This window comes from Apus apus, chromosome 21, assembly GCF_020740795.1.
Source record: "Apus apus isolate bApuApu2 chromosome 21, bApuApu2.pri.cur, whole genome shotgun sequence".
In the NCBI taxonomy this organism is placed as follows: domain Eukaryota; kingdom Metazoa; phylum Chordata; class Aves; order Apodiformes; family Apodidae; genus Apus; species Apus apus.
In genome coordinates, this window is record NC_067302.1 from 4,320,465 (window position 1) to 4,431,577 (window position 111,113).

General features: G+C 49.0%; 5 protein-coding genes and 1 long non-coding RNA gene across 16 annotated transcripts; 3 read left to right on the plus strand and 3 right to left on the minus strand.

The window, feature by feature from the left end:
* Positions 1 to 1,084: 1,084 nt before the first annotated feature.
* Positions 1,085 to 29,685, minus strand: MACO1 (macoilin 1). Its single transcript, XM_051638161.1, has 11 exons — positions 29,398 to 29,685; positions 19,796 to 19,937; positions 18,984 to 19,110; positions 17,724 to 17,847; positions 15,352 to 15,530; positions 14,371 to 14,869; positions 6,846 to 7,004; positions 6,471 to 6,653; positions 5,625 to 5,745; positions 3,582 to 3,756; positions 1,085 to 2,458 (listed from the first exon to the last, which is right to left on the minus strand). Exons 1-11 carry the CDS (start codon positions 29,475 to 29,477, stop codon positions 2,256 to 2,258), a joined length of 1,992 nt encoding a protein of 663 aa, XP_051494121.1. The 5' UTR covers positions 29,478 to 29,685; the 3' UTR covers positions 1,085 to 2,255.
* A 928-nt stretch (positions 29,686 to 30,613) lies between these two features.
* LOC127393059 (RH-like protein) lies at positions 30,614 to 44,380 on the plus strand. 8 transcript variants are annotated; one of them, XM_051637708.1, is made up of 11 exons: positions 30,616 to 32,512; positions 32,841 to 32,978; positions 34,180 to 34,372; positions 35,127 to 35,277; positions 35,943 to 36,084; positions 38,078 to 38,238; positions 39,007 to 39,144; positions 39,400 to 39,530; positions 40,371 to 40,450; positions 41,107 to 41,180; positions 41,782 to 44,380. In XM_051637708.1, the coding sequence occupies exons 2-11, from the start codon at positions 32,855 to 32,857 to the stop codon at positions 41,806 to 41,808; spliced, it is 1,221 nt and encodes a 406-aa protein (XP_051493668.1). In that variant the 5' UTR covers positions 30,616 to 32,512; positions 32,841 to 32,854; the 3' UTR covers positions 41,809 to 44,380. The 8 variants fall into 8 exon arrangements, with proteins under 8 accessions (XP_051493671.1, XP_051493668.1, XP_051493664.1 ...); XM_051637704.1 differs by having other exon boundaries at positions 32,844 to 32,978; XM_051637706.1 differs by having other exon boundaries at positions 30,616 to 32,004; positions 32,371 to 32,978.
* TMEM50A (transmembrane protein 50A) lies at positions 43,912 to 47,618 on the minus strand. 3 transcript variants are annotated; one of them, XM_051637715.1, is made up of 7 exons: positions 47,540 to 47,618; positions 47,105 to 47,216; positions 46,607 to 46,719; positions 46,244 to 46,311; positions 45,973 to 46,065; positions 44,650 to 44,710; positions 43,912 to 44,379 (listed from the first exon to the last, which is right to left on the minus strand). In XM_051637715.1, exons 2-7 carry the CDS (start codon positions 47,195 to 47,197, stop codon positions 44,334 to 44,336), a joined length of 474 nt encoding a protein of 157 aa, XP_051493675.1. In that variant the 5' UTR covers positions 47,198 to 47,216; positions 47,540 to 47,618; the 3' UTR covers positions 43,912 to 44,333. The 3 variants fall into 3 exon arrangements, with proteins under 3 accessions (XP_051493675.1, XP_051493674.1, XP_051493676.1); XM_051637714.1 differs by lacking the exon at positions 47,540 to 47,618 and adding an exon at positions 47,314 to 47,393; XM_051637716.1 differs by lacking the exon at positions 47,540 to 47,618 and having other exon boundaries at positions 47,076 to 47,168.
* A 192-nt stretch (positions 47,619 to 47,810) lies between these two features.
* On the plus strand, positions 47,811 to 52,748 carry RSRP1 (arginine and serine rich protein 1). The gene is made up of 6 exons (XM_051637712.1): positions 47,811 to 48,020; positions 48,210 to 48,265; positions 49,426 to 50,052; positions 50,389 to 50,543; positions 51,674 to 51,757; positions 52,225 to 52,748. The coding sequence occupies exons 1-6, from the start codon at positions 47,932 to 47,934 to the stop codon at positions 52,405 to 52,407; spliced, it is 1,194 nt and encodes a 397-aa protein (XP_051493672.1). The 5' UTR covers positions 47,811 to 47,931; the 3' UTR covers positions 52,408 to 52,748.
* A 443-nt stretch (positions 52,749 to 53,191) lies between these two features.
* SYF2 (SYF2 pre-mRNA splicing factor) lies at positions 53,192 to 56,028 on the minus strand. The gene is made up of 7 exons (XM_051637713.1): positions 55,947 to 56,028; positions 55,756 to 55,857; positions 55,333 to 55,458; positions 54,575 to 54,692; positions 54,376 to 54,466; positions 54,122 to 54,220; positions 53,192 to 53,609 (listed from the first exon to the last, which is right to left on the minus strand). Exons 1-7 carry the CDS (start codon positions 55,995 to 55,997, stop codon positions 53,444 to 53,446), a joined length of 753 nt encoding a protein of 250 aa, XP_051493673.1. The 5' UTR covers positions 55,998 to 56,028; the 3' UTR covers positions 53,192 to 53,443.
* A 308-nt stretch (positions 56,029 to 56,336) lies between these two features.
* Positions 56,337 to 86,053, plus strand: LOC127393063 (uncharacterized). Of its 2 annotated transcripts, none has more exons than XR_007891389.1 (4): positions 56,337 to 56,637; positions 57,387 to 57,482; positions 82,385 to 82,548; positions 85,616 to 86,053. It is a non-coding gene; the product is annotated as an uncharacterized LOC127393063 (long non-coding RNA). The 2 variants fall into 2 exon arrangements; XR_007891390.1 differs by having other exon boundaries at positions 56,337 to 56,479.
* The last annotated feature ends 25,060 nt before the right edge of the window (positions 86,054 to 111,113 follow it).

A 111,113-nucleotide genomic window follows, 5' to 3' on the forward strand; every position in this document is an offset into this window, starting at 1 on the left:
ACTCAACTCTTACACTGTCTCCCCTTCCTGTCCCTCCCCTTGCCCTGCACAGCAGGCTGGTGCCTGCAAATACTTTCACCTTTCCTAAAAGAACATTTCCCTTTGAACTGAGGAGGGTACTAGAGAACAACTCCTGCTGCACTGCAACAGGGGCTGTTGAAGCTGCAAACTTATCTAGAATCTTTTAATTAGGAAATTACCTATAAATCTGTCAGACTGGTGATGATTTGAGAAGAAAAAAAACCAGCAATGACTGTATCCTCAAGGAACTGGGAGGTTCTGCCAGCTCTTGTAGCAAAATCAAAGAGTAGTTGAGGTTGGAATTTCTTAGTACCTGAAAGAAAATTTACCTGGAGGCCTAAAGGAGAGAACCCCCATGTCAGGACCAGCCACAGCAATAGCCAAAGCAGTGGAGCCCTGTTGCCAAGAGAAGACTTACCTGCAATACCAGAGTACTCTTGAAACAAAATATATTCTTTAAATCAGGTCAGTGTATTCTTTGATATGTTCTTTAAATCAGGTCACTTAAAAAGGCCAAAAAAAAAAAATTATCTGCAAGAAAATGTTTATTCTTTGTAAACCCCACAGGAAAAAAAAAAATGCAGCCAAGACCAAGTATTGAATGAAAATTGTGCCCAAATAGGCAGCAAAATGGGGGAACCTCAACACAAAAAGGCAGTGACAATATTTCATGTTTTGCACAAAGATGAAAAAAACCCTGTCACATTTCTGAGTAATACTTTTATGGTGACAGTTACATAAGATGATTCAAAAATGCAAATGACAGCAACATGCACACCTGGCTAAAGCCTAGAAGTTTTATCCCAAAAGAATACCTGTGATTAAAATGATGAAACTTTATACTTCTATTGACTTACGTGTCCTAGTTAATTTTCTTTAATGAGGCACACATGCCAATTACCATGAAGCTTTAAACCAAATTTCTCTTCAGAAGAACTTTGTCCTTCCAGAGTCCATTGCATGTTTGCAAGATAATGCTGGGTTTGTAATTCTACTAGTTCCCAGTACAATTTTCCTTCCCACCCCTCCAATCCCCAATCTGAAACACGTCAGAAGTTGCCAGTGCAAACACTTTCTCTCAATGTATAATATACATTTGAACTTAAACCTTTGTGCAATTCATGAGTTTCCTTTAAAACTCCTTAAAAACTCCATGGCACCAAGGGCTGAGAAACTCTTCAGCTCCATTTAAACTGTCAAACACAAGGTGGTATCAAGTGTAAATCACAGTTGAATAATAATAAAAAAAAAAAACCCAGAACTGCAGCTTTTATTAGCCAGCTTTACAGTCTCTTGTATACAGTACATTGCACAGTTCTGCCTTCACAATAACTTTTCCTGTAGTAATATTGTGCCTTCCACAATGCAGTATAATCAAGGCAAGTTACAGAACACTGCTGAGTTTATATCAAAATAAACAGAAGATGTAACCTTGGTTTATAATGAACATCCAAATTACCATGTACAATTTGCAGTAGACTCTGTAATGAGCTTGATATATAAGCTAGATGACAGTGAAGGGGGAAAAAATAGTTTAAACTATCAAGTTTCCTCTTGAAATGTCTTTTCCCAAGGCACTGTGAACAAGACTGTTAGCAATTCTCAATGACTAAAAACACCAATGGGATTATAAATATTTCACACAACAACCACCATGTCACATCATCATCTATTCTCTTACTCTTCTCCTTAAACAACGCCCCTGAAATTTGTTTGGTCCTTTGAGGGGTAAATCAAATTATCTTTTGCAACATCACATATTTGTATTTAATACATCTAGAAACCAAAGCTTTGTTAGATTATTTAACCCTTTCACTGTAAAAACTAAAGTGTTTTGGTTTTTCCCTCACTATTTCTGAATGAATCTGCAAATTCAACTTGATTATTAAAAAAAAAAAATAGGAAGAAAGGGTTCAAAATCAAGCAAAGCCCTGTATTTTTCAAGAGGAAACCATGCAAGAGTACATAAAAAGGCAAAATTGGCTACTTGAAAACCAAGAATTGTTTTTAATGCATTGGCCAAGGAAAATAAATTGCAAAGTTCTGTGAGGTTTTCTAAAAATTTACAAGAAAAACTGATGGGCAGCTCTAGTCAATCCAGATGTTCTTTTAATCCTGTTTTAAATGACAACAAATACAGTCTCACACAATACAATTTCATCTTGACTGCAAGAGACACTCCTGTGTGATGCCTTCAGCATGACAAAATTACTGGGCAAAAAGAAAATTGGCATTCATTTCTTCAAGGGCTGATAAACAGAGGCATTGGGATCAAGTCCAGAAGGGCTGGTCTCCACAAATTTGGAAGAGTAATGGGGGGAAACTGGACTCAGAGTGCTGGTGGCTGCAGTGTATGTTATGCTGGGCATGACTGCCATAACTTCTGCAATCTTCTGTTTTAGGTCCTTGATTTCCTGATCTTTTTGAATGATTTGCCCTGCAAACAGCAAACAACATCACTTAGAACCAGCAGCATGTTCTCCCCCTCCAGCAGCTGTTGAAGCAGAACACCCAGCAGACAGTCAGAGCTCTGACACCACCTCAGCAAAAGCACAACTCGTGGAACTCCTGGATTGTGTTGAGAAAGGGAGTTTAATTGTCTCTAGTTACCAGGTAACACAACCAGACATTGCACTGCCAGGAGGTTTGTGCTGTTTGGGTTCACAGCTGCACCAGACCAGAAAGTTACTTCTATGGCTCCACTTTTTTCTGCACTTTTTTGCTCCCATTTTACAAGCACCTTACAGGAGCACAAGTGTTTGCTTATTAATTATGTTATTTAGTTTCAAACCTGTCCTACTCTCCCCATTTTTCTACACCCCCTCTGTGCACACTCACAGCATCACTACAACCACCTGAAGGGAAACACCAATGAAATGAAACGAACAAAAATCTCACTCCAATAAAATTTTCCTGCAACCAAGCAAATTTCTTCAAGGAAATTTAACAAGTACGACATCAAAAGGTTATTCAATTTTGCTTCATGGTTTGCAAGCTGAACAAAGGACAGTCTGGGTAGGGTTTTATACTGGCTTCAGGCTCCCTCTGGTGGCAACACCAGCCCGACAAGGACACCAGGGTCCTCACCAGTGTCACGTTTTAAACAGGTTGGGTTATTTTCCCCCCACACATTTAGATTGTATTTACTTCAGTATCTTGTAAACATACTTTAATATATATCCTGTAAATACACTTCACTATATTTACATTATTAGGATTCAAGGACAGGGGCTTAATAGATGGCAACTATTATTTAATCTGGCTCTTCAGAAGTTCTCCAGCTTTAAGGTAATGGTTTATAAAAAAAGAGAAAATCAGCATAAATTAATTTACATAAATGCCCATCTTGACGTTGATTGTCTTAAGTTTAGCTTGGGGAAATTAGGTCACCTGAATAGCTTAAGCTCATGTTCACCAAGCTGTAAAAGACAAAACCTCACTGAAAGCTGAAATGCTGGGTGGGAACAGCCCACCCCTGAACAAAGGGGCAGGATGGATGCTCCTTCTGTCATTTTTTCACTCTTTCAGCACCAGTGCTGGATTCAACCACCCCACTTTACCTTGGGCAATCTCCAGCTGCCGTTTTGCATCTCCTAACGCAGAGAACAGATCCAGCTTGATTCTTGTCTCTGCACTCAGGCTGTTCTCTAAGTGCTGTGTTTTATCCTGCATGGCTGAAAGTGCTGACATTAACACCTCCGTATCCTTCTCATTTTCCTTGTACTTCCGCAGCTCCTGCAGGAGTAATTAGCACAAATGTTATTCTCATCGACTTCACACATGAGATACACTGAGAAATCTTTTCTCTTCCCCACAGCACACCACTGGGCCTGGTATTAATACTGTAAAATTAAAATGATGGTTAATTAAGGACACTGTAATATTACCTCCAGTAATTATACATGACCATCATACGAGTGATTAAAGCCATATTGTACAATGCTTAATTACAGGGTGGTGAGCAAGTCCCATTTACTCTGTTTCCAGCCCTCCATCATCCACATTGAGCCCCTCCACCCCAAAATACTCCTCAGCACTTCCAAGTGCCAGCTAAGCAGCCACCCAGCGCTCTCAGCCAAGCTGTGCATCATGAAAACACTTCCCACAAGCAGCACAGCTAGAATGGGGACTGATCTCTTGCTAGACAGTTTAAAGGGATCCTAAATCTCCAGGGAGACCTTAGAGCACCTTCCAGGGCCTGAAGGGGCTCCAGGAAAGCTGGGGAGGGACTTGGGACAAGGGCAGGGAGGGAGAAGACAAGGGGGGATGGATGAAAACTGGAAGAGGGGAGATGGAGGTTGGACATGAGGAGGGAATTATTTGCTGTGAGGGTGGTGAGAGCCTGGCCCAGGTTGCCCAGGGAAGCTGTGGCTGCCCCATCCCTGGCAGTGTTGAAGGGCAGGTTGGATGGGGCTTGGAGCAGCCTGGGCTGGTGGGAGGTGTCCCTGCCCATGCAGGGGGTTGGATCTAGATGATCTTTTAAGGTCCTTTCCAACCCAAACCATTCCGTGATTCTAGGATCTCTGATGACTAAATAATCTATGATGATCAAATTAAATAATAAAATCAAATGGGCTGGGGAGAGGGATTTCTTCCCACATTGAATCTCACTGAGCTGCAAACCCAGAAATATAGAAAAAAGAGAAGGAGGGAGCAAGTATTCTGCACATAAGAGACAGGCACCTTGTGGCAGGGAAGCAGGCAGCAATACTGACCAAGAAAAAAAATGAGTACTGTGCACAAAAATATTCTCTACTTTTAAATGTAGAAACAATACAATGGGGGAAATCTTAATGTCTACAATGAAAAGCTTTTCTAACAGTTTCAGGGTGGTAATAAAATAAAAAAAGCTTGATTATAGCTGGTTTCAATTATCTGAAAGCCATGCTCATTCTCCATGGATAAACCACACTTGTGTTCAAGGGCTGGGTAAACCCAAGAATAACAAGGCTGCATATGTTATTTGGAAACAAGTTCATAATAACACCAGGTGCTTTTTGAAAAGTGTCTAAAAAACCACAAGACATTAAAATACATATTTATGCAAATTGGCAGTTGACATTTTTAGGAACAGACATTTTAAAGGAGTGAGGTCAACTGCAGCTCACACATTTGAGCTCTTCAACTCTTAACATGCCAGACAATGTGTTTGCTACACATCTACCACAAGGTACTTTCAACATTCAAGCACTCCCACAAAAAAAACCAAACCAAACCAAAAACCAACAACCCCAAATGAAACAAAGCCTGGCCAGTGATTGAGACTGTGCTGAATAAACAATCTTACTTGCTAGCAGTGACATTTATGATACAGATTGGCAACCTCACACTGCTCAAAAAAATGTTGAGGGGATTATATCCTCAGTTTACCCTGGCTCAGGGAAAAAAAAATAATAATTTGATAAATAGAATGGTGAGGAGCTGAGACTATTAACCTCTCATACCCATGCTTTTACAAAGCCTGATGTAAGACATTCAAGACAGTCATCTGAAGAGCACGATTCTTGAAGGTGTTGATTGCCTCCTGTGTAGCTCCACCAGTTTCAGAGTGCTGAGAGCACTCTTTGTGATGCTGATCTAAGTCCCTGGTGCTTTCCCATTACCTGAACTTTCATTTCTAGTTCTCGTATCTGATCTTCCTTCAGCTTGATGTCAATTGTCAGCTTCTTGCACTCTGTCTCCAGCTCTCTGATACGATTTCGTAAAGTTTCGGTACATTCTCCTCTGCAGAAGAAACATTAAAATAAAAGGTGATGAAGAAAGAATGAGGCTGTCAATCCTGAACTGTTTATAACATGAGAATTAATATAAATATTGAAGGATAAAAAGAAGTGAAACCTGTTCTTTCGGCAAGAGAATTTCCCTTATGGCAACAACACAAAAAGTTATGAACAGAAGTGCACAAATAATTCTTTTTGAGTAATTTGGAGCACTGCAGATTAAAGTCATGCATGCTGGTGCCATGCTTTCATCTTGAAAAAACTCACTATGCTGAGCACTGGTGGCCACTGGCTGGAGCAGAAAACATTCAGGATGTGAGATCAAGACAGCATTTTAGCCAACATTGATGCATGATTCACAGTCCCCACATGAAAGGGGATGTTCCTTTCTGTGCAGGCTGCCCTGCACAGGGAACAGCATCTCTTTGATAGCATACCCAAGATACAGCAGATAGTTTAGAGCATATTCATCCTTTACACCTCTACATGAAATGTTGAATATTGAGACCCAGCTTCATGAGAGAGTCCTCCCACTGCCTTAACACAACAATCCTCTTAACATAAAGCAAGCTTTTTTCAAGAAAAAAAAAAAATCAACTACAGACTACTCCTTTATCTACAGAAGCGGGGAAAATACCTCCTCAAACCTCCCCCAAAACACATTTCAGAAGCAAAAGCTACACTTCAGTAATTTTCTGAAGCTCTTGCTTCTGAGGTAGAACTAAGTACCTTGTAGCAGCAGCAAATGCAACAGCACGTGCAGCAGTTGCTTCTTCCAACTTCTTTCTCTTCTTTTCTTCCATTAATTGTTTTTCTACAAAGGCTCGTGCCTCCTGCTCTGCCTTTAGTTTCTTCTCCAACTGGCTGATCATTTGTTTGTCTTTTTGCTTCATTTGTACAGCATTGTGTAATCTGGAAGGTAACAGGGATGGGACTTAATGATTTCACTTACTAAAACCAAACTGCCGCCAACGGTCCCAACAAATGAGTCTTGCTGGTTTTGCAGACAAGTGCCTCAAATTTTTTAGTCTTAATGTAGTGTTTCCCCTTTACCAGAACATGGTAATTAGCAACTGATTGACACAGCTGGGTAAAAACACCTACTTGTTCTGCAGCAGCTCATTCTCTTGCCGGAGCTGTCCCATTTCCGACCGAATTCCCCGCTCCGTGTTGGTCAGAGAACTGATCTGACTCCGGAGCTCCTGCTCCACCTGCCTGCTTGCTTGCAGGTCAGCCTTTAACTTTTTAATATCTTGTTCCAACCTAAGAAAGACAATTTTACAAGATCATTTCAACTTGATTTCCCAGTCACGCAAAGGTTCAAAGCCCACTATATAAAAAATAAGCAGAGTGAACATCCTACCATCTGCCAACCCCAAACCCCTTAGATTCTTATAATAACAAACTCAGAAATTATGTCTACCCTCTAAATAATAATAATAATGTTTTATATAACTATGCATATGTAGCTCTATGTATAGCTATATACACACTTCATAACCTCCCACAGGAATTTTGTTTTCCTCCAGGCACTGCAGAATTGTAAAACAAATCCTAAGGAATCATGTTTTCCCTCTTCAAGCAGAAGTAAGATGGATAAAAATCAGAGAAGACGTAAGTAAGGACAGGTGCACACAGGGACAAATTTTACTTTTCTCAACAAACTCTGAGTTTCATTTGTTAGTCAGGGCTCAGCTGTGGAGAATACTGCTGAATTCTCACCTAGACTTCTTTCTTTCCCTTGAAGTACATGATGTGTGTGTTGAATAAAGAGCACGTGTTCAATCATCCATAGTTCAGGAGTCAGTAAATTTAGTTTTAATTGCTCCTGAACAGAGACCATCTGCTATACACTTAATTGTAGCTTTAGAAAGTTCTTGAAGACTCATGCATGCTCATTATTTTCAAGCAAAACTGGTCTAATAAAACACTTTTTTTTTGAGAGGCCTCCAGCTCACCTTAATTTCCCCCTCACATTTTCAAAATAAGATTATTGATTCTTAGAATACAAACATATCATGTGTGAATAATCAACTATTTTTATGAGCCCTGTGTTACACACTTATTTAAAGCAAATATGCCTCTCAGTCATTCACACAATTCTCATTTGCTCCGTCAGTTATTCATGTAAGAGGTTTTAAATGTTCTTTAAGAGGATAAAGATGTTTTTATTTCCTAAATGTCGATACAGAATCAATAGTTGAACATTAAGACTTGGGAAAAATAGGCACAAAAGCTGAAATGAACTGCCCTTACTGACATTCATTAGAGCAGATGAACAGTTATAGCTTTTTGGCCTCATTTAGCTCCTTTGGGCTTCAATGCAGGAAAATCTTGGACTAAAATGCTAGTGAGAGATGTAAGAATAGGAGGCACAAGAACATCCTGTATGAATGAATCAAAAGGTTCAATGTGCAGTCATCAAACCTAGAGAAATTCATCAAAGTACATCTGTAAGAGGGTAAAACTGCACCAAAGAGGTCTTCTGGGTAAATTAAAAGCAAGAAGCAGCCTGTAAAGGAGCATATTCTGTAATAGACTCAAATGCTTACAGCCCCACTTCCTACAGCTGTACTTGAACTGCCCTTGGCAAGATGAATTCCTTTCAATCTAGTATAAATTGTGGTCAAATGTACCTTTAAAAAAGAAAAAAGGAAACAAACCAGACCTTATACTTAGTAGGCAAATAATAATAGTACAAAGCAAATACTCAGTTCATATTGAAAACCACAAATCATTCCAACACCTTGTACTCTGTTGTAGGAGGAAAAGAATTTGCAAACCTCACCAAATATTCGTTCAACCATGTAACCAAAAATGGAAAACCCATCAGATGTTACTAGATATGAATATTCACTGTATTCAGTGTGGTGAGTGGTTGAGCTGGATAGTCACTGGGCAATGATGTAGCAGTTCAACTTAATCTTCCAATAAGTAGAAACTGTATGTTTTGGAAAGAGCAAACTTATTAATTGAAGAGAGTAAGATGCTGTAGGAAGCACTGACAGACTTGTCTGCCAGCAGCTGAGTGGCTTTAATATAGGCTTTCATAAAGAGGTGAAAAAATGGTTGGTAGGACAATGTAAGGGAATGCACATAAATGACTCACACTCTACACTGACAAGTATCCATAAATGATTTCAACATACATCTCTGTAATAATAACTGGGAAAATAAGACAGCTGTAAATAGCCTTTTCGCTATAGCTAAGACTATGTCAAACTTGCTCAAATAAGATATAGCAGGAATTATTTTGGGTATTTAGGACTCCAGCACTGATCAGGTAAAGCCTGAATAAATCAGAGGTGTTGGCACAGGACAGGCTGAATTTGTATTTTTGGCAGTGGGGTATTGACATGAGTTCAAACTTCTTAAGCCATCTGGTCCACAGCATTCCTGCTGGTTCCAGGGAGGGCCCTGCACCTGCAGTGCTCACAGGGCTGCTCCAGACTGTGCTGGCAAGAAAGATGGAACCTGTGTGACCTGTAGAGTGCACACAAACGTGACCAGAAAGGATGCCTACTGTCCAAACCAGCAGGAAATGCATGAGGCCACAAGCCACAGCCTTCCTTTGTACTCAGCACAGGTACAAGTGTCCAGCCAGAGCTGTGCACATGACACTGGTGGGAATTTGGATCAGGAAGTTGAACACTCATGATAAATCACTCAAATCCTGCCTGAACACAGCCAAAGCCTCATGGATGTCCTTCCCCCTTAAAGCCACACACTCCTCTGCTATGTAACCATGTTCTCCTCCATCCTATGAACTCCAGTCAAACATTTCCCACCTAAAGATTTCCTCCTGTGGAACAGCAAGTCAAAGCTCTTCTCTGCATATAGACAGAGAGGTCACCCACCCATCACCTTCACAGAAATACAAAATTATGAACACATTTTCTGTTGCCCCTTTCTAAAATGAAAGCACATCAAGGCAAACCATCACAATGCCATAAGAACAGCTTTGCTGCTACAAGCACAGACTGGTGTGTGGAGCTTTCCCTCCTCCCCTCTGCAATGGTCTGCACAACTGCTACAATGATAAATTACCCAATAAGACAACACTTTTATTAGTCTCTCTACCATTTCATTTTCTGCTTAAGTCTCTTATTTCCAGGCTTATTGGAAAAGTTAGTTACAAAGGAGAGGTGAAGAAAACTTGAGTTCTAGAAGATACTTCGCTCTGTTGCTGCATAAACTACACATCATTTTGATACACAACTATTTGAAATGAGGGTTTAGTTGCAGATCATTACATTGGTCTGTACAAACAAGGCCCATTTCTTTCAGTTTATCATTACTATAAATGCAGATTTACCCATTTTCTTTTCTCAGCACTACCACATCGCCTTCCTGATCTCACTGACAAAGAAAATTAATCAGCAAGCACCTCCAAGACTGAGTATTTTTCTTAGAGCTTCAGGGAAGATTGATGGATCAACTTAAAGACAACTCAATTCAGCTTAATCCTCCTAAGTATTGGTAAATGGTGAATAACATATCCTTGTTGCTTAGTTTCCTCTGTTAATGAAATTCCATAATCACCTGGCAATTGCACAGAAATTAAACACAATTTATATAAAAATTAAAAGTTCAAAAAGACACAGAAGGCACTCAGATGCCTTTCTGAAACACTGGAATTAAACACAGGAATCAAACACTGGAATAGGCTGCCCAGGGAGGTGGTTGAATCACCAATCCTGGAGGTGGTAAAAAGACCTGTAGATGTGGTGCTGAGGGACATGGTTTAGCTCTGGGTTAATGGTTTGACTCTATGATCTTATAGGTCTTTTTCAACCAGAATGATTCTGGGATTCTAAGAGATGTATTTTTAGCCTTTTGTTCTGTTCTGGCCCAATCTGTTTTCATAAACATCCCAACAGTGAATCTGCTTCTTTGAAGTGGCCAATGCAATCCTGCAGCATTGAGCTCCTCTTGCTGTAACTAATAGGCTGTTACTAGCAGCTCCTCAGAGCATTTTTCATTACCAAAAAAGACAGTAATCCACAGAGAGAGAGCCCAGTTACTTATTTTTCTCTGACACAAAATTGATCTAAGTAGCTGGCATTTCAAAAGGTTATTCTGCCTCTGAGCAGCCCAAGCACTAAGCTGATGAGTGGCATGAAAATGCTCTGCTGGAAGGATCTTCTCCCAGATTTCTCATCCACACGCTCCATTATTTTGCTTTGCTGTTCTCTGCTTTCCTTTCCTCCCATCATATTGCATGAAACACTGCCCATCTCCCCCCCACTGCAACTGAGAGCAGAAAGCCTTCTGCTACATAATGCCATTTCAGGCAGGGGGGATAAGGAAGAAGCAGCCACTCTTAGGGCACCAGCAGTGCCGAAGAAGCTGTACAATAATTAGCATCAAATGGACAGAAATTTACATTAAAACCTTCAAGTCTTTCTCTGCATGTAACATCAAATTTTAGGAAAGCAAAATAAGATGTGGCAGACCAGACCTTGCCTCACAAATATTTTTCTTAGTCCAACTGCCAGAAAATGTCATCGTTATCTCTGAGAATAATTAGTGCAAAAGACAGCTTGTTTCAACACCTCATGAGCCAAAGACAAGACCTCTATGGATACAAACAGTTTTTGCCAAGCTGCACTGCCAGTTCTTGGTGTTATTTGATTATTTTTCAGGGTGCAAAGAGCTAAAGGCAGGACATGGCTATTGCTATGTCATAAAAAAAAATCTGCTGCAATTCCAGCTTGGACTCATTCCATACATCAAGCCCCTAAAACGTGAGAAAAACCTGCTGCACCTCAGAAATGACAGTGAAACAGTAACAAGAAGTCAACTTGCTCTGGACAAACTATGAAGTTTATCCCTCCACCTGATACCAAATGTATCCTGCACTGGCCCAATTACCACACTATTGGGAAATAACCAGCTCAGATCATGGAGGCACAATTATTAAGTGCTTGACAAACAAACAAAAGTGGGTATTCACTTCAATTGTGGAAACAAACAAAACCCCCTAAAACAGAGATTACTTTCAAGGCTGATGAGCAGGGACAGAGCCTCTTGAATCCCTCTAGCTATCCAGGTGACAATAGTGTGACAATCATTAAAATACTTGAAGATGGGGAACAGTAACTTCCCTTCTAGAAACCTAAACACACTAACTGCTCACCAGACAAAACAAAAATAAAACCTTCCTGTTTCAAATAAGTACAATATTGTATATGTAAAATGTAAACTTAATTAGCAGATATAAACAGATATAAATGTCACACCAAGTACTTAAGAAAAAAAGATAACCAGCCTGCAAAACTGTCTTGTTCTCAAAAAACCCCAATCTTCACTGTCTCAGCCCCTGTTAATCCTGAGTCCCTAGCAGTCACAAGGCATACTTTACATTTAATACTGATTAGTCAGCTCAGGGAAATAATCTGTGAACACAAAAGGAAAGCAGCTTGGTTCTGACATCCTGCTGCGAGTCTGCTGGACAAGATGTTATAAAAAGCATCTTTATTTGGAAGCTGAGCAGATCTGGTCTGAAAGTTGGACACAAACACAGGACTTCACACAGCTCTTTTCAGCCCTTGGTGCAGACTGGAAGTTTAATAACAGGAATGAGTAATACTATTGGAAATGGAAAAGATGATGAACAAAAATGCCTTATACTCCAGGGACATGGTCACTGAAAAGTTAAAAAAAAAAAACCACAAACATCCATTTTTAAATTTAAGTGCATCCCATCCCCTCCAATTTGTCAGGCAAGTTTATGCTTCCATTGGTGTAGGAGTTACACACTCCATCTGAACTGAAGCAAGATTTCCTCAATGACTTCAGTAATCTGCATTTGTAAGAAACTGAGCAGCAACACAGGGGAGGGTTGGTGCTTTAAGCACTCCTGCCTTACCTGCTCAGGGCAATGGGTGCACAATGAGCAGCTCCATGAATTTGTAGGACAGCAGCCACATCCCACCCACACATCACACAGGAACACTTGACAAACAAGACTGATGCAGCTTAATTCACTTTCAGGGCAGAGTAAGGCTATGGTGCATGAAGGCACTTTCAGAGCACACCAATTGTGTACTCTGTCCCCACCCAGTAAATTAGAGGAACTGAGGGCACAGTCTAGTTTACTGTATACCCACTTCTGCATTAGAAACCCCCCCCTTTGGACAATTATAATGATCACCTGGTCTAAGCTCACATTACAGCATATAAAAATGTCAATGTGTAAATTAAAATGTCAACTACAGAAGGTTTAAATCTCATTCCTTTTCATAGCTACATGGGATATCATTCTTAGTCTGGCAGGTCATTCTGTAAAGCTCTTCCCTTCTCTTTTCTCAAGATTTAGGAATGGTATTTTGAGCTCCAGCTAAGTTGAACTGACCTGTTCTCTCCTCTCCAGTTAGTAAATAAGCCACAAAGAGTATGAAGACACCCCTCTGAAACTGGCAAGACACAGCTACAGCAGTCTTGTCCGTGTTTATTTAGAGGCAGCTTTGCTGAAGACAGAGCCATCTGCATCCCATTAATCTTGGCTAAATCTGATTCACAGATTAGGTTGATTAGCTGATTTCTTATTTGCTTCACACAACTTCTCTACAGACATTAGGTATCAATTAGTCTGGGTATTGAATTGGCAGAGGGATGCCAATCAGTGGCAGAGTGATTATCAGAAAATAACATTTTCATTTAATTGTGTTCACACAGCACAAAGCCTCAGAGACAGACCAGAGTCAGAAGTCCAATTATCAAAAGGTACCTGCAGAGAAAGCAAACTCAATCTGTCAGTTAAGTTACTCAACAAGGATTTGTCTGCCACAGAGTACTGGGCACATCAGAAAAGAGAAAAGAGAGACCTAAGCCAGGAATGCTAGGGAAGTGCATCATTGTGCAATGGTTTTTGTTTTCAACCTATATCTATCCCCATTTGGAACAGTTACACACCACCTTTTCCTTACAAGTACTTTTCTGGTAAATTATGGCAACACTGTATGTCTCAGGACTTCCAAACTTAGCTGCATTTCATAAAAACATCTTTATTCCCACTTCAGATGATCCAATCTCAAAAATTAAAACCCTTCTGACCTGCACTTAAGCCAATAAGGCAGCAGCTATGCAGGCAGAATCAGACCTTACCACTTGAAGGAGTTACAGAGCAGCTGATACTCTGCATCTATACTTGCCAACTGAAGATTAAAATAAAAGCCAAACCTTTCAAGGGAAAGAAAAAACAAACCAAAAAAGCTAAGACAAAACATCCGTTCAGGCACTACCAAACCCCACTGAGTTCCCTGAACACATCAAGGTCACCCTCGGAAGGTTTGTCAAACACATCCACATTGCTCTGTAGTCCTGATTCTCCACATTTCTCTCCTGCTTCCATCAAGTGATTGTCAAAGCTACTGATGATGCCTCACAACACCCCTGTGAGGTAGGTGAGTAGCCTGTACTGAGGTAGAAAGACAGCAATTTGCTGAAGGCTGCATAGCAAGCCAGATGCAAAAATCAGTTCCTCATTATCTTACTCCATTGCTAGACAATCCCATCTTCTTTATGGGATCATAAACCACATTACCCTAAGAAAAACAAAAGAACTGATGTACTGGAACAACAGGAGGGGAGGACAGGCTGTCAGATGAGCTCAGCTCAAACTTACCTTACCAGTGCATCTGGTTTGCTTAGCTGGTTATTTGGAATACAGTTTTCCATTAAGTCCTTGTGTGTGCTGGGGCTCTTGCTGGCACACTTCTGTTTTTTCTCATTTTTAGTGGATGAGGAGGGGATGCTCCCATTGGTTGCACTGTGGCTGCGAGGTGAGGAGTTCACCACCCCACTGACATTTTTGTAGTTTTTGGAGGAGGCAGTGCATGAGTCCTCTTTCAAGAGGTTTTCTGTACTTCCTACAAGATCATTATTCAATCTTTTACTATTGATATGGTTTTCCATATATTCAATTTCTTGTATTTTAGAGTCTACAGGTTGCAAAATATTGTTATTTATTCCAAGGTTGTGTTTCTTAGCATCCTTGTCCTTTTCTTTCCCTTTTTCTCTATATTCAAGCTCTGGCAACGTTGCAGATATTTTTTTATTGGCTGGAATGCCTCCATTGTGCTGCAGGAGTATTGGGGAATCCATCTCAGATAATCCTTTGGCTGCTGCAATACCAAAAATAGGAAAAAAAAAAATACTTAGTTCATTAAATCAATCAATACTGTGACACAAAGAAAAATCATTAAGTACACATCAATCATTCCAGCAGAAAATAATTATTAGAGTCTATTTAGAAATGAAAATCAGAATTCACATGACATTTTAAGATTATTTTTTTCTCATTACATGCAGGAAACAGTAACCAAGGGATTTAATAATAAATACTGGTACTTCACACAGCACTGACTGACAAGATTGATGCAGTTGCTAATAAAGAGCTAACCAGAGAGGACATCATTCATTTCTACTGTCATCCTAACCCCTGCCAAATAATTTTCTCTCTGGTTCCTCCAAGTTCACTTTACTTTCATCAAAACAACATGGACTGAAGAAGCTTCTCCTTAGAAGGTTTAGTTTTGGAGGGGATTTTGGGGGATCTTTTGGGGGTTTTTAACAGCAAACACATGAAATAATAATTAAAACTTACCTTCCTCTGCCTCCCTCTCTTGTCTTTGCAGCATCTGCTGTTCTGGGGGCAGAGCCTGCTGCAGCAGCTGCATGTAGAACTCATTCTCTTTCTGCACTTCTTTTTGTTTTCTTAGACGCATTTTGTAACTGACGTAACTTTTAAAGCCAAAGCCCAAAGTCACAACAGGGTAGCCAATGCTAAGGGAAAAAAAAACCCAAAGCAAGCACCATTAGTATTCAAAATGTACCCACAATAGCAAATTAATACATTGTGATAGGTTAGATAGCTGTGAATACATCTGGATTGCAAGTTTTGATAGAAAATTATAGATATTTTTTTTGCTGTAGTGCAATAAAGCTACAGTTGCAAAGGTAAGCACCTCTTATCAAGATAAAATGACAGTTCATTACTGATAGTAATTAACTGTAGCATAGATTAAAGGATTAGAACAATGCAATTTGCACTAGACAGAGCAAAGACAGCTTTTAGACAAGCACCAGACCAGGAATTATGAATTTTTTAAGGAGACAACAGCCAAACGCAGAAGTTCCCAACTTCTGTTCCTAAAGAGCAGTGTAACATTTCAGACACTAAAGTGGGAGATGTGTTAACAACATTCCTTCACAACAGTGAAAGGAGAAACTGATCCTTAGCCCCATCCTTTTGCACTCAGAAAATAAGAGCAGATCCACTTTTTCCCCCATCCTTTACAGCTGAGACAAAACACAGGTTCTGCAAAGCATCACCTCTGCAACAGGCCCCACGACGCCTTCTCACTGCAGCACAGGCTGAGAAACCAGAGCTGGAGAAGCTGCTGAAACAACCAGCTTTGGGGCTCCTGCAATCCTGGGGGCCCCCAGGCTGGCAGCCAAAAGACCATCACCCACATCTGGGACAGCCAGAAGTGACCCTGGAGGGAAAGCCTCAAGAACCAGCTCTCCCTGCCAAGGCTCCCACAATTAAGACACTTGTTGTGGGCAAGAAATGGCCTTTGGAAATCCCTCCTTTAGGAGACTGACCTTGAAGCTGTAAGCAAAAAAACATCTAATCTCTAAACTTAGTTCTTCCACTTATCTTCCTGACAGATAAGATATGAAGAATTCCACATCCAGCCAGACTGTGCTGTTCCATTTGTTGATGAGGATGACAGAAGCATTACAGAACTTTGGAATGATTTCCTTCCTATCAGCTTCATCACTCAGAATTCAAGTGCTCTTATTAGCCTGTGCCAACTGCACCAACTCAGAATGCTAACAAATCATCCTAGTGTGTTTATTAATGAGGATACTTGATGAATGAGCAAATATCCCTGGATAAAAAGAAACACATCTTTGACAAGGAGTTTAACAATGCACAGTGAAGTTGCTTTTTAAACACTGAAGGTGTTTAAAGGGTGTCCTAGGTCAGGAGGAAACTCAGATGACTGTAAACGATTAAAACCTTCTCATTCTTTGCTCACTGTGCAAATTGTGTTTCTAAGAGAGCTGCCAGAATGCAAGAATCATTTGCATATGCATCTGACATTATCTCTGCCAGTGCTTCTTTTGTAACAGTGTGTAAAGCCAGCTGTAGCTACAGCTCTAAAACTCTGATGACAAGCTGAAATGTTTGCATCCAATTCAGGAGCTGAAAGACCTTTCTTCACAGCTTCTAAAGTGCTTTTGTAACCTATTACAGAATTTAATTAGTGTTTAAGGGATTTATTGCACAATGTGGACAATATAAATTAAAATTACAGATGTCTAATTCATTGGAGAGTGTATCACAGGGAACTGGACCAAATGGAAAACAGGACACATTTTAAACACAGCCTGATCAATGCATACTACACTAAAAACTTGTGGGATAAAAGTGCATTTCTTCAAGATATGGATACTCTGCAGTAAAGTCTTTTGCCTGAAGTCACTCTTGTCACTTCCAAAGAAGCAATAGAACAAGTAGTGTTTGGTTGTTATGTTGTGCCATTATTTTCAACCTGAATTATGGAATCAGGCACTCATGGAGTGCCCTTCTCATTGGAGAGGAAAAAGAGGAGTGATTTGTTACAGGAAAAAAAAAAAAAAGGCAAGTTTTAGTAATGAGATGCACAAATTGTCAGTGAAACTTTTTTTTTTTGCTACTTTTACCATCTACTCATTATGTAAATAAAATATTTGTAAACTGATGACAAGACCTTCCATGAAATGCCAGGAATACCCTTGCTCCAAATTCCCCAGAGCCCACAAGCACTGCATCTTCAGAAAAGCTGCACTGGGTTAATGTTCAGCACAGACAGGTGAGGGGAGAATCAAAGAGCCAAACTCTGAACCAAAATAAAAAGCCCTGAATATTAATTTCCCTGGTGAGATGAAGGTTAATAAGAGAGAGAGAGAGAGAGAAACATCACTTACCAGTGTGCTGCAAATGGGCGACAAAGGTCTACATGGAAGTTTTTTAAATCTTTAAATCTAATGGCTGCTTCAATATAAACAAAAAGTATCCACAGTGATACTGTTGGTAAGCACACACCCCTCTCTATGGGCAGGAAGAGAGAGAAACACCTTAGTAATAGGTTACCAGCAGCAAAATATTTTTAAGTTCTTTTTTAAACATTCCAAAAGTTAAGGGAAATTTTCAGACAGATACAGGGAGTTGCAAGAGGGTTGTGGGGTTTTTTTCAGAATAAAGTATCTAGGATGCCTTTATTTTAAACCAACTCTAACCCTTTGTCTCCTTATCTTGCTTTATTACTTTCATAAGGCACCAGTGAAAAATAACAGATGCACAGCTAATGAAATAGCTTGGCACAAAACCCTCCAGAGAAAAGGAACACAAATGGAAGAAACTGCAGAAGATGAGGTAATATTAGAGCTTATGATCTTTTGAGTCAGAAGTGGGAAGCTTGGACTACTTTTTCACTCCAAGTTAGGTATATCTTAGTAGCAGCAGTGAGCAAATCAGCTGAGAACACAGGAGTAAGAACCACACTGGTTATCCCATATACAGTAATGCAGACAAGTCTGCAACTCCCAGCTCTGCTGCAGCAGGAATATTTAGGACTCTGTCTTGATTTCTTTCTCCAGCACTACTGGTGAGAACATAAAATAACAGCCAAGCAAAACTAAGGTCTTAAACCTCTTAGTTTTCCTGTAGGGCTTCTAAACTTAAACCAAGAACAACTTCAGGTAACACCCGAGTATCTTAATACAATCCTAAAAATAACTCCAGATTTTATACCTATTTTAAATTGGGCAGCAACTGGTTCACAGAATCTTCCACTAGCTCCCACGTTGTCATTATTGTACATGACTAACTCGTCAGGAAGATGAGCTGAGACATCATCCATGCTACCCTGCAAATTCTTGTGATCTGAAGTCTAACATGAAATACTACAAATCCCTGAAATCCCAAGGACTTGGGTAGGGAAGAGTTACCTCTAAAAAAAAAAAAAATACCAAGTTTTCTTTCTAAAGTTTTCAGGCTGATGCAGTAAGATGGACCCAGACATGCATGAAGTGCAAATCAGCACACTAAAAATAGCAAAAGAACATTTTTATCTACAACAGAAGTGCATTCAATCATGGTAACAAATACAAGAGGGTTTCTGCATGTTACTGAAAGCCATAAAATAATATATTCAAATCAGAAAGTTGTAATAAAAAGTCACCTACCTGTGTGCCAAACATACTGTACCCAAACATACGTGCTGGCAGCAAAAAACAGCCATTGTATTGGTATGAAGAGCAGACATATGATATTTGATGTGAATGCTACACAAACAAAAAATACTGAAAAGGCCTAAAAGAAAGGAGGGGTGGGGGGAAAGAAGAGTGGTTTTGTTTTATTCCAGCAAACATTACCAGTTTATTTATTAATAGTGACACCACAATGATTTCAACACAGAAACATTAGAGTTGTTTATAATCAGGGCAAAGAAATGGAGCAGTCCAGCCAATGAAAGCAGAAACTTGGCCAATTAAGGGAGAACTGGTACAACTTGAGAACTTGTGCCCATCCACTCTTCCAACAAGTCTCCATGCAGCTCTATTTATTCCTTATTATTTTGTTTGAAGACTTTGATTTACACTATTGATATATTATCATGACTATATTCTCCTTCTGGAGAAAAAACAACAGACCCAACCAACCAAGAGTAATGACACTCTCTGAAAGAACAGTAAGTATCTAAACAAGCAAGGGCCTGGGGTTTATTTTAAAGAAAACCCTATTTTACAGCACACTGATCTTGGGAATTCAAACCATATTTTCTTATGGTGAAGATCTGACAGCTGTATATTTCACTGCCACTTGCCAGAGATAAAATAGGCAGTTAAAAGACTTGAGCCCAGGTCACCCAGTCACTTGAAAGTTCCTCCTGGTGACAATGATCATCAGTACCATTCAGTTAATTGTACAACATAAAACATGCCCTGGAACACTGCAGGATTTCCCTAGGAAGGGACAATAATTGTGTTATACTTACCAAACCCTGGTATCTGAAGGAATCGTAAACACTCCTGATGAAGAGCCAGAATGGCCACAGATACTCAAATCTGAACTCCAGGACAAAATCAGCCAACAGAACCAGGGCCCAGACTACCAGGAACTTCAGATACAGAAAAGTACTGGGGGGGAAAAAAAAAAGGAAAGAAAAGAAAAGAAAGGTCATTTCAGGTCAGTATTTCCAATAGAGAGACTTTTTTTTCTTTTTTTAATATAAGTTCATGAATAAAAGCTGGAGACAACTATGACACGGGTAAGAAAACTTCACCCAAAAATCATTTTACAAAATAGGTTGTTTAATTATGACATTAAAGTCACGCCTGATCTAATGAAGTTAATGATATTCAACTGCATTTGTTTTTAAAACAGCAAAGAAACAGAAGGCTCACGGCTCTTAGAAGGCACCCAGAGACAATGTGTAGCTTTGCAGTGTGTTTCTACCCAGTGAAGTGTTGCCAACAGGTGCCCTGGCACAGCTGAAATGCTTCTACAGGTCTGTACTCCTGTACTTGGAGCTTAGAAATTCCTGTGCTCCCTCTCAGACTGCAGATGTTCACTCATGTTCCACATTTAACACAAACTGCAACACCACTAAACGGAGATACATTTTAAGTCTAGAACTATAGCAATTAGGAAGATTGTTTTGATCCTGAGTTGTCAGAGTTATGCTTGAAAACATCCACTTTAAAGTATACATTAAAAAAGAATAATTCCCAAAAAAAGCATAAAACCAAGAAACAGAAAAATGGAAGCACATGAGACTAGAGACCAGAAAGACCAATTTTGATTATTTTAATGATTTCAAAACCACATTATCTTATTCTCAGGCCTGCATTTGGAACCATTTATGATTCTTCTTGGCTACGGAGCTCAAATATTTTGAGATCACACCTACCTAGCACAGGAGCACGTGAGGGATCAGCCCACTCCAATCCATTCTCCTAAAAGGGAGGATGCAAAACTCCTCTTCCCCCCAAAACTCAGCACCCAGAGATCCAGCCTGCTACTCCAGGTCCCCAAAATGCAACCACCTGGTTGCACCATATTGGTTTATAACAAAGGTGATTTTAAAAAATATATCTTTTTAAATCAAGAGCACTTTTTCCTTTTAGTAACTTATTTTTCCTCCTCTACCATACTGCCAACAAAACCAGTAGAACTTTGCCCTGGAATGTTTACTGATAATTTGCCAAGAGTCTGTATGCACAGTGCCAGGGAGGGTCAAGTTTCTGCACTGTTCATGGACACAGGGCTTTTTTAGGAAGTTGTTCAGAGCTTCAGAGAAGATACCAAACAAAAAACCTCCATGAAAAGTGTTACCTCCCAGCAGAGATTTAAAAGCAACTGAACTACTGGTCCAATTATTCCTCATATTACTTGTCATACGAGGTCAGCTTCTAAACCACACAACTGGGAAAATATTTTCATTTCTGGTGAATCCAAGATTAATTGCATGTGCCTGAAAAGTGAACCTTATCAACTGTCCTGGTCCTTCAGCTTCTTCCAGTGGAAGAGTTTTTCATGTCTGTTATCAGGCTCTCCCTTAAAAGTCCAATTCCAAGGTTTTCTCTGTGACTAGATCCCCTGAAAGGAATTGTTTCAGTGGAATGACTTAGATTAATTCTCTCCAATGTACTCACCTGAGTGCATGCTTTAAATCAGGACAGACTAAAGGAAGACTTAATAGAAAATACATTTTTTGAGTCTGAGACAAATAAGCAACCGTTCCTGCATTTAACCCACCTTGTCTTCCCTCTAACCACCTTTTAGACTATTGTGTATCTGGAGTTTAACACAATGGGACTGTAAAAAAATCCCAATAAAGAGGCTAGCAGAAGGACTTCAATAGAAACAAAATTAATGACACACACACTTGGAGAAGTTAAGGTGCTGCTTTTTAAAGTCACTTAGTCAAAAAACTACTCTTGCAGAAGGAATGAAACTGCAGTGTATTAAAACCAATAAAACCCACCAAAAAACCTGGAACACACACATTTGCCCTGGCAGATTGTGCTTGTATATCCTGCTGTTCTGTGTTTCCTTAAAGTTTGAATCTTCAACAGAAATCTGTAAAAAGTAGCTGCTTTCAGAGAATACTTGGATATAAGAGGGGGCAGACATTTGGGTAGGGAGACACCACCTTGTTCATTCTGCCTGTGCTGCTGAACTGCACCTGGGCACCTCTGCAGATCTGAGAAAATACAGAAAGGCATCACACCCAGGTGATCATTATTCTGTCTGTTTAGCTGGAAAAGCAGTTCTGATGTGGAGGTAGTTTTCCCTGGGTTAAAGTTACGGATACTGTTTATTTTTCTGCCACTGAAATCCACGCAGAGACCTACAATTTTCCTACCAAATTAGGGTGATGGGAAGGAATGCTTTTCAGCTGTTAAGTGCTACTCTAAGTGAAAGCATTTGGTGAATAAGAGTTCTGTAACACAGCCATTAAGCTGATTTCTAATATTAAATTCATATAAAACTGAAGGCCATGGTGACACTGACCACCTTTTAAAGCAGAATTGTAACAACCTAACATTTGTAATAAGGTTTTCCCACCAATATTAAAGACCCTACATCTCAGTCACTTGAAAGACTCAAACATAATTAAGAATTTAATGAGTAAAAGACTAAGAGACAAGAAAAGTTATTTCCTTTTATAAAACACTTCATCACCTGTGTTAGTTTCAGCAAGGTACAGTGCTGTGTAATATATTCTACATACATATTATAATAATACTTAAAATATATAATAAGATATAAAATATACATAATAATGTATATTATTATTATAGATATGTAGGAGAGGGTACATTTAGATTAGATATGAGGAGGAAATTCTTGGATGTGAGGGTGGTGAGAGCCTGGCCCAGGTTGCCCAGGGAAGCTGTGGCTGCCCCATCCCTGGCAGTGTTGAAGGGCAGGTTGGATGGGGCTTGGAGCAGCCTGGGCTGGTGGGAGGTGTCCCTGCCCATGCAGGGGGTTGGAACATGATAATCTTTAAGGTCCCTTCCAACCCAAACTATTCTATAATGATCAGCTGCATGAGTCCACATGCATTCACACACTTAAGAGAAAGTATTTTAAAGGTACTATACTCCAATTGTTGTTTTTGTTTGGGGTTTGTTTTGTTTTGTTTTGTTTTTAAACTGCAGAACCCACTGCCTGCTCCCAATGAAAACACACAGGACTGCAGGCCTTAACTGAACGCTTCCCCCCAACTTTCCAGTCAATATTGGTAGCAAAGACACCCACTCCCTCCTCGAAATGGGCTGGTTTTACACAGGGTGCTGAGCTGCCCTGGTGCCACCCAGAGCTGGGCTACAACCAGCTGGGGGCTGTGCAGCACTGCAGGCTGCAGACAGCAACGAGCTTTTGTAGGTGGAAGGGAGGAGGAACAGAAATCTCAGCTCCCCTTCTTCCCTAAAGGTGGGCTGCACACTGAGACGTGCTGCTCCTGGCAAGCACTCAGCTCCCCGGTTAATTCACCAGTGTTTAGTGAACAGATACCTCTTCACTGAACACTTAAATTATCAACAGCTGAAAAATATCCAGCAATACTTAAACCCCAAAGAAAGCCAGGCTAACCCTCTTGTTTGGACAGGCTCGTTGCTGTTTTGTTTCATACAACGGACCTTTCAAGTAAGATCAGATGAATGAAATGACTAACAAAACGTAGCAGCAGCTTTCCTCCCTCCCTCTGCTCAGTCCTAGCCCATGTCTCTGCTCTCCTATTCCTTGGTTCCATCCAGACACTGTTCCTCCCTTCAGCACATTCCCATTGTTATCTGTGTCTGTTCCCTCCAACAGGCTCATCCTCTGACCAAGGGAGCCAGTGCTCCTTGGGAATCCAGCACCAGCCATTTGGTGCCTGGAAACCTTGGAGAGTCATTGATCTTTCCAGGCACATCTACACGTTTCTCCAATTCCAATAGCTGCTGCATCAGTATCCTCCCTTGGAGGTGATATTCACCAGGCAGAAGTGCTTTCTAACCTCTGCAGCCCTTATATTAAAAGGCTCAAATATATTCCATGATGACAATTGAAATTCCAAGTTTGTGCTCAACACAGGGAAATACTGTTGTGGATAAACACCTAAAATCTGGGTTATCCAGTTTTCTGACACGTCAAAAAAATCTGACTTTGGTGATCTGACACAGGTTTAAGGACAGGGCTTTACCTATCAAACAAGCATCTGGTATCTGATCATGTAGGGTGCTGCAAGAGGAGGGGGAAGGATGGACACACTCCTGACAGGGGCAGGGGACTGAAGGGGAAGGAGCAGTTGATTACAGAGCTGCAAATCCTCTGAAAGGTCAGTTGATTGCTACTGGATGCTGAACGTAAAGATTAATTCACAACCCAACAGTGGCTGGGCTCCCCCTTGGAATTTTAAACCAAATAATTTTCTTCCTTATTCTTCCTCCCCCTGCCTCAAGTGCCAGATGCTAGTTCCTCTTTTGTTTTTCTTTCTATTTTTTTCCCTCCCCCTCCAGTTCTTTGTTCTCTTTTTACTGCCCCACAGAAACAGATACTGGGCTTCCTGTAAGGTAATGAAAAAAAAAAAAAAATCACTAGGAAAAAACAACCACACACCTCAAAATCCAAACTGGTAGCAAATTAAGCCTCTATTCTATCCCACTCTTATCAGCAAGTCCCAAAGGCTGGAAAGTGGAATCTTAGCAGAACTGAAGACATGTTTCATCTTGCAGCCTAACACAAGACTGTGTTAGTGGAAGGCATCTTGGGGCTGGCAGGGCACCAAAGGCAGAAGTGGGCTTCAGAAACATGAAATTCAGCATGTGTGAAACTACCAAAGAATCACCAAACACCATCTCAAGGTTACCCAACCAATGTCAAGACACAGCACCAGGGATGCTGGCTGAGTATCGCTGGAGAATTTCAAATCAAATAGCTTTATAAATGTAAACATGCAAACAAATACATGTATACATGTAAGATTATTACTAGCGGTCAAAAAAATGTAGTACAGAAGGAGCACAGCAAATATCATCATCATAGAATGGTTTGTGATGCCAGGGACCATAAAGACCATCCAGTCCCAAGCCCCTGCATGGGCAGGGACACCTCCCACCAGCCCAGGTTGCTCCAAGCCCCATCCAACCTGCCCTTCAACACTGCCAGGGATGGGGCAGCCACAGCTTCCCTGGGCAACCTGGGCCAGGCTCTCACCACCCTCACATTCCAGAATTCCCTCCTCATCTCCAACCTCCATCTCTCTTCTTCCAGTTTTCATCCATCCCCCCTTGTCTTCTCACTCCCTGCCCTTGTCCCAAGCCCCTCCCCAGCTTTCCTGGAGCCCCTTCAGGCACTGGAAGGTGCTCTCAGGTCTCCCTGGAGCCTTCTCTTCTCCAGGCTGAACACCCCAACTCTCCCAACCTGTCTTCATAGGAAAGCTGCTCCAGAGAAAGCACAACTGGTTGGATGTGGTATGCAAACTGGAAATTATTATGTGAGATACTTCTAACTGAATTTTTGAAAAGGAAATGTAAAGAATCCCAGGAACCCTCCCTGAGTACTAATTCATTGTCTTTATATGGCACAAAATGTATCAATCACTGAACTGTGGACTTTTAAGTAAAGGAAGACAAAACAGAAAACTCTTGCAGTAATTCTGGAAGCAAGTGCAAGTGAGTGCTGAAGCACAAGCACATCATCAGCAATCAGAATTGCAGCACTGGAAGAAGAGAAATTGTCAGCCCACTGTGAGAACTCAGCTGAAAACACCCGAGACCAGAACACATCAAATAAAGCTGGAGAAACTGCAGTGTGCAGAGAATGAAAGGCACTGGCAGAGGGAAACAGGATTACACAAACCATTGGGGTCGACACGGTAGAACACATTTAAATGTAAGCCAAATTAGATCTGAGACCTGAATTTAAGTTAAAGTCATAAAAAAGTAGCACTGCTGTTTTTTTACAGACCTTCAGGGCAGGTTGAGAAGCAAATATTTTTTCCCCAAATAGGAAGAATATAAAAAAGTGCCAGAATAAATCAGCAGGAAGAATCATTATGATTTAAAGAAAAAATTTCCTTAAAAAAAGGCCCTATTCCTGGAGTCAGTAATGAACTGATTTTCCTCAGCTTATTTGGCTGTCAGCAGAGTCAAAAATCAAGTCCTTGGAAATAAGCCAGGCCAGAAGGTAGGTGGCACATGGAATGACAGGAATACCTCAGCAAAGGGATTGTGGTATCAAGACCAGGGCACAGGCTCCTGTTCTGCCATCCCTGGGTATCTCAGGAACCTGGAGATGACAGACACACACACATCCACCCAGGCAACCACTTGGCTGCCAGCCCAGGTATTGCTTGTGACAATAAGCAATATATATATATAGGGCTAAAAAAAAAAATCCTAATCCTAAAGGAAAAGTCAGTGTTTAAGGGCTCTTGTCAGGAGATCTATGATACACAGCATAAATCAGCTGATGTAGAAGTTAAGCCAATAACATGTGGATTTCATCTCAAAACTCAACCAGCTACAAAATTGGTAGCAAGTGCCAGTATGACTCAGTAGAGCCAAAACAAGCAGTATCAGCAATAAAGCTGAAGGATTTTTAAATAGACCAAGGATGGGGATTGGGAAGACTTAGAAACAAGCAGTAACAAGTGAACTTTAATTGGTTAACTGATGACAAGCTGCAATGAACAATTTCATTAACAATTAGGGTTTTAATGTGTCAAAGGTTAAGATGTTAATCACTCAAGCATTGTAAAACAATGACAATAGATAGCTTAAAAAGTGAAAAGGTAAAGTTTGGAACATAGAGTGTGAAAATAACAAGAGCTCTCACAATTCCTACAATTAGTTTCTTGGCTTTGGACTTCTACTGAGAGCACAATTCTGTTATAAACATTATTTCCACAGATACTGTAATACTTCTAAATAGCACAAGTCTTTATCATGCTTGCATGTAATATTAGATTGGGATTTATCAGGTTTTTTTAGCAATTAACTTGAAGCTGTGACACTGCACCACTGGCATCCAAGGCTACTGGCAGTGCTGGCTCACAGTGGTGCAGCACTTGTGCCCAGCCTGGAGTGCCCTGGGGCTTTAAAACTAAACTGAAAGGGAAAAAAGGGGTAAAAAGGGCAGAAAGCAGAAGGAAGGAAAACCAGCAGAATGGAAAAAAGCAGTCTAAGGAGAAACAGGGAGGGCAGCTGTTGAGAATTTGGTGGGGAGGGGGTGGGAAGACTGGTCAGGAATAGCTTTGGAAGTGAATATGAAGGCTGAGCCCAAAAAGTCTGTTTAACTTGGGTAGGAAATGTTGGGGAAATCACTTTAAAGAACTACAGCTGTAATACTTCACATGAGAAAGCCTGTGAACCCTTAGATCAACTTATTAAAAAGGATACTGCAGAAGTTACCCAAAAAATTAACATTCAGGGAGACAGGATATTCACATTTTTCAATGCAGTCCAGCTTTTGACATTTCTAACTCATTTTATGACTAGAAATGCTCTTCTTAACCACTTCTTACAATTTGCTTCAGATTGCAGGTGCAGTGAACCCTGCCAGCTGAGTTTTACTGCAGGACAAGTCCTTCATTGCTTCACCTGCTCCAAAACTCTTCAGTGTTGCAGCTCTCAACTACACTCAGGTGTGTCTGGCAGTGACAGCCGTGCCCAGCTCTGCACTGGGAGAGGGAGCAAGGATGGGAAGATCAGTCTTAATTTAAAAAGCAAACAAAAATCCCACAAGAGTTAGGTATCTCAATCCTGCTATTTGTTCAGCCTGCCTGCTTTGCTATAATACTGCCTACTGATAATTGTATTTACTGGGTTTGTGTAAGCTGATGGTGGCAATTAAGATAAGTTGAGTAAATAGCTATGCTAATTACAAGAATTTAGAAATCTGTAGGTATATGAGATGTTACCTCTGAAATCTCTCGGGAATATGAGGAAGGAAGAAAGAAAAGAGGGGAAATTAAAAAAGCAAAAAGAATAAGCAGAGCAAAAGAAACAAGAGAAAGAGCCACAAACCCTGTGGAAGCACCTCTCACTGGTTAGTTCTCCAAAGACCAGTTTCTCTTTTCTTTCCATGGGACAATCCTTCAAAGTCACTGACTTCTCTTTATCAAAAGGCCAGATGAAACAAAGCCTCAAAATGCTCTCCCTGAACTAAAGCATTCCAGCAGAAGCTAGGACAAGAAGACAGACATCTCCCTCAGCTGCTCACACAACTTCCACAGCTCTACATGCTGCACACTCTCCTCACCTGGTCTTCCCACTTTTTCCTGGTTTTCCCTCCTTTTCTCACCCCACCTTTCCAGCCCAGTCACCTCAAAGGTAACAGAGATCATATGGTTTTGAATAGCTAAGTAATTCTATAAGCAATTGCTTAGATTTGAATTATCTTCTTAAGACAAATAACCTTTCATATTAACTTCTAAGCAATGGCTGTTTTCTCTTTAACATCCCAAGCAACATTTTCTCCATACCTGGGAGTCTAAAGCAACAAGATGCCCTCTGCTTTCAAGTAGAAATTCACTGCAAGAAGGATAAGCAGCATATTGTGACAATTTTGATAGAGAGTTCACTATAAACTGTTTCCCTGATGCAAAGCAAACATCTGCATTGTATAAATTTGCTCAAGTTTCCAGCCACTGCATATATAAACCTCAGCTGAGCCAGAAATAGGACATTCTGCTTCCTGTACCTTTCCAAAGTCAGCTTTCCAGCCTCTATTAAGACAAACTCCTTTTTATTTAGAAACAGAGAATTACTTTACTTCACAGGAAACCTGGCATACTTACTCAGGAGGGCAGAGCTCTGAAACGCTCTTTACAACACGCTCACAAAAAGCAAACGCTTGGAAATCTGCATCTTGGTGTGCTCTGCGTGTGAACCCCTGGCGAGCAGTTTGTCCTTGCCAGGCGGTGCTGAGGCACTTCCCGCGCCTGAGAACGTGGATCTCACTTCACGACACTTTCCTCCCTCCCTGTCTAAGTCAGAAGGGCGCCAGGTGCCCACTGCGTCCTCCCCACCACAAGGCCGACCGTCCCCGCTCCGGGTTCTACCCGCACAAGCTCCTGCTCGCAGCCCCGGCCCCCGCACCCCCCGCTCCCGCGGGCTCCCCCGCAGAGGCCGCGGCACCGGCACCTCGGCCGCCACGTGAAAACCGAGCTCCTTCCCCCCCAGCGCCTGCCACCCGCCGCCACCCGGCCCGCTCGGCTCCCCGCGGCCCAACCGGCCCCGCACGCGGCTTTAACGCCCCTGGGGAAGCGCAACCGGGAGAACCCGCCGAGGAAGCCCCGGCGGCGAGAGCCCCGGGCAGGGCGCGGGGCCCCGGGGGGAGGCTCCCGCCGCTTCCTCCGGGCAGCGCCGACAGCACCTTGGCCAGCAGCTGCCCCCGCGCCCTCCCCCGGCCCCGCAGCGGCCTCACGAGCAGGCCGCGGGGCGGGGCAGCGCCCAGGGGAGCGGGGCCGCCATGGCGCGCGCGGCCCCCGCGGGCACGGGCGGGCGGGACGGCGGGAGCGGCTGCGGGGAGCGGGGCGGCGGGGACCCCCCCCCTACACACACCCCCCCCCCCACCCCCGGCCCCGGCCCGGCCGCTCGGTACCTGCCGTAGATGCCCTCGGTGATGCGGTTCCGCTTGAGCGGCCGCCGCAGCTTGCTGCAGTCCGCGCTCCGCCGCTTCATCCTCCCGGCCCGGCCCCGCCGCGCGCCCCGGCCCCGCGCTGCCCCGGCCCGCCTCGCTCACGGCAGCACCATCCGCCCCCGCGGGGGGGGGGGTTGCCTCGCGCGGGGCTGGTTTGTAATTGTTGTTTGGTTTGGTTTGTTTTTTTTTCCGGTTGTTTTTTTTTTTTTTTAAAACCCTGGGAAACAAAGAAATAAAAAATAATTCCCGGCCCGTCCCTCCCCGCCGCGTCCCCCCGCGCAGCCGCCGCGCACAGCCCCGCCTCCCCCCGCGCCGCCCAATCAAAAGGCTGACCCCGCCGGAGTGACGGCGCGCTCGGCCAATCGGCAGCGGGAGAATGCAGACGGACAGCTCAGGCGGCCTATCACGGCGTCAGGAAGTTGGTCCCGCCCCCCAGCGCTGCGCGGCCCGCCTGAGCCCGTGAGTGGCGGCCACGAGAGCCCCTCACAAGGAAGGATCCGTTAATTGATGGTTTGTGGCCCAATCCCCGAGCGGGTTTTGCTCTCCTCCCGCCCACTGTCCTTCGGAGCTGGTTCCCGCCCCGTACTGTGATCGACAGCAGGGCTGCCCAGTGGAACAGGCAGATACAAATCAAAGGACAGCTCAGCTCTCCATTCGGGAAAGGGAGTCAGGAGGGCTCGATATCCTCTGTCAGCGGAGCACTGAAGCACCTCCCCTCACGCTTGACGGACAGCCTGGCTGGCAGACAGGCTGCTGGGGAAGGGGAAGCTGAGCCGCAGGGTGGGAAGGGGGAGGAGGCGGCTCCTCGCGCCCACCGCCCCACACGGCGCGGCCTGGGGTGACCGTTCCCCCGAGCAGGGCCTGCAAAACCCCTCCTCAGGGTGACTGACGGGTCCGCCAGCCAATAAGCGACGCGTCTAACGGAGTGGCAGGCGATTGGCCCAATCGCGAGGCAGGAAGCCGGGGGAGGCGGGGCGACCGGCTTCTCGTTCCCAGCTCGGCCCAAAGACGGACGGTGTCTGGAGTTGGGCCAATCAGAGGCCAGGAGGGGAGGCGGCCTTCGGCCAATGGGAGGCTCGTCCCTAGGGGAGGCCGGTTGGGAGAGAGCGGGGTTCAGCCAATGGGAGGCGAGGGGCGGGGCTGAGCGGGCCCGCAGCCGGGCCCGGGGCTGCCGAGTCACCGCCGGGCCCGTTCCCGGGAGCAGCCTCGGGGGGGGCTGGGCCCGTTGTTGGGGCCTCCTCGCTCCGGGAGAGCTCCGCGGAGCCCCGGCCCCGAGGCCCGGGGAGGTTCCTTTGGGTCGTGGGGACCGCGAGGAAACCGGCGGCCCCCGAGCCCTGAGGGAAGCGGCCTGGCCCGTGTCTGGCGGGAGCCTCGGGCTTCCCGCCCCCCCGGGCTGGCTCGGCTGCTCCGGCCTGGCCCGGGGCTGGGCTGGGTGCCACCGGCTTTCCTCGCCTCTCCCGGGGGTCACGGGCCTCCGTGAGCAAGGGTCGTGCTGGGCTGAGTCTGAGCACCGTGGGTCCCAATAGAGCGTTAACATTGGCACACGAGGCTGCTGAGCCTATGGGGATGTTTTACTGGTAGTGGGGCTCTTCATTTGAAAGCTGATTTTGTGTTTCACCCTATCTGACATCACCGAGGTGAGGTCTTTCTGTTTGGGAGGGAGTTTAAGCTGGAAATCAGCATTTACAGTGTGGCATGTCATCCCGAGGGAAAAACGTGGATAGTTTCCTGGCCTGTGGTGTGTTTTCCCTGAGTGTTAACGCTGCTAGGAGATTTGGTCAGAAGTGTCAAAAGAGCTAATTTTGTTCATTTGACCCAGGCAAAATGGTGGAAGCAGATCTGGGTCATTCTTGTCTTAGGTATGAGTCCTGAGGGTGTTTCTTGTCTTGTCAGGAGACAGATAAAAGCTAATTAGATATATTGAATTAATACACTACACAGACAGACTGTGTCTGTCTAAACCACTAAACTAAATCAATTCTAAATTGCTGTTTCAGCTATTCAGAGAAAGTTCACCAGGTGTCCTGGTTCTGTAGGAGTTGCCCACATGATCCCAGAACTCCCATGAGAAAGAGCTGAATATAGAACTTTCTGCATTGGGGTTTTTTTGAAGTCAGGGCAGAGCTCTACACATCTGGGGAAGTGGTTTGAATACTGTGTGGGAATTTCTGAAAGGGGGGGGGTAAAGACAATGATTTTGTTAGGCTGCTAAAGCAGTTGGATGTTGCACGTGAGGAAGGTGCAAGTTGTTATCACAGGCACAAACCTTTCACAGATGATTTGAAAATTATTATTGTGCCATATAGCCTGGGTTTGCAAAGGGAAAAATGTCCTAAAATCGAAGTGAAATGTTTTTCTCTGATCATATTTCTGTCACCAGCAGGTGGCTTTCTCACCATCTGTGTGCATTGGTGCTACCTCCAAGTCCAGCTTGCAGGCACAGCACTCCTTTTGAAATGGTCTCAAAGGAGAAAGTCTGAGGCATAATTGCAACACTTTAATCTCCTGGATTACCTGAAGAGGGAAGCATTTCAGTTTACCAAAAGCCCAGTGATTGCTGAAGAGATAGTAATGTTCTTATTATTCATAAATTGAATTAACAGCCAAATAATCTTATTTAACAAATTGCAGTGTCTGTGCACAGGGATATCATAGATCATAGAATGGTTTGGGTGGGAAGGGACCTTCAAGATCATCTAGATCCAACCCCCTGCATGGGCAGGGACACCTCCCACCAGCCCAGGTTGCTCCAAGCCCCATCCAACCTGCCCTTCAACACTGCCAGGGATGGGGCAGCCACAGCTTCCCTGGGCAGCCTGGGCCAGGGTCTCACCACCCTCACATCCAAGAATTCCCTCCTCATGTCCAACCTCCATCTCCTTCCAGTTTTAATCCATCCCCCCTCATCCTCTCATTCCCTGCCCTTGTCCAAAGTCCCTCCCCAGCTGTGTCCAGTTCTGGAGCTCCCAAGATGAAGGACATGGAGCTCCCAGAGAGAGTGCAGAGGAGGCCACGGAGATGGTCCAGACACTGTGAATAAAGAATGGTTTTGCAGAAACTTCAACATCCTGCTCCTGTGAGTCCATGATCTTGTTTGTTTGCCACTCAGCTGATCTGTGAAGCTCAGCACCAGCTGAGGTGCTGTGTGGATGGTGTTCTGGAGCATCCCAGTCCTGGCAGCTTCCTGGGTCTGTGTCCATGAGCACTTTCTGAGCTCAGTCCATGCCCGCTGTGGTAGGTTTGGGCTCCTGACGTGCCACAGATAAGGAGAGTGTTCCTTGCTGATGCCTCTTGGGCTTTTTATCTCTCTGAGTTTTTATTCCCCACCTCCTTTTCTATTGGTTTGAGGTTACTGGAACATTTTTATAGAGAGAAAAAAAATATTAATGTGTTTGTGCTTCAAGTAGTTCAGAGCAAAATGGCTTCTACCTACCGCAGCTTCCGAACCAGCGTCCCATGGCTCATCCTTTTCCTGGAAGCTGTTTTCATGGTCCTCTTCTTCTTCTTAGAGTTTGATGCATCACCACTCATTCCCTACCCAGGTAAGATCAGGAGGGTTCATGTCTGCTTTTCTTTTGCAGAGCAGTAGAGATGGGATTCAGCAGGTTTGTGTCTTGGTTAGTGAGAAGTAGAAGGTTTTTACTGTCCTTTGAAGTATCCTACTTTGCCACTTCTGGTGTGTGTTTCTTTATAAAAAAGCAAAGACAGTGAAGGAAGACATAAGTGGTACTAAATTGCATTTCTGGTCTGTTTTCTGCTGCCTGTTTGTGGTAATCTTGGTTCTTACGAACATAAACTTCTGAGGGCAGGCACTGCTCTGTGTTACATGAGGTCTTTGCATGTCAAGGTATTGGGCTACAGAGGGAGGAAGTAAGATGGCAATGTTTTCCATTTGAATTTTTGATGTAAATAAATGAAGTGAATACAGTGAAATTAAGGGCTTAAATGTATTCTGGAGATGAGTTTTGTGCATTGAGGAATGCATTAGGTTGTGCTACAGCCACAGCGTGTCGTGTATTTAGAGTCTTGTGTAAACATGAGCTGGTTAAGCCTGGTGACATTCTTGTCTTACCCTCCTTGTTTTATAGCTTGAAAAATGAGACCCACTTACCAGCTGTTTGATATTTGCAGGATGTAGAGGCTGTCACAATTGTATGAGAATATGACTGTTGGCTTGTCCTGGGTGGTGTTTCCAGGCCTGCAGATCCAAGAGCTTCTCTCTTGGGAAGCCTCTTTGATGCTGGTTTCCACATTCAGCTCTTCCTACTGCTATTTCTGTTTCTTCTGCCCAGATAAGGACATTGTACAAGCTTCTCTTTGTAACACATTTATTCCCTAATGTTCTCAAGGAATCAATCAGCACTTAATTCACAGTAATCCCCCCCAGAGAGACCAGCTTAAGCTCCTTAAAGTCACCTTGGGGAAAATAAATGTCCAGTTTTCTTTGCTAAAGGTACCTCATTTCTGTCCTGCTTTTTGAGCCCTCGACACCCATCCTATGCCATCTGTTCTGATCACTTTCTAAAAATAAATTCAGGGTCAAGGGTGTTGTTTTTCTGATTACTTATGGCTTGGAAAGAAAGCTCTGGAATTATTTGAAAGCACAAAATACTAACGGCACCTGAATTTTTTATCAAAGGCTTCTTAGTTAGTTGTGATTTCTTTTCTTTTTTTTTTTTTTGTAATCAAAATCCAGTCTCTATTAATAAGCTCACTGCTGTCTTGGTCTTTTCTGTCATGCAGCTTTTCAAGATGTCAGCCACATGATGGTGTTTGGATTTGGCTTTTTCCTGACGTTTCTGAAAAGATACGGGTTTAGCAGCACTGGATTCAACCTCCTGATCATTGCAGTTGGTGTCCAATGCTCCATTCTGGTAGAAGCTTTATTACATTTCCTTAGTGGAGGGTCAAGCTGGTTTGAAGATGGTCTGAAAAGGTAATTAGTTAGTGTTAGAACTGGAATAATCTAGAATTTCTGGTTTTTGTGGTGGATAGTGCCTTGTTACGTGGACCTACTCATGAATTAGCACAGTCAGATTTAGGATCATAAAATGGTTTGGATTGGAAGGGACCTTAAAGATCATGTGGATCCAACCCCTTGCAAGGGCAGGGACACCTCCCACCAGCCCAGGCTGCTCCAAGCCCCATCCAACCTGCCCTTCAACACTGCCAGGGATGGGGCAGCCACAGCTTCCCTGGGCAACCACCCTCACACCCAAGAATTTCCTCCTCATGTCCAACCTCAATTTCCCCTCTTGCAGTTTCAATCCCTTCCCCCTCATCCTTTCCCTCCCTGCCCTTGTCCCAAGCCCCTCCCCAGCTTTCCTGGAGCCCCTTCAGTAACTGGAAGGTGCTCTAAGTTCTCCCTGGAGCCTTCTCTTCTCCAGGCTGAACACCCCAACTCTCCCAACCTGTCTCCAGAGCAGAGCTGCTCCAGCCCTTGGATCATCTTTGTGGCCTCCTCTAGACCTTCTCGAACAGCTCCATGTCTTCCCTGTGCTGAGGGCTCCAGAGCTGTACACAGAACTCCAGGTGGGGTCTCACTAGAGCAGAATAGAGGAGCAGAATCCCCTCCATTGCAGACATTTTAGGAGTTTTTAAGTACATTTTACTGTCTGTCCTTCTTTTATTCTTGGTCCTGGTGTGATCCTGATCCAGAATTAATTTTTCTTTTCTTCCTTTAATTTCAGAATAACACAGGCTGCTGTGAGTATGACTTCTGTGGTCATCTCCACTGGAGTTGTTCTTGGAAGGGCTAATCCTCTGCAGTTGATTCTGATGACAGTTGTGGAGATCATATTTTTCCATATCAGCAGATGGATCAACACATCATACCTGGAGGTACAGGAGTGTGATTTCCCTGCACGCTGGGAAAAGTTTCACTGGGACTTGGGAATGTTGCCTTTTGGTGGTGCTCAGCTGACAGGAATATCAGTGTGTTTCATCTCACTTAGATTGTGGCTATGCTTTCATTAAGAGATTAAATTTGGCTTTGGGACTATAGTTAAGCACCTTGAACTCCAAACCCTGCCTACTCCATAGAATTGGCTGTTTCTTGGCCTTCAAGGCTGAGCTGGTCTGATGGATTGGGATGAAGTGGATTGGGATGAAGTGCACTGGGCCTTTCCTGTGCCCTGACTGTCCCCAACACATGCCTTGACCTCTGCTGAGGCACTAATTGCCTTTAAACTTCATCCCCTCCCTGTGTCAGTTCAGTCTGGAAGATTTCCCATGGGAATGATGTACCAGCCCAGTCTGGGCAGCAGAATCAGACCAGGATTACAGTGTAAACACACCCCAAACTCTCTGTATTTGAATTGTGTCTTTATGAGCTACCTTGAATTCAGATAAGTTCAGATCTCACATAAATAACTCCTGCATAAACTGAAGGACTGTGAAAATCAACTCATTGCAGGGAGGTTACATGAGCAACTATGTGAAGAACTACACCAAAGGCTTCCTGTGGGATTAAATACACCACAAATGTGATTATTCTCTTGCTACAGGTTCCAGATTCTAACAGCCTGATGCATGTTCACCTGTTTGGAGCCTACTTTGGTCTGGCAGTCTCCTCACGCTTCTCTGAGCCATCCCCAAGGGCTGAGAAGAGTTCAAGTACCCCCAAGTCAGATTTATTCTCCATGTTGGGTAAGGCATTTGCTTTAACAGCTGGAAGAGGGAATTGCAGTGAGAACATAAGGGATGTTTCTGGGGGCTGACCACAGCACACTGAAGCTTTTACCTGCACAGTGCAGCTCTGAATGCAGCTGGGCTTAGAAGAGGGTGCTGCTGTGGTTGGTGGTTTCTGACAATGAGTTGGTGAGTCTCAACATGTTTCCTACCAGGCATCTAAGCCACTTCTGCCAGGGCTGGGGCTTAGCTTGCTTCTGTCAGTCTCAGCACAAAGGCTGTGGCAGGTTAACCTTTCCCTCTCCCAACTCATTTGTCCCCTTTGGGGTCGTATAGTTGGTGAGGCTCCTACACACCAAAGTTGAAGTTGTTACTTGTTTTTCAGTAGTGCTTGCAGTTCCCAGCTGGGGCCAAGGCTCAAGTTGTGTTTTGCAAGGTGCTGTACAGAGATAGAAACAGGCAGTCCCTGCCTAGGAATGTAAATGAAGAGATAAAAGCCTGGTGAAAGGTGGGGAAAATGATAAACAAGCACACGAGAAAGATCTGGGTGATAACAGGCTGAGTGTCTGGGAGTGCCACCTTTTTCTTACAGAAGTAATTGTATTTATCATTATTCTATTATTTATTCTTTTTACCTCTGTGGCATGGAGAACAGAGCATTAGCTTTGGAAGCTGACAGCAAAAAATAATGACTGGACGAGGCAAAATAAACTGTCACTTGTTTGTGTTGTCACTCAGGACTAGGCTCAGCTCCGGGAGCAGGGGCACAGGTTGGAGTGTGTGGTCTAGAGGCCACCGGCTTCCCTCTGCTGGCTGGAATTTGATCTGTGCGTGTGGATCCACATGCCCGTCGGAAAAGATGTGTCCTGCCAAGCAGTGAACTTGTTCGGCAGAGCCTGAGATTCCTAAACGCTGACCATGAGCTCCCAGGTCATAGAAGCGGAAGAACCTGTTTTCATTCCTCTTGTTAGCAAAGCTTGTGTGGTCATGGAGGTGTGACACTGTGCAGGGATCTTACAGGAGGAAAGTGAATTGTTCTTTTTGACCCACATACTGGGGAGCTATTCAGTAGGTAACTCTTCTACAGATAAGAAAGCTAAGCTGTGTGTAGGTGAGTTGAAGTATGATCATCTCAGCTCAAGCTGTTGGTCTTTAGCCCTCCTCTGGAGTAATCTTAGCTGAAGTAGGGAGGATTCTATTCTAATCATCCAGTTCATCCTCTTTTTAACTTTAAACCCTGCCAGGAGTCAGGGCAATCAGCACCAATTGTACTGGTAGCCAAAGTAAAGAACATTCTGAAGTGCACTTTGGGTTACTTTGTAGTAATTTGTGCCACTGAGCTGTTTTCCTTTTTGGCTCCTTTTAATTCTTTCTTGCAGCTAGTTTTGAACAGATATTCCACAGTTCCACAAAAAGGAACAGAAATTTTGGCCAAGGAGCAAGCTTCTGCTGGCTGTGCAGGATGGGCAGGGTGCTGATTGTTTGGAAATCAGCAGTGGGTTTGTTCCCACTTGAATCTGAACCTGAGTTTGAGGGGATGAGAGATCATAGAATGGATTGGGTTGGAAGGGACCTTAAAGATCATTTAGATGCAACCCCCTGCATGGGCAGGGACACCTCCCACCAGCCCAGGTTGCTCCAAGCCCCATCCAACCTGCCCTTCAACACTGCCAGGGATGGGGCAGCCACAGCTTCCCTGGACAACCTGGGCCAGGCTCTCACCACCCTCACACTAAAGATAAAGTTCAAGGTGTTCTAGAAAAGAGCTCTGTGAAGGACCAGGCAGATGCCAGTGGAGCTGTGCCTTGGCTGTGTGTTTGCCGTGGTAGTGGTGTGTGCTGGGAAGGTGTTGGGCCAGCAGGCAGCTCTCAGGGCTGTCTGCATTGTGAAGTGTTACCCTTTGTTTATGGGAATTGCAGAGAATGCAAAATGTGGGCTGGAGCTCTTCAGGAACAGCCCAATTCATCATGTTTTAGAGCAGGTAATGATAATTGCTTGTCTTTATCTCCAGGTACTCTCTTTCTCTGGGTGTTCTGGCCAAGCTTCAATTCTGTGCTCTTTAGTGACTACAGGCAGACAGCAATCTACAACACCTACTTTGCCCTTGCAGTGAGTGCTGTGACTGCCTTCGTGTTGTCTGTTCTGACCACAAAGGATGGAAAGTTCAGAATGGTGAGACCTGAGAGGAAATCATGGTTTCAGAAGAGATTTTTCTGTTACCCTCAGCGTTGAACTGACAGCATCAGAGCTGTAAAGTCAAATCAGATCCCAGGTTTTCAGCCTGACAGTCACCATAAGCCTCCCAAGCTGAAGCTGGAACTTAGAATTTATGTTCTCAGATTGTAGTTTATCATAAAATGGTTTGGGTTGGAAGGAACCTTAAAAATCATCTAGATCCAACACCCTCTACAGGCAGGGACACTTCCCACCAGTCCAGGCTGCTCCAAGCCCCATCCAACCTGCCCTTCAACACTGCCAGGGACGGGGCAGCCACAGCTTCCCTGGGCAACCTGGGCCAGGCTCTCACCACCCTCACACCCAAGAATTCCCTCCTCATGTCCAACCTCCATCTCCCCTCTGCCAGTTTTAATCCACCGCCCTTGTCCTCTCCCTCCCTGCCCTTGTCCCAAGTCCCTCCCCAGCTTTCCTGGAGCCCCTTCATGCACTGCAAGGTGCTCTAAGGTCTCCCTGGAGCCTTCTCTTCTCCAGGCTGAACACCCCAACTCTCCCAGCCTGTCTCCAGAGCAGAGCTGCTCCAGCCCCTGGACCATCTCTGTGGCTCCTCTGGACTCTTTCCAGCAGCTCCATGTCCTTCTTATATAGCAAAGAGCATTCTCTCATCCTGAAGGGACCAGATGTGCCTGAGAATACCCATCAGTGATACTGGGCTGCTAGAAGTGATGACTGAGCTCTCACTCCATGTTTCTGTGTTATTCCCAGACTGATATCCACAGTGCAGCCCTCGCAGGGGGCGTCGCTGTTGGTTACGCGATGGGCAGCATCCGGCATCCTTGGATTGCCATGATTTTGGGTCTGCTGGCCAGTGTGACAGCCATATTAGGATCTTCCTGCTTACAGGTAATATTCAAAACCTCAAACTGTTGTTTGGTTTTTTTGTTTTGTTTAAGCTTTATGAACTTCTTTTCTAATGTAGGATACCCCAAGGGAAATCTCTCTTTCAAGGAGATCAGAGCTAGGAAATGTGAAGTCTTTTGAGCAGAGCCCAGGTTTGCAGTTTGCAAGACCAAAGTTTGTTTTCTAAGTCTGCAACAGACAATCTGCTGTTACCAACTCACCTTTTGCTGTATCAATTAGACTTTTTCTTCTCCCCAGAGATGCTTGAATCCTGCTCTCAAGATCTATGATGCCTCTGGAGTTCATTTCACTTTTGGCTTGCCTGCTGTGCTTGGGGGTCTTGCCCACCTCCTTCTCTTAGGAATAGAAGAATGGACTTATTTACCAAGGTACATAAATTCTTCCTAGTAAGTAATAAGCTTAGCTAATCCTTATTCTAGTATGCCTTGAGAAGAGTTCTCATTCCTACAGAAAGCCTGAATGTGATAACAGATAAATCATTTTATACCAGCAACCTAAGATAATCTCTGAGGTCAAATAAAAGTCAGTAAAAAAGACTTTCAGAGTTGAACAGATCAAAACTTTAACATTAGCCTTTGGTCCCATTTTCTCTCCCCTCTTTTATTTAAGATTAAATACAGCAGACATAGGAGATGAAGGCTGGGGATGTGTATCATTCCAAGACTCATTTTGGCTTTTTAGATGTGTTTTGGGGAGCTTTGTGTGCTAACACAGGGGGGGCAGAAATCAGCATTTTCCTTTGAATGGAGCTTTAACTCTGAGTTAAGGGCAAGATTGTCAGCTTGGACTAAAGCCAAGTCTGAACAGTGCACTGGCAAATACACTTGAGGAGATACCCTGCAGAAGGTGAAGGGCTCAGTTAAGAATGTTCTCCATAGGTTGTTTTTTTTTTTTTGCAAATCAAGCTCATTTCGTGTCATAGAAGAAGTTCTCTGCTTTTCTCAGTTTCTGCAGATTCAATCACAGTGTTTCTTATTAAAACAGACAAATTTAATGCTGTTTTAGTACCACAGTGATGGTTTCTAAGGGCAAAATATGTCTCTCTGAAGTCTGGATTAGGTTTCTGGTAGGATCTCTTAAACATCTAACTGCAGCTTCAAAGTGATTCAAGAATAACATCTTTCTGAGGGGTTTTGATGTAGAACACTGTATAGAGAGATTCCTTCACAGTCTGAATTTAAATTAAGTTGAAACATTTTGCTTTTCAGCTTGGGTTCTTTGGTCTTGACTCACCTTGGTGCCATCTGCCAGACCATCAGTGTTGCCTTGGTAACAGGTTTTATAACAGGTCAGTATTGAAAGATGTTTCATTAACACCTCATTTCCTGGGGGAAGGGGGTACCTCATCTTACCACTCCTGCTACCACAGCAGTGTAGCAAGAAGAGGCCACTTGAACTGGGGCTCAGAAATGTGTTTCTCTGGGTAAATTATTTGTAGAAGCCAGGGGAAATATGAATGCAGGGACCTTTCAAAGCCTGTCTTTTGAAGAGCTGTATTCCACAGAAACAGCCTCATAGCACCACTCTTCCACTGGTGAAGTTGATTTTAACAGCTGCCTTCAAACTCCAGACAAGAGATGTGTGAGATTGAAAATCCCAAGCTACCAGTGCTGATAACCCTGGTGGCTTTTTTAAGTACACAGGCATTTTTCATGCAAGAACTTAATGATTTTTGATGCATTTTTAGAACCTGGCTTTGTGCTGAATGGGGTTTAACACAGAGTAATTCAATTTTAATACCACAAACCTTGATCCTAGCAAGCTTCTTTTTACTTAAGGTCAACTCGAGTCAAGGGGCTCTGCTGGAGCATTTAATTCTGAATTTTTATGTTGATCTGTGTCACATTTAGATGCACATTACCATGAAATCTCCAGTTACACACAATCTTCTCCTCCTTTCCCTGATATATATATATATAGCATATATTTATTTTTTACAAACAGGTTTAATATTAAATCTCAGACCATTTAAGACCACCCCTGTATCAAAGTACTTTGAAGACCAGTTTTACTGGGAGGTGAGTTTCAATGTAAAATGAGCTGCGTGGGGTTATATATTGCATCTTGTTGACCTTGATGAAGAACTTCAGGCATTTGATTTGAAAAGAGAAAAAGGGGGAATAATTCCATTTCACAGCACTTTTTGGATGCCATGTTTGTGATGGATGAACTGTTCCCACAGTTGATTCAGAGCCTGGATATGATAAATGTGTGTAGTCTTCAGCTGGGGTTGTCAGAGGTGTTGGTGAGCACAGGAATAAATCAGAAATGATCTTGTTTGTTGTAACGTGTCCTCCTAAATGCTCAGAGATTCTCTGGGATTTGCAGCCCTGGCCTCCTGGGTTCACACACAGTCCCTGAGGAGACTTGAGACTAAGGGAGGGATTTTTAGAAGCTAGTGAATGGCATGAAAGGTGCTCTTTATGAGAACAGACCTTCCTGGCTGCAGCCTGATGCACAAACACAGGCCTTGAGCACCTTTAGGTGCTGATTGTGGGGCTAGATCTGAATTACAGCAGAAACGGATGAAAATCAGCTTGTAACAAGGTTGTCCATTGCCTTTTTATATGACTATTTGATGCATAAAATGTTCTGATACAAGAATGTTTGTCTTCACAGTTTCCCCATTTGGCTGTTGGATTTTGAACAGAGGAACCCAACGGGCTGATTTGACCAAGATAAGATTTTCCTGTTTTCACTAGAGAAAATTCACAGAGCATTTACATATAAAATCTCAGGCTCAAAAAAAAGCCATCCCAGTGGACCCACAAATAATTAGAAACCATACAGGGTGTAAATTTACAGATGCAAACTCACAATGCATTTTGCTTTTCTGCTTTGTTGGTCTCACCTTAAATGTTTTGGTTTTGTAGGGTATGTACAAACAAGTTGGCTGCACTCATTGCTGTAGTGGCTTATTCATCAAAATGCTTGGAAGTTTTAAGCTCCCAAGCTTAAATTTTTGGCTCCCAACATTAAAAGCCAAAACACATCTTTTAAAGGATAATTTTTCAAGGAGTAGATACTCATTCTTATCTACTGAAGCATTAAAGCACTTCTTTTTAAGCTAAATTAATTCTGTTGAAGACCTTGTTAAGCCAGGATTTGGTGAGTGAGCTGGATTGGAGCCAGAACTGTATTCTTTGAGTTATCTGAGTGGTTCAAGGAGAAGCTGTAATTACTTGTCTCTCAATTTGGAAGCTGAGATGGCAAGAAGTGAAATTGTTCTGCTTGTGGATGATGTCCCTGAAATCAATGGTATTGTTCATATTCAGGATGTGGCAGCAAACCTCAGAACAGCCTTGCACCAGCACAGGGGCAGCTCTGGCTGCCCTGAGGGTGGGAACAACTGGAGAGGAATAATCCTTGGTGCTTCTTGGTGCCAAGACCCTGTTTTGGAACTGTCTTACCTTGAGCTGTGTTACTCTGAGACAAGCAGGAGGCTTCTGTGCAAACAACTCCTTGTTTTTAAAATGGATTGTGATGCTTTGTTTCAAAATAATTGGCATAGAAAAAAACAAACCTCTTCAAAAAATGCTTACAGAATAAAAATTAGAAGTTTGATGGTTTTTATTTTTTCAGCACACTTGAAGTAATGAGGGAAAATGTAAGATTGGAGGCAATCCTGCTGCAACACAAGCTGTTCTCCAGCAGAAATGCTTTTAAGGAATAGTATTTTATTCCCTTCCTTTCCCCCCTGTGTCTTTTATCATTGATTGCTTAAGCAACAAGCCTAGGTAAGAGCAGAGGGAGGGGCAGGTACAGCAGAGCTCTCTCACCATTCCATGGGTGCTGGGAATTCTCCCTGGCAGCGCCTGTCCCTGGCCTCAGGAACAGCAGCCAGCAGTGTGCCCAGGTGGCCAAGACCAGTGGCATCCTGGCCTGTATTAGAAACAGTGTGGCCAGCAGGACCAGGGGCTGATTGTCCCTCTGTGCATTGGTGAGGCCACACCTCGAGTGCTGTGTCCAGGTTTAGGCACCTCCATACAGGGAGGACACTGAAGTGCTGGAGCATGTCCAGAGAAGGGCCTTGAGAACAAGTCTTATGTGGAGCAGCTGAGGAACTGGGGCTGTTTAGTCTGAAGAAAAGGAGGCTGAGGGGAGACCTCATCACTCTCTGCAACTGCCTGAAAGGAGGTTGTAGAGAGGCAGGTGCTGGTCTCTTCTCACAACTGGTGATAGAACAAGAGGAAACGGCCTCAAGCTGCACCAGGGCGGGTTTAGACTGGACATTGGGAAGAACTTTTTCTCTGAAAGGGTTGTCAGACATTGGAATGTGTTGCCCAGGGAGGTGGTTGAGTCACCATCCCTGGATGTGTTTAAGAGTCATGTGGATGTGGTGCTTGGGGACATGGCTCAGTGCTGGACTTGGGAGAGTAGGGTTAATGGTTGGACTCTGTGACCTTGAAGGTCTTTTCCAACCAAAGTGATTCTGTGATTCTATTATTCTTCCTGAACTCTGACTTGAAGAGCTCTCTCCCTTTCTTTTACAGTGGTTAGAAAGTAGTTGACAGCAAGTTTTGTGCATGAGGTACCTCTGTCTCAAGCTTTGTGCATGAGGTACCTCCATCCAGAGCCACTGCACAAGTTGTACTTGTGCCTCTACCCTGTTATCCACAGCCACAGGGAGTTGTTACTCATTATCTCCATAGGATAAATTAAATATGTGTGTGTGTGGGGGGAGGGTGTAAAAAAGAAACAATCCCAATGGAGCACAGTTCTGATCATGCAAGAAAAGCCACACATCAGTACGTTTTGAAGAAATGGTTATATTGTCCAGATATAGGAAATATTTAATAAATATACGTTAAAAAGTTGGTTTAAAGCATTTTTAGTAAGTCCTGAATTGTAAATAACATGATAGAAACAGCTGGTTAAATACCTCAGTTTTCCACTATCCTATTTACTTGTAGCAAACATCCTACCATAAAAGTGACTGCCATGGTTGCTTGTAGCAATTCTGCACTGGTCAAAAACGTGACAACATTGACATCAACATTCAAGAGTAAAAAAATTAGCAGAATAGAACCAGGAGTTTTAGTGCTAGGATTTAAGATTTCCTTGTTTTCTCTTTAGACACAATTGAAGGTCACTGTTTACAAAATGGTTTTACAAAACCCAGGGAGCCTGCAGTTAAAAAGCCAGCCCAGCCAGAGCAGCTCAGGGTGTGTTCACTGCCACAGATCTTCTGTGCGACCAAATTTGAAGACCAGTCCTCTGTTTAAAAGAGAATGAAGGGCCATGAATACATCCTGGAGCAAATCAAATCTCTAGTATTTTAAAGACACTATTTCAGGGAGCAAACTGTAGTATTTTTAAGTCCTGGTCCTGCACGAAACTTATGCAGACAGAGCCCAGAGATCTGAATAATCAGCAGATTATTCATCCCTGTCTAGTTACAAAACAGAGCTTAAAAAAAAATAAGTATTACAGCAAGTTTCAGTTTTAATAATTGGATAAGAAATTAACAAAGGAAGAGTGTCTTACCCAAAAAAGATGAATGCATTCTGGAAAAAAACAGCAATTCCTGGATATACTATTGGTTTTTCTAAGAAAAGAAAGAATTCCCATGAATTTTTGAGAAGTAATGAATATCCCATCTCTGACATTCCAGAAACACTATGTGGGGAAAGTGCTGGCAAAGGTAACCAGCTTATTTTAAATATGAACATCTGGAGTCCATGCACCCTGAAGCAGTGGGAAGGAGTGGTTAGAGAGGGCCCTGTTATGAGTCAGAATTCCTGACTAGAGACAGGGGTGAAGTGAAAACAAAGTTATTCTACCACATAAACCTGCCAAACCAGATTGTTCTCACGTGGAATTAAGACAGCACTGAGAAGCTCCCAGACAAGATGCCCCCAACTCCCATCTCTGTTGTGGGACACAGAGGCCTCAGCCTTAGCCCCCTGGGAAGTTAATTAATTGGCTTTTGTCCGCGCCCCCCCCAGTCATTTAGTTTTCCAAGTCAAAAAAGCCTCTCCTGTTCTCTGACCCAAGCTGTGCATCTCAAATGCCATGCTCATAAAGACTGTGATTATTACTTGGCATGACACATCCTGTTTGGAATGTGCATCTAAATGCACACACGTCTGTATTTATACATAACGACACTATACAAACTGGGAGTGCACTTTAGGAGCACAACTATGCACCTAATGAACCTGTTCCCCTGAAAATTCCTTGGGAATCCAGCAAGGCCAGCTGAGTGGCCCCATGTGCCCTGACTGGGGTGAAATTCACTTCAGCACCAGGCACAAGTAGGACTTAAATAACTTCATTTTCTTTTGAAAAAAAAAAAAAAAAAGAAAAGAAAAAAGTTTTTTTCCAAAACAAACACTGCAGTTTCCATGTTTTCCTCAACATTTGCCTCCACACAACTGACCATGGTACATTTTAAGGTATGAATTTAAAGCAACAAATTTAAACATTTTTTTCCCTTTTGCTAATTTAGCATAGAGGCTTTGGGGGCAATTTGCACAAAATCAGAAATTTTTATTCTGGGAATAAGTGTTCACCCAAGGAAATATTACAATATAACTGCAGCAGTTTAATTATTAATTATTATTAATCAGTCCAGTTCCCAGGTGACCAGAACTTGTGTTTCTAATGAGTCTAATTGGAAGCTTTGTGGCTTCTAAGTAGATAAAACCCACCTGATAATAGCAGATACTGTGGAATGGTGGTGTGTAGGGAACCAGAATATTGAAACTGAACCTGCCTAGAAACTAGTTAAAGTAAGTTCTAAAATTCCACAGTCATTTAGAACACTTTAAACTTTCAAAACCAGATCATATCTGTGCTGTATCTCACCTTTCACAACGTAGCCTCCAAAGAGGATCCACATGGAAGCAATGAGAGACCCAAAGGCCATCATGAACCCAATGAAGAGCCAGATCCGAGCCCCTTGAAAAAGACACGGGGATGTTTTGTGTCCCAGCACAGACACCCTTTTGTTTCAGAGCCCCTGTTGTGATGCACCAGAGCTGTGCACAGAGGCACCCCCCCCATCACTGGTACAGCTCTTACAGCTCCTCCAACAGCTTCCCAGGGCTGTGGGACACACCAGCCTGTGTCCCCATACCTGTTTGTCCCAGGCAGCCCTCGCTGTAGCTGTCACCCCGCACTTGTCCGTTGGACACCGCGTTGATCCTGTGTGAGCAAACAAGGCAAAAATGAGTAAATCAAGAGGTAAGTTTTTACAAAACCACAGCAGAAACTTCTCAGAAGCCTATATAAAAAGAATGATGTTGTATTCTTACCTTTTTTTTTTTTTTTCAGAGGGGCAAAGCTAAAATTTAAAAGCATTTTCCAAAGACTAATAACACTTTGACCTGCACTACAAGCTTAATTTTTTTAAATGGTTCCTTACTATAAATACCAACCAATATAAGAAAGAAATTCGAGATACTCCATGTGTGCAGCTCTGGTTAAAAATTACACTTACATTAGGAATGCAATCGTGGCTATAACCCCACAAGCATGGTAGGAATGGTTGAAGTCTTCCATTTTAGGGTATTTTACAGCTGCATCTATGATTATCCACCAACCTGTGAAAAACTGTTAAAAAAGAAAAAAAAGCACAGTAGCTTAAAATATGTACATAAGTCTTTTAACTAAGATAGCTGTAGGAATAATAATCTTAATATAGAAAGCAATTCTTATGGTCCCAAATCCAGAGTCAACTGATAGCACAACTCATTTTGGTATCAACTTAGGAATAAGGTTAAATGAAAACCAGATTTCTCTATCCATCTAATAATTATTGGAATAGAAGCTGCAAAACTTAAAAGTAACATGTGGGTGTCAGCAATAGATTTTGTCCTTAACTCTGCTGCTACATACAAGGACAACACATCCCTGGTTCTTCTTTTTACTTCCAAACAGCTAAAAAATGTTTAGCTCATGGACTGTACCTGAAAAGCATACGAGAAGCTGAACATACCAGCACTCCTGCAGCAACAGAAGCAATCGTGTTCCGTTTCTCCCCCCAGTCAACACACTCCGAGCACCTCAAACTCTCCAGAAAACCCGACATTTTTCAGCGCTCTGAAGAACTAGAGAAGGAAAAAAAAAGGGCGTTTATTTCCAAGAGGGAATCCCATCACCCGCGCAGGGCTGACGCACAGCGAGGTTAGAACTGCAACACGCTACCTGGAAACCTGGCACCAGGAGCCCTTCCCGGGGGAGGGCCCAGCTGACAGGGCCAGGCTCTGGCACCCACCTGGGACACCGCGGGGGAGGCAAACTCACCGCCGGCCAGCGCGCCCACCCTTCGGAGGGGGCCGGAGCCCGCGGGAAGGGGCGGGCCGAGCTCCCCGCGGTGCCCGGGAGGCCCCGGTTGGGAGGCCCCGGTTGGCCCCGGCCCGGCCGCTCTTACCTGAGCGCGGGAACCGCCGCTGCCCCCCCGGCCGCCGCACCGCGCACTGCGCATGCGCGGCGCCGCTGCTCACCCGCGGAGTCACGGGGGGGGGGGGGGGCCTGGAGGGGCATGCGCAGTGAGGGCGGGCGGCGGCGGGTCCGAACGAACCCTCCAGGGGGCGAGGGGGGGGGGGGGACTGGGCATGCGCAGAGAGTGCTCGCCTTTCCCTGCGCATGCGCAGAGGGCGGTGCCGTCCGCCCCGCCCGCCCGTTACGTAAGGGCGCTCTGGAAGGTTCTTCGGCGCCTCAGTCGCTGCGGGCGCGGGGAGCGGGTGGTGGCTGCGCTGCGTCCTGCCGGGCTGCCTGGTGCCCTGCTTTCCTGGCTGGAAGGAGCCTGCCCTGCCGCTCGCTATGGGGGTGACTCACGAAGCGGGGCTGTCTCCTCAGGCGTCGCCCCTGGAGCAGGATCCGTGCGGGGGGAGCCCGACTGGCTGGAGCCGGTGAGCTGGGGGGGGGGAGCCGCTCCTCAGAGCCGCTCTGGGGGCTGCGCTCGGGAAAAGGGGCTTTTCGGGGCCGTGAGAGGTGTTTACTTGTCTTAACCTTCTTCCCTTTTGGGGGTGGGGGGAGGGTGTCGCCGTTGCGGGTTGAGGGCCCCATTAATGTTTGCGTGTTTGTTTTTTTAATGACAGAGGCGCCCAAATGTCTCACGGGAACCAGCACCGGGGGTGTCCGGCGGCTCCCAGCGGTGAGTGGTCGCAAACAGCCTCTTGAGGCCAGTCTCGTTGCTGTGGGTTCAGCCGCCGGCGTGGGCGGGGGGGTTTGCCGGGGCAAGGCCGGTTGTGTGGGCGTCCGGGGGATGAGCTCAGTGTCTCCGGTGTTGGGACGGGAGGCGGGGGTTGAGACCAGAGTTAATCAGTTGTTTCCTCTTAGCTGTGCCCTGTAGGGCGCTTGTGACCTTGGCCTTTGTTTAGAGGTGAAGTAAGGAAACTTCAGTAGCAGCAAGGGGAATGCTCCTTACAAACTGGTGTAGAACGTAATACCCTTCAGTAGGATTTTAAGATTTATTTGGTAACTTCGGTTTACAGTGAGCGCTGGGTAGAAATTTTGTGGTAAAGCAAGCTTCCTGAAACTGTTAAGTGGTGCCTCAGGGTCTAAAGTACTGATGATAAGGAAGTTACACCCCAGGTTACAGTAGACTTTGTAGATATAAAATGGCTGCCAGTACAGCGGAACAGCCATTTTAATTATTAATATGTAACCTTAACAAGTGTTACACCCTGTACAAGTCGTATCCAGTGGATCATTAGCTGTATTTTTCACTAGTTAAGTGAATTCTTTTAATAGCAACTCACTACGTGCACTAATGGGATGTGTGGTATTTTGTGCAGGTAGTTTATTAATACATGGTCAAGATCTTAAAGTGGCTCCTTTGTATCTTGATGGTTCTTTATTTAATTATTTTTTTCCTGTCTTGGAGGAAAACAGCAAATGTTTATTTTGCATTGTAGATGCAATAGGCAGCATTTAGAATGAAGATAAAACACCTTAAATTTTGTTTGGAATAAAAAAAGGAACGGTGTCACTTGTATTCTTAGGAAGTGTGTGCTTACTTACCAAATGAAGGGTACTAAATTCAAAAGCCCCACAAACCAACCTGTCTTCCAAATTCCACACAGAATTAATCATGGTTTAAACCAAAGCCTTTTGCAGTTTCATCTAGAACACTGACTACAGGAGAGGAAAGTATGATACTTGAAACTGTCACCTGCAAAACATGCTGATGAACTGGATAAGAGTTGTTAGTTTAATTGTGCTTTAATTTTTTGCCCGTGTGTCATAATGTTTGTTGTTGCTGTGTAAATGACTTGTATAAGTTACCAGCTTCCCCCTCCCCACCCTTTTCAGGAACAGAGACTGGTTATTGTAGAGCAACAAAGACAGAACCAGCTTCTGAAAGTAACAGCATGGAGAAAACAGTGGTGAAGAAAACTGATGACATGACAGGCTTCATGGATGACTTAACCCTCAGCTCACCGAAGAAGAGAGAAGCTTCTTTGAGATCCAGGAGAAGTTGTGATAGGTCATCAACAAGGTCATCCAGCAGATCCTCTTGCAGCTCAGAGTCCAGTTCAAGCAGTTCCTCCTCGGCTTCCTCCAGGAGCTGGAGCCGGTCCAGGTCCAGATCAAGGTCATGGGCCAGAAGAAACGGTTCCCAGAGGCACAGGAGATATTCTCGTTCGTACTCCAGAAGCCGCTCCAGGTCCCGTGGCTACGGGAGGTACCGAGGGAGGTACCATGTCAGGCACTACCGGAGGTACCACCGCTCCCCTCCGAGGTACAGGTCACGCAGCAGGTCGTGGTCTCGTGGAAGATCTTACTACAGAAGGTCCTATTCGAGAAGCAGATCCCGTTCCAGAGGCCGGAGATACTATGGGTTTGGGAGAACCATCTATCCTGAGGCTTACAGGAGCTGGAGGAGCAGGTCCCGAACAAGATCCCGGAGTAGGTCACCTCTCCATTTGAGTGAAAAAGGTACTTGGGGGTTGTTGGGTTTTTTGAGACTTAAATTGTGTGACAGCCTCAAAACATTTCTATTTTAAGCAGTCAATTTACCATCTCTACTTTTTGTATGGAAAATAACTGATCATAGCAATGGGGAAGGAAATCTTCAGGGTTATAATAATATATTAAAAAGAGGTTCAGAGCATATTCTTAGCACTTCAGATGGAGCTTAATCTACCAAGTTGTGATGAAAATTGATAACAGCTAATCTTACACAGGTGTAGTGATACAAACCTGCAGGTTTTGGGTATGTGTGAGTAGGTGTATATTAATTCAAATGTAAAATAATGGCTTTTTTTCTTACAGAGAAGAGGGAGCTTCTGGAAATTGCAAAAGCTAATGCTGCAAAAGCTCTGGGGACAGATAACATAGTCTTGCCAGCAAGCTTGAAGATCCTTACTCCTTCCAAAGAGATAAAAAATGAAAAACAAGAGAATGAAGATGCTGGAGAGTCAGCTGAGGTAAGTATGAACTGGAGTGGTCTCAATGTAAAGGTAAACACTTTTGAAAACTTGTCTGCATGGATGTGTTAAGAGTTTTTAACTGTGGACTTTGATGTGAATTCAAACCCACGAATGCTAAAACCTGCTCTAGAGACCTTGTGTTAAGCTCAGAGCACTGTGGGCTCCTTGGAGGTGGTTTGACCCCTGAGTCCAGGCAGGCTTTTCAGTAGTGCCAGGCTGGGAAGGAGAGCTGGATGTCATTTATTCTTTTGAGTTGCCCATTGAAACTAGTTTGTGTTTCTGACCTAAAACAGGGAGTCTCCTTAACCAAACCTAGTGACTCGTGTGGGGTTTCTTAAAACTTAACTCTTTCTACCCTTTTTTTTAAACTGTTAAAATTTTTTCATATGCAACAAACTTGTTTCCCGGAAATTACATACCCAAGCACACAATGCATTTTACATACTTTATTTCTGTCTTATAGAAATCTTGACTATGGTTCCAGACATGATGAAGAAAATCTGTTGGTAATGAAGGGACTTGTGGGCTGTAGCTGCTGTGAATTTAAGGGAGGGAGAAACTTGAGCAGCTTAAACTGAATTTTAGTTTGGCTCTGTTGTTCTGGTGTGTTAACCTGGTAAATGCAAAACTGCAGTTACTTGACATGGATCAGGTGCTGTTTCAAACAGAAGTAAACTTACTAGGGGTTTTAGCTAAATGGTCCAGGCATCCCTTTCATAATATATGCAATATATTCCAGATATTGAGAGAGTACAGAAGAAGAGGCCTGCATCACTTGCAGATAAGTTTATTGTCATTATCCAAAGCTCTGCAGGACAGACATGCAGAACTGAATGCAATTGACCACTGCACTTCATTGTATGGCATTCCATGCTTGGGATCCTTGGAATCCTGTTTGTAACTGGGTCATGGATATCAGGTCACATGTGAATTGGCACATTGATCAAAATACTGAATGCTTTGCAAAGCAAGTTCAGCCTTTATCTGTTTGCATATTTAGTAGCTTACAGCTACTTTTGATGTAAATACCTGAAACAACTCCACCAGAAAGTTCATACTCTAGTAACTGCCTGAATGTGCATTGCATAACGTGTCCTCCCACTGAAGCTCTGTGTGCTCTTCTCTAGCAAACCAGAAGCCTGGCAGAAGACATGACCAAGGGTGGAGTGGAACGAGTAGCCATGCAGAGAAGCATTTCTTTCAGTCCTAATGTAAGTATCATTTCCCAGGCTGGAATTCCAGCACTTCATCCCTTCTGTGTTAGGGTTTTCCTAGCATTGGTTGCCAAATTAAAGACCTTGCTAGTAAAAACCTGAATTTAATGATTTAATAAGGACTTAGGGAGGAGCTGGATCAGTACTTAGCAGTAGAGCACTGTAAGCACACCAGTGTGTTTCAAATAGATGTTTACAATAATATCATAGACTCAGAAGTGGTTTCCACAGACCTTACATCAGGTTACACATTTTAATATATTTTACTAATGCAGAACCAAGGAAAAAGCAACTGAGTCCCAAGTCAGGTAAGTGTAGATAGTTGATATTTGGTAGGTGTGAGGTCTCTTAAAAGCTAGAAGGAAAACACTTGTCTCAGCAGCACAGATAAACCCCTTGAAGGTGGCAGGTCTAAGCATGTTCCTTCTCCTTCTACCATTTTAAAAAGTGATTTCTTTTTCCAGAATACAATGGCAAAACCAGTCCTACAGAAAACAGTGAGCCATGTTGTTAAAGAACCAGCAGTTTCTCCTGCAAGAGAAGAGGACAGAAAGGGAAGTCCCTATGGGCAGTGGGTTCCTGTCAAGAAGGAGAAGAAAACATTTTTAAACTTCTCACCTAAAAGTGCCCCGTTCAGGGCACGCTAGTGGATTTTTTTTGCTGTCTGTGACTGCAGGATTATACACACTTCAGTAGAGAGATCTGAAATTTCCTTATCAGGTTGAAGACTTGTTAATACTGTGTATTTATTCTGAGGTCTTGATTTTGGAATCCTAGGTTTCTCTTTCAGATGTAGAGCGCAGAGATCCAGAAGCCACAGGTGGGAATTTTGTGTACATTTGTATATATTTTGTATTGCTTTAAAGGACTAGAACCTCCAGGTGGGTAACTTTTTCTAAACAATAGTTCCATAGCTGTTATTTTGAACACTTGATTTACATTGTGTAACTGTTTACTTTAAGTAAATAAAGTTTAGTTTTCCACTGGCTTCTCAATGTGTCAAGTATTAGACCTGTGTTTGGTGGCTGTCACCTTTGTCTTGGAAGTGGTTATTCCCAGAGCTCCAGCAGTTAGCACTTAGCTCATGGCTCAGCACCACCTTTATGAAGAAAAAGTACTGCAAGTAAGTTGCATGATTTTGGAAGCAGTTTAACTCATTTTTGTAAATAGAGATTATTATTAAAATAAACTGACTTTGACGCCTCTTTGTCTGGAAGCTTCTTTTAAGAAATGGCTGAGATACGCAAATGTACTAAGGATGATTTATTTTGTGGCATCAGAAGCTAATGCTTGAGCTGGTCCCTGTTCCCACCTGAGGAGGATGCTGGGACAGCTGTGCTGTCCAGGAGCTGCCCCTGGAAGAGCTCCAGGTATGTTCCTCAAGCATTTTCATCTTGCCAGATATTTTCAGGAACTTCACCAGACTTTAGCTACTGAAGAACGGAGACAAGTTTTATTCTAGATTGAGTGACAGAGTTTGTCTTTATTTAGAAGATGACACTGTACAAGCTGGTCACTTCCACAGCTAAAAGCTGTGTGCAGCTGAAGTTGTAGGCAAATCACTTCTACGTGGAATATTCCATGGGTTTTACAAATTACAAAGCATTTTTGGATACAACTTAGAAAATCACCTGCAAAACCTTGCAGAGCTGCTGTGGGCTGCGCTTGGCTGGAGAGGAGGGCTCAGACAGCTGTGCCTCTCTCCAGGTTCTGCTTGATCTCGGCTGTGTACTTCCCATAGAACCTCTCTGCCTTCTTGTTGAACTTGGCGTTGCGCTCGTTGATGTAGTCGATGTCGGCGTCGTCGTTGTACGGGCGCCTGCGGCTGTACTTCTCGCGCTTCTCGATCCTGGGGACAAAGAGCAGCAGCTGCAGGGCTGTGGGGGGAGCCTGGGGCTTTGATTCACAGCATCACAGTGGTGGGGGTTGGAAGGGACTTCTGAACATCCAGTCCAACCCCCTCCTAGAGCAGATCCCACAGGAACACATCCGGGTGGGTTGGGAATGTCTCCAGGGATGGACACTCCACAGCCTCCCTGGGCAGCCTGACCCAGGGCTCTGGTACCCTCACAGGCAATAAGTCTTTTCTCATACTTAGTTTCAACCCCCATGTGCTCCAGTTTGTCCCATTGCTCCTTGTCCTGTCACTGGACACCCCTGAGAAGAGTCTGGCCCATCCTCCTGCCACCCCTGTAGATATTGACCAGCACTGACCAGACCCCCCCTCAGCCTCCTCTCCAGCTGAGCAGCCCCAGCTCTCCCAACCTCTCCTCACAGGGCAGGTGCTCCAGCCCCTTCATCTTAGTGGCCCCAATGACAAAGCTTCCCCAGGTCACACACATTATCTTGGTGTTTACTTACTGCTTCTCAAGATCTGCCACCATTCTGTCAATTCCTTCCTTAGAGGGCACGTGAGTTCCATGGAGAAGACTGTCAGACGTGGGATAAAGGGCCTCACCACTGCAGAAGAGAATCAGGAGCAGCAGTTACACACTGACCTGCTGCTTTCCCCTCAGCCTCCTTTTCTCCAGGTTGAACATGCCAAAAACTAATTGTGCACGTGCTGAAGGGATGTAAGTCCCCAGGGTTTGAAATACCCCAGATGATGCACTCACTACTGCTCCTTAAGCTTCTCATACTCCTCCAGGTCGGGTTTGATCTGCCGGGTCAACCTCTGGTACTGGCGCAGCTGCGCGGCCGCGTAATCTGGGCAAGACAAGGAACTTGTGTGAAGTTTTTAGTCCATCACTCCATTTACAGCTGAAATCCTAACAAAACTATTCCTTATGACAATGAGGTTGTTAAAGCCATTACCTGAAAACCCTAGGTCTGGATTTTTCCTCTTCTTTTTCCTTTCCCATCTATCGGCCTCCTCAGCGCTGATCTCCAGCAGCTTAACCCGCTCGTAGTCTTCTCCTCTGGCTGCACATTCCTGACACACAACACAGAACAGCTCTGCTCTAACAGCAAGACAGTGGTCAGGCATCAAACTTGGCTGTAACTACCTAGATCAGTCCAGCCAACCTCTAGTGCAGGACAAGAATCTAGATCATCAAGAGTGTAATTAGGAGAGAGATTTTGTGGGGGTAATAACACTTGTATAAGCTCCCACTCATCATAGAATCCCAGACTGGTTTAGGTGGGAAGGGACGTTAAAAGATCACCCAGTCCCACCCCCTGCATGGGCAGGGACACCTCCCACCAGCCCAGGCTGCTCCAAGCCCCATCCAACCTGCCCTTCAACACTGCCAGGGATGGGGCAGCCACAGCTTCCCTGGGCAACCTGGGCCAGGCTCTCACCACCCTCACAGCCAAGAATTTCCTCCTCATGTCCAGCCTCCATCTCCCCTCTGCCACTTTTAATCCATCCCCCTTGTCCTCTCCCTCCTTGCCCTTGTCCCAAGTCCCTCCCCAGCTTTCCTGGAGCCCCTTCAGGCCCTGGAAGGTGCTCTAAGGTCTCCCTGGAGCCTTCTCCTCTCCAGGCTGAACACCCCAACTCTCCTGTCCCACTACCACGAAGGGGGGGCTCAGTGTCACCACAAGGTTATGGAATGCTGTTATTGTGTCTTTACCTTCTTTTTCTCCTCCACCTTCAGCTCCCACTCCAGCCGAGCTTTTTTGGCTTCCCAGTTTGGTGGCAATTTCAGTCTTTTATCTTCTTCCACCACTTCTTGGTGATTCAGCTTCCGAGCCTCGTTCTAGGACCAGACCCGGTTGTTACACGCGGCAAAGCTCGATCCAAGCAAACCGGAAGCCCCGGGATCACGGGAGCCCATCCCGGGCGGGGACCAGGCTGCTGGGCGCTGATCCCACCACCCAAACCCTGCATTTAGCGAAGGGCTAAATAAAGAATCCCCCGGACTGAGGTTCCACAGGGAACGGCTGATGTGATGGGAGCAGCCAAGCGGCGGCACAACCCCCCCGGGAATTCCGGGCCGTAACCGGCCTTCGGCTGGGCTTCCCCGCGCGGTCCCGGCCCGGTCACTGCCACGTACCCGCATCATATGGAGCTCGCGGAACTTGCGCAGCCGCTCCTCCCGCTTCTGCGCCGCCGCCGCCGCGCCCGGCCTCGCCTCGTCCTCCGAGCCCGACGAGCCCTGAAACAACCCAGACTCAGACACCGGGAACGAAACCGGGCAAAGGCATCGGGCAAACCCTTTCCCACCCTCTCCCTCCGCCGCCTCACCCCGCCATCGGGATCCCCCAAACCGCCCAGGGCCGACACCGCCGCCGCCATCCCCTCACGATCAACACTTCCGCTTCCGGCCTGGCGCACTTCCTGCCGGGCGCCCCCTAGCGGGCGGGCGGGCGGTGCCGCTGCCCGGGTCGCTCGGTCCCTGCGGCCCCTCCCGCCCCACCGGGACCCCCCGGTCCCTTCCCGGCCCCTCCCGCCCCCCCCGGCCCTTCCCGGTCCCTTCCCGGCCCCTCCCGCCCCCCCGGACCCCCCCCGGCCCCTCCCGCCCCCCCCCGGCCCGTCCCGCCCCCCCCGAGCCCCCCCGGCCCCCCCCCCCCGCTCCTCCCGCCCCCCCGGCCCCTTCCCGGACCCCCCCGGGCCCCCCCGGTCTCTTCCCGGCCCCCCCCGGTCCCCGCCTCGCTCCCTGCGGGCTTCGCTTCATTCCCTGGAGCTACAGAAGGTCCGAGCTCTGCCCAGCGCCGTTATTGGGATGACCAGGAGCAGCCATGTGCCCTTGTGGCCAAGAAGGCCAGTGGCCTCCTGGGGTGCGTTAGAAAGGGGGTGGTTAGTCGGTCAAGGGAGGTTCTCCTGCCCCCCCGTTCTGCCCTGGTGAGGCCACATCTGGAGTATTGTGTCCAGTTCTGGGCCCTCACTTCCAGCAGGACAGGGAACTGCTTGAGAGAGTCCAGCACAGACCACCAAGGTGATGAAGGGAGTGGAACATCTCCCTGATGAGGAAAGGCTGAGGGAGCTGGGTCTCTTGAGCTTGGAGGAGACTGAGGGGTGACCTCATCAGTGGTTACAAACATGTAAAGGGTGAGTGTCAGGAAGATGGAGTTAAGCTTTTTTCAGTGATGACCAGTGATAGGACAAGGGGTAATGGGTGCAAACTGGAGCATAGGAGGTTCAATGTGAATGTCAGGAAAAATTTTTTTACTGTGAGAGTGACAGAGCCCTGGGCCAGGCTGCCCAGAGAGGCTGTGGAGTCTCCTTTGCTGGAGACATTCAAGACCCACCTGGACACGTTCCTGTGTGATGTGCTCAGGGTGACCCTGCTCTGGCAGGGGGTTGGGCTGGATGATCTTTCGAGGTCCTTTCCAACCCCTAGGATTCTGTGATTCTGTGACTCTGTGATCTGGTAGCTGGGTTTGCCACAGCAGGCTCCGCTTGCCCGCTCTGCTGCCTGGTCCCACAGGGGTCCCGGGGGGCTGCCGCGCGGTGGCCGCTTCTCAGAGCCCTGCTCAGGGCTTTGTCAGCTTAATTTGTGTGCAGGGGAAAAGTGGTGACTCTCATTTTCTCTCTGGAGGCACCTCAGAGCCATCTGGAAGACAATCTTGAAACGACCCCTCTGTTCCAGACACTTAGTGCCTGGCCAGGCAGCCTCCTGAGGGCCTGAGGTGACTCCCTGGTTGAAAAAACACAATTAACCAACCTTTTTTGATTTCTCCCAAGGAATCAGTGGGGTGATGCAAACTTTATAGTCCAAGTGAGGAAGCAGCACATGAAGCTGATATGCTCTGCTGTGCCTCGGCTCACTGGGAAGCACTGGTAAGATCCAGGGGAGACCCTGGTGTGGGATGAGAAACCCAGGAACCACATCCCTCTGTCTGGATTAAAATTTTGCATAACATTGCTGTGAGTGGCCAGGATCTTCCAGCCTTACCAAGCCAAACGTAGATCTATCATAAGTCTTTATCAGTAATATTGATATGCACATACCAATGCATCTGTGTGTCACGTCTTTGTATTTGCACAGTGAAGGTAAAAGGGTTCAGGACTTGTGTTTTCTTTGAAGAAATGATCCAGAGCCCAGAAGGTTAGTGACTGCTGGCTGAGAATGGTTTTTAAATTGACCTTGTCAGCTGCAGCTCGTGACTTTCCAGCAGAGGGAAACGCAGCCCAAGTGATGAGGGTTGTGGGGATGGCAGGCAGCCCTGGCAAACACAAACTATCTCTGTTCTCTTTTAACTTCACTTTCTTCCCCTGCCAAACTCTGATGCATGCTGAGTGATTAAAAATATCAAATACAGTGTTACCCAGCAAGGAGTCGTCAGAGGCAAAAAAAGAAACCCAACCTACTGCAGCCAGTGCTGTAAAACCAAGCAGACTGGGGTGAAGAATGGGAGGCAGAAGCTTTTACATAGCCCAGTTGATGGTATCTTAAGAAAAAGGAGAGGATTGTCATGAAGTGGTTTGGTTTGGGGGTGTTTTCCCTCACCTGCCTTATCCGTGTTCCTCTGGCTTGGCTGGGAGTTGTCCAGTTCCCACACACACACACACACACACACACAGAGCTGCCACCACACTGGGGACAAGGACCAGGGGAGACTTCTGAAAGAATCAGCCAGTGAAGTTGTTGATGTCATTGCACAGTAAATCGGGCAGCACTGTCAAAATCTGGGTTACATGCTTGGGCCAGGGCTTTACCAATGTCTCCCTGCTCCATCTGGAGCTGCCAGCTCCTCTGTCTGTTGTGCCTTAGGTCCTGTCCTTGGTGGCTCCATGGAAAGTTTTTAGTGAAGGTGATCAGGGCATGAGAGGAGTGAGGGAAGCTGAGAGACAGGGTGCAGCAGCCACCCTGGCCATGTCCCTGCAAGCCTTGGTGTTTGTAAGGAAGAGCAGCAGGATCCAGCCCTGCTCACGGGCCCTGATATAGTGCTTTGGTTCAGGGGCTGTCTCCATGTCCCTCTTGTGTGGGATCTGGTCACCACACTTGGATCAGAGAAGTTTGGGATGTTGGCCTGGCTCTCCAGTGCGTGAAACACTGCATCACCTGTGCCCCCCTGCAGATCCTGCCTGCTGTCCTTTGACCAAACCTTTATTTTCTTTATTTTCACAATCTCCTGTGACACCTGAGCACTGGGTTGCTCTGGTGTCCCCCAGACTCAAGCTGGGAGCAAGCAGAGGGTGAGCAGCAGGGGAGGAAGGTGGGCTCTGGGCAGGGGCTGCCCCAGATACCTGCTCAGCTCGGTGGGGTGGGGTGGCCACAGCCCAGCTGCCAAGTGGGGCCATCAGCCCTTGGTACTCACCACCCTTTGATTGAATCACGGGAAGCTGGATGGTTTGGATGGGTTTTTTTGCAGCACCTTGGCCCAGCCAAGCCCTCAGCTCAGTCGGTGGAGCCTCTTTTCCCTTCTCACTGCTGTAATGCAGTTAGAAAACAAAGCTGAGAGGTTTCCCTGGCTTCTGTGGATTTGCTTCTGGGTCTGATGCCAACTCAGGGAGCCTGGTGCAGGTGCCGAAAGCCTCCCTGCCTCAGTGGTACTGCTGCAAATCCCAACCTGGCCTGAAAGAGCAGGGAATTCACCCAAACCCGCCGTGCGCCAAGGAGCAGGGACTGGCAGTGAGTACACGCAGATCTGCTCTTGCTGTCACTTACAGTTAATTTATTTTTAGATGTAAAGATGTTTTTATTTCTCATGCACACAGAATTGGCACTGCTTTTTTGGGTCGTAGCTGACTCCATTGTCTTCTCCAGTTATGCCTCCCCTGCAGTGCTGAAATGAAAAATTCCAGTTACATATTGTACAGGGGTTGGGAGCTCGGAGGAACTGACTCATCTTGGTTATATTTATCTTTTTCAAAGGGGAAGATCCTGGTCGGGGGAGGGGAACAGCATCAGTTATCTCCCATCCACCGCAGCAAACGGGGTGTTTTTATCAGGGGGCTGCAGGGTGCTTGGGCAAGGGTCCCCAGGAAGGCACCCGGGTGTCCCCGCAGTGCGAAGCTCCTCGGGCTGCTCAGATCAGGGCAGCAGGGAAGGGAGGGGTTTGGGTTGTTTCTCAGAAAAACAGTTGTGGCTCCAGCGTGACAGAGGCCACGGCACGCTCTGCAGGACACCAGCCATGGCCCTGTGTGGCACCAGAGCCTGGGTGTGCAGTGAGCTGGTTTGAACATGCAGTGCCACGGTTTGGGTGTGCAACACCATGTTTTGGGTGTGCAATGGTATGGCTTGGGGGTGCAATGATGAGGTTTGGGTGGGCAATGACCTCAGACTGCACATGCAGTGCTGTGGTTTGGGTGTGCAGTGCCACAGCTCATGTGTTCAGTGCTACCACCCAGACCTGCAATGCCACAACTGGCCGTGGGTCAGAACCCACAGCCTGGTGGGTCCTGGTGCTGGGAGTGGGTTCTGTGGGTGCAGGTGGAAGGTGTGATGCTCCGCTGGGGCTGAGGACAGCCCTTCTCCCCAGGGCCAGCTCTTCTCCCCAAGGTTGGCTCTTCTCCCGAGGGACAGCTCTTCTCTCCAAGCCCTTCTCCCCAAGGAAAGCCCTTCTCCCCAAGGAAAGCCCTTCTCCCCAAGCCCTTCTCCCCAAGGACAGCTTTTCTCCTCAAGCCCTTCTCTCCAGGGACAGCCCTTCTCCCCAAGCCCTTCTCCCCAAGGACAGCTCTTCTCCCCAAGCCCTTCTCCCCAAGGAAAGCCCTTCTCCCCAAGCTCTTCTCTCCAGGGACAGCTTTTCTCCCCAAGCCCTTCTTCCCAAGGACAGCTCTTCTCCCCAAGGACAGCTCTTCTCCCCAAGCCCTTCTCTCCAGGGACAGCTCTTCTCCCCCAGCCCTTCTCCCCAGCCCTTCTCCCTCAGCCCTTCTCCCCAAGGAAAGCCCTTCTCCCCCAGCCCTTCTCCCCCAGCCCTTCTCCCCAGCCCTTCTCCCCCAGCCCTTCTCCCCCAGCCCTTCTCCCCTCCGCAGCCGCCGCGTGTCACTTCGCTGCCGCCACGTGCGACCTGCCAGATGCGCCCCTCGCGTGTCAGGGGCGCGGCGGCCGTGCCGGGGCTGCGATAAGGCCCCGCAGCCGCTGCCGTGCGGAGCGCGCTCCGCCGCGGGCCCCGCAGCTGCCGCAGCCGCTTCCACTTCCTGCCCGTCCCTGCCCGGGCGGCGCAGCCCGCGCTGTGCAGCAGCTGCCGCGCTCCATCCTGCTGCGTGATGAAAGGTGCTTTAGGAGCGGAAGAGCGTTATGAGGAGCAGGAGTAATCGTGTGCAGGCAGGGCTGGAGGCAAGGCAGGGCTGCTCTCATCCCGGGCTCAGCCCTTGGGGTGGAGATCCTCAGCCAGGCAGCTGCTCAGGGACCCTTCCCCACCTCTGGTGTTGGGGGGTGAGCGTGGGTGGCTCGGACGGGGTCAGCTCGCTGTGCTCCCACCCGCAGCTTGCTGCCGTTCCCAGTGCCCTGCCAGCAGCTGGGAAGCTCAGACCCGCGGCCAAATCTCCTTTGTCGCTGAGATGAAAATTAAGGGCAGGAAAAGAGGCAGCATCCAGGGTGGCTCTGGGACTGGCAGGGGGCTGGGGGTGACCACACTGGTGTCCTTTGTGAGCTGAAGCACTGGTCTGGGTAAGGAAGAGGAAAACCAAACCTAAAACTTGCACAGGACCAAATCAAACTTGTATTAATCCAGCGAGATGGGTGACATACTAGTCTACTGGAGGGTAAGATTAATTAGAGTGTATTTACTTATTGGAACACATCTGATATGCTGCTTCATGGCATGTAGTCAGTAACCACAAAGAGATCTGGAGAGAGGAGAGATGTTAATATTGTTGGTTTTTAGGTAGAAGAGGAGCTGGTTTGCTTTCAGTCCGGTTCCTTTCAATCACAGACTTACTGCTTGTGTCCTGTTGGGTTGCAATTATAATCTTTCAGATCAGACACATAATCATTGGGCTGGAGAGCAAAAAGTACCTGGGTAATGTGCTTAACAGAAATTAACCTGGTTATGTTCGTACTCTATTGAAAATGAGAAAGTGCTGATGGTCAAAATCAATTCCTCCCCAGCCAAATTACTGCAGGGCAGGCTTAGGGTTTCAGCTAAATGCTCAGCCCTCAAACAATGAGCCTGGTTGGATTGAATTAAGCCCCTGATCATATAGTTCAAATGATGGTGAGGGTTTGCCTTTAATGCTAGCAGGGAGTGGGTGGGCAAAGTGGAAAATCCACCCCATGCTCCCCTGGGACCACGTGGAGGGTCCCACTGGGTGTCCCCAGTGCCAGTTCTGGGTGAGCTTTGCCCAAGCCTTCCCTGTCCATGTCACAGCCCATCAGTTTGGGATCATAACTCAGTTTGGGACTCTGGGCTGGGATGGTTTGGGATTTGCAGCCCTCAGGACTGATAAATCCCAGCCTTCCCAGGGAGGGCTGATGTTCCTTTTGGACATTTCTTAAGTGCCTGGAGAGCAGGGCAGCTCTTCACAGCACTTGTCAACTCCTGCCTGGTTTCATCTTTTCCCTTAAAAGCCGGAACCTCGCGGAGTTTCCTGGATGAGAGCACCTCAGTCATTAACCATGAATTTCAAATGAAGCAGATTTACAGTAGATATCACAGAAATATGCTGGGGTGAGACAGCAGGAGAGCAGCCCAGGGTGCTCACCTCTGGGTTTCTCTCCTTCCCAGGCTCTGGCTGTTGTGCTGCCCTCCAGCATCACCCACCAGCACAGCCTCCTCAGGAGCCTGCCATGCCACAGGGACACACTTTTTGGGAAATGCCAGGTTGGTTCCTTGCAGCAATGGGTCCTGCTAACCCTTGTGGGATGGAGATGAGCTTCAAGGCTCCCAAAACCCAGCAGCAGCAGAGATCGATTGCTGGGGGCAGACATTTCCCTGGGGAAATGTGACAAGTGGCAATTAATTAACTGTCAATAACAGGGGAGGACCAGGACCTGTGGACCCACTTCTGCAATTAGGAGGGAGAAGGAGACAGGAGGGAGGGTTGCTGTGAGGGGACCGTGTGGTGGGGGACACTCCTGTTGTTGGTCTCAGCACAAGTAATATGGAGTCCAGAGCACCATGGGGGTCCTGAGAGGCTGCCCTGGACACTGGGGATTTGCTTCCCTCCCTGCTGTGGGACACGGGGCTTGGGACACAGCCATGCTGCTGGGTGCACCCCTGGGATGTGCCAGGATGGACCCACCCCAGCAGGCAGGGGGTGGCTGTGGGGGAGCAGCCTCTCCGGGTGCTGAGGGAGGATAACGTCACATTTCCCCTGATCAATGAAGATTTTGGTTTGTGAGTTATTAGCCTGGTGTCATAAACTATCTCAAAACCACAAAAGTAAAATAATAAATCTCCCTGTTTACCTCCTGTGTGTTGTTTTTTAAGTACCAGAGTCCCTCCAGGCATCTGTTCAATATTGCATTGGCCAAACACAAACACAAATCGCGACGACGAAGGCAGATTTTGGGGAAGATTAGTCAGACTTTGCTGTTTTCCAGCCCTTGGTGTGCAGGAAGGATCCTGTGGGCTCACTGGGCACCATGACCAAACACACACCTCGTGGTGAGCCCAGGAGGCCTGGGGCTCAGTGAGGCCCAGGAAGTGCTGGGTGAGGGTGATGCCACTGCAGCTCCTCGGGATGTGTCCCTGTCCTGTGTGGGCCCCCTGGAGCATTTTTTACTCCTCTTGCCATCCCCCCACGTGTGCATTTTTGCTGTTGCAGAGAGTGAGCTCCCCCAGTCTGATCATCCCTTTCCTGTGACCCCACCGGGAGCCCCCCTGCCTGGGAGGGACACTTCAGCCACCATTAAATATTAAAGGATAATGCCAGGGGGACAGGGACCAGCTCCCCCCTAGTGCTCCCAGTGCACCACCTTTGTGTGCAAACCCAGAGGTAGGGGTCCATGGGGCACCCAGGCCAGCAAAGGGGCTGTGCCCCCCTCAAGTCCCTGCCCTGGGGGGGCAGGAGTGACAGGGTGACAGGGACACCCTGTCACCACCCAGACCTCCCTGCCCCTCCCGCCAGCCACAGGTTTTCTGTTTAAAGATGCTTCTCGTCACTCTTCCCAGTGTTTTTGTCTCCTGGCCGTGGCCACTGCATCCTCCCTTGTCATTAACTGCCTGGGTTGGGTTGCTTCGTGGTTTTCCCCTATCCCAGTGGTCTCCCCCCTCATTACCCACCAGAATAAACCTTTCAAAGGAGAAAAAATGAATGGTAAAGGCTATTTCAGGCAGGGCCAGGGTCGGCAGGTTCTCCTCAGTGGTTCTAGGAGTTGGATCTGGGGGAAACTTCCAGCTGCAAAGAGGAAAACCTGTGCCTGGCTGCAGCTGAGAGCTGGGAGGAAAAAGGGATTGCAAAGGCAGGGCAGGATGGCTGGGAAAGCAGGATCTGACACTGGAATGCTGCACAGCTCCTGGGAGGGATGCTGGAAACTCAGCCTGCCTTTCAGGTGTGAAGCAATTTGGCTTGGGGGTCGATGGCTTTAGTGTTGGGTGTTCAAAGGAGAGAGACAGGACCATGATGTCTCTTTTCCAGGGAGATGTGAGCTGCTCTTTGCCACTCCCCATGGAGCAGGGGGTGACGTGGTTGCACAGCAGCTCTGCTGGCAGTGCCAGGAAGGAGCCAGGGTGCTGTGAGACACCCTGAGCCCCCAGCCCCACACACAGCCTCTGTCTTTGCAGAGCAGAGCTGGGAAATGTGTTATTTCCCTTCTCAACACCTGGATTTCAGGAACCCCCACGCTGTTCAAAGCCAGAGGGGGAGGAAGCTGCCCTGACCACAGGGAGCCAGAGTGAGGTCCTGCTCCCTCCCGTGCCCCACAGAGCCACCCCACAGCCAGGGCAGGGCTGGAAAACCAAAAGGAGCTGAGTGGGAGCATTTTGGGGGTGCAAAGCTGAGCTTCCCACTCTGTACCCTGCTCCCTCCCCAGCCAGGCTTGTGTCTGACACACCAGAGCATAGCCCTGCTACTACACGAGGGGATTTTTTGTGGTTGCAGAGTCGGATTCTGCTGGGATGTAAACAGGTGCAGCTTATTGGGTTTCTTCTGAGGCCTGATTTTGGCCCCTAAAGTGTTAAGTGAGTGCTAAGCCCTATAAAATTACCCTTTCAGCTACTATTTCTGCTCAAAAGACTTTCGGCAACAAGATATGCCAAAGCATCTGATGAAGTAATATGTCTATTCTCATTTCTGACATTTATTATTAACAGGGAAAAGAAGAAAAAACAAAACAAAACAAAAAATACAACCCAGCCAGAAAGAACTCTTAATTGAAGGACTATTGTGCCGTGGTAACTGCTATTAAATTAATCTGCTGCATTCCTTTCCACCCACACACTTTAAAACTTCCTGGTTATAATTAGAACCATTTAAAACCAATTTGACACTCCTTGGATGATGCAGTTCAGCTGCTTAATATGGTGAAACTTTGGTGAAAGGAGCAGAGAGGGGCTGCGAGCAAGCTGGGTTTGCTCAGCTCTTGTGGAGGATCAACCCCAGGAGCTGATGCTCATGCACAGGGATGTTCATGTCTGCTTCTCTCTGACACAGTAAGTTCCCTTGAGCTGTGTCCTGTCTCAGCCCTCTGCTGTCATCCCATAGGAGATGCTCCTGCAAGTGGTGCCCAGAGCATCCTTTGCTCAGGGATGTCCATGTGTGCTGGGAGGGCTTGGTGCAACTGGTCTTTGCTGGAGGGTGGCTCTGGACACTTTCCTGTGGGACCTGCTGTAGGTGATCCTACTCTGGCAGGGGGTTGGACTAGATGATTTTCCAACCTTGATGGCTCTGTGACTCTGTGTCTTCCCTCTGTTTTGGGAGGCACCTGGTGCCTTCTTCTCTGTGCAAGGTGATAAATGCACCAAAGCAAAAGTTGTGCCGATGCAAAAGCGTTTGGGCATTGAAATGTGGTAAAAGGCCTCTAACTGCAGGACCCAAAGGTGACTTCTTGGCAGTGGGAGACCTTAGAGGGGTGCTGATGTTTTGCACCAACGCTCTGCCTGCCTTGAAACCCTGGTCAGGGTTAGGAAACCCTCAGAGGGTGCCAGTCCAGGGCTGGATCTGGGAAGGTTTCTCTGGCTATGTGGGACCTGGGGTGTAACTGTTTGGTGGGAGAGTAAACGGAGAAACCACCTGGCCTGGCTGAAAACTGGTGCTGAGCCCTGAGGGGTGTCACTTCTGCAAACCTGTTCCTGCTTGGCTGCCTTTATCTGTCATTCTCATAACCACCTAGGTGGCATTTTGATGGTATCTGCGGGACCGCCTGTAGCTCTTGAGCACATCCCCGAACACCTCAAGGCAAAGCCAGTTCCTCTAACCGGCCCTGGAAGATCCCGTTAGTCACGGTATCTTTACTGTCACCTTCTGTTTCCTTCTCCATTTGGCTTTCAGTTTTGTGACATGTGTTAACCAGGACTGTGTGCTGGATCCAGCCCCAGCCCCGCAGCTTCCTCACCCGCTGCTGGGACGATTTCCTCCCAGCGCCCACCTTGCACCCGTCCAGCCAGCAGCCAGGGGTGTGATGGCTTCAGCTTTTAGGTTTTGGGGGAAAAGATGGTGTTTTGGGCTCCATACCCTCTGTCCCACATGTTTTCCCCTTTGGGGAAGTGCTGTGATGAAAACCTCGAGGACTCGAGCGTTGTCCCCGGTTCCCTTTGCTGCAGCTCGGTTTCAGGTTCCCACTCAGCCCTCAGGGCCACGGCCTTTCGGATGTGCTCTGTGGGGAAATCTGGGCTGGCCTGGCCCCAGCAGCTCTGCAGAGCCCACCCTCACAGCAGGGGCTCGTAACAACTCCTGATCCTGCTCACAATGGCCACCAGCTCAGCCCTGCTCTGTGTACAGCTCTGAGCATGTCCTTAGCCATTCTGACCAGTGCTATTTACCCTCCTTCCCATTCCAGACCACCTCCTTCCCATGCCAGAGCCTTCTCTTCCCTTTGACCTCACTGCTCTCCCTCTTGCTCATGTTTTGCATCTCTTTTAGATCCCCTTAATCACCTTCAGCTCATCTTCATCTCCCTCCCTGGCACTGCCACACTGGGGCTCAGTGAGGTGGCATGAGGTGGGGATGTGCTCCTGTGCCCTGTCCAAGCAAGTGCCAGGATGGATCTGCTAGGAATGGCAAGGAGAAGGAAACGTGGGTATCTTCCCTCAAACAGGTCCATATTGTGGGGCAGGGAACCCCAGCTGGAGCTGGGGAGGGGGAGCCACAGCCAACGGGTTGTCTCCACAGGGGTGGAGCACGATGGGCTGGTCAGGGCTGGCATCACTGCATGTGCAGATTTTGTTTGTTTGTTTTTTAATTAACAAACTCCCATTTTATAGGTTTTGAATTTCTTCCCTTCTTCTGTTCTCTCCCTTCTTCCGCTCTGGAGCAGGATCAACCCCCAAAGAGCAGAGGTTATTTATGCATTTGCCTAATCTCTGTTAGTTGTGTTTGTTGGTCTGGGTTTTTGTTTTTTTTTTTTTCCCACCCCCTCTTGCTACTTCGTAATTTTTTCCCAACTTTGGAAGCACCACAGAGTGTCCAAAGGAAAAACAAAACAAGGATATTTCTGCTACCCTGTAACTTAGCAAAAATGCTGCGTGCCTGCGCTGGTGCGCGGTGGGGGGCGTAACAAGAACCAGGGGCTGGGAGCGCCGGCCAGACAGGGTAAAATTAGCCCAGGAGGCAGGAGAGGGGGAAACATCTTCATCCCGGGAAGCCTCCGGCGCCCAGATGGGTTCGCAGGGAGCAGGCAGGATGCAGACTGTGCTCACCCCTTGCAGCAGGGCTGAGCTGAGCCCGAGCGTGATCTACGAGTCCCCTCTGAGCGGTTTGCTCTGCTCGTCACAGCCTCCCCATCTGTCTCCCTGTGCCAGCTCTCCTCCCTTCCAACCCCAAGCTGGGGCTGCTCGTCTTTGGCTTCCCTCTGAGCTGCCGCAGTTCCCTGGCTGCTCCCATAAACTGGGCAGATCGCTCCTTTCCTTCACGGTTGCACCAAGCGGAGCTCCTGGAAGGAGCCGTGCACCCACGGCTGTCTCTCCTGGCTCCCTCCCTGCCCTTCTGGGAGCCCATGGAGGGGAGCAGGAACACCGAGTCCTCCCTGGCTGCCCCGGGGCAGTTATTTCACTTGTTGTTTACAAGCAGCCTCTTGGCAGGAGGCGTCAGCTCGGCGCGGTGGCTCTGGCAGTGTTTGTCACCGTGCCCGCTGCCCCGCGGTGCCACCAGGGGTGGCCGTCCCTCTGCGTCCCCAGCAGCTCACTGTCCTCGGGCAAGAAGCAAGTAGGGGTCCTTCTGTGTGTGCCTGTGAAACGTACTGATGCAACTTGGATTGGGGTCTTTGGGAAACAAGACAAAATTTAAAAAAAAATAATCCAGGCTGTATCTTTTCTAGGCAAAGAAACCCCTCCGGGTGCCCAACGGGGGGCTGGGCCGCTCCCTGGTGCCCGTGTGAGGGGCTCTCTGAGCATTTCTGAGAAACATCATGGACTGTGCTATTAAATGTCTGTTAAAGTAAATTTAGTGATTCAGATGTGGACAAAGTAGGGAATCGATGCTGCCAGATCAGAGGCACAGGCAGAGGACTCTGCCGGGGCTGATTTAGACATCACAGAGAGTAATTTAATAGGATAAAAAGCCTGTGCTTGTTAGCAGGGGGATGGTAATTATGACACATGGGTGCATGGGTGGCAGCAGGGTGCTGAGGGTGCAGGGGTGGCAGTGGAAGCAGCACGGGCACAGCATTTCCTTCCTGGGAATGGAAAAGAGGGATCGGTCGAAATCAAGGGAGACAAGGAACGAAACAAGCCTGTTCAGGAGCTGATTGAATCTGACATGGACTTCTAAGTGCTCCGAGTGGCATTTACAGCTAAAGATATGGCAAAGAAAATTAATCTCCTACATGTGACAGCTTGTTTTAATTAATAACATAACCAACTGCTTGGCCAAGCAGGATGGAGGTACCAAAGCAGGGCTGGATGATGCTGCTGCAGAGGGTTTGCCAGCCCTGCTGCTGGGACCTTAAAGATCATCTAGATCCAACCCCCTGCATGGGCAGGGACACCTCCCACCAGCCCAGGTTGCTCCAAGCCCCATCCAACCTGCCCTTCAACACTGCCAGGGATGGGGCAGCCACAGCTTCCCTGGGCAGCCTGGGCCAAGCTCTCACCGCCCTCACAGGGAAGAATCTTCAGCCACTTGCTCCTTTGAGGCCAATTTTCCTTTCTTGTGCATTGTGGCAGGGTAGGATGGGTGCAAAGTCAGTGGTGTGCTGCAGTCTGTCCTCTTTGTAAACCCCTTTGGTGGTCCTGTGGGTTCAAAAAATAAAGCCTGGCCCCCCAGTTTGGAGCTGGCACAATTTGGGGGGTGACAAGAGGCAGGGTCAAACACCTGGCACATGAGCTGCTCTGCAAGGCAGCTCCAGCAGGATGGGGTGGAGGCAATTAGGGATTAATCAGCTGCAGATGGTGGGAGGGAGGGGAGGTGATGGCTGCTCGGGGTCGTGGCTGTGCCATAATACACCAGCACCTCTCTGCTCTGGGCTGCTCCTGTGCTGGGAACTGCAGGGGCTGCTTTGGCAAATGTGAGTCTTGACAAATTGTTGATGCTACTTGGAGCTGTTTTGATGCTGAAATATCTCACAATAGGCTCAGGGTGCGTGTGTGTGAGAGTCTTGGGAAAGGCAAGGGCTGGGTGGCAGCAAAGGGGTAAAATCTGGGTGGCTGGGGAGCAGAGGAGCAGTCTGGTGGTGCGCTGTGCTCTCCAGCAGCTTCAGAGCATCTCTGCACAGTGGTGGGATGGGGTGGCCAGCAGCTAATCTTGAATTTGGCTCTCTGGAAATACCTGCAAAGCTTTTCAGCTAACTGAAAGAAAATAATTCAGAAGTGTTTTCTTTTTGGGCTGGCCAAAAAAGGCTCCTGGGCTGCCTTGCAAGGCTGCTAAGGAGGCATTTCTATGCAAAAAAAGAAAAAAGAAAGAAAAAGCCTTTCACATCAAAAAATGGTAGTGCTTTATTTTGATATATTGGCATAATGTGCTGGGTGGTTTTGAGTTTTCAGATGATAGCTCAGGAAGTGGAGAGGAGCTTGCAGAGTATTTGGATGCCACTAAATGTGCAGGTTCAGCCCAGCAGTTGGAGCATCTCCTGCAGCCAGGGTGCAGGGCTGTGCTGAGCTGCTCCCCTGGCCCTGTCAAACCTCCAGAGGAGGAGGGGGGATGTCAAGGAACCTGCTTATTTATTTGAACAAGGCTCTTTTACCAGAGCAGCTCCGTGATGTGCTTGGGCTGGAGAAACTTTCCCCCTCTCCTCCGAAGCTTGGCCAGTCCCGAAGGTTGTCACCCAGTGTGGTGACACTCAAGCACTTAGTGGCCTGCTGTCAGCCCCCAGATGAATTATTTCTCTTCACTTTTCTTGAGCCTGATCCTTTCCATTTGGTCTATTGATTTGAATTTTAAGTGAGGGGGATAATGTTGTTTTTATTGTGCTGAGCGGGGAGCTGAGGATGCTGCTGGGGGTGCAGGCACTGCAGAAATAAATGGAATTATTATTGTGTTATGGTGAATGTGAAGGTGCTTTGGGTGGCTCAGCCCTGCAGCATTTTGGGTTGAGCTCCTCCCTGCCAAGAGCCTGGTCTGTGCTGGGTGTCCATCAATCCCTTCCACCCCACGTGAGGACCACAGGAGCAAAACCAACGCAGCAAAGCCCTGTGCACCTGGGGTGGCTTTGGCATTAAATATATATGGGGAGAAAATTAACTTAATCAAGTCGAAACAGAATTGATTAATATTTTAGTAAAAACGTCAAACTCAAGTTTAACATACTGGTTAAATCTCGGCTGGAAAAAAACCACTGTGGTTCTCCACTGCCTTTTTTTTCTTAAACCCAGGCTGGTTTCCATGGCCCCATCTCTGCCTACAGGGGCTTTTGGAGCTGCTGACCTCCAGTGGGGCTGCTGGAGAGCATTAGACACACGAAGCTCACCGAGCTGTTTGCCCTTTAGCTGAGCAAATAATTAGTAGTGGTTTAGAAAGGCCTTTTCTCCCCCCTCCCCGCTCCCCTTTTTATAGGTACAATAATCAGATAAAATATTTCTGGAAGACTATTTACAAACTTCCCCTTACCCATCAATCTTCCCGTTAAGAAGGAACGGAGGAAGATATCTAACCTCAAGAAGCTGCTAATGCAACCGAGCTATTTAATGGTGGGGTGGATGTTGGGTTTTTTTTCCTGCTGCCATTACTATGGAATACATAATAACATCAATAATTAAATATAAATTGGATTTAATATTTTATGCTGGCGACATGTAATTTACACTCTACCCGAGAAATCAAAAGGTCATGTCTGAAGTAAAGGCAAGAAGTAGGGGGAGATGGGCTTGTCCCCGAGACGAGTCCTGCCGTCGTTCTGACGGGCTTTGAACTGAAAGGGAGGCTCAAAAATTCCTCCAGGGAGGGGAAGCAGAGCTTTGTTTGGGGCAGAAAAGGAGAGTGGGCTGGTCAGGTTGCAGGTTGCATGATTTTTCCTGCCGTGTTCGGTCCTGGATCGTGGAATCATAGAATGGTTTGGGTTGGAAGGGACCTTAAAGATGATCTCCTCGGGTGGTTCTTGACGTGGTAACGCTCGTGTCTTGATTTTCAGCGTCGGGTGGTGGTGGGGCTGGCTGGGAGGGGAGTGTGTGTTTGCAGGGCAGCCCCATGGCTGCTGTGGCTGAGCATCCTCGAGGAAATGCTGCTCAGGAGCCTGAGGAGAAGCCGAGGTGCTGGCAGTGCTCTCACTGCATTGATTTTTGTGGGATTACGGCAGATTTCGGTGGCTTGCCAGCAGAGCAGGCTCCATTAACACGGTGGTAATTCAGGAACTGCCTGTGTTATTTCTGGAATGTTTGAAATATTTTTATTTTTTTTTCCCCAATTTCCCCCCTCCCTCAGGTCACTGAACACCTTGTCTAATTTTCACCTTTGTACGTGGGATTTGGTATCAGCTCTGGGGCTCAGCAGCCCTGGCTCTCTTTGCTGTTTGCTTTACATCTGTAATTAATTAAAAATAGGAAAAATCAAACATCCCTTCGGCAGATGTGGAGTCCTCCAGCTTCCCAAGCCCTGTTCCTCATCTCCTCCTTCGTTCCCTTGGGTTGGGAGTGGGCTGACAGCACCATGCCCTGATTGCAGGATGAAGACCCCCCCCCTTAATAAAACCAGAACAAACCTTGAGCCTTCCCAGCCCCTGGGCCATGCTCAGCTCACTGTGACGTGGGGAGAGAAGATCCCCATTGTGGCTGTGATAAATTATTGCTCAAGACTGTGGGTTGAGAGGTTTGGGGCTCGTCTGGGCTGCCCAAAGCAGGTTTCTTTGCAAGGGAGGCTTCTGCTTTTTTAAAGGTTGTGCAATACATCTGGGCAAAGCCATTCTTGATTCTTCTTCTTCTCCTTGGCCTGAGTTAAGTGCTCTGGTGAGACGAGGAAGTCGGGGGAAACCAGCCCAGATGGTGGTTGCTGGTGGTGTCTCACCTGGCACGAAGGTGGGGGAGGCAGGTAACACTGGGATGGGGCTGCACAGAGAGAGGCAGCACCAGCTGCCCAGGGATGGGAGCTGCTTGTTATGGGGATGTGAAAGGTTTTGAGCCTGAAAAATAAAAGTTGAAGGCTGGAGGGGGAAGTAAATCCCTTTTGTGCACTGGAGGTAGATCCCTGGAGCTGCTGGCTGGGATTTGGCTGTTGCCTTATGTGGGATGGAGTTCAGCTGCCCATGGGAAAGAGGGCATGGCTGAAAATGTGTGTGGATGGACTTTGAGGGAAGTGCTTGAGGGAGGCTGTGGACAGGCAAGGAAAACCCATGGGCACAGGAGCACTGTTGGGTGGCCCTTGCAGGATGGGTGAGGGTGGCCAAGGCTGGCACTTCTTCCACCACCCACCTGGGATGTGATGCTAGAAATGCCCACATCTTTTTCTGGGTATGTTTTGTCCAGATTTAGCCACTTCCATGGAGCCCATCCAGGAGGCTCTGCTGCCTGAGACCGAGGTGGAAAAATCCTCACTGATCCTTGTTTTAATTGAACATCTACTTTGGGGTTTTTTTTTTAAATCTCCGTGGCCAAGTTAAATAAAACCCCACGACAGCGACTTTCCACGCCCTGCAGGAGTTATAAACCCATGTTATAGCTGCTCAGAAATGAGCAGAAAAGGGCCCATTTAATTTGGCAAGCCACAGATGTGGCCAAAATGTATCTGCTTGGCTTTTTGTCAAGCCAGACCCCCACCAGCTGAGAGGACCTCAAAGGAGCTCAGCCCCAACAGAGGCATTTGGGGAAACTACGCTGCCTGGGGAGGCTGGATCCTGCCTCTGGACATGGATCCCTGGCTGGGTTAAGGTTGATTTGGCTTTTTGCATCATCTGAAGGGTGGGAATCACTGTCCTTTAGGGTCAAAGCAGTTTTGGCTACCTCATTGGATGGCATGGTCTGAGCTGAGCTGCCCCCAAAGAGGCTTGGGGCTGAGGTTTATAAGGTCGTTCAACTTTCACTGCCTTTTGATGAGCCTTTGGAAACCACTTGGAAAAAGAGCTCCTTGGTTTTTTTGTCGGGGCTAAATGGTTTTGATGAACAATGTGGTGGTTTTTTATACCTCCTTCCCTTGCCCCACCTGTGGGTGAGATCAGCACCTGCCTCCGGAGGAGGAAGGCTCTAATGAATTGCAAAAGGATGCGACTGTACCTGCCTTCTCCAGGCTACATTTTAGTGAGCTCCTTCCATTATTATTTTTTTTTTCCAAGTCAGTGATGGAAAATCTCTATAAATTCCTTATTCTTGCAGCTTATGGTGCCCCTGAAAGTGAAAACACCTGGTTTCAAAGGGCAATCCTAACTCTTAATTGCTCTTAATAGCATATTTTGATTTTATGGACAGGATAATGTGTCTTGGGGGCTCAGTTTGCTTGGCAAAGGAAACTGGGCTTTTCTGGTGCTTTGAAGTTTGAGTTTAGGAAGGTTTTTGGTAGAGGAGGAAGGTTTTTGGTGAAAGAGTCAGGGCCCTTTCCCACATGTCTCTGTCCCCTTCATAAGCTGCAGCAGCTTTTCAGGGACTCAGCTGGTGGGGATGGGTCAGAAATTATCTCAGACAACACCTTTGTCCACTCCTAATGCACCAAAATCCAGAGATACCCTGTGCCATTCCTGTTTTGAAGGGCCGAGCAACTTTAATTCTTAAAAGATTAATACAGTAGAATTGCAATACTATTGATATACTGTTATTTTCCATCTTGATCCATCCCCAGATGCAGCAGGAATGGCTCCCTTCAGGCCATTCATAATTGGCAAATGCTTTTAAGACCTTTAACAGTCGCATGCTCCGTTTTGCAAGGTGCCTGGTTTATTGTCTGAAAGAGTCGCGCTGAGAAATTGCTTCACTAATGTTTTGCAAGGGACCAAACTGAGTGATTGATGGACAGAATTCAAGTCACTGATAGCTGGTCACTTAATCTGCAATCAGTTCTGTCCTGATCAATTTGAGAGGCAGCGAGGAGGAGATGTGGAGATTTACCTTTACTGCAGCAGCTATCGAGGGATTACTGCCCAGAGAAGCCAAAACCAGGGCTGGGTTGTTTGCAGGGGTCAGTGAGGTTAATCCCAGCTGTGGATCTGGATTTTTGCCTTTAATATCTAGGTTTATGGTTGCCAATATCAAGGATAGGTCTTTAGCCTTACCTGTTGCTCGATCCCTCCCTGATGCCCTCGATCCCTCCCTGATGCCCTCGATCCCTCCCTGATGCCCTCGATCCCTCCCTGATGCCCTCGATCCCTCCCTGATGCCCTCGATCTCTGCCTGCCCCAAGTAAAGGCTTTTCCATCACCTTTTCAAACTCCCCTTTGCTTTGCAATGAATCTTTGCAGTATAACTTATTTGCATTTTGACTGCTCTGTTGCTGTGACAAACACCTGGGCTGGGCCACGTGGGTTGGGCTGCACCTGCCGACCCAGCGCCGGGCTTGGGCTGCTGGATTTTCACTTTCATTTTCCAAGGACCAACTCAGAGGGGCTGGGGGACAAATTCCCTAGTGCAGCACCAATGCTTTGTCTCACCCCTTTTAAGTGAGACTCAGTTGTCCACAAGCCTTTAATTTAAAACCCAGCCTAGGGTTTGGGGAGCCAGGGATGCTCCAGAGGTGTGAACCCATCCCAAAAGCTGCTGCAGGAGAGACTTGATGCAATATGGGCACAAACCCCATTGGAGACTTTCTGCTGGGGTTCTTCTCTTCCCCCTTGCAAAGACAGACAGTCCCTGGCTGGGATTACTCCCTGACAACAAAAGTTCAGCAGCTCTTTGTTTTGTCCCTGCAATCTTTTGCAATAGAAAGCAATTACAGCTAAGGGCTCACAGGCTCTGCCTCCCCAACTTGATTTGCCTTGTCACGTCCCATTAACTTTGAATTCAGCACTAATCCCTGCCCTGAAATATATAATGAAAGACATTCAAAATATATCAAAATGGCATTGGTATTGATTTATTAATGCTAGGGAATGCTGCCCTAATTGAATTTAGGTCCAGGAAGTAAGTTAATGCAGCTGACAGTGATACAGGAATCCAATCTCCCCAGTGCACAGAGTTAGGACTTTTTTTTTCTCTCTTTGTTGTCAGTTGGATAAATAACAAATCAATTTAAATTTCAACGAGGTTGCTAAAAACAAGGCAGCACCTGCCTGGGCCAATCACTCGGCTGGGGTTTCGGCTGCCACTGAAGGTCAGGGAGGTTCTGCAGGAGATGGAGGATGTCCTCGAGTCTTGCTGGGGGGTTCTTGGTGCTGACCTCTCCCTGGAGGCTGAGGACCATGTGTCTTGCTGCAGTCCAGATTGGTGACTTGGTTGATAAATGCTTTTGTAGGTAACAGTTATTCTCCCATTGGTTCTAACCCAGGAGGCTTGGAGGCTTCTCCTCCTCCAACTGCTCCTGGACTATGGGGACAGCAGTCGTGGGGCTGTGCTGGGGCAGTGCAGGTCTCTTTTCTGGGTTCCAGGTTTCTCTCTCTCTCTCTCTCTCTCTCTCTCTCTCTCTCTCTCTCTCTCTGCCTGACCTGCTCAGAAACTCTTCTCTTCCCTGTTTTTTAGGGGTGCAATCAGAGGTCTCTGCAAAGCAGCAGGAGCTGCCATTCAGAGCTTGGTTGTGCCTTGACTTTGAGCTGTTGAACACGTTCATTAACACTGGTTTCATGTTTAGGCTAAACGAGTCACAAATGCTTGTTGCTAATCAGGTATAGGACTAAGCAACCAATATTGCTACCCCAGAACTGCACAGCCCAGTTGTTCAGTCATCTTTTTTAATTCCTCAGGTCTTTATTTTTTTTTTAAGCCCTGAGACCCAAGGCTTGTGTTTGCAATCCAGCCCTGTTGGGGTTGGTATGGTCAAGAAGGCAGAGGAGCCCGAGTTAATTAAATCAACAGCTAACAGTGGAGGTTACCCACAAAAGTGAACCTTGGTGCCCCTAAAACCACTGACCAGAGAATGGCTGGAAAAAAACAAAACCACAGTTGGAGTGAAATGGAAAAAGAAATCTTCAGCTCTATATCACTTCAGCTAGCCACAGGTATCAGAATATTAATTGCTCTTTGACTTGATTTTGTTGTGGGATTAAGGGCACATTGTGGCTTATGAAGATATTCTAGGAGCCACAAGGATGGATGCAAAATCCATCTGTTAAGCATTTCTTTGCCTGTTGAAATCCAGGATGCTGCTGCAGGAGCTCCAGCCTCAGGTTGCAGTGACTCTCCTGGCACAGCTGGGGTCACGGAGCAGCCGCTCCCGCTCTCCCGACCCGTGTGTCTCCCTCTGGCAGCTCCAAGCTCCTCGTCCCTGGGGGGCAGGTTGGGAATTGAGTGTCATTTCCCCCAAGGTTTTGGATGCTGTATTGATTTGCTGGCTCTGCCCGCAGTGAAAACTCACTGGTGGAAACCAGTGCAGGGTCCTGCCTCTTCCCTCTATTCCCAAATGCACAAGTTGCTGATGGATGGACCATCAGGGAAACGTGCAGGGAGGTTCCCATGGCTGGGAGGGCACCAGAGGCTATAAAACACAGGGGACACTTTAGAGAATCACAGGCTGCTGGGGGTTGGAAGGGACCTCTGGAGATGATCCAGTCCAACCCTTCTGCTAGAGTAGGATCCCCAAGAGCAGATCCCACAGGAACATGTCCAGGTGGGTTTGGAATGTTTCCAGGGATGGGGACTCCACAGCCTCCCTGGGCAACCTGTCCCAGGGCTCTGGTACCCTCAGAGTAAAGAAGTATTTTCACATATTTAGGTTAAGTATAAATTTAAGTTAAATCCCTGTTTCTGACAGGAATGAGCTACACAACAAGTTTTCCACTCTCCTGCAGCAGGCTGGTGCCAGCTGATGCTGGAGAACCCATCCCTTCCTTCTCCCTGGGCCCCTCCATCCCTTCCTTCTCCCTGGGCCCCTCCATCCCTTCCTTCTCCCTGGGCCCCTCCATCCCTTCCTTCTCCCTGGGCCCCTCCATCCCTTCCTTCTCCCTGGGCCCCTCCATCCCTTCCTTCTCCCTGGGCCCCTCCATCCCTTCCTTCTCCCAGGCATCCCCATGACACTCTGCTCTGTGTTGATGGATGTGAGGAACACTCACAGCCTGAGCATGTCTCTAGCCCGTGTGTGGCCAGCAGTGGGAGTTTTCCTGAGGACAGAGGCAGCTGGGAGCTGCTGAGCAACAAGCCAAGCTGCCTCCAGCCCCATGTTTTCCAAGCCAGGAGCCATGGAGAGCAGCGGGCACCTCGGGGCCGCGCGTCGCTCCCCGCCCAGCGGCGGCTGCCGGGGGCTGTCGCTCGGTGCCTGTTTCAAACTCATAAATCCAAGAGATCAGAGCAGGGGGATCCAGTCCAGCCCATAAGTCATGGGATGTCAAATAAAACTGCGGACGTTAAAAACTTTACTGCAAGTGAATAGTTTTAATTTCCTGGGTACAACAGCTGGGTTGACACTAATGGCAGATGAAAGCAGAGATTTCCCGGTCGCTCCAGCCCCAGCCTGGACAGATGCAGCCAGGAGCTCAGGCTGTTAACAATGCAGCTCTTTATCCCCTGAAACTTGGATCCATTAACCCCAAAGATGTTAATTACAACCAAAATTACCTATGAAAGACCTTGCTGAGGAGCCTGAATGTTTGCAGCCAGTAATAACTTTATTTTTTCCATAATGCTGGTGCCATTTGTTTGGTGGGAGCTTTGGGGTTGTTTTCATTTTTGGTTGAGGGTTTTTGTTGTTGTTTTTGTTTTTTTTTTTTCTGTTGCTGGTTTTGTTTTTAATGTGTTTCACTAATGTGATAATTAACATCTTCTGCCTGGCCCTGACTGTGGCCCGGAGGCTTCGTGCCCACTGTGGGGGTTCACTGCAGTGGCCTTCGTGCCCATCAGTGGCCTTGGAGGAGGATGATGAATGGGTATTGGGAGGGCAGAGTAAAGAAAAGATGTTGGGTAATTTGGGGTTTGCAACTGCTGGGATCTGACTTCGAAGCACTGAGGGGGTTTGTGCCTGGAGGGGCCCCTGGGGATGCTCTGCATGGCTCCATGGACAGTGGGGGCAGAGCAGGTTTGGGCTGAGGTCAGCTTGTGGTACCTGAGGAGAGCTCAGTGTCCCTGGGGAGCCTTTAGGGTCAAGCACCTGCTCCAAGACCTGTTCTTGAGCCATGTTGAGCCCTTTGTGCTGGGAAGGACTTGCCCTTTGCAGGGGCTCCACAACCATTTAACGACCAGGACAAGAGGAAGCTGTTTGCATCCCAGCTCTCACCCAACCTCTTCTGCTCTCATTGGGATTTTATTGCTTCTTTTCATCTCAGTGGCCTGGGGGAGGACGTGCAGCCTGGGCTGTCTGCTGGCCTGATGGCAACTGTGTGGGGACAGCTGATCCAGCACCCTTTAGGCTGATGTCAGGACTTGAGTCAAGCCCTTCTTTGCAGCCCCTTCCCTGCTTTAGTTGTTTGTCTTGGTTGGAGGGCTCCTCCCAGACATGGGGGATGCTCAGAGGTGACCTGCTCTCCTGGGAGATGGACCAGACAATGAATTGAGGAGCTTGCTGAGCCTGTTTCTCCCCCATGAGCAGAGAGGATGCTGCTTATGGAAGTGGGAGAAGAGCTGTGAAGCTAAAGAAGAAGTAGGATGTTGGCAAACCACTTTGTCTGGCTTTGTCTCCAAGCACAACCCTGAGAGGTGGCTGTGGGGGACAGTGGCCCTGTATGCCCTGTGCTCAATCAGCAGAGCAGAGGGAAGTTGTGTTGGTGGCCAAGGGTGGGTTTTGGGTTCATGGTGGCTCTGTTGTGCCCTTGTCCTCCTGAGCAGCCTGGGATGATGCTTGGGACCCATTCCCCTGGGCAAGGGAGAAGGGAAGCCCTGGGTGTGGCCCCCACTACCTGCTGAGCATCTCCTCGTGATTTGGGGTGGCTGAAGGGATCACAAGGCTCCCCAGCACTATTCAGGTCCTCTTGGCTGTTGGAGCAGGATGGGAGAGCTTGGCTTGTCACTTGTTTTTAGGCATTAACATCTACAATTGCAGAGCCCTCGGGGAGCTCGGAGCGGAAAATCCTGTGTTCCTCATCCCAGCCCACCCCTTGCTTAATGAGCACATTAACAACAAGCCCCTGTTTATTTATATCAATTTCAAAATCTCCAAAGACACTCCTATATATAAGCAGGGCATCAGATCCCATCCCTGTAATGGGTCATTAATGTATTTTAAGTGAGAGAGACAAGTTCATGTTGGCAGAGAGGAGGATCAAAAATGCTTTTATAGCAAAATGACCAAGAGTGCCTTTTTGATTGCTTCTAAATTCCCAGTGAATAAATGAATAATAGAAAAATAAATGAATAATAGATATATCAGCGGGTTCGATGTTGCAGTGCAAGGATAGTAAGTCACCCTGTGCCCCTGCCAGACTATTTGTTTAACAGGACAAACTGGGAAAGTCGATGCAGAAGGTGTGTGGGGACGTGATCGAACTCTCCAGGTGACGTCACCGTGGGAGACAAACTTTGGGTGCTGCTCTGGGTGGTTTCTTGGGGTCCTGTGTCCAGCCTGTGCCCTCAGAGGATGTCAGCCTCTGCCTGAGCGTGTTTCTCCGCATCAGGGCACCCCGTGGCTGCTGCCCTCGGGCTGCTGCGGGCTTTGCTGCGGGGCTGCTGCCTCCGGGGGGTGCGGGGGCCGTGGGCAAGCCCCGACCTTGGGGCTCCAGCTCTCTCCAGGGGTGCCCCTGCCAGAGCCTCCCGTGGCCGGGCTGCTCCGGAGCCATGTGCACTAGAGGGAGACAAAACCCTGCGCTCGGCGGGTGGGTGCGGGGTGGCAGCGGGTGTCCCGTGGGACGGGGACACCGGTCCTGCTGCCGGAGACGCGCGGTGGGCGCTGCCGGGGCTTTTCCCGGCCAGACGCACTGAGGATGCTCCTGCCTGGCGCCAGGAGTTCCTCGAGGGCTCAGGTCCGGGTTTGTGGCTGAGCTGAGCCTGGTCCCTTCACAGCTCGGGGAGGGGGGATGATGTGAGTCGCGGTGCTGGTGCCCGGGCTGCGCTCCCCGCGCCGGCCCCGCGGCCTCGGCTGCTGCTCCTCTCCGGCACCAATCGATGTCCCCAACCACGGTGGCACCCCGCGGGGCCCCGGTCGATAGGCATTAGGGGCCAGGAGGTGGGGCCGTTTGTGGCTTTGCCGTCGGAGCCACCGGCCGCGGCTCGAGGCTCTGAAGCCGCATGGGAAGCGCGGTCGGGGCTCCCGCAGCCGCCACCGCCGTCCTCTCCTCTCCCTGCCTGCCTGTCCTGCCTGCCCATCCTGCCTGCCCGTCCTGCCCGCGCTCCAGTGAGGTTTTCCTGGGGTCTAACCTGCAGGGTTTGGTTTCTGCTCGGCCCACGGGTGAGGCAGTCCCTTGGCAGGCTGTCGTCCCAAGTCACAGCTCGTGACTGCCACTTGTTAATGTAAATAACATCCCCTTGCCGAGGGGATGCTCTTTTTTCTGGATGTTTTATCCCAAAGGAATATAACAAGTATGGGTGAGAACAAATACGGTTGATTTTTGGCTGTAATCCATCTCCACTCATCACCTTGCTGACACAGGGAGGCTGAGCACCTTCCCAGTGCTGGGTTTGCTGGCATGTAGATTGAGTTATTAAATCTGATTTTATTTAGTTATTTATTCTTTAGACCCCCTAAAAAAAAAACAACAACCCTAACAACCCAAACTAACAAAAAACCCCACCCTCATCTAGAAGTTACTCAAGGAGGTGGCATTTCCCAGCCCATCTCTGCACCCCACCTCTCTGCTCCAGGCTCTCCATGTGAATCCTTTAGGGCTTCAGGGCTGTTTTGCCAGATGGCAGTGTCAGATTGGGTCTGAGCCTTTCCCATCCCGAGTCCCCTCTTTCTGTGGGGTTTGTTGGTTTGTTCTCTTGCCTTTTGCTCTATTTCTGCTCCATAGAAAACCCGTTGCCACCCTGCACGCTCAGCCACCCAGGGTGGCCTTGAAGCAAAAATCACCCAGAAATATAAAATAAATCAAACAAGCAGAGGCTGTTCCCCTTAGCAGGGCTGAGGCTTTTCTCTTCCTTTTTCCACTCTTTGCCCATGACCACAAAGCCAGAAACCAGCTTTCATTTCTGAACTGCTGCTGAGGTGCTCAGGTGATGCTCTGCTCCTCCACTGGCTGCGGCGCCGGGCTGGGCACGATGCAGCTGGAGTGTTGCCAGCAGTGCCCTGCTCCTGCACGTGGGAATGACAGCGACGAGCTTTGCCCTCCGTACTGGAGCACCCAGGAGAGAGACGTAGAAACGGCCCCTGGCAAGTTTTAGGGAAGGGTTTTGAAGCAGCAGCCTGCAGCAGGGTTTGGTCCAGGTGTCAGACGCTGTCGCTGTGTTTCAGCCCAGAATATCCTCTGTGGTTGGTTTGAGGGCTGAGGGATGCAAACGAGCTCTTGCTTTAGTTTGTTTATTTGTTTAGAGCCACAGTCTGTCTTTTTTTTGTTTTTTTTTCTTTTGGCTCCTAATTTGGACTCGTCCAAGCAGCCTCGTTTGTTTAGGTGGCCCATCTGTACCAGGGCTTGAAAGGAGCTTTTCCTGGGATGTTTTTCTTAGGCACTGAGAGCACCCAGTGAGGCTGTCAGCTCCTGTGGGCTCAGTGCTGGGGGAATGTGGTCAGGGAGGCATAGGCTGTGGTGGCTCCTCCATCTCTGTCCCTGGGATCCCAGGGCCAGGTGTCAGCTCTGAGTTTTTAGGACACAGAAAAAGCCACATGAAAGCCCAGGATCTCTGTGGCACATGCAGGCAGTTCCCCCCAGCACCCCACTGGGGCAATGGGGAGAGGAGATTCATTAGGACACCTTGCTAGTCCACAGCCAAGGTCCCAAAGCAGCCCCCGCTGACCACCTCAGGTCCTCATGCCCCTCTAGCCCTGTTCTACAGGACCACCAAGCCGTAACATCCTCAGGTGCCATCCTAAAGCCTTTCCCATCACTGGCGCGCTGGTGGTAACATCTGGGAGGGATTTTCCATCCAGCTTGAGTAAGTCATGGTGATGCTCAACTCAGCCTCTCTGCAGGAGAGAGATCCTTTGCTGTGAGATCCTGGAGGTGTCACCTTGCATTTCAAGGAAAAACTCCATGTTGAGTCAGGGGAGAGGGGAGAAAGCTCCAGTTTTCCGTTTTCTTAATAGTTTGTTTGTACATTTGATGAAAATGGCTGTGTCATTAGAAACCACAGGTTCCCCACGGCTGACATCTCCATTAATGAAGAAATCATTGCTATTTGCAGGTCAAGAACTGTGGTTTGCAACCAGCTACACTAATGAAGACTGTGGCCTCACCTGGCTCCGCACCAGCACCCGTGGAGAATGTGACCCACGCACCCAGTAAATGGTGTGGCAGCAGGACCAGCTCTTCCCCACTCCCTCCCAGCAGGAAGGCTGTAGGTCACAGGTGGGTTTCTCATGGCACCTGAGACCCCTGGACACATCCTGAGCCATGTGGGCTGGTTTTGTGGCCGATGGTTGCCAGGGAGCAGCCGTCCCCGTCCTGCCCTCGCTCCCTCGTGCGCTGCCGAGGGAAAGAGCTTCCGGGTAGGGTGAACCAGGGAAGGAGCAAAGTGATGCTGCAGGTTTTTAAGGGCTTCCCACGGGTTATGCACCTGGGAGGTGGATAGAGAGGAGTGTGGCTGGTGCTGCACAGCCCCCAGCCCCACAGCAGCTCCGCTCATCCCCCGGTGCCAGGGCTCTGCCATGGCCCTGGTGCTGCTCTTGCTACTGCCCACGTGGCAGAGTGATCTGCCTGCAAGGACACAGTGCTGGCCCTGGCTCCAGGTGTTCCTCTAGAGCTGGGCTTGGTGAGAGGTTTCCTTTAAACCATCCCATCCACCCTGTGTTCACTGGCACAGGGAGACATCCAGCCAGTCACCCACGCAGCCACCCACCCTTCAGGTGTCGGTGGGTGTCAGGCTCATCTTAGAGATTTAAAAAATGCATTTCAGTCCACTGAGGACCTCTGCACCTCTCATTTGCTGTTCTGGGCATTGCTGGGAGGTGAAGCAGAGCAAGCTGGGGCAGGTCCTGCCCTCGCAGGCAGCCATGGTGTGATGTTCCTCCAAACTGGGTACCCACATGGGACCCAAACCAAGGCCTGGCGTTCAGGGTCTTAATATTTAAGACTAAAACACCAGCCGTGGGATATCCTGTGGGGAGGGGTACAGCCAGAGAAGTGGCAGCTCCTTATGCTCTCCATGAGGGATGTTCCTTCCAAGCCAACAATCCCCAGGCAGTTCCTTGATGCCAAAACCCACCAAAACCCAACTCCCCCGACCCCTTGGCCCCCCAGGAACTGCGTTTCCTCAGGCAGAAGCAGAGTGAAGCCTTGACCACACCGATACGTTTCTTCTCCTGGTGAGTGATTTTGGGGCAGGTCACCAGCCCCTGATGGGCAAAGTTTCTTCTTGTGGTGGGTCAGTGCTGAGGGCCACGGCTGGGAGAAACCCGGGGGGAGGCACCAACTTTTGGTCTTACATCTCAAAACATCCATCCCTGTTTCTTAACACAAAAGGAGGAATGTGCAGTTATGTGATCACAGTTTGCTGCAGTGAATTATTTAGTCAATCTGTCCCGGAGCATGTTGTTGAGGCTAATGTTGCTTGTACTAATGTAGGAAATCATTAAAGATCAATAAAGAAATCATTAGCAGTGTGACGCCCTCACCCAACCGCCTGAGCTACAGATACACCACTTAATCCGGCCATAAAAACAGCACCATGAGCTCATTTTAATGGGTGTCAGCAAGATTGATTGGCCAGGGGCAAAGGTTATAACAGCAATTTGGGAGCAGGACCACTAATGCACTTGTAACTCTGTGGTACACTTTAATGCAAGTTAAACAGAAAATGCCCTCGAAACCGCAGCGAGTTCCTCCTGTGCAGACGGTTTAAAAGACTTTGGATGTCACGTAGGATTTGGGGATGGAAATAGCACAGCAGAGCAGATGGGGTTTACTTAGTTAAAGCAAAACGAGCTGTAAGGCTGCTCAATAGAGACGACTCAGAGAGGTTGTAGAGTCTCCTTTCAAGACCCATCTGGATGCATTTCTGTGTGACCTGCCCCAGGTGATCCTGCTCTGGCAGGGGGTTGGACTGGATGATCTCCAGAGGTCCCTTCCAACCCCAACCATTCCATGATTCTATGATTCTCTAACTCCAGGCAGCCTCTAGTGAGGCTGGAGCTACTAGGGACGGGGGGTTTGGTCCCCTACCTGGTTGTCCCTTCTCCAGCTGCAATGGGGCTTTGCTGCTTTGGATTGATGTCACGGGCCATTTGGCCCCTCTCACTTTGCAGGCATTTTCTTTTCCTGAGTGCTGTGAGCACTCAAGGGGTGCCCCAATTTTTGGAGGGCTTTCATGGCTTTTCCCTCTTCCCAGATGCACATCAGGCTGTGGGGTTTTCCTGGTTTGGCTTCATCCTGGCTCAAAACAGGACAGGGGTGACCTTGGCCAGTGCCTCAGTTTCCCCATCTGTGAAATGAGCTCAGTGACACTTTGTGCTGGGTTGTGCTGTGGAGCAGTGTCACCAGCAGGTCACTTCCCAGCACTGGTGGAGGGAGCTGAAGATCCTCCAGGCACTGGTGCTCCCCTGGCTCTGAGAAGTTTCCTGCACAGGGCTGGCTCCCTCTTCTCAACCCCGTAGAAATACCAAAGACTCAGGAAAAGCTGTATTTACATAAGGAGGCCACATCTCCCTACCATCCTGATGAAGGGCATTGGATTGAGTAGACAAATCCCAATACCGAGGAGGGGAAATTGTGGTGGTACCAGAAGCACACTAAAGCAATTAGTGGGCAGTGTTGCTGGGCTCCACTGTTAAATTCTGTGGTCACTCACATTTAATGAAACCCCATCCCAACGAAGACACATCAGCTGTGACCTCCTCATACTTCACGTTGGCCACAGACGCACCACAGCGGTATCAAGAGTGATTCGAGGCATTAAAGGCAAATTACTTATTGCAAGAGAGTGCCTAATGAAACAGCACAACCCAACTGACCAAACTCAGCCAGCCTGAAATAATGGGAGTGTGGTTTCTTCTTTCCTTGCTCGTCGGGTTTAAATTAATGGTGTAGGGATAAAGTCTTCTGTTAATTAGTCTTTTCGTTAGAAGTTCCTTCCTTTGGGGTGAGGGGCTGGCTTGGGAGGTTTTGCCCCAGTCTGGGATGTATTGGGACAAGTTTGGAATTGGTTTGGGTTTGTTTCCACACAAGAGCTGACATGCTGCAGCTCAGTTCCCATCAGGGAAGCATTTGTTCCCTCCCTGCCTTGAAACATACCATGAAACCATCTCTGTTCTCATATATCCTCTTTCTTGACAGGACCGAAGTATCGGAGCCACGTAACAAGTTGAGCATCAATTTGCAATTAATTGACTCAGCTGAAATTTATGGGATTATTCCCAGGCAAGAGAAGAGCTCAGCTTGTTGGCTATCCAAATTGCCCTTCCCAATTGTTTTTTTTTAGGCTGCTGCTGCTCTTGAACCTGCTGGGACTGTCCATGTGGATTTTGCTGCTGTTTGCTGCTCGGGAAGTGTCTTGGCTTTGCAAATGCTGGTTCAGATGCAACTTTCAGCCCCAAATCTGAAGCTGGTCGAGTCATTCCCAGGACAGCATGGACCCAAGTCAAGGGAAATGTTGTGATTCACACAGAGCTGTCTCCACCCTTGGCAGCATCCCTGGAATGGGCACAAGCACTGTTGCCTCTAGGCCAAACTAACAGTGTAGGGGGCTTGGCAAAACCTGGATGAGCCACTGACTCATCCAGAAAGTTTGTCTGTTGGTGGTGGGGCAGAGAAGGCAAAAAAAAACCCCTTCCAGTTGATCAGAAATGAAACATTTCTTTTGGGTTAAAATCAAGTAAAACCATCAGGCTGCTCCAGACTCTGGTGCTGCTCTAAAACAGCCACGTTCTGGAGATGGTGCTGCTGGAGAGTGGGGTTTGTCTGGGAAGACCCCGGGCATGGCAGAGGAGGAAGGCTGGGGCTTGGCTCTGTGCCTCACCCTCGCCGCCGCCGCGCCCGGTGGGGATTTTGCCGCCAAGTTCATGGCCATGGTCTTTGGAAAACCCCGTGGGCATCACATCCTCCCTGCCTGGACACCCCTTGGCTGCTGAGGAAGAGCTGGAAAAACTGGAGAATTGGTCAGATCATCCAGGAGCCAAACCCATGGGGAGGTGGTTTTTGGCTGCAAGGCACAGCCCGATTCCAGCAGCCGTCCCCGCTCCCGGCCGCCTGGTCACTGCCGTTGCTGGGCTGTATTTTAAAGCACTGAACTCTTAATTATAAATGGCATAATAATCCATGGCTAATGAAGTACAGAGCCCTGTGGATGCAGCAGATGCAGCTTGCATTAGCTGCTGCCTCACTCCTGATGACTTAATAAACCACTCGTTATCCCCTGCCAGCCGGGAGAAAGGTTAGATCCCTGTTTAATAAGTAATTTGTAATGAAAAGTTTCAGGCTGGTAATCAAGGAAATGCACTGGCCGTGGCTGAGAGTGTTTATGAGATTCTTGGTGAATTATTCCTATGGTGTTTGTGTGCTGCTGTGGCTGCAGCTGTTGCTTGGGGTCAGGTCTGGCTGGCTGCTTGTTCCGGGGGTAGAAATCTCCTCATCCCATGGTTTGCATTGCTCCGACTGGGAATCCATCCCCAGAGAGGTGACAGGGAGGGGAACAGCCAGGGCTGTGGTGTGGTGCTTCGTGCCAGGGGTCTGGCCAGGCTTTGGACTAAGAGAGCTGTGGTTTTGTCCTTGTTGTCACAGTGCAGCTGGCCCTGGGGGGGCAGGGGGACTGGAAGTAGGGGCAGTACCCCCACCCACCCCAAGTGTCCTGTCCCCTGCCGGCTCCAGGGGTGGGGATGCAGCACTGGGATGCTCATGGGGAGCAGGGGAGGAGAGGAGAGCCCAGGCTTGGTGTGTCTCAGTTTTGGAAACCATAAAAAAATATTTTGGGGTTGTTTTCCCTTTTTTTGTTTGTTTGTTTGTTTTTAGGGGGTGTTGTTTTTCTTTCCTTCTGCTTTTTCCTGCAAAGCCAGTGCTGCTTTGGGGGTTTGTGCCTCCCTCTCCTCATCTAGGCCAATCTAACACCCTGGACCTGCCATCCTGGGGCTCTCTGACACTTGGGAAGGGCCAACCCAAGTGCCATGGGGGGGTGTCCAGCACTGGTTCCATCTGGCTGGTAAGGACAAAGCAGAGGGGCTGGCATCCCCACCCCAGCTGCCACTGGCCCCCACCATGCACCGGGGAAGAGAGAAGCAAAGTGCTGAGAGACACTAATTCAGCATAAATCCTCACTAGGAGGAAAAATCCCCACTGGGCTTTGCAACCCTGGCGTTCCCTTCAAGCCCCAGGGAGCTGCAGGTGGAAGGGGGGGAGGGTCACATCTCCTTCCCTCTCTCCAGCCCCCCCAACAGCATCCTCTTCCCTTCTGCCCACCCCAGCGCCCAGAGCTGCTGCATGTTGTGTCTGCTCCATTCCTGAGAAGAAAAAATGGCATTTCATGATTTCATAATTTCATGATTTCATGCAGTGGCTCTGTCTGCTGGGGAGGGGGGAGAAACACCCTCCTCTGCTTCCTCCCAGCCGCAGGGTCAGCGGGTGACCGAGCAAGGGACACTTGAAGGGGGGAAATGCTCAGCCCTGGGGTCCTGCATGGGGCCTGGCCCTGTTTTGAGGTGCTCCCCTTCAGCCCTTCTATGTGGTCCCCAGAGCAAAAACCCCGGTGGTTTTGGGGCAGAAATGCTGCAAAGCCATCTCTGCACTGGTCAGGTTCTCAGGCACCAGTGTCACTTGGAAGGGACACCCCGGGTGGGGGCTGGAGCTTCCCTTTGCTATTGCAGGGAGCAGGGCTGCAGCTGGTGGGGCTGGACGGCTGGTTGGGGTGAGCCCCGTCCCAGCCAGTTTCACATCAGTTATCTGGGTCACAGATAAAGTGACTCTTGGCCCGTGTCTTTGTGTCACCACAGGGTTCCTGTGAAGTTCAGCAGTGTCTGCGGGCGCCGGGTTTCGAATCCTTCTGAGCGGCTCCGAGCTGGAGCCCCTGTCCCCATCCCTGCACAGCACCCACCCCTCACACCTCGCTCTGCCACTGTCCCCACTGTCCCCCAGGGGCACCTTGGGGGTGGCTTGGCTGCCCACGCCAAGGAGGATGATCAGGTCAAGCCCTGAGGGTTTGCAGTTTGGATTTCTCCTCAGCCTGGTGGGATGGCCTGGGGGAAGTAGCTTCAACACAAAAGGTTGTTACTTTCTAAATGAAAACCCTAGAAAAATGGGTGCCTGAAGTGAAGCCTTTCCTGCCCAGCCAAATGCAAACCTTGCTGTGTATTTTGCCCCCCTTTCTGATCTGCTTTTTTGGTTTTAGACAATTGATGTTTCCTCCTGCCGTTCTCAAAATCGCCCAGGAACTGGGAAAAATGTACTTTGGGGGGGGGTTCTTGCCCCCAGAGCAGCTGGGGAAAAGCCAGGGCCTGTTGGCAGCCCAGGCCCCAGCCTGGTGTCACAGTCACCTGTCACTCATGGCCTGGTCCTGCTCCCGGGCTCCAGAGCTCTGAGGATCTCACATCACACACATGTTGGCCTTGAGAAAGCCAGAAAGGAGTATTTTTCACCCAGAAAAATGCCACCTCAACAGCCCGAGTCACTCCAGCTTAGAGTCACCCCAGGCTTATGAAGATGCTGCAAACCCCCAGTGAGCTGGGAAACACACGATGGGTTGTGCCTCAGTTTCCCTTATTGCTAAAACAGCAGCTGAGACCCTCTGCAGGCAAGTCTGTGACTTCCAAAGGAAGGTGGTGTTTGGAAGTCCTGGATGTGCATCCCTCAGCCCTGGGACCCTGTGCAGCTCCCCATGGGGCCAGGGGCAGAGCTGGGCTTCTCCAGGGACACTTGGGGCCCTTCTGGCTTGGGGAGGTGACCCAGCCCTGTGCTGGTGGCAGGGACCTCTGGGTACCTCCGTGGGGACCAGCTGGGGATGCTCGACCTCTGCAGCTGCCTGAGGTCCCAGAGCCACCCAGGGACCTCTTGGGGTCCCCTGCAGGTCACAGGAGCCCTGAGCACCCCTTCCGTCCCCCCTGTCCCCCCCTTCCCCTGATACCATTTCCGATAAGAGGTTTGGGGTTTCTCTCTTTGTTTTTTCGAGGCAGGGGACAGTTTTCCTGTTCGAAGAGGGGGGGAGAAAAAAAAACCAACAACCCAACAACAAAACAAAATACCCAACCAAAAACCCTCTTTGGAGCTTCCTCCTCTTAAAAGATCTGACCTTGATCTCCTGGGCGGGGAGACAATTGTGCTGCAGGTCCTGGGAGGCAGCAGCACCCACCGCCGCCGCTGGGGGCTGGGCTTGCTCTTTGGTTTTTTTTTAACTTTTGGGGTTTCTTTTTCCTTCCCCTCTCCCCCCCCCCGCCTCTTCTCTCTTGCTCTAACTGTGACTCACCCGGCGAAGGCACAAGTCCCTCCGCTTAGAGAAACCGCACGTCTGAAGAAGTTTCCCACGGTCTGCTCCTTAAATAGCGGCCGGAGCCGCGGCTGGACCAGCTCGAGCAGCGCTTCCCCCGGCCCCTTCCTCTCCCGCACCCCTTCCCCTTTCCTGCCCCATCACCCCCCCACCCCCCCCCCAAACCATCCCGTGGGGTGAGGAGGCTTTTTCCCAGCCTGAACCCACCACACCGCTTCACCCCCAAACCCCCTGGGGTGCCCTGAAGCCCCCCAGGGGGGACACTCTGTGGTGCTTGTTTCCTGCCCAGCCTGGCAACCAAGCCCCGGTGCTTGGCAGCCCCACCAACCCCCTTCCCTGGCCAAAATCATGGAATCACAGCATGTCTTGGCTTGGAAGGGACCTCTAAAGGTCATCTAGTCCAACCCCTCTACAATAAGCAGGGGCATCTCCAACTGGACCAGGTTGCCCCATCAAGCCTGACCTTGAATGTCTCCAGAGATGGGGCCTCCACCACCTCACCAGGCAGCCCACCCCAGTGCTCCACCACCCTCACACTGAAGAAGTTTTTCCTCACCAATTCCAACCCCAATCCACCCTCCTCTGGCCTCAAACCGTCACAACCTTGCCCTGTCATGACACACCACAGCTCCAGTCCCCATCACCTGCCACCACCTTCGTGACAAGAGCCTCGCGGTCCTGCTTCCGCCCCGGGGGCTCACCCAGGACGCTGCTCAGCTCTTGCTCGAGAGGTTTCAACGACAGAAGAAGAGAAAAAGAAAAAAAAAAACTAAAAAAAAGCAAACCAGCACCAAACCAGGCAACAAAACCGTGGTGGTGAGAAAGGAAGGAGGGCGCCAGGGGCCCTCTCAGCACCTCTTTCCAGTAAGTGAGCGCGGTGAGCGCAGGGGGGGGTGACGGGCCCTTCTGAGAAGCCCGCGATGCTGGAGGAGGGTGGAAGGGGCACCCGGGGGCTGGGGGGGGTGTTGGGGGTTCTGCAAAAGCAGCTGGCAGGGAGGGAAGTGGAGAGACGGGGGTGGATGTGCCCCCTTCTGCACACCAGACTCCCCCCCACCCCCCATCGCTGTTTCTTCTTGTGAAGCGCTTTGGGTGTGAAAGGGAGAATTTGGATGTGCCCCCAATAAGTGCTGGGGACCCCCAGCCCTACACGGGGTGTCTCCAGCCCTCCTCAGGGACCCCAGATGTGCACGGGGACCCGCATATCTGCATGGGACCTCCCAACCCTCCCTGGGGACCCCCAACCTTCATGGGGACCCCCACTCTTCCTCGGGGACCCCAGGCCTTCAGAGGGCCCCCCAGCCCTCCCTGAGGACACCAGCCCCCAGCAGAACCCTTTGCTCCCCAGGCAATGGTACAAATGAGAGGCTCGGGGGGGGGGGTCTCTTATCACCTGTGCCCACGTTTTGGGATGCTGCATCTGAACTGTGACAGCCTCCCCACGCTGCTACGATGAGATGCCAACAATACTACTAATAATCATCACAATTTAGGCCACAAATTATGTATATTCAAATTTTGCAGAATTTGACAGATGGTGAGACCCTGGCCCAGGTTGCCCAGGGAAGCTGTGGCTGCCCCATCCCTGGCAGTGTTGAAGGGCAGGTTGGATGGGGCTTGGAGCAACCTGGGCTGGTGGGAGGTGTCCCTGACCGTGCAGGGGGTTGGATCTAGATGATCTTGCAGGTCTCTTCCAGCCCAAACCAGTCTAGGATTCTATGATATGATATGAAAGTGTCTCCATCCTGCTTCAGAAACCCCCTGCCCACCCCCAAGCACCCTCCTGCTCCTGCTTCCAGCCCTTCCCTCCCTCCCTACCCCATCCCAGGCACTGGGATCAGCCCTTCCGTTTTGCCCCCCTCTTCTGTGCTGTCAGTGGGGGATTAAGTGCAGATTTTCTACAGATGTGATCAAGAGAAACAGCTGCCCGGGGGGGTGGGGGTGGGGAAAAAAGGGCAAGAAAAGGGGAAAAAAAAAAAAAGAAACAGAGGCAATGTTATTTTGTTTAGCAAAAGGGGTTGTTGTGGGAATGGGAACAGAACAGCACGGGTTGAATCCTTTTAAATTCATCCCTGGTCTTTAAGCCATTAGTTCTTCTGGTTTGAATCTCTTGTCTCTGGAGGAAAACAAGTAACTCAGTAGTCATTCTAATAAAGATTTTTGTCTCTCAAATAAAACATAGATTTGCAATATGGATGGCAGGAGAGAAGCAGTGAGCAGCTGGTAATAAATGCTGTGTGTTATTTGCATTACAGCAGCTTTTACTGCCACCCAGGAGGGATCAGGGTCCCTTCCTACACCCGGCAGAGCCAGTTGCTGTGTTGGAGGCTCGTGTTGGGATTTCAGAGCTGGTCGTGGTCAAACCCTCTGGGGATTCAGGGCTTTGACCCCATCCTGGTCCCTGTCCAGTGTTGCTCTCAGGGATGCTTTCTGCAGGGTGGGATTGAAGAGGATCTCGTTTCTGAGAGCAGCTGACAAGGTCAGGGCTGGGCTGGGTCTCAGACCTTAGTTTCTTGACTCCCAACCCACCACCCTAATAAAAGCACACCCCAGTTTGCTGCTCTGCTGCTACTTTTGAAGCAGGGACAGAACTAAATTCTTCACTGTGAGAGTGGTGAGACATTGGCCCAGGAAAGCTGGGGAGGGACTTGGGACAAGGGCAGGGAGGGGGAGGACAAGGGGGATGGATTAAATCTGGAAGAGGGGAGATTGAGGTTGGATATGAGGAGGAAATTCTTGGGTGTGAGGGTGGTGAGAGCCTGGCCCAGGTTGCCCAGGGAAGCTGTGGCTGCCCCATCCCTGGCAGTGTTGAAGGGCAGGTTGGATGGGGCTTGGAGCAGCCTGGGCTGGTGGGAGGCATCCCCACCTAGTGGGAGGTTTCCATCACCTGTGGACAGGTGCTTGGTACCCACCAAGGCTGCTGCAGCTCAACAGGTCCTCTGAGCTCCCCCCGTGGAGGTGATGTCTCCACATCTTGGTTTGCTTTTTCTTTCCTTTTTTTGTTTCTTCACGGTGGAAAATGTCTCTGAATCCACCTCTGCCCACAGGCTGTGGGGATGATGCTCATTTTTCTAACCACTTCAAAAGCTCCTTGATAATGAGCTGCAGCCCACGCCTGCTTTTATAGGGAGAAGCTGGATGCAAAACACAAACCTGAAGGGCCCTGCCAAGGGCAGTGGGTCCTTCACGGGGTCAAAGCCAGGATCTGGACCTTCCCATCCTCATCGCTGCCCCAAAACACCCGCTGGCTGAGCCCAGTCTCCCTACCTGTGCACAGCCTGGTGGCTTTTGCTTTGAAGGTGCTCCTTGAAATGTGAATTATTGCTCCTGTTTAATCAAGTAAATCCAACCCCATCTCGTGGGGAGGGAAGCAGGAAAGCTGGAAGGTGACAGGCCCTGGACTCTGTGGATGGTGGGATCATGGTGGGGAATGGACCTCAGGCTGCTCCTGGTCTCCCCGGGGCTGGTGGACTGACTTCTGGCATTGTGTCAAGGGAGAGCCCACCAGCGACTGTCTGGGCTTCCTTGGCTCCTGCAGGAAACTCCTCTGGAGAACGTAAGCTCCGAGACCACAGACCAGACACAAAAATTCACGTTCTTTGCCATAAATTGTTGTTTGTTTTTGCGTCGCGGTTTGCGAGAGCGGCTGCTCAGAGGGGTGGGCGATCGCCGGGTGAGCCCCTGGGTGTTTCAGAACAGGCAGATGTATGGAAATCCAAACAAAGGAAAGTGAATGTCTTCATGCTCTGTGGATGAATTGAGGTTTGGGGGAATATTCAGACTTTCTCTCGCTCTGCGGGGCTGGGTGGAAAGTGGCTCCGGCCCTGCGGTTGCACCCGTGGCGATTGGCTGACCCACTTTTTTTTGCTCATCCTACTTGGAAATGCAACAAACCCCCCTCAGTGCTGGTGAGGGATGGAGGACGGAGCTGGCTGAGATGGGTTGTCACCCCCCCAGGACCTCCAGCCCTGCCCGGTGCCCTCCTGTGATCCCGGGGTCAGGCACCGGGCATGACCCGCTCTGCTGGGTGTGACTGTGACCCGACCCGGCCATGGCGCAACCCGGCCGGTCCCCGCTGGGCTGCAGCCCAGCTCCTGGCTGCCACCTCCCTGCTGGGCTGTCATCTCCAGGGGGCTGCAGGTCCCTCACCCCATCCAGCACCCCAGGACCTGCCGGGCACCTGCGGGGCGGTGGCAGAGCATGGTGCTGCAACCTGCTCCGAGGAGCTGCTGCTGGTCCCTGGGTCTGCTGGCACTGCACCCTGGCCCTGCCAGTCTCGGGGTTCTGAGGGAGTGGGGAGGAGCATGGCCAGCCTGTCCCATCCCTCGTGCCCTGCCAGCACCTCTATCCCCAAAGCCCCTCCAGGCTCCAGAGAAATCCAGGCAGGTCCCAGCTCTGTGCCCAAAGACACCACCGAGTTGCCTCAGATGCTCAGTACTCTCATAAATTGCTTTTGTCATTTATCTTTCCCCCCCTCATCCCAGGGCAGTGGCCACCACTGGAGACAATCCCCCAGCCCTGCCATGAAGTCCCTCTGCCTTTACCTCCCCAGCTGCTCCACCAACCCATCAGCTCCATCACACCAGCTTCAACTACTCGCAGCTCCAGCACCACCAGCAGCTCAGCACTGGGACCACCTGTGACTGTTCCCAGGCCTGGGTGCTCTCCCTTCCACCCCTTGGGATGCACAGGGAAAACAAAGGGAGCCATGACAGGAGAGATCCCGTGGCTGGTCCCTGCTGTGGGGTCAGGAGGCTCAGCTCCTCCCTGGTGACAAGGCCAGCATTGTGCCTGCGGCTCCGCGCGGCCGGGCGCGCAGCAGCGGCCACAGGCATTCCTGGAGCTTCCTGGCGCCAGCCAGGAAGGGTCAGGGTGAAGCCTGGACACAACTGTGAGTTGTTCCTGGGTCACGGCAGTTTTTATGGAGCTGATCACATGCCTGCTTTCCCATGGCTTTGGGCAGAGCCAGAGCCAGGCTGGGTGCCGGGAGTTGTGGAGGAGCAGGGATGTAGGTTCCTGAAGGGGCTCCAGGAAAGCTGGGGAGGGATTTGGGACAAGGGCAGGGAGGGAGAGGACAAGGGGGATGGATTAAAACTGGCAGAGGGGAGATGGAGGTGAGACATGAGGAGGAAATTCTTGAGTGTGAGGGTGGTGAGAGCCTGGCCCAGGCTGCCCAGGGAAGCTGTGGCTGCCCCATCCCTGGCAGTGTTGAAGGGCAGGTTGGATGGGGCTTGGAGCAGCCTGGGCTGGTGGGAGGTGTCCCTGCCTGTCCTGGGGGTTGGGACTGGATGATCTTTAAGGTGTACGTCCCCCAAAAAACCAGTCTGTCAGTCTGTGATATGATCCTATGACCCAGCAAGGGATCTGCAGGGGGTGTCAGTCTGCTTGGTCCTGCCTGCACCTTTGGAAGCCGCGTGTGGCCGCCTCATTCCTGGAGGTGGGATGCTGAGCTGTGGTGGGAGCAGCTGAGTTGTGGTGGGAGCAGTTGAGCTGCAGAGCCCTCAGAACCCAGCGGCACCAACAGCCACCCCCTCCCTGCAGGGACTGTCACAGCTTCCTTAGAAACAGCTCTTTGTGGGCTAGAACTGGTGGGTTTGCTAAACCAGCAGCGCCTGGGTGGGTCTGCGGCTTGGGGGCAGGCATGGGGGCAGGCAGTGGGGGGCAATGGGGGGCAATGGGGGGCAGGAGGTGCTGGTTGCTGTTCCTGGGCTTTGTTTGGAAACCTGCAGCTGCATCCCCAGGGCTGGGGCTGGCTTTGCATCAAGGCTTGGTGGTGTTTTGGGTCTGTCCCTTCGCTGGCAGCAAAGCCCAGAAAGTGAATCCAGAGCTTTGGGGTGGTGAGAGCCAGGGGGGAGGCTGGGGGGCTGGGGTCTCTGGTGGGGTCTTTTTTTTTTCTATCAATATTATTATTACTAGGAGGAAATAATCATCCTCTGCAACATTCCCACTTGCCTCTGGCCAGCATGGAGCTCTCCCTGGACATGCAGGGAATAAACCCACCCGAAAGCCAAGCCCCACTGCCCAGGGGGAACATCCTCAAGGTGGATTCATTGCACAAGAGCTATTAATCAATTATTAATCAGTTATCACACCCATTCCTGAGCCATGTTTTGCTCATGAAAATAGAGCAGTGCCTTTAGTCCTCCAAACTCCCACCATCCATTTGTATTCCCTTGCTCTTTCCATGGGGTTGGGGTTTTCACCTCATCCTGGCTCCATTTTGCAGCTCCCTAATGAAAAAGGGCCCATTTTTGTGATAGGATGTAAAAGGGCAAGAATTTAATGTGGGTTTGGTCCTCAAATCTCTCTGGAGCCTCTCGGGGCTTTGGAAGGTGGAATTTTGATCTCCACAAGCACCAGCAAGCACCAAATTGTTGGGGATGTCCATGGCTCTCCTCTACATGTAAAGAAGTGAGTGTGATGAGGTGAAGTGTCTGGGTGGGTTGTTCATCTCCTGACATGTGCTGCCTAGATCTGTCTAGATCCCATGCCCTGGTAACCTATGGGATTCCCAGCAGGCTGCATCCCACATGTCTCCTCACACCTGATGACAGCAGCAACCAGGAGCATTTCCATTTAAAGTCCCACAGGAGGAAAAAACATGATTCAAAGGGGCAGGAGGGGAAAGTTTTATGTTTCTGTGCATCACCTGGGGATGCTGGCCAGGACCAGAAGCTTTGGCTGTGCTGAAGGGGCTCAGGACCCCCTCCCTGGGGGGAGCACCAGCCAGGGCCTCTCACCATTAGTGCTGCTGAGGGACATCTGGGCAGGGTTTCAATCAGCTCAGCTGCACCAGAGCTGGCATCTGATGATGTGGGGAGTGGCAAGATTCCTCAAAAGCACCTTCTCTTGCTCTTGGCTGTTTTTTCCATCAATTCTAGCAAGACCTAAGCCAGGTGAGGGCTAGGACTCCCTCCCACCCTTTTCTGCAGGGAAGGAGCCATGAAATCCAAAAAAATAACCTGGATGTTGCTGAAGAGGTTTGTAAGGCTGAGGTGGGCAGGGGTGGGGAGTGGGGTCCTGCTGGGCTGAGCCACCCTGCTCCTCTCTGGAACGTGGTGGGGGCCAGGGGGCTGTGTCACCATGCCCCCCTGCTCCTGGGGAGCTTGGGTGGTACAATGACACCGAAATGACTTTGCTGCCCATAGTCTCTGGTGCCATGTCCCTGCTCTGTGCAGCCACAGGGGTTTGCCAGCTGGGGTTGCTTTTCCCTTCCCTCTTGTGCCAGTGTTTGCACAAGCTCTGCCCCCTTCACTGCCCTGAAACTGCTTCTCCCCCTCTTGGCTTAAAAGCAGCAAACAAACAGTTTTCAGCTGCTGCAACAAGTGGCTCATTTTTCTTATTTTTTTTCTTCTCTCCAGGCTCTAATCATGCTGCAGGAATCTGTAACATCTCAGCTGATAAAATCTGGATACATCCAACCACTCAACATCCATCAGATGAAAAACTCAACACAGAGTGATGTGGTGAGCAGCATGGCCTGATGAGCACTGAACTCTCCAAATACATTGAAATCACCCTTGTGTGCCCTGGTGGCCAGTGTCTTCTGACCTGAGACCTGTGGGTTTTGGTTGCTCAAGCTTTATTAGCATTTGTTTTACTCCACCAGAGAGCTCCCTTTGCTTTTTCTTACCAGGGAGGAGGACAAATATCATCTGATGTTTCAACTCAACATTTCTTCCCATTTAGGGAAACTTTGTCTCTAGGAGAAAACCCACCAGCCCCAGGCAGGGCAGTGTCTGCTGGCAGCTCCTCTCCCAGGCATTTCCCTGGTCCAGCAGAAACAACATCCTTAGGTTCTCCTGGCAAAGTGCTGCACCTGTATCACTGGTTTGGTTTTGTGACTTCAGAGAAATTCTCTGCTGCTTTGGGCAAAGCAGGAGGTCAGTCCTGCCCACTGCCTCCCTCCTCTTCCTCCACCTTCCTCAGTCCCCCCTCTGCAAGCCAGTGCTGTTTATTCTGCTGCATGTGCTTCGGATTTTGGCTCAATACTAATTCACATCAAATCCCTGGGAAGAAGAACCACCCATCCACACATATGGAAACAGTCTCGGTCCCCAGACCCAGCTGGGAGTCGGAAAGCCGTGTACAGCTCGGAATTAGGCTACAGACAAGTGGTGAATGTGGGAGAAAAGGCAGTTAAAAGGAGAAAACCACGGCGTGTAAACGGGTTATTACTTCAATCACCCAATTAGGAATCTATGGGCTCTCTTCTTCGTTTCTTCTAAGGCAACAATATAATTAATTAAAGAGAAATGTCTCCTCCGCTCCCGTCTGTCACTCAGCCGCCAGTCCGAGCGAGGCTCCCACGAGTCACCAGAGACAAACCATAAAATTATTAGTAAAAGAAAAATAGAGAAGGGTGTGTGTGGGGGGGAAACCCCAACCCCAGCACGCTGAAGCCACAGCGATGTCTCCAGCCCCTTGACGCCACGGATCAGGTGACGCTGCTGTCCCAGCGGCGGAGGCAGAGCTGGCAGCTCTGCTGAGCCCCCCCAGAACCCCCAGGCAGCCCCGGGCTGCCTGCACCCCAGCAGGGTTTTCCCCTTCCTCCTCCTCCTTACTGCCACCAGCCTTCCTCCCCTTCCAGCCTCCTCTGGGGGAGCCGGGATCCAGCACCAGCGGGATGGCTTCCAACAGCATCTTGGACTCCTTCACCACCTACTCCTCTGCTTTCCTGCGTGGTGAGTACCCACCAGGCTCTGCTGCTCCTCGGTGGCAGGAAACGTCGTCGGGTTTTGCATTTGTTTCATTTATCCTCTCTTTTTTAATGTTGTTGTTGCTGTCGTTGCTTTGCCGCCCTGCACCAGGCTCTGCTGCGGCTTTGCTGGCACCTCACTCCTCACCGCTGCCCCACGGGGTTTTCCGCTCTGGGACACACCGTGTTGCTCTGGGGTTGGTGGGTGGTTTGCTCCTGTGGATATTTCCCCCCCCCTCCCCCTTTTCCCTTGTTGAGAAGGGTAGGGGATGTGTTGATGTGTTGATTCAACGTGTCTGAGTTCTTAGCTGAGGGCTGAGCGGGTGCAGCCCGAGCTGGGGCGTAGGGGGGAGCAAGAACCTGCAGAAATAGAAGTTGCTTCTAAAGAGAAAGAGGTTTGTGGGGGGAGGAAGGCTGGGGGAGGTCAGGGCCATGTCCAGGCTTCGAATTGTAGGTGTTAACTTCTACACAATACTTCTTTTTAACTTGTTTTCCCACTCTAAATGGGAAAACACAGCAACTGTGTGTGGTGCTTTGCTCAGTGTGTCGCCCTGTTGGGTGATGAGTTGGTTCAGCTGCTCTTCCCAGCCCCTCCACACATCCCAGGAGATGCCCCCCTCATCCAGCCTGGCTGCCTTGGGATGGGCAGACTTTGGGTCACTTCTCCTCTGCTCAGTCTCAGCTCCCAGCGGGATCTCGTGTCCCCAAACCTGTCTTCATGTCACAAGTGCCGTCCCCTTGCCCCAGCTCCTCTGTGGCTGGAGGGAACTGGGTGGACTGGAGCTGCTGGGACTGTGGGTCCCAGGTGTGCGCCAAGACTTTTTTTGGGAAGGAGTTGGGCACTTGTTAAGTGTTGGGCAGGGCTCTGCAAACCTGGTGTGGTTCAGGAGCAGATCCTGAGTTGATCATGGCCATGAGGACCCAGGTGCTGAGTGATGGCTCAGCACGTGGCACCAAACCCAAGCAGACTGGGGGAAGGGTGATCACAAATCTCCACCCAAAGACCAAAACCCCACAGAGTCACCCAGAAACGTGTTGCTGCAGACCAGCTTTTTGAGGACACAGACGTGTTGTGGCCTGTTGAGGTGGATGGGTGGTGTCAACCTGCATCCCCTTGGCTTTGAGCCTTCTGAGCAGAAGGCAATGGGGAGGCAGCAGAAGGAGTCAGGGATGGGGGGATAAATCCAGACTGGCTTCCCTGGCCTCAGCACGGATCCACCAACAGGCAAAACAACCACGTTCATCTCAGTGCCCTCCACGTGGAGGTGGTGGCATTATAAATGTGTCCTTTGTACTCCCTGCAGCTAATTAAAGGCAGTCCCATGGCAAGGAAAGAAGAGGAGTTTATAAAAACCATTTGCATAGTTCTTTTTAATCTATACTTCTCCCTCCACAAGCCAGATGAAGAAATGCTGGGGTTTAGCTGGGCTTGCTCATTTAAAAATAAAAAGAGAGGGAGAAACAGAAATATCACGTCTTGGATGCAATTTCCATACAAATAGGAACTCATAAAAGCAATAAACATCTTTGTCTCAGACATAATTTTGTATTAAATGGGGGAGAATTAAGTGATTGCACCAAGGATTGGAATATGGCCAAATAGTAAAACATTTGTTTAGTATTAGGACAAGAAATCCTTGTTTTCTTTAAGGAGCTCAGTGTGTCTTCTCCTGCCTGGCTGGGTTTGGGTGAGTAGTCCAAAACACTCATGAATGTTCATTTAAATTCCTCATGGCTTTGGGGGATTCAAGCACATTCATAGGGTTGTGTTTTTTTGCTTTTCTGGCCATATCCATGAAAATGGGTGTTGTGTTTGTGCAAATATTTAAGGAATGAAAGGAGAAATCCCAAAGGTATTCACTAGTTAGCTTGGAAATTTATTTTTTTTAATAGGAGAAGGGGTTTTTTTGGCTTTCCAGTGGGATGGGTGAAGGAGCCCCACGTGGGAAAGAGGCACCAATCCCACTCACAGGTGTTGAATTCACAGCTGAGTAAAATATCTGCTGTGGGATTAAATAAATTTGCCTCTAGTTGATGGTTTTAGGCATATAAATCCCTTTTTTTTGCCTTGGGGTGAAGGCTTTGCTGGTGGCACAGGCTGGCTCCTCTGCTTGGGGTGTCCATGCTGGGCTTGTTCCCTTCCCCCTCACTCAGCTCATTGATGTTTGACACTTTTTCTTTGGTTTTCATAACTCTAAAAGCAGGTGGGAACAGCTCATGAGCAGTCACTGTCCACGCTCCCTGGTGAAAATGAAACAGTTTGATCTCACTTTTTTTTTTGCCTCCTCCATCAAGTTGGTGCCCTCATGGGCAGCTGCTCTTGCCCCAGTGCCCTCCCCAGGTGGCTTCATGCCCTCTCACAGGGTGCAAAGGGTCATGTCTCTGCTCTGTGCCTCCCCTTGCTGCACCCCCAGGGCTGTCCTTCCCTGCCAGGATGGAGGTGACAGCCCTGGGACAGAGGTGACACCCCAAGCAGAGGTTTCTTTATCCACCCTTCCCATAACTGCCCACCACAGAGTTCCTGCTCCACAAACTTCCTTTTCATGGATTTCTGTGTTTCTTCCTAACCACAGGGTTACCCTGACAGGGTTTCACACTGTTTGCTCCTCCTGCCCCTGCTCTGGGCAGTGCTGCAGCCAGGGCCACCAGGTGACACAGTGTGTGATGGTGTCACCTGGCTTTGCTGTCACCTTTCCCTGAGGGCAGCTCTTTTGTCTCACCCTGTAGCGCCCAGGGTGGAATTTTGGGGTCTTTTTTTAGATTTGGGCCCTGCTGTTGGGAAGTGAGGGCTTGGACCATCCCTGCCCACAGCTGGGGGTGTCCTCTGTGTCTGGGAGAAGTGAGGCAGAGCCTGTGTCCTGGGGGCAGCAGGGACCCCCTGGAGATGTTTGCTCACCCACAAACCCTGCAGTCCCCAGGGGTATTTGCACTCCTTTGAGCACTGCAGTCCTGGGGAGCATTTGCACACCCATGAGCTCTGCAGTCCTGGGGATGTTTGCACACCCACAAGCACTGCAGTTCCCATGGACGTTTGCACGCCCGTGAGTGTTGCACACCCAGCAGCTCTCCCGTGGTGCTCAGACGGACCCTGCTCTCACCCTGCACCCGTGTCCCTGCACCTCCTCTTGCACCCCAGCTCCCCAGGGACCTCCAGCCCCCCACACACACCTGCCCATGTGCTGGGCTGGCAAGGTGGTCACCAAACTTGTTTTGCCTCCACCCACCCTGGGGCAGGTCTGTGTGCTTGGAGCTCCCTCAGCTTCCAAGGTCTCCCCACTGGCTGGTGACATGGCTTTGGTTGTGTTTTTTTTTTTAAATACATTTGTGTCAGTGTGGGAAGGAGCATAAATCCAGTGTCTCTCATCACCTTCCAAGGATCTGATGGGGTGGCTGGGCAGTGGTGTTCCCCTTTGCTGAGCACTTGGACTCATGATGATGCCTTCGACTTGATCTCCTCCGATATGTCGTCAGTGTTTGTGGTTCCCTGTTTTGGCCACGGAGGGTTTGGGAAAACAAAGAATGAGCTGGATGTTTGCAGGCTGGGAGCCACACGTGGTTGGCATTAGGAGCGAGAATGTGACTTCCCATCCCCAGTGATGAGCCCGAGCTGTGGGCCACGCTGTGAACCCTCCCCCAAGGAGGCTGAGCAACGGAGGGGAGAGGGTTGGAAAACCTGCCAGGATGTTTCCAGGCACTGGGGGGGTTGGGTGAGAGGGTTAGCCAGTCTCTTCTCCCAAGTTCCAAGTAATAGGACAGGAGGAAATGGCCTCAAGTTGCACCAGGGTAGGTTTAGATTGGATCTTGGGAACAATTTCTTCATGGAAAGGCTTGTCAGGGCCTGGCACAGGCTGCCCAGAGCTGTGGTGGAGTCCCCATCCCTGGAGGGGTTTCAAAGCTGTGTAGATGTGGTGCTGAGGGATGTGGTTTGTGGTGCCTTTGGCAGTGCTGGGGAATGGTTGGACTTGATGATCTCAAAGGTCTTTTCTAATCAAAACAATTCCATGACTCTATGATCCGTGTCCCCTCTCCCTCCTGCCTTTGTGCCCTGTTCTTCTCCTGGGCGTGTCCAGGGTGGGAAGAAAATGTCACCAATGGGGTGACAGCCAGGAAGAGGGAGTGGGAGGAGAAGGAAGAGCTGCTCTTCAGCGTGGGATGTGCTGTGCTGCCAGGAGACTTGGGGTGCCCCTGCCTCACTCCCCATTGTCTCCCCCTGGTTCTCTCCAGGCTCTTGGGATTTGCTGGAGCAGGGGGGAGCATCCCCAGCTGAAACCACAGATGCTTCAGCCTTTTGGTTTCAAACCCAAATCCTCCTCCACCCTTGGGACCTGCCACTGCTCCCTACCTTGTCTGGGAAAAAAAATTCTCTCCATTTCCACTCATTTCTGCCTTTTCCTTTTGCTGCTGCTCCAGCAGTGGATGTGGTTCCCAGTTGGTGGGGATGGCGAGACCTTTTCCAAAAGCATCCCTGGGGGCAGGTCCCTCCTGGACACCCCTTGCTGGAGATGGGAGGGAAAAGGGGGAAGGGACAGCACCCACCTCCCATGCAGGGCACCATTATCCCAGGGTGCAGCCCCAGGGCACTGGGTGCTGGATGGACCATCAGGACAAAGCACTGAGAGCCTAAAGCAGCACCCAAGCTGGTGACAACTTTATCTTCCTCCTCCTCAGCTCTTGTCTTCTAAAGATGCTTTAATTGTCTTTTTTATTATTATTCTTAATCTCTTTTTTCTTTCAAGAAAGCAGGACAGCCGACGTGTCTGCAATCTGGGGGTATTTTCCATAACATAAACAGATTAAAAAGAAAAGGGAAAATAAAAAAACCAATGATTTTTCCATTCCCACTGGAAGCAGCGAGTGAGTTGGGAACATGAGGAATGGATTACTCAAGCTATTGTAAAATAAAATTTAAAAACAACCAAAATAGGAGAAGAAGGTTCTACTTAAAAAAAAAAAAAAGGCCTCAGTTAGGAAAAGGAGACACTGAAAAATGGGATTTATTTATTTGTTTTCAACCATCTCTGTTGTGCAGGAGGGACCTGTAGAGATCTGGGTGGCTGGATCCTGGATGGAGGGATAAGAGGCTCCAGGGTTTGAATTTCCACTTGGGGAGGTGCCCCTGGGAGAGCTGGGAAGGGACCTCCTGCCACCCCAGCTGGTCCCACCAGCCCGTGAGGAACATCCCATGAGGGATTCATGTCCCAGAGGTGCCACCAGTTTCGCAGCCCTGATTTGGGGCAGTGGGTGACAAGGGACGTGCTGATGATTCTCCAAATCACCACCAGCACCAGCCACAGTTCCCCTGGTGCCTTTGGCATCATGGTGGGGTTTGACCTCATAACCATGAGCTGTCAGCACAGGGAAACAACGTCCCCCTGGCTGGGAGGGTCTTTTCTCCTGGTAATGATGGATTTGATGGGATTCAGGGCTTTGGGGATGCTTTTTTTCTTTCCTTGGTCACTGTGTGTGTTTCTGGCAGCTCCGTGGGGATGTGATCTCACAAGGCAGGGTGGCTTTGGTTAAAATAGCTTCTAAAAAAACCCAAAACCAAACCAACGAGCAAAACAAAATGGTCAGAATGATGCTGGTGGCACAAGCCCGGACCAAAGTCTGCCCTGGCTGCTCACACCCTCTGAGCCTCTTGGCTCCTGGCCAGGGCTGGGGCTGGCACAGGGACAGACACACAAAGGGTGTCACAAACTCTCTGTGTGCCAGTGCCCAACATTAATAGAATCTCAGACTGGTTTGGGTTTGAAGGGACCTTAAAGATCATCCAGTCCCACCCCCTGCATGGGCAGGGACACCTCCCACCAGCCCAGGCTGCTCCAAGCCCCATCCAACCTGCCCTTCAACACTGCCAGGGATGGGGCAGCCACAGCTTCCCTGGGCAACCTGGGCCAGGGTCTCACCACCCTCACACCCAAGAATTTCCTCCTCATGTCCAACCTCAGTCTCCCCTCTGCCAGTTTTAATCCATCCCCCTTGTTCTCTCCCTTCCCAGCTTTCCTGGAGCCTCTTCAGGCACTGGAAGGTGCTTTAAGTTCTCCCTGGAGCCTTCTTTTCTCCAGGCTGAACACCCCAATTCTCTCAGCCTGTCTCCAGAGCAGAGCTGCTCCAGCCTTGGATCATCTTCAGGTCCTCAGGGCAGGCTGTGGCAGAGCTGCAGATTGATCCCAAACATCTTGCTTACCCCATCAACGCTTTCTCCTGAAGGCCCCTCCTGCCAGGGAGGGCCCAGTGTTTTTTGTTGGAGAAAACATAAAAACCTTCTCGAAACCCACCAGTTTTGGAGGGTCAAGAAGGCGTGGAGCAGCTGAGAGCCCAGGACCCAGCTGAGGTTGTGTTTTGCAGAGAAGATCCCCTTTGTCCCCTCAGAGCTGGCTGCTCATGCCAGACCCAAAGCCACTACCGTGTTGTCTGGGCAAGTTCTCCAATTTCTCTGTCTGCAGCTCCAACCTCCTGCTGAACCCCTCCAGCTTCCCAGGCTGCTGTCTGGGCTGGGGCCAGGAGCCCACTCGTGGTGTCAGCAGCTGACCCAAGCAGACAGGCACCTCCTGCCTGCACATGAACTTTTATAAGAAACTTCTGAACAAGCAAACAAACAAAAATGAGCTCGTGCTGATGAGCGCGGGGCCGGGGGGTTGATGGAGATGAGCAGGAGTGGTTCCTTTCCAAGCTGCTGGAGATGGATGAGGAGCAACCAGTGACTTAACAAAGGTCCCTAAACAACATCACATTTGATTTGTCTGAGTTCACAGCCAGGAACCAGACAAGTACCTTCTGCCTCTTATTTAGCCAGTGACTAATTCCTCCACGCCAGGGGTTTGTTCTGCGCCTAAAGGGATGTGGAAGTGCTGGGAGCAGCCACAGGCTGAGCCCCTTGGGGGCTTGTTCTCTGGAGCTGCTCTACAACCACCAGACTTCTGGTTGGAGGTGTTAGGCAAACTCACATCAATGATCTTTATGGATGGGGATACAGGAAAGAAGTTGTTTGCACTGGAAGAAAAGGAGGCTGAGGGGAGAGCTGCTCACTCTCTACAGCTGCCTGAAAGAAGGTTGGAGTGAGGTGGGGGCTGGTAACAAGTGGCAGGACAAGAGGAAATGGTCTCAAGTTGCACCAGGGAAGGTTTAGATTGGATATTAGAAGAAACTTCTTCACTGAAAGTGTAATTAAGCACTGGCTGCCCAGGAAGGTGGTTGGATCCCCATCCCTGGAGGTGGTTAAAAGCTGGGTAGATGTGGTGCTGAGGGACGTGGTTTAGCTCTGGACTTGGAAGAGTTGGTTAATGGCTGGTGGAGTTGGGTTATAGTTGGACTTAGTGGTCTTAAAGGTCTTTTCCAGCCAGAATAATCCAAGGAAGTAGCAGAAGCAACTGGAGCCCCTCTAGGCAAAGTGGCCCAGCCCCAGCCCTGCTGCTAAAGGGCATCTCCTGGAGTTACTTGTAGAAGTGGAAGTAGGAAATAAGTGCAAAGAGCAAATGAACCCCGGAAAAAAATGGTGCAGGACAATTTACAGATGGAACGAGAGGCTGGCTTTCTCAGAATTACTTTCTGTAGGTGAGTTGTTGATGGCAGAGTTTGAAGTTGCTCCGTGTCGCTGCTGGAGGATCTTCACTGTTTCTCCTGTGGGTTGCCAAAAAGTCTGATGGAGATGGCAGAAATCAGGGATTGATCCCATAGGGATGATAAACACCTCACATAGGAAGGTCCTTGCCCAGGACCTGAATTTTTTTGCAGAAAAGAGCCCATGGGTGGCACTGACAGAAATGTTTGGGGTGTGATGGTGGTACTGGTATCACAAAGGGCTCCTACTGGCCCAACCTTCACCTGTGTCTCCTGCCTGGAGCTGTAAGGCAGGGCTGGAGCTGCCTGTGCTGGAGGGTTCATGGTGAGCTGCTGGGGGAGCCCAGCGCTGCCCCGGCTGCTGGGTCCCTGTGGGTGCAGGACCTGTCCCCAGGGGTCCTCACAGTCTCCCTGCTGCCCCGCAAACCACAGCAACACTGACCTCCCCGCCTGATCCCCAACATTTTGGGCCAGGCTGCAGAGCCCTTGGGGACCCCCTGCTGCACATTCAGCCGCCGTAGAGGGACAGGAGGTGGATTTTCCCACCCCAGCAGGGATGGGATGAGCCGCAGGGCCCGTGGGCCACCACGCAGCTGCTTTCCAAGGCCAGACACAACTTTTCTGCAGCCTTTTTGTGTTGCAAGAGTGCTTTGCTCAGCACGTGCAGGAGGAATTCCCTGCGCCCCAGGGAGCCCTTCCGTGACTCCTCTGAGTGTCTCTCCTCCAAATTAGAAATCACATCGTGTTTTTCTGCGTCCCCCCCCGACGTACTTTTTCTCGTCGTCATGTGTCTTTCAGTTCCTCTTTGCACCATCCAGACGTTTCCCCTTTTTCTTTCCTCTGGAATTTTTTTTTATTTCTCCCCCTGTCGCGTTTTGGGTTTTGAAGGGCTCAGCACCGCGCTGGGCTCACGGCCACGGGGTGGGCACTGCCTGGGCCCTGCTGGGGAATCCTTCCCCTCGTGGTTCTGGCTGTGCCAGGCTCTGGAGCCTCCAGGGAAAGTCTTTCCAGGAGTCCCAGGTGCCCCATGAAACCCTCCCCATGACTCCAACCATCTACCTTCCAACACGGGGACACGCTGGAGACGCCTCCGTGCAAAGCAGAGTCCTCATCCCCCCCTTATCCCCCATAGGGTGTGGCATGAGGCATCACACCCCCTAAAACTCCTCCAAAAGCCCCAAAGAGAGAGGAACTCCCATGAACTTGAAGAGCTCTGAAGAAAGCCAAATGTTTCCAGTTGTGTTATCCACCTTTGGGCATTTTTGGAGGAGATGGGATGTCCTTAGGTGCTCCATAACCTTTGCATGAATAGTTGCTTTTCTCTGCCTAAGCACATTCTTAAAGACACACTGGGCTTTCATTCTCCACGTACTTCAACCATCACACTCCTCAGTTCACTTGTTTAAATCAAGCATAAAGCTCTAACTGTTCTTTGAATATTTATGACTAGTTTTTATCTCATGCCATGCATACAAAACATACTTGATTTCTTTCCTAAAAGTTTTTTCAAGTGCAAAGTTTTAAAAACATGTGGCTTTTATTGCAGGCAGGAATGAATAACAGCATTCCAGCAGTAACCACATTAAATGGAACAGTAATATTCATATGCGTAAGGGCAAAAGCTGCCTTGTTTCCTATTTGCAGTTGAACTCTGAAATTAATTAAGAACTAAAAGGATCTGACAGTCATTAGGATCTTTTAAAAAGGAGTGGAAGTGGCAGATGGGACCTATGCTCCAGAGGAGCTCGGTGGTGCTATCAATAGCACAGAGGATGTGAGCCCTGAACATGCTCCTCATTGTCAGGCTGTTGTGGGGAGAGAAGAACCACGGGCCCAAACAATGAAGAAAGGCCCTTCCGTGACTTCAGCACGGAGGGATTCACGTCAATCGCACTCGTGCTCCTAAGTCACTTCACAGCTTTTGAAAACCCTCGCAGGCTCTGGGATTTGGGCTGTGCCAAAGGCCGGGGGAGGTGGGTCCTCGGGGTCTTAGTTCCCTCAGGTGATGGTTAGAGATGATCAATCCCCCTCATTGCTCCTCGTCCACCCCGGTGTGTGTGCTTGGGGCTCAGCACTCTGGTCCACCCGTGGTCAAGGATGCAAACACCTCTGGAGTGTGTCCCTGGGGATGCTGATTGGAGTGAGGACTGGTAATTAAATGCACTGGTATAAAATGGGGAAACTGGGAGGACAGGCAAGCCCCGAAGCTGTAGAGAGAGTCAGCAATCACTTCTCTGGTCATATTTCAAGTCCTTGCCATTCTGATGAATGAAACCTGGTCCAGGTGGGAATCTCATGTGGATTTTCCCAGGGGACAGCATTTCATGCCAGGATCTGAAACCCTGACTGAAATCTTCCTCCTCTTTCTCCTCTTGCTGCCGCCGGTAAGGATCCTGCCCCGCAGGCAGCAGGGCTGTGTCTGCAGGCAGCAAGGTGAGTTTGGGGCAGCCGTGGGGTTAATGGGTGCCCTGGCTCAGGTTCTGGTGCCAGGCTGCAGCCCTGGCAGGGGCTGAGCAGGGTTCCCTCCTCAGTGGGTATCGCCCAACCCCGGCACAGCAGCCGCCGCGCAGAGCCCGGTGCAGCTCTGCTGGAGTCGTCAACAGGCCCTTCTCAGGGACGGTCCCTCTTCCAAGTCCTTCCAAGTGATGTCTGGAGCAGCCACTGCCTTCCCTCCCCTGCCAGTTTTCCCTTGATTCCCTCCCCTGAACCCCACAACTTCCTCCCACAGGAACCTCTCCCCACAGCACCCATGGTTGCCCAAGGGGGGGGAGCCCGTTTTAAGGGTGACACTCAGGGGTTAAAAAATTGTCACCATCGTGCAACCCCCGTTGGATCCAGCATCTGCTGTTTGATTGATGAATGAATAGCACACTCCCTCCCTGCGTGCTGCTCTCAGATCCCCTTCCCTACAAACCAGATCCAGACACCCGCGTGGCCCGACTGCACGCCGTGCTCCTGAGAGCTCTGAGGCAGAGTTTGCCATGAATTTTTAATAGAAAGCTTCCTATAATCCCCTGCACTCCCTTCCTCCCCGTCGAAAGGAGCAGCTCTGCTGCTAAATACCAGCTCAAATGAATTACAAACTACAGAGGAGCCTGCAAGGGAAGTAATCCCAGCGAGTAATGATTTAAAGAGCCGCTGACCTCTCCGCCAAGTGAACAGTAGCTTTTAAGTATTTGAAAAGAGGCCCAGGCAAATCCTGGGTCTTATATTCTATTAACCTCCTCTGGAGAGCAGGGAGGGTGGTGGAGGAACAGTCCTGATATGTGGGTGTCTCCTGGTTTGTGGAGAGCAGAAACGGTGCAGGGTTTGTCCCTGAGCGAGACTCCGGATCCCGCTGTGCTGGGAAGGATCATTGGAATTAAAGTGAATTCCCACAAGGGCACAGGGATCCCTTCAGGATGGCTTTGCTCTCTTGAACACCTCTTTGCAGAAAGAGCCCCTGGGTTGGTTTGCTGGGCTTCACACCTCCAGGGGTCACTGGCCAATTTGGAGTTGGGGGGGATCCTGGTTTGCCACCGTTTTGGGTGTTTTGGGTTGCGTTTTATATCGCTCCAGGTCAGTGACTGGTTTTGCAGCTGTGGAGAAGTGCAGGGACATGGGATGGGTCCTGGGGGTGAGTCTGAATCCCTGAAGACAGGAACAAGTCGTGGTGGGAGGGCAGAGGATGCCAGAGAGAGTGGCAGCTCTTGGGAAGGGAGCAGGAGGTGGCACCCTGCGGAGCTGGGAATGCCCAGCTCTGGGGCCTGGTCAGGGCACTTTGGGAGGCGTTTGTGTGTTGCTTTGAGGACACTGAGGGGATGTAGTTAGGTGCCCTTTCTAAAGGGTTGATCCCAGTATAAAAGGGAGCACTGGAAGCACTGGGACAGGCTGCCCAGAGAGGCTGTGCAGTCTGTCTCTGCAGATATTCCAAACCCACCTGGACGTGATCCTGTGCAACCTGCTCTGGGTGCCCCTGCTTTGACAGGGGGTTGGACTGATGATCTCTAGATGTCCCTTCCAACCTGCACCATCCTGTGACTTTAGGATGAGAGAAATGGGAGGATGGCAGGGCTGGGAGTGGACACTGAACAGGAATTTAAATGCAATTCACAGGCAATTTAAAGCCGGTAAACCTGAAAACGAGCATCATGCTGCAGGGAGGCAGCTGCCCGGCTGGGACTGAGCCTGAAATCACCCGACGGGGGCTTGTAGGACCGGGAACACCCGCCCTGAGAGGCTCGGGAGTTGCAGCCGCGGGGAGGGGTGACCGGGTGACACCCCCAGGGCTGCGCAGGCAGGTGGTTGGGGCAAAGCCCGGGTGTCTCCGGGGGTCAGTTGGGCAGAGATCAGAGCCTTGCGGATGTGCGGGGGTGGTCAGGGGCCGGTTCGGTTCGGGGGGTCGGTCCCGGGCCGCCCCGTCGCGCCCGCCCCGTCAGGAGCCGCCGCCGCTCGCCGGGCGGAGCCGCAGCGCCAACTGGCGGCGGCACCCGGAGCTGCAGCGCATGCGCACTGTGACCCCGCGCATCCCCGCCGGGTGTTGTTCCCCCTCTTCCACCCCAAATCCCGGGGGGTACCGGAGAGGGGGACCGGGATCGTGACGTTCCAAGCTCCGGTAAAACCCCGGCGTGAGGCCGCAGCAGCCCGGCCCGGCGGGTCCGCCCCGCTCGCAGCTCCGCTCCCAGAGCCGGGCGTTGTGCGGGTACCCCCCGCTGCTGAGCGGGGGTGAAAAATAGAACTAAAGCGGCAGCTTTCACCTAAAAAGGGCAGAACTTCAGCGCCGGTAACTGCGGGAGACGGGTCGACACACGGGGCTGGCGGCCGTGTCCCCCCGGTTGGGCTCCGAGCTGCCCCCGGGGCATCTGCTCGACGGCCGCGGCTCCCGGGGCAGCAACCCGGGTGTTAACGGGGCTGCAGAGAGGGAACCTCCGCTCCTCCGAGTTAAAAAAAAGCAACAAACAAACAAGGAAAAGATTTTGTTGTTGTCGTTTTAGACAAAACCGGGCGTTTTCGGGTCTTGGGAGCAGCGGGATGCGGAGCCCGGGCTCGCCCCGCCGCTCCCTACGGATTGCGGAGGAAAGTGTTTCAGTGTTTGGTGGAGCGGAGTCAGGAAAAAAATCGTATTTTTCTGTATGTTGGGTTTTGTTTGTTTGTTTGTTTTAAGTAAAACTGCGTTTCACACCGTGCAGCGCGGGGCCGGGAACGCTGCGGCCCGGCCGGCCCCGCTCCCACCGACCAGGGAGCTCAGCCCCGCCGGGACCGGGCAGCGCGGGCAGG

Bases quoted from the DNA above. Each gene is read 5' to 3' on its own strand.
- MACO1 (XM_051638161.1), bottom strand. From the start codon at position 29,477: ATGAAGCGGCGGAGCGCGGACTGCAGCAAGCTGCGGCGGCCGCTCAAG. The intron at 19,111-19,795 runs GTAAGTATAACA...CCTTTCTTTTAG, and splicing joins CCTTCAGATACCAGGGTTTG to GCCTTTTCAGTATTTTTTGT. The intron at 6,654-6,845 runs GTAGGTGTTTTT...GTTACCTTCCAG, and splicing joins AATGAGCTGCTGCAGAACAA to ATTACACAATGCTGTACAAA.
- SYF2 (XM_051637713.1), bottom strand. From the start codon at position 55,997: ATGGCGGCGGCGGTGTCGGCCCTGGGCGGTTTGGGGGATCCCGATGGC. The intron at 54,221-54,375 runs GTGAGTGCATCA...TCTCTTCTGCAG, and splicing joins GAGAAGCTTAAGGAGCAGTA to TGGTGAGGCCCTTTATCCCA. The intron at 53,610-54,121 runs GTAAGTAAACAC...CTTTGTCCCCAG, and splicing joins GTGGCAGATCTTGAGAAGCA to GATCGAGAAGCGCGAGAAGT.
- RSRP1 (XM_051637712.1), top strand. From the start codon at position 47,932: ATGGGGGTGACTCACGAAGCGGGGCTGTCTCCTCAGGCGTCGCCCCTG. The intron at 50,544-51,673 runs GTAAGTATGAAC...GCTCTTCTCTAG, and splicing joins ATGCTGGAGAGTCAGCTGAG to CAAACCAGAAGCCTGGCAGA. The intron at 51,758-52,224 runs GTAAGTATCATT...TTCTTTTTCCAG, and splicing joins GCATTTCTTTCAGTCCTAAT to AATACAATGGCAAAACCAGT.
- LOC127393059 (XM_051637703.1), top strand. From the start codon at position 32,855: ATGGCTTCTACCTACCGCAGCTTCCGAACCAGCGTCCCATGGCTCATC. The intron at 39,531-40,370 runs GTACATAAATTC...TTTGCTTTTCAG, and splicing joins GAATGGACTTATTTACCAAG to CTTGGGTTCTTTGGTCTTGA. The intron at 41,181-41,781 runs GTGAGTTTCAAT...TTGTCTTCACAG, and splicing joins AAGACCAGTTTTACTGGGAG to TTTCCCCATTTGGCTGTTGG.
- TMEM50A (XM_051637715.1), bottom strand. From the start codon at position 47,197: ATGTCGGGTTTTCTGGAGAGTTTGAGGTGCTCGGAGTGTGTTGACTGG. The intron at 46,720-47,104 runs GTATGTTCAGCT...CTTTTTTAACAG, and splicing joins CTGTTGCTGCAGGAGTGCTG to TTTTTCACAGGTTGGTGGAT. The intron at 46,066-46,243 runs GTATGGGGACAC...GTCTTTTTCAAG, and splicing joins GGGCTGCCTGGGACAAACAG to GGGCTCGGATCTGGCTCTTC.